A 144,179-nucleotide genomic window follows, 5' to 3' on the forward strand; every position below is an offset into this window, starting at 1 on the left:
TTGTGAGGATCCTTACTCTCCGTGCGCTGGCTTGTTTGAAGTCCGCCGGACATAAGGTCTGCAGTCGGACTCTCCAGTGCTTCACGCTGAATTGTTTTCCTGTGTTGTGTGATTTCATGTTGGTCGGATTCTTAAAAAACACCATCTGAATATCACATTACTGATTTCATCCACGGACCATTAACCGCTGAACTCCTAAAAGTTCCCTTCACCCATTACTCCTGTCCCACATGTTCATTTTCTTAAGATATTAGGCAATTTAATTACAGTTAAGAGCATTAAGGAGCAATTTTAAGTATAATTTGCAGTTCATGAACTGTTTTTGAAAATTACTCTTAATATAATTAACTTCTGTCATTAGGCCTAATCCCTGCAGGCTACAGAGGGAATGCTTCCTTTAAGAAATTACATACATGTAACGCTACATTCATTCCTTTTCAGCAGGAAGGTTGGACTGCAAAGGTTTGTCTCCTCAATGGAGTAATTATCCATTTCCAGTGAGAGAGTACAAAACAGTGCTAAGTCCATTAACGGCTGGGAGTCTCTCTAGCATGAATAATCATAAACCAACCAAAAAAAAGTAATTGGCCTGTTCAGAAGACAAAAATACACAGAGAGGGAGAGGACACATTTGAAGTTCATTTACTTGAGAATTTAGGGGAAAATGCCAAAAAAGGAGGGCAAAGGGCAAGAAATCATGGATTTTTTATGACCACATTAACCCCGCATTGAATTGCACTGTCTCTTCATTCTCTGGTGAAGTATACCGCTTAATTAGAGCAGATATTTCCTTGTCGAAAATACTGGGGCCCAACGTCTAATTAAATCAAGAGGAAGGTGGCGTATTAGTGATGGGAACACCCAGGCAGCCATCCACCATCGGCCATGATGCCTTCATAAAAAATGCATGCCGCTCCCCAAGAAGAAAAGCTCTAATTTACAAAAAAAAAGGAAAGGAAGAGGTTGAAAATTCATTCAGGGCTGGGTCTCAGTGGGGCGAGCCTCGCACCTTGACGGGTAAATGATGGTTTGCTTAACGTCTCCTCTGATGAGGTTAAGAACGTGTCACTTTGTCTTTGGCCGAGCTTTAATCAGGCTCCAGCCGGCCCCTCTGGCACGAGCCGAGGCTTCGCAGGCGCGTAACTGACCGGTGATTTAGAATGATATGATTACACCTACACCGGCATGCTGCGCGCTGGTGTGAATTAGCCTCCCTCCCTCTAGAAAATGTGTAATGAGCGATGTTCCCTGCTCCCAGCTGGGGCCCTGCGGACTCAGCCATGAGCCGGCATCCTAATCAGCCGTCAGCCAAAAAAGCCGCTGTTGCCGGCGCATTAGAATCTGTGTTTGTGCATATCAAAAGATTTCCACAAACGCATTGGCAAAACACATAATCACTTACCCCTCAGAGGGAGAGAAGGGAGAGGCTGGATGAACGATGGACAGACTGACAGAGATCGTTTTCCTTTGAGCGTTGAAGGAAACCGCCGTCGTCACGTGACGAGCCGGCCACTGGTATCGGCCGCATGTTTTAACTGAAGGAGACGGTGAGAAAGAGGAAAGTCGGACTCAACACACACAAGAGCGGAGAAATGATCAAAGTCATAATGAAAAGATGAAGTTTTGTCTGTGATGTTCCTGCATATGAGCTGAGAAAATACCATGAAATGACCACTGAGCTCATGAAGGTCTTTCACAGCAGGTGTCCCTTCCTGCAAAGGGCTAGATTCCAGTTTTTCACCTCACCCGATTGGCCGATTGCAAGATGATAAAAGCCATTAAAAAAAGGTTTAATTTCCCCACAGATCCTTTTGACAACTTTTCTGAAAAACCTAATCCAAAACAAAACTGTGCATGATGGGAAGTTGTGGCAGATACTCCCAGAAGTCACAAAACAGGATACAAGGTGAAAGCGAGAGCACAGTACCTTTTGTGTTTTTTTAGTGTGTGTGTGTGTGTGTGTGTGTGTATGTGTCTGTGTGTGTGTGTAAATGCGTTTACCTTGTGTGTGTCCGCCTCTCTGTGTGCTGCTGGCACTTGATTCATTTTCCACTGCAGAGATTCTTCACCTTCAGCGCTGATGAACACAAACAAGCAGAGAGAAAAAGATGATCGGAGGGAAGCAAAAGATTCACCTTCATCAATCCAGAGAGAAACTCAGTGTCAACGCGGTGCGATGCAAAAAATGCCGTTTTAGGTCGCAAACATTTATACTGTCAAAACGGACAAAGAGTGTCCAGCTTGTTAACGAAGCAGAAAACAGATGTTGCAGTTTTTAACAGGTGACACACCCTTCAGCAGACCTACAGTCAGGCTCCATGCAGAGGCCCCCGGGGACAAAACCTTCCCTGTTGGAAACATGTACAGGACTTACACTGACAGGCTACAGCCTACGATCACAGCCTGGAGGACAGTGTCAACACCTGGAGATATATTCTATCATAGAGGATTTACAGCACAACGCCACCTCACACTCCAGGGCCGGCAGCAACAATATCAACACACTTTCCTACAGTGTGTAACTGAACCACAAGCAAGGACACACTGGCCCACCCCCCAACCTATACACTTCTATGGTTGAGATTCTTCCACCAATGACACACAAACACACGCACGCACGCTTGATTGAGTCATACTGCTCTATGTAGGTTGACAAATAATAACATTATGTAACCTGTTTCATACAGGAAAAACAACCAATTCTTTTCTGCCAGAAAACACTACGTGTGTTTTATGTTGTTGTTATTTAGCCACAGTTAAACTTTATTTTGACACAAAAAAACATCCACTAATTATGTTTAACAGTTGGCTAAAAGTAGCTAAGTTGAAATAGGTCGAAACTGGTACATAAATAGTAAAGTGGTAACCTACCGACCACCAGGGGGGGTGGGGTGGGGGGGGGGGTGTCTGACACTCAGCTGAATGGACTGAACGTTAATGGCGACGTCAACCTCTCCGGACTCTTGCTAACGCTAGCTAGAACAGCTGTAGAACAAGTGGCGGGAGTTGGTTTGTAGTTTCGCGGGCGTCCCGTTCTTTCTGTCTCCGGCGTTTGTTTTCACGTCACGTTTTGAGAAGCGTCTTTCTCTGGCAGACAGACAAACTCGCGTGGGAACTGGTCACCGGTTCACCTGTGGTGACGTCATCATCACGATGCATTCACAGCCAGCAAACCAAAAACCTTTTTATTTACAAATAAAGTAGCTCTACATTCATTGCTTCATGTTTCCACACAGACACTCAATTTGTTTATTTAATTTAATTATATAAATATAAAATAAAATAAAAACAAACAAACAAACAAACAAACAAAGCCGGGATGCGGCCACAGTTGATGGCGGTTTAAACCCCCTAGTGGTCGGAGGACCAGTCGGCCGGTGGATAATCATATTACTGCCGTTAAAGTAAACCTGGATAAAGTTATTGTTATCCTTTGAATAAACTTTATTTATATATTCAGTTAGTACAGAGTGTCAGCCAGCAGGGGGGCTGCTCAACGGGAATGGCCTGTGTGCTTCTGAGCAAGTGTCAAAACAATAAAAAATAGTATATTTAAACTGTTGAATAACTGGGGCTAAAATCTTAGTTAAATTTCCATTAAATGCTCAAATGCATTCTTGAATGAAAACCCACCTTTGTTTTGTTTTTCTATGAATCACATCTGTGTTACTTTGCAAAATGAACCAATAAACTTTCACTTGATCAGTGTTTTTGCAGCGGCAGAGTCGCTGTCTCTCTGTCCCTGTCCCTTTCCCAGATCTCTGCAGGAGTCTGGTTTACCATTGCCATACCATGACTCCGCTGTGCCAAACGTGGTGTTTCGGTGGGAGCGAGAGCATGAAACGATAAATGCAAATTAATAAAATTCCACGCGGGGGTCTTTGCAGAGCTGTCCAACATCACCACGGTGCACCGAACCCCCTCTGATGGTGAGAGTATTGTTGTCTTTGTGACGCTCTGCAGCTGCTGTATTCACTGGAAGAGGCAGCGATGGGACTCTGTCCCCTCAGACTCACACTGTCACCTCCAGTTCACATGCCAGTCAGCACAAAACAGTCTGTAATACATCACAAACATCACACTGATCCTGTGATGATCCGGAGAGGGAAGAGGATGAGAGATTTTTTTTTTTTCCATTTCACCTAAGTGCAAGTTCACTTGGCATTCTGGGAAATGTAGGAAATCACTGATTGAGGCTGAAATAGACTAAATAAATTGTGATTTAAAACCATTGTATTAGTTGACCTTTTATTTCGGCCTGCTGTATGATTCCCGCCTCGCTCTTACCTTCTCTACCTTCTGCTAATTTCTTTTTTTGTTTATGATCTGGGAAGCGTTTTGGATCTGTTTTGAAAAAAATGGCGCATAAATAAAGACTAGTCCCTGGAATGCGTAATGACGCTCGGCAAAGCATTAAGTGCCAGGCAGGAAGAAAGACACACAGTCCAAAGTATTGCAGTAACGTCCCCACATTAGGCAGGATGAGTTTCTTTTATCATCTTCTTCCTATCCCCCTTTTTTTTTCCTCCTCTGTAGCACCGCTGGCACCGGGCTGCACCACCTGCTCCGGGACTCTTTTCGCTCCGGCCAGAATGAACAGCTGGCTGCTCTTCTGACGCTCTGATTGGCTAATCCCTGCTGGTCACTTGCGCTTTTCCTCCCTGCATGTCATTGAACTTTCTCTCGCCGAGTGCCAGGTCCGAGGAGTGCTCTCTCTCTCTCCCGCTCTCGTCTTTGCCCAGGCCCGTCCTTCATGTGCCCTGTGAATGGTCCGGGTGGCATATGGGGATATGTAAATAATTTAATGAGGTCAAAAGTGTGAGAGTCTCCTCTACTTTACCCTCAGCCAAACCCGCCTTCCAGGGCAGCAATGGATAAATAAAGAGCGTTCTTACAAGCAATATTTGGGTCCAGTGTTGACCTTTATCACTCAGCGTCATCCACCTCTGATAAGACGGAGCCTCTTCCTGAATAAAACCATCCTCATGTTCATATCAGCTGGATTTAAAGGAAGTGACGATGCAACATTTTGGGAAGTGCTCGTATTTGCTTTTTTCTATTTTTATTTGCAGCATCCTGGAGATTCGTCAGCACCGATCAACAACGGTGGCGTGAATGTGGATTGTGGGAAGCCCATGTAGAAACAGCTCCAGTGGTCATCAGTTCCCCCACTGTGCCTTTGATGTTGATGGAAAGCCGTATGTTCAATACTGTCACTTTCACTAGAGAAATATCGTCAGATGCTCCAGATTTCAGACTCCGGTTCGGTCTGTAACAGTCAGGTTACGAAATCAAACCGAGTGCAAGAAACACAGAAAAGCTTCTTGGAGTTTTCAGAATTTTATGTAGACACAGCAGGGCATTAACAGAAGCAAAAAAGAAAGTGGGTCAGAAAAGAAAAGAAAAGAAAAGAAAAACAACTGACAGTGGCCAATAACACTTGGCAACTAATAATGTAAAGTAAATGAGTGATTACTCGACAGACGACAGAAAGAGAAAGAGTAGAGAGGACAGTGGAGGAGAACAGGTGAATGACAACAAGAAAACTGCTAGAACTTGGATCCCCTGAAATCCTGCGAGGTGGCGACCTGGTCAATCACCTGACGAGAGAAGAAAAGTCTACCTTAGCCTGTAAGCCTGTAGGCTCCAGCATGTGAGTGTGACCGGATTGGTTTTTACATCTTCAGCTGAGAGCAGCCTCCTCTCTTCTTCCTCAGACGCTAAACTACCTCAGTCATTCATTTCTTTTTTATTTCAGGGGCTGATCTGTTCTCCAGCACGGCTCACACTGACTTCAACATGGAAAAAATACACTTCAAATCCCCAGTTGCAACCAAACCTCAGACCTATTTTCATTCACTGGCCTCCGACGTGTTGTCATGCTCTATCACTCTTATTTTGTGCATTAAAGCGTGATCTTTTTTCCCTTACGTCTTCATTTTGCTGCTGATGTTCCATGCTCTGCCTCCCCTTTTTTCCATATTGTAACCCTCCTGCTTCTTAAAGCTCATTTACGTGCTGGTTTTGTATTTTTAAAGCCGCGTATAAATAAAGTTGACTTGACAACCGAAAGCCACTGCGCCTGTACCTCATACAGTAGATGACAAATTAGGGAGGATGAGAAATGCAGGTAGAGGAGTAGGACTGAAGAAGAAGATGAATAAAACAAGACAAGAGGAGTGTTTTCAATGCAAACAAGTCGATTTTACTACTAAGTGTATCTGTGGAAGCAGTAGAGTAGCCCCAGGCAAAATGTACACTTAGCTTTGGTCTATACGAGGCCCAGCAGTGAATCATCAGAGCTCAGCTGTCCAAAATACACCACCAATCTGGCCCAGGCATATGGCTGCATGACACTCGGATGAATTACTACTACACGCTCGTGTTGTTGTTTTTCCTTTCCCGTTTAAATGTTCTATATGCCGGCCAACACTCCCAACACCGTTTTACATCAGAGCAGATCAGAATCCCTGCACTGATGCCTGAGAACAGAGCGGACAGGTGTGAGGATTTTAACATAGGAGCAAATTCATATGACTCTTTCAAAGAATGTCATTATTATTATTATTATTATAAATAATGTTTACTTGCCTTGAAAATGACTGACTTACATGTTCAGCACATTACTCAGAGTGTTTGGTTTAAACTGCGGGGACTACCACGTGGGTGGAGTTTGGTTCAAAGGACAATAAAAGAGTAGAAAATTGAAAACCGAGCGTGTGATAGACAGTTTTTGATATTAAGTTCACAAAAAAATCAATTGAGGGGCCCCATCATGAGGCTTGATTGCAATTAAAAGCCGTCTTCCACGGAGCCCGGGCTAATGCTCTGAGACAGTATTGATCAGTGAATGTAAGACTAGATTGGATCAGCATCAGCATCAGCCACTATTCAAACAGTGACAACTGGAATTCATACAGACAAGAGAAAAATAAACTCTTTGTCAATGGAGTTGTTATCTGCCTCATCCAAAGCTGAAACGCTTCAAACATCAGGGTATGATGAGTCCTGGGAAATAAATAACATTTCAGCTGAGATAGTTTTCATCAGGTTTGCATTAAAAATCTAATATTTCTTTCTTTTTTTTCCCTCACCTTTTATCTGGTTTTTCCCTCAACATGAACTAATGTAATCTTTTCCTTCTCTTTCCTTGCTGTTTCCTAATTCAGCAATTCCCCGTCTGCGCGCGTTGCTCTGAGGTTGCAGGAATATTTCATCACATCCATCTCGAACTTTGACCTTCCTATTAGCTGCTTGTGAAGTCAGAGACCGGCGAAATTCAAGCTAGTATGCAAGTCTAATAGATGTAAAATGTAAAAGTGGAGGAAGGTTGAAATTTCTCTCTTAATGATAGCGATGTACTCCAGAGGATTCCCTCCTTGGCCGCCTTGACACGAGCGCTCATTTTTCGCATGTGTAATTGTCCAGGCGGTTCACAGCACATTATCAGATTCATCAGCTAATCATTTAAGACCCCCTCTTTTATCTACAAGATGGTCTGCGAATGATCCGATGGTGCGCCGATCGATAGGAAAATCGGAATATGCAAAGTGCGTTCTGATGTTTGGCATCGCTCAACCTTTGGCGCTTTCATCTCGGCCTTTTGATGTTGCTTTTAATCTGCATAACGCAGTGTGAGTGGCTAATGGAGTTGAACGTCTCCTTCAGTGGAGAGGACTCTGCTGCTGGACTCCACCTGTCAGGCCTCAATGAAGTTTCTACATGAGATTTAATGGCTGGAGAGATGAACGGATCCTGTGTCGTTAAGGGAGCAACGTGCAAAAGTTTTGATGCTCTGAGTCCAAGGTGATGCGTTCAAATGTCTTGTTTTGACTGGTTAACAGTCAGGAATCCAAAGATATTCAGTCTAAAATGACATAAAACAAAGAAAAGCAGCAAATACTCACATTTGAGAAACTGGATCCGGCTAATATTTGTCGTTTTTACTTTATAAACGGCTTCATCGATTATTAAAATTGTTGTTGATTAATTGTTGATCAGTCGTCTAAGGGATTAATTGACTACTTGCGCTAATTCCCACTATGATATAGACATATGAGCTCAAGGTGCTTTAATAAAAGCTTCTACAGAAGACCAGATGCTGTCATAATTAAAACAGTCGACAGCTGTTTGTTTAAAAAATAAATAGACATTTCTGAGAGAATGAAAATCGGAAAAACCGTGTTAAACATCTGTTTTTCCTTTCCATTTAATTGAATATTTTAAGGACGAGGCTGACGTAGTTTTTTGTATCTTTCTTATAATCAACAAACCCCATTAAAATACTCAAACATAAATCTTCAAAAATGGTTCACAAATATATAGTTTCATTTTTTTTTAAAGGCTCAGCGGTTTCCTGAAACAGTCAGGCACTGCAGCTTTTAGTGAAAACAACTAAAACAGGAAGAAATAGTGAATTTCTTGGGGATTATTTTCTGTGGTGGATTAATACACACTTGGGGGACTGGTATTTTCCAGCTGGAGGATGAATTAATTCCATTGCAAAACTTTAAAGATCAATTTATTGTTGGTGACTTTTTCCTTTAAATACTTGTGTTGTTGTTGTTTATTGTGATGTGACTGGTTTAAAAAGTGGAGAACAAACACAGGTGAAAAAATGTGGAACATGTCGGGTTTGACTTTATCATCTAAATGAGACATAACAAGCAGGTCTGGGGTCAGTTCACGTTGATCCATCTGAAAATGTGAATTGAAACTGTATGTAATTAACATAATAATGAAAAGCAGAGCTCCATCCTCAGTGGTTTCTGTATAAACTGGATATGAGAGGAGAAAGATTTTTGGAGAGAATTTAAAGTGACTTGAGCCCGACGTTGCCAAGCAAACCTCACAGTTTGTTCTCTGCGAATAAACATGAAGCGCTGAGGGTTTGGTACTCTGTAATTTGGCTACTTTTATTCGAGCAGGGTCATTTTCAAGAGAAATTACAAATTAAGAATTCAATAATACTTTTACAAAGACATTTCAGGAAAGATTCTTCTTCAGTCATGATATCATACATAGTATTTAACAGTCCCTCTTCATTTTTTTAGCTTAAAAAAAGAAACAAAGATGAAGAAAGTGGAATTTTTCAGTCGAAAATACAGTGTTTTCACAATTGTATAAAAGTTCCCAAATTTGGAATTTTCCAGTAACTGGAAAATAAAGGAAATAAAATAAAATAAGATTAAACTTCGCATTTCACAATGTTTCAAAACACAATAAATGCTCTCTTTACGTAAAATTTGCCCCTATGATCGACACCATGTTCCTTTTTACTAAAATATATCTATATATTGAAGACCTATAGTACTGTACACAACAGTATGAAATAAATAAAATTAGGAAATATAAAATGGGCCACATAAATAATGTCTTTTTTTCAACCTACAAATAAAATGAATGCAATTTGCTGTTTTCAAAAAAAAATGGTTTGGTGTAATACTGACAAGTTAAAAGAAAAGAAACTGAGAAAACATTGCACAACATAATGTAAACTAAGGAACTGCTGCCTATAAGTCTTAATACTGACACGGGTGCTTCAAAGAACAACGGTGAACCATTTCATAATACTGAAGCTGGTGAACAAAAGTAACCTTCCTTTTACACAATACGAGGGTGGCACTTGCAGAAAACACACAGGTTAAAAGGTTTGCATATAAGGCTTCTTTTTTCTTATCAAAAACACCTTACAAAGGCTTCGTCCGTCATTTTTTTTCCCCCATACCATCTGTCCATAAACTGTATTTTCCCTTAAAACGAAGGTCTCTTTAAAACTTCATCCTCTTACAAAAAAAAAAAAAAAAACCTCTAAGCTCCTTCATACAGTCTTTTGTTTAAATTCCTTCATTTGAAGTTGATTCAAGAGGCCTAAAACAGTGTGGCTGGAGATGTTTGTGGCCGGGCAACAGGGCAAAACTAAAGACGACACCGTAGGTAGGTAGGTGATAACAAAGGTAATATCGAAGGACTGTAGTGCAGACACTACTGCTCTTTTTCCAACACTGTATAAATATATACATAGGCAATACTTTTTATTATTTTTGTTCATGATTATAGAAGCGGAGTGCAATTTGTACAAGTCACTAGTTGTGCTATAAATACTATGGAACACAGGGGGTTTATTTGAGGAGGTTAGCACCACACATATTTTTAGGCCTTAGTACTGTACATTTTTTGAAATGTATTCATTTATTCATTGTTCGGTTTGCATAATGCAGCTTATTTCACAAACCCATGCCTCCCTTCTCTAAACGCCTCCTCCGGATTGATTTTTGAGTCCATGTCTTGTTCGGCAGACATCTCCCCCCCCACCCCCCCCCACCCCCCGAGGAGTCTGTCAAAGAAAGCTTCCCGGAAGCTTCAGGCACGTGCACGTACAGCTTAAAACACGGTGTTTTAAACCGAGTAGGTAAGAATACTGAACCGAAAGAGAGAAACTTAAAACTTCTAAGATGGGAAGCTTTTGAAACGTCGTCGCCGATTACATGCCATCCTCCATTGTGTCCTCGTGATCCGATTTGGTTTCCGTTTTGCCGTCCAGCGAGCTATCGTCCATTGAGTGCTCTCCGTTCTCCTCCTCGTCCCTCAACGTGTCCGGGTCCGTGTCCATGCTCTTGCTTTCCTCCTCCTCCTCCTCAAACTCGTCATCCCTCCGTCCGATCTTGGCATACGTTCCTTCCACTTCCTTCCGTCCCTCTCTGATCCCTCCGTTCACGGCGTCGTGCCTCAGGATGGCCTCGCGCTCCGCCAGCTCCGGGTAACCCTGAGGCGTCATACCCTGCAAGTACGCCCGGCTCATCAGCAGCTCCGTGGGCTCCAGGTGACCCTTCTCGCGGGCCTCCCTCTCGGCCGCCTCCCGCTCCTCGGCCTCCCGCTTGCAGTAGGAGTAGCGGTGGTTCATGTGCTGCGAGTAGGAGCCCGAGTGGGAGAACCTCTTCCCGCACTTGTCGCACTGGTAAGGCTTCTCCCCCGAGTGCAGTCTTGAGTGCTCGATGAGATGGTGTTTGTGTTTGAAGGCTTTCTTGCAGATCTGACACTGGTGCGGCCTCTTTCCTGCGGAGACACAAAACACAGAGCGGGGACGTGAGTGGCCTGCTTCGCTCATCCTGCTGCTACAACAAATTACACAAGTCAGAAGAAAGCAAAACGTTGAGGAAAAACTCTGATGAATTGGATGGCATGGAGTAAAATGACATCACGGAGCATTAAATCCAACTCTGACTTACGACTTAGGGCTATTTGTTTATTCAAATTGTGAGCACGATGAGAAAGTGCGCTCGCATTCATGGGCCTACATTATGGAAATTCCCTCCCGTGGTTAAAGCATGAAGAAACTCAACCACAACTACTTATTTTAGGCCTGCGTGCCACACTGATGAATGCAACATAAATAAACTACTGCAAAGCAAACAAACAGAGAAGGCGCGACAAAGGAGTAAACGAATCCGAGATGGGCTGGGGGGGGGGGGGGGTGCTCCAAGGGGTTGCCCTGCTTATCTCCGAATACAATTCAAGTTCATGGTGATGCCCGGCCCTCCATTAGGTTTTGGGCTGGGGCTCCTCCGTCGACCAAATGTGACGGGACGCTTTGGATGCCAAGGCAGAAATGAGAAACCCAAGCCGGCCACAAGGGCAGGGTGAGATAGTTTTATGACACTGGGCCATAAACTGTCTGGCTAAATAAATGTCCTCCGGCTTGTAATGTGGCCACACGGCTGCTGTTACACTTACAGTTTATTCCAAACACTTACTGCTCACCAACCTGAACTTCTTCACTCCCCTAAAGCCTAAAGTTACCGGCATGTTTTTTCTTCCACTACTAATAAGTCTCCAAACATCTAATGTTGGCTTCCTTCTCCTCGTCCCTGCTGCTCACCACGTGTGGAAATATGGCTGTCTGTCTCACACAAATCACATGACTCCCCTCTGACACTCGCGTCCACCAGCCAACAGGCTTTCAAACTCCACTTCTGTCTAACATCTGGCCCGGTTCGACTGCACTTCGCTGCACTTCTGAGCCTCGTATTATTGTTAAAAACAACACACGGTGACATGAACATGAAAGCGTCGCGTCCTGAGCGAGACGCAGGGGCGCTCCGGAGATAACACGTCCCGTTTTTTAAAAAGAGTTCAGCGCACTGTTCTGACGGTGCACCCTCCCTCCCTTTTATGTCCGACCAGATAACATGAAGGCTGCATAAAGCACTGAGCGCTCTGCTACAGATAGTGGATAAAATAAATGATGCAACCTAGTGAAAGAGGATCTCTGTATAATAACTATAATGAAAGACTTGTTATCAGTGCTCTGAAGCTTCTGAGCGCTTCTCCGCTGATGGGATCTATCGCCAATAATGGTGCCGATAAAGGCATTAGGGGCCTTTTGCTGGCTTTATATATCTAGGTGAATTGATGTGTGTCTTTTGAGATAGCAAAATGGTTAATACAGCGGGATATGATTGGAAAATAAAGAGCACAATCACTTGAAAAGATAGCTGAAGTCTCCCTTTGCTTGTCTACCTGCATTAATTACAGATTACACTCTCTCTTAATATTTATGAAAAGAACACACAAAGCTTTAAACACACAATTTCAAACTTTCTGTTTTGAAAACTACTCATTCGTTGGCATCTCAACCCTGTCAATGAAGAAGCAAGTTAGGTGTTGGTTTACATATACAACTTAAGGGTAAAACAGAGAAACAAAGAAGGAGAAAAAGGGGTAACATAAAATATATATTCATACTGAGAGGATTTGGCAACACAAACATTTAAAACATAAAAAAGCATGGGGTTTAAAATAAGGGTCTAGAACAGTATATACCTGTGTGTTCATATTTGTGTCTTAGAAGGGAACTGCTCTTCTGGAATGTTTTGTCGCACAAGTCACACGCGTACATACCACTTTCGGTCTTCTTAATCTTCTTCCGCGACAGACAGGAGTCGGGGTCTGTCATGTCGTCCAGCCCTGACATGTAATCTGGTGTACCGTCGAGCAGGTCCCCCTTAAAACACAGAAAGAAATAAAAAAAAGAAAGAAAAGAGAGAGAAAAACAAAACATTGCAATGAATTTTCCCGTGTGATGAAGGGCTTTTTCTGTTTCTGAGAAAAGTTTGTTGGGGATAATCTGAAGAGGGAGCGGGTGGTTTCTGGGAGATGAAGTGCAAAAACTGGAGTAAACATTTACTTAATTAAATTTCAGGAAATGTCATAAAAAAATGTGTATTTTAGGATTAAATGTCATAATATTACTATTACATGACGTGTAAGTGAGCAAATATTGCTTTTATTTGAATAAAAGTTACTCAATGTTCAAAGAAACGACCTTTGTGCCGCTTAATGTCGCCAGATAAAACAGTAAACTGAACTGTACCCCCCCAAACAATCTGTGCTCCATGTTCTCATGAATTTTTGATTAGAAGCACATAGCGGCATTGATTTCTTATAAAACTTTCAGCTCTGGAGTAATATCAGCCATCTATAACTGACATGCTCCCCCGTTATGAAGCTCGGCCATAATGGCGTGTTCAGTGTGGTCTAATTTTGTACAGGAGTGTTAATTCTGCACATTCCTTTAAAATTGTCCTTTATGATAAAGATTAGTCCTCGACTTTAATTGATGGAGAACAATATTACAACATTAGAGGAGGCACAGTGAAATTGCAAACTCATATAATGATTAAAATCAGAAGGTGCACCTTAATGGCCAATATTGAGCCACCAAAGCTTCCTTTAATGAATATGTGTGTGATAATGTGTGGACAGCTCTGCACTGTGTTTTAAGAAGGGACCACTATCACTCTGCAATCAATTTGAACTAAACGCCTGTAGCTGTATTTTTAAAATCTAATTTAATAACTTAGAATAGGAAACATTATTAATACTTTTTTTCATCAAAATGGTTCCCTCTATGTTAAACAGCCTTCAGCATTCACTGGTAATGAACATGGAGACTGTGCATTATTAATCCACATGTAGAAGCTCATTTTGGCTTTGGCTCTCTTTAAAATGCAGCAAAGTTGCGATGGGAAATTTCACAGAAGTGCACAGCTCCGGGGCTCACCTTTGTCATTTTTACAAAGGCCTTTCACCCATATTTAATAACAAAATATCTGAGTTCAGGCCAGCGCTGGAAGAGGACTGGAGTCAGGAGCATTAATGTGTTCCACACGCAGCAGCGGGTAAAATTTACAGTGGAGTGGTAACAATTAGAGCTTTACTGAGATTAGATTTTAGGGCCAACATCGTCCCTGTTATTTATTTGAACCTGATGCTGTTTGATTTTTTTTTGCCAGAGTTTTTTTATGCTTAAAATGGACTTTTCTGAGGGTAGAAAATTAAAAACTACTGTGATTCTGGATTAAGGTTTAGTGTGGAAACCCTTCAGAAAAATTTAGACCATTATTGAACAATTATAAATCTCATCACTAACATCCAGAAATATGCTAATGAAGGGCTGGAGACTCATGAAGGCAGGATGAGATAATCCATTTAAAATATGATATGAAAAAAGAAGTGAAGAAAGTAGCAGCAAATCCTGGAACCAGAAAACATTTGGCTTTTTTTTGCCTAAAAAAGCTCCATCACTGACTGATATTAGTCTTAATATCATTATTAATACATCAGTCTTAGACTGTAAACAGCTGAACCTCTAAAACACCCCCTGTCCTCCATGACACCACTAATTACGTCACTTTTTTTCCACCCTGCAGTCGTGTCACAGCTGTTTATCTCCATCGCTTTGTCAGTTCAGTCTACCTCAGGTGAGAGTGTCTCTCTCCTGACTCTGAAGTCATTTTTAATTAGTACAGAAATGAGTTCAGATCATTTTAGGGAATCTAAGTGAGCCTGGGGCTTTTACAAAACCACAGGTGGCTTATTTACCTGGAAACCTGGTTTCCGCTGGTACTTTCTCCTCTGCTGCATCTCGGCAAAGGTAGCTGCCCCTGCTGCGTAAGTGTAGGCCATGTGCGGTAGGAAGCCCATTTGATCCATGCCCGGATAGGGCCTAAGACCTGGTATGCTGGCCTGCATCGGGGGCATGAATGTAGCAGGTGGGAAAGCGCTCTGAGGTGGAAGTGACGTGTACAGGGGTTTGGCAGCAAACGGGTTAATGCCGAAGATGGGGCTAGTGCTTTTTTCTAGGTTTCCGTTGTTGGTAGAGCCTGAGAAATCCTTCTTGAGATAGGCCAAGTTCAAAGGCTCTTCGAAGTGCTCTCGGGGAGAGGGGACGCTGTTATGGTCAATGGTAATGCTGTTGACTTTAGGTCTGCTTTTGACAGTCAGTGCGTGCTTGGGTTCCTTCATGAGTCTCGGCAGAGACAGGTCCAGCGGCTCAGCCTGCAGGTCTTCTGATGTCAAGCTGTTTGGAGTGTAGGAGCTGCTGTGAGAGTTTTTGGAAGATGTGGAGGACAGGTTTAGCGGGGAGGGGGTGTTGCTGCGGGAGTGGTCCAACTTTTCACCTGCGGGTTTGGCGCTGCCGCCGAACTGGTGGTTTTTCAAATGTCTGAGCGAGTTGTCACAGTTGTTAATGTTGTTATGGAGCTCTGCTATGGAGGGGGATGTGATGCGGTCAGTAGATTTCATAAGTGACACAGGTGACCTAGCTGCCATAGAGTCTTTTGGTGGAGTGTGGTGGTTATTTGTTCCGACAACCATATCCGTGTTGTTCCTGTGCTCTAGTGGTGGGGTTCGGGTGGTGCCGTACTGGTACATCTTTCTCTGATCGAACCACTCCTTGACAAATTCCTGAGGAAGGCCGACTGCTATGGAAATCTTGAGCAGCTCCTCCGAGTTGGGCTCCATGTTCATGGCGAAATACGCCTTCAGCACAGACATGTGGTCCCTGTAAGGGTTAAGGGGCCCAGTGAGTCCCTTCTCAGACAACATGGGGGAGGATAAGTGGCTGTTCTTCTCCATGAAGATCCCTGGTTTGTTGGGCATCAAATTCTCACTGGGCTGCAGCACGGCCTTGATCTCCTCGTTCATTTTACACAGGTAGCGTTCATGCTGATGCAAAGGTATTGGCCCGGGGAAGGTTTCTTTGCAATATTGGCAAGCATAAGGCGTAAACATGTTGTTTTCCTGCACCTTCTCATCCACACCTCCTTCAAGCATGTGGTTGGATTTCTCTCGTTTGATATTGCTAATCTGTCTCTTTGAGTCTGTGGTCAAGCTCTGGAGGCAGGCTTTGGCTTCGTTCACTTTTTCTAACGTGTAGTCGATGATGTTTTTGGTGGCGCCATTGTGATTGACGAGTGGAAGACCAACCTGTGCTCCTGGTGATGACAGCGCCTGTTTCTGCTCTTCAACCTGGGACCCCAGCTCCTTCATGTAGGCCTTAAGCTTGGAGAGCTCCTCCGGCTTGCAGTCCATTTTCTGCCTGCACACAGTGTTGTCCACGATCTGAAGAACCTTCTGCACCTCGCTCAGGTTGTTCGCCAGCGGTCCTGGGTATCCCAGGAGCTGTGACTCAAGCCCGGCAATCCCGAGGTGCTGCAAAGGGCTCTGGGCCGTGGAGCTGTGGTGGAGGCCCAGCGGGCTGTTCCCTCCCATGCCTCCGTTCAGGAATGGTCCAGGGGCACCGAATCCATGAGAAGCCATCATCAGCTTGTAGTCGTTGAAGTCGAGCGGCTCCGTCTTGATGTTAAGGTGGTTGTTGTGGTCGGGAAGGCCAAGAGGCTTTCCGTTCTCCAGCTTCTGCCGCAGCTGGGTAATGGCGGTGTTGGTGGGAGAGGAGGAGGCTGAGGTGGGGGAGGAGCCAGTCTTCATGTTGCTGCGCATCCTGCCGTTGACAGCTATCAGGCCAATGCACTTTTTGCTGCTTATGTGGGAACTGTAGGAGCCCGAGTGGGAGAAACGCTTCTTGCAGTTGGGGCACTCATACGGTTTTTCACCTGAAACAAAAAATACATAACGCGTAAGACGGCTAATGCGAGAATGACAGGCTTATATAAATAATAGAATCTAATTTGTATATTATTGTACAAATTAGATTCATATATTATTATTTATTTGTTTAATTATAGGGAACAACGAACATAAATCAACATCAAGAACATCAGAGTAAATGTTCCAGGGCCAGCTCCATATCTAATTTACTAATTTGCAAAAATCTATTTTACGTAAAGGCAAAGTGCTTTACATAAGACAGAGCAAGGTAGTAGAATACCTTTTTTTTTTTTTTTTTTTTTTAATAAAACAAAACTAATTGAAATACACTTAAAGAATATACTGAGAAATCAGTGTTGTTATAGTGCAGTAATACATTTCCCCATTTTTACTAAAGCAAATAATTGTTTGGTTGAGAAGGTTTCAGTAATTAAAGGCACAAAAAAAACAAGTGAGATAGCAGCTGAAGTGGTGACACAAAAATGTAAATCAAGTTAAACTGTAAAGAAATGTTTTTCAGGTCTGCATTACCTGCTTCATCCATATACAGTACTGTAAGATAAGATAAGTGTTGCATCTTACTTATAGTCATTATGTTTATATTATTATTATCTATGTGTTTTTTGCCCCTTTATACACATGAGCATGAAAATGAGCTTCTTGAGCTAATGCTGCCTCTGTTTCCTTCTTCTGCTGATCAATGGACATTCTGCGTAACAAATAAACTGATAAATGAAATGAAACTTCTGATATGCTTCACACACACACACACACACACACACACACACACACACACACACACACGCATGTCTAAGCAAATATTATACTTGGCACGTGAAATGTTTCTTAACGCAGCAGAGTTCAGTGTCCATTAACAGCAGGGAGGGTCCAAAATAAACCGAAAGGAATTTCTGCAGATTCATGGCGTTCTTAAATCATGGTTATGAATATTCAAAGAGCAGGGCAGCATTCCTCTCGGCACTCACCGCTATGAATCCGGAGGTGTTCCTTCAGATGGTGCTTGTATTTGAAGGCCTTGCCACACTCGGTGCATTTGAACTTGCGGTTGCCGGCCGCTTGGTTGAGCAGTTGGTGCTGTGAGAGAGAGCGAGAGAGATTCACGTTGAAGAAAATAGAAAAAAAGAAACCAACAAACATCGCGGGGGTGAGAGTTCAGTAAATAATCACAATTGGTCGGCATGACAACAAGCAACACGCCGAACAGCTCCTGTAGCCAATGAAGCCTCCTGGCTTTCTACTCCCACCTCCGTTGAGCGACTACAGGCAGCGGCGGTGATAACAGAGAGAATCACATACTTTTTAATTTCCTGGCTCCTTAGCCAAAGGAGGCATGCCTTTAGAATTTGGCAGCCCAGAAAATAGAATAAATGAAAAGAGAGAGAGTTTCCCCCTCATTACAACCACCGATCTGATCTACTTTTCAATTAATTTGGGCCTAATCAGTCTAAAAGGTATTCACAATCATCTGTGAGCTCTTTCACCCTGCATACCTGTATTCACACCATTTAAATTACACTTTGTACTTTTTCAGAACAGCCTCAAATGTCTTGCAGTAATTGCAGCTTTTTTTTTTTTTTTTAAAACCTCAAATGTCTCTTTAATAATCTTAGGATACAGAACAGAGCGTATAGGCCCTGCCTTGATTCGCTGTTCAAAGGTAAACATCAGTTGCAATCCATCAAATTTGCAATTCAAACGAGGCCTGATCTCCGAAAAGCCAAAAAGAAAAAAAAAAATCAAAATGTAATACCCGGCAACAACAACACTGGGTGTGTAAACCTGGCTCGTCACTCACAAAACAATTAATTCCAAGAGGGAGGTGAGGACGTTAAATAGTTAGTAAATAAAAAAAATTTAAAAAAAAGACACATTTTCTCTGAGCTCGCTAGGGGGAAAACACAGCAACTCCCTCCTCCCAGTTCAGCCTTGACAAATGCTGGGGTGTGTGCTGACTCTACCCACATTCCTGGGGAGACAGATGGTGGCGCGCAGGACACTGGGAGGACTGGGAGGAATTGTTCAAACAGCCCCAACCTTCAAAGATCAAGCAGGGAGAGTCGGGGGCCCCGCCAAGCGCCGGAGAGGGACCCCACTGCTCGTATGTTGCTGAGTTGCATAAACAAACAGCAACAGCTGCTTCAGTGCCCCCACCTCCGCCGCCATCCCCTTACTTCCCCCCTGAGGACCCCTGCCCGGTAAAGTTTAGTCTCGCCACCACTGCTAATATGACACAATCGCTCAGCAGCTCTTAATTGTGAATGGCACCGGCAAAATGCTCCATCACTCCTTCATGGCTCGTTGTCAGTGTGAACGCCACCACTGCTGATTGTGGGCGGGGACCTGACTGGATGTTTGCATATGTATAACCTCTAATTAGTCATATTTCAGCTAAGTGCTTAAGAGGAGGAGGAGTATTAAGGCTTGTAAACATACAAGACAGAACAACATGGCACACGATTACCTATCAGGACGTTATTCTTTATGTTAATCTGACTGCTCTTCAGTTAGTTATTAATTACCAAATGTACATTTTCACATAAATGCATGCTCATTTAGATTCTCTCTGTCTTTTAAACACGTTGATGAGGGAGTGATAGATTTTCTTGCTGGTTTGTCTTACGAGCAGTACGAGCAGCGATAGATGTCATGACTTGATATGACAAAGAAGAGAGCGCCTCCTACAGAGAACCTAACTGCAGCCTTAAAAAAAAAAAAAAAATCAAAGGAGTAAGCCATCACCTCGAGGATTACCATTTAAACAGTCCAGCTAATTTACAAATCAAGATAACCGGCTTTGTGGAAGGACCTGCAGCACTTGTATAGGAGTCTTTTGCCACTGACTCGACTCTGGTGGTGGGGGGGGGGAGCAGCAACAGCATTGTAATATGAGGATTGGGACAGCGGCTCACTCGGCCGGCCCATCTGCTCACGTTTACACCCAGCTGGTAGATCAGGTGAAAGTGCTGGCTGCTGACATCTGATCAAATCAGCCACAGTCTGAGCTTGTCATCCTCGCTTCAGAGAGCACAACACCCGCGACCTGGGACCGAACACCACGCAAAGCATCAAGGTACATGATATCATCTGTGATTGGCTCAATGGATCATTTTTTTTTCCTGAATTTAACATTACTGTAGATTACAAGGTTTTTCTAGCGGAGGATGTCTGTGAGAAAATTATCAAAGAAGTGAAACTAATATTTTAAAAGGAAAAAAAAATCCAAAATCCATCAGTGCAGCAGTTATTCTGTCGTGTAACAAGCAACCTGTGGTCATGTAATACATGACAGACTAACAGAAAATACTAAATTTAAGACCTTTTTCCTGGATTCAATGAATTCTTTTTAAATTCCTTTTTCAGCGCTACATTTCACTGTACATCTAAATCACAAAGTTAGATTCATCACATTTTAGAGCTTAACTTAAGGCCTTTGATAAAACTGTTGCATTTTTTTTAAAACAAATCCTTTAGTTATAATCATCCACACAGACTCCATCTACTTTAAAATTTACTGCTCCAATTTTAGTTCGTTGAGAAGTTATAATTATCCCCCAATGTGCAAAAACTCTGAAAGCGTGCAATTTTTTTTTTTTTTTTGCCACAATCTATCTCGCCCCACATCTTCAACTTAAAGCTGACAAGCGAGTTAAACACCCGTGACTGCTGGATGTGTTTTCACCTCACAGGACTTTAAGGTGATTCATGCCAACTGCCAGCAGATTCACATTATATTTCAGACATATAGGATATAAATCGCTCGAGAAAATTCAAGTATACACAGATGTTTATGCAGTGCATGAAATTAGAAGTGAAAGGGGGGGTGGGGGGGGGGTGGAGTTTGATGGAGTGCTACGACTTCAGGCTGCACCAGAAGAACATTAAAGGCCAGGAGTGAAGTGAAGTTAAGGAGCTGATAAAAATTTCCAAATTGGAAATTAACACAATCATTCGATCGTGAACATGAGACTGGAAAATCATATCAGGGAGGGCCATCAAAAAACCATTTAGGGCCTCAATTAAAGTTATTACCATTAAAGGATCTGCATCTTCAAAATGCCATGAAAAATTAATAATGATTGCCAATCAGAAAAAATGATCTCTCTTCTCAGAGGGATCACAGCACATTAGAAATGAAATGAAACAGGGGATAGAAACAGGAGGAGGAGGAAAAATGGAAAGAGAAGGGAAGGGATGACGAAGAAAAAAACTGAAAATCGCCCTCACCTGATCCCTTGCTGGCTTGTGTGTGGCCATATGCCGCTCAAGCTGAGTGCGGTAAGCAAACGTGTAGTTGCACAGGGGGCAGGCGAAGTTCTCCTCGTTCTTCTCATGACGGTACTTGATGTGCTCCTTTAGCGATGTCAAACGCTTGTAGCCCCGGTCGCAGTAGGGGCAGGTCAACAGTTGGGCGAAGGCATCTGGCGTTCCAGGTGGCAGGTCTGCACAGGAGACAGCGGGAGGAGGTCGGGGGGGGGGGAGGGCGGGAGGAGGAGGAGGAGGAGGAGGAAGGGGAAGGGAAAGCGGGCCAAAAGGTCAGCGAATCAATGGCAGCTAACGGGCGGGCTGCCCAGAGTGGTATGGGAGTTATCTCTGCAATCTGCTCCACATGAGAGCCACAGTGTCAGGCTGGCATCCGCTGCACTACGACCTCCTCCCGACTCCTCTCACACACACACACACACACACACACACACACACACACACACACACACACACACACACACTTGTGCAGCTTCACTTACCGCACCCCACTCAGTCTCAGTTTCCTTGACATAGTAACAAACAGGCAAACAACCCTTTATGTACACAAACACTTAGATACATATACAAAATCACAAGTGGACAAAGTCGTTGACACACACACGTAATTCCTCGTGCCTCCCTAATTGCTTTAAACTGCCCACACTTTTTTTTAATGCCATTCTCGCTGATACGTTCATCATGTCTGAAGCATGAATCATGAATCATGAGCCTGTTCCAATTCAAAACCCCCCTCAGCTCTTTCCCTCCGGGGAGCTTCAGAGGTGCACTATCTGATTTCAAGCCCCTGCCCAGCTGTTGCTTAAGACTGTAGGTAAACACCAAGGCATCCAGTGAATCTGTGGGACCAACAGCTGCCCAGTCGTGTCAGCGGGAAGAGCTGCTGCCCCGTCCAGACGCCTTTCCCTTCTCTTTTTTTAACCTTTGCTGGCCTTTGCTCCTGTTACTGCAACGTTCATGCAACGGTCACGCTACACGCTCATAATAGTTTCATAATTAAAAACAAAAAGCTAAATGAATGAGTAATAAAACATCTAATTTCAACACACTCAGCAGTTTTGCTGCTACAGTATTTCCTAGTCTGGTATGACCAGTGGCTTATTGTGGCTAATGTTAGCTAACAGAAGCTAACTGACATGTCTGAGTAAGTTTGCTGACTTTCCGTCTCACCTTCCTTCCCTAAATTATCTGGTCACTCTGAGGAGTTGAACCCACGGTCTCCCAGTGCTTTCATCTTTGACCCCGCCCACCGACCCCCCTGACAGGATTCGTACCGTTCTCCTCTGGTCCAGTGGCCTCCGGCGTGCCCAGGCGGGACAGCTCCTCCGGGGCTTCCGGGTAGATGATGGCGGTGTCGCCCCGCTGCAGGTACTCTGCGATGCTCACCACGTGGCTGTCGCTGTCGTCCAGCTTCCGCTTGGCAAAGAAGTCCTCAAACTCTGAAGTGCAATCGACGCTCTTAACTGAAGGGGAGGAGGAGAGAGAGAGAGAGAGAGAGAGACAGTGAAGGAGGAGACCAACAGAGAGAGAGAGAGGGAGAGAGGGGGAGGAATACATTGGATTCATTTCTTCCCCAGAGAAATGTCTTACAGGAGGATATTGGGAACATCTTGGTGGAAATGCGATGAGGACAGCCACCCTAAAACATTACAGCCGTGCTTTGGGGAGAATACATCTAAATTACTGGGTTTGCTTGTCACGCCATGCCGGCTAAAATAAGAATTGTAACTTAATCCGGCCAAAAGTCAAGAGATAAATGCGCTACCATGAGCTGCTGAAGAACAACGTGTAAAAAAACTTCACTGACCTAATTTACTCATGACATAAAATCTGATTCTGAGTTTAGGAAATAAAAAGAAAACACACTCATACATACATACATGCAGAAGCCCGGCTTAATCAGCAACAGAGCCACGTTTCTTTGTATCGACTTTCACATATAAGGTCAATCAAGAGACTGTGGCTTTTGTTGATTCTGTGTTGAACAGATTACCAAGGCCAAACCACAAACCAGCGCAAAAAAAGAGGAGGAGGGGGGGTGGGGCTGGGGGGGTGGGAGAGAAAGACATGCTCTGCCATAGCTGAGCAGAATGTATCTTAAGCCAGCCAAAGTGCTGAGGCCACACAATGCGTTTTCTCAAATTATTTCCCAGTCCCCTCTCTTCAGGGAAACTCTTAAGCTGCAGTGTGGAGATAGCTGCCTCCAAAAACAAACCGGAGCTAAAAGAAATCAGCAGCCTTCATTAGTCAAGGGGATGGCCGACTTTCAAAAATCACACACACACACACGCACATACACACGCACACTTTCGTACTCACACACTGTTTACATCCTAGAGATTCTGGAGGCTGTTTGGCTATGCTGCACCGAAAAAACCGAGTGAAGTCTCATCAGACTTCATCCCCTGTTAATTAGGCTTTTAGACTGTGAGCCAAGGTGAGGTTTAAAGAGCGATTTGTTAGGCCGTGATGACTTTGCGGTCCAATTTGCGAAAGGTCAAGGTAGTAGATATTTGGTTGTCAAAAATGGCACCGAAATGTCATCGGTGCCAATGGATCGCTTTTGATAACCGTGATAGCATAATTTACAGCATTCTCATTAGGTGATTCTTTGTGGCTTCTGAAGACTGCTAAGATAATTGCGAGAGAGTCAATGTTGTGATGATAGTTTTCTTTTTTTTTAAGTGGTTATTTAAGATGGAGTGGTGATTGACCAGGGTGCGGCTTGGTGCAATCAGTTTTCTGGACCTCGACCTAAAAACCGTCAGGGGAATGAAATGTTGTTTATTTTATGTTTTAGTTTCAGTCGATGCAACCTACCAACCTTCTCTGTCATTCAGCTGAATAAAATGACCTTAGCTTTTCTTTTTGACTCATTCTGAATGAAAAATACAAATGCGACGTGTTTCTTTAAGGAGAAACGACCGACTTTTCTTTCAGTGAAGGAGGAAATCACCTGGATCAAAGTGTGCTTTGGCACCAGGACGTGATCAAACTGCTCATGTCTTTAAATGAAATCATATGTGATCTGGTGGCAGGGAGCTTCCATTGCAGTGCAACGGTATTGTTTCCAAAAGTCCTTTAAGCAGTCAAAATGGAAAACATTTGCTATGCTTGAATTTTCAGATCAGAGAGAAGGAAAAAAAAGTGAAGAATAAAACACCACGACGAGCATAAAGTAAAAGTAATTAAAGCTGAAGGGAGGGTTCTGAGGAAGGGCTGCATGGCGTTCTGTGGGGTGAGTTTGGTTTACCATAACAGCATCCGGGGCCAATTGTCATGGTGGCCAGGATGATATCATGGAAGGGAAGGGGTGTGTGGCTGCAAATCAGCTCTGGCGGCTTAATGAAAAATGGCAGGTAGGGTTTTGCTTCCACCGGGAGCAGGCGACGGGACACAAACACACGCAAAGACTCACTCAGCTAACCAGGGAGGCTGAAAACAGCACGTATAATCACAGGTTATAAACATTAGAATCACTTAAGCTGCCCATAAACACCCAGGGATTTGTCTTAGTGGTCACTGTGTCAGCAGGACAAGATTTTCCCTCTAATTACAGCTCACAGTTTTTAGATGTCATTGTTTTGTTCTTGTTATTTTAAAGAGGTGGTCGCTAACAACTTGGAGTCTGAACCCCCAAAGGGGAGATAAATCTCAGGTGTCATTGGATGATGAATGGATAAGAAAGCAGCACAGACATACTTCTGCTACACAATATTATGTCTGTGTGTGTGTGTGTGTATGTGTGTGTGTGTGTATTACAGTGAATCTTTCCATGTTAATCCCTGAAAAGTCTAAAAAGGAAAATCTGACCAGGAAAAACCATTCTTTGGTTGAACTGATCACAAGCTGTGATGAGAGGCTACAAGCAGGGCTCACGAGACAAAAAGGTTGGGGAATCATGTCGCAACTGAGGTAATGGACACAAAGTCAAATACTCTCTGTGCTCTCCTAGTAAAACAGGAGGATTTCACAGCTATAAAAATCACATTCAACATCTTGAGTCAACTCACCTGTACCGTTTCCCACTGCCTGCAAAGTGGCATCAGGCCCCAGGGTGTCAAAATCATCTTTTATTTCATCTGCACAGAAACAGAGAAGAAGAAAAAGGAGGTGGGGGTGAGGAGGGAGGGCGAGTACCTCTGTGTGCAAAGCAACAAACGCTGACAATGAGGCCTTTAAGAAGAAGGTATAGAGAAAGCAATAAAGGCACCACTGTGCATCGCGGCACGCCGCTGCTTTGTTCGGCATGCTTAATGAATGCTATCATCTGGGCCAGACAGTGACTTATTTACCTTTAACATGACAACAAGCGGTGGGGGAGGCGAAGAAAGCTTCAATCGCCAAACAGAGCGATTAAATACAACATGGAGCACATCCACCTGAGCAATCACAGAGCTCCAGCCAACACGCAGGCTGAGCTTATTACTCCCTGGCTGTGACGCCGCTGCAATCCTCTGCATGCAGGATCACGCTTGTTTTATCATATGTCATTTGGTGGATGCTTTTATCCAAAGCTGCCTGGAGTATTGTGAGCGCACACATTTTTTTGATTTCCCACAACCCCTGGCAGAGAGTTAGCGCCTTGCTCCTAACTAAAAAGAATACAACCCTCAACCACAAATTAACAGTTTTAGTTGCACAAACATTTCTGAGGGGCAGAGCTGCTCTGGAGGCAGAAATAACCTCATTGGTTGGATAAACCTCAGGTGGGTGGAGCCAAAGAATTCATGTTTTCTGGTGAAGAATGTTGAAAGAAGTCAAATGAAACAGTAAAAACAAGAGGCTATTATATCAAAGCCTTTCACAGATAATACTACAGGGTGGAGAGCATTTGTCTTGTGACCTCTCTGATTTAATAAACGTGACTGTTAAATTGTGGACATTCAAGTTTTCAGACTCGGAAAATGTGCTGTTTTCTTGGCTCCGCCCACCCACAGCTGACCCTCAACCGTTCTGATTTTTTATTTGTCCCAAAGACGCCCTGCCTCAGAGAAATGTTTGAATAGCTAAACCTCCAGGAGCCTTGGTTTAAACAGACCAGGTTCTTACTGCCAATCAGGATAATGGCACCCAGTCTGTGCAGACGGGCAGATATTGTCCTGGCACAGGTGAGGCAGCTGTAAATAAACGGTGGATTGACGGGCTCATAAACAAACCCCCCTTTGACAAATTCATCCCTCCACGGTCGACAGGAGGACACTGACTGGACAATCAGCTTAAGGAGCCCCTGGTCCCTCCTTCCTGCCTCTGCTGTAAAAATTAAATCAAGGTGCTTCCGAGAACATGGGGGCTTGGTATTAAAAAAAAAAAAAAAAAAAGGAACAAAAAACCTGCATTGTGTGCCTTACACGCATCTGTTCTTGCTCTGCTGCTCATGCAAGGACGTTACAAGTGTTGCATTGTGAAGATTTTTTATTTTTTTACCCGTCCACAGCAGGATCTGATGTATCTGACTATCCCTTGGCTATTAAACCAGGATGAGCGCCTACATTGAGAAACCTGGCTGAGATATTACAGGAAAGGTGGTGGGTGTATTGTTGATAATAATGTTATCCTGCTTACATTACTCTACACAAAAGCCAGAAGCAAAAAGAATTTTTATTTTTAGTTGGAAACAATGGGCTTAATAGTTGTGGAATGCTTTCTGAGGCTCACAATTCAGGGTTGTCTTGAAATTAAAGATTTGGCTTCTGCGGTGAAATGATAAATACCCCTGTCAATGGCTCCAGAGAATAATGACAGACTCTTCTGGACGGGTATGTCCTAGTTTAACTTTCCCCTTGCTAGGATTTTTTTTTCCTCTTCTGTTTTTTTCTGTACATTTGATTGCACGTCTGCCAAACTGCATCTAAACCACAGGCGCAGTACGAGAAAATAAATGGGTTTTAAACAACATAAATTAAGCTATGACAAAACAAAACAGATAAAAAAAAACCTCCACCACAGATTAAAATATACCCACAAGTATCAGATATCAGCATGTATGAAAACCTCCCCCAGTTCCCGCTGAACACGGTAAAAAACTCCCTCACATTTCTGTGTCCTCGTAGGCACCGTGTTTGCTTTGGGTAATCAAATTTGGCTGCATACTTTTGGTCTGACGCAAGGGGATGACCAGTGGGATTTACTGGCCCTCCACTCTCCCCTATTTACCTTGGACAACTTTTGTTATCTGTGGTCTGAAGGGAGGGACTGCTGCTTCCAGCAGGAGGTAGGCTAATACCACATACACCTCTCTGCTATGGCCTCTGGCACACATACATGCATGCATCCATGCCAGTCCTGAACTACATTCAAATGGGACAAAGTGTCATTGTGGTGAAACTGGGTGGCAGTAAGAAAAGACATGAACGTTGCTGCAGAGCCTCGTTTACACAAAGATTTTTTTTTTTACAGGAAACGACCAATTTCACCATTTTATCTCATAGAAAAGGATCTAAAATTTTCACATCGTGAAAAAATAGTTTCAAGCAACGTAAAAAGAAAGGGAAGAAAAGAGGGATTTGATTTCTTCTGGAGTCATTTATGCCACAAATATGTGCCTATTCTTGGTCATGGAAAGCATTTTGGATGAAACTGTCCACTAAATGCTGGAAAAGTGTGTTTTGTCAGCAGTAAATCACAGAGGACCTGAGGCGGTAAGGTACACACCTCCTTGAAGAGCGATGTTGAGGTCTGAGAGCCGACTCCGGACCCAGGAGGAGTCCAGAATACCTTGGCCAGACCGTAATTCCACCTATTTTCATTGCAGCTCTGATGCTGTTTATTTTGAAAACATTCCTACTTTTATGGCTGGTCACCGCAGTCGCAGGCGCTTTAAAGTTCTGCCTTTGTGCATTTAACCTCATTTATCCTGAATCTGTCAAGTTGAAGCAAAGCGCTTCATGGTCTCACAATCTCAGAAACGAAACACGATTTTTATTAAAACATGTTTTTGAAAGCTGATGCCAGTTGTGATATTTTTAGACTGAAGTTGTCAGGAGTAGATATTTTGTGTCAGTGCTCCATCACTTCAGATTTGAGCATTTTACAGCCAAAGAATAGCCAATGAATTTCCATTCTTGGCAGGGTGAAAAGCATCAGAATCGCTGCACTTAATGAAAAATATGGAAAAAATTAATAACATAAAAACCTGACAAATGCGCAGAGAAAACAAGAACCACTGTTTTATGACAAACAGAAGGCCAACTTTGGCACGAATGTTATGAAAAAGAAAGATTTTGTGTTTTCAGATGATGCGTCTCCGGGATTGAGCGGAGATGCTTCCGCAGTCCAACGAACATGAGGGAAAAAGTGGGATTTCTACAGCCTGTGATTACAGCAGCGTTCAGTCAGAAATCCTCCCGACGCCCTTAAGAGTTTAAAAAAGGGCAAAGGCAGCACGCAGGTGATTTATTTGAAAATGTCTGTCAGTGATAATGATGTCATACTTTCCAGCACATCGTGTCCAGCCTCACTGTGGGATGAAGGAATGTCAAGGACAACGCCAGACACAAGACTCTGATTGTGCCCTGGAATCAGAAGAGGCTCGGTGATAAACTTTTTCTTTTTTTTTTTTCTCCTCCTCCTTTTTACATGCAGTAATTATGTCTCAGAAAATCATCGAGGCTGTGTTGCACTGCAGCTAAAGACAACTCCACAATACATGAGTGTGTTTGTGTTTTTAAGATGACATTTTTGGGGCTTTTACTGCAACTTTCTGAAGACCTGCAATCGGTTTTACAGTCACTCACACTTTCAAGACCTATGTAAAAACTCTTGATAGAGTAGTGACGACCAAATCAGTGCGATTAGGAGGGAGGGAGGGTGCTAACTTATCTCAGGCCTAAGTTATGTGCTGAGGTATCACTGTAGACACTTAGGCACCGAGGAAGAAAAAAAAAAAAAAAAAAAAAAAAACAGGCTGGGAAACACAGCACCCGCAAGATTGGGAAAGAGACTCCCAAATGCTCTAATGAACTTGACTTGCTCTCTGAAATATGTCAGACACTTTATCACACAAGAAGCATATTATCTGGGAATTGCAACATAGTTGAATTACAGACATTATGGCACCACGGGTCTTTATCAAATAAACAATTACCGTATGCAACGACAGCTTGTTTATCCTTTATCTTGATATATTTACCAAACTGTCTTTCCTTTCTTCCCCCCGCTTAAGGAGCCAATGTTATTTAGGAGAAGCAAATGTTGATACCCACTAAGTTTTTTTTTCATCCCTAATAAATGTGCAATTTTCCCCCATATTAAAATTTAAGACTGCTGAATGTTCCCCCGTTTTTCGGCACTGTGCACAGCTAGTTCATTAGCAGAAATGAATAGCGGAGCCCAGCTCATTTAAATGGGCTGTCTTACATGACTTCTCGCCATACTCTGTTCCTGTCACATGCTTCCAAGAATCATTGACTCTTATTATACATGTAAATGGCTATCATAAAAATAAAAATTTCATTTAAGATTGTTAATGACTTTTTGCAGCAGTCTGGCTTCCTTTAATGATTATACCCTGCCCCCTAATTAAAAGTATTTATCTTTCAAGCATCCGTGACTGGAGCCCCTGCAATCGGCGTTGCTCAACAAAAGACGATAAGTCAGTCAAGTTGGGTGAAGGTATCACCTGCTGGGGATTAAGCAGCTTGTTAGGGAGGAGGTATCACATGGCATCAGTCACTGTTGGGGGTTGTTGAAATGCCGTAAACGCGCACACAGTTTGACTAAAAGTAACGTTGCGTGTCTCGCGTCTCCTGCGGAATCTGGAGACTGAAACATTGAATCATATCAACCACATTCTCACCTCCGAGTGCTTTTCATTTCCTGCAGCTCACAGGCTTTTTCTTTTTTCTTTTTTTTTTTTTGTGAGGTTATACATTACTGTAAATATTTTTTTGTTGTTTGGCTCAGAGCAGGACTTTTCTCTAAGCATGAACCAAATGGTCTCTGTCGCCCGCAGAGAAACTGTTTATCATGTCTGTCTGCTGAGGGAGCATCATCAGGGCTTCACCATCAGACCTGGCTCAAGTCGTGTTTGCATGGCGCTTGGCGGGGTTTGTTTAAGTCTACTCGGGCACCAGATGGGTGGGGTTTACGGCATAAGACGACACCGCGAGTGGCAGGATGTGCACACAGTCGCAATGGAGTGTCTGAAAGTCAGCTTAGTGGTAGTTCCTGTGATTGACAGATCACCTGAATCCCACATATCTGGTGAAGCAGATAGAACAAAAGCTAGAAGTGTTTTTAAGGTATTTCTTGAGACACATCTGTGAGAAATATTGAAAATTTGGTTGTTTGAATTTTGTGCAATACCTTTTCTTCATCATTCGTAATGGAAATCTCACTTAGGAACAAATCTCTCTACATGTTCTCTTTGTCATTCAAGACAACAGTCTACACTGAAACCCTGATTTAATTAAGAAATCATCAGATTGCCTTTTAGTTGGGGAATCTTTTCTTTAACAACGACATTAACTCGATCTCTCCACCATCTGATCTGAGACACTTACCAGTACCATCCACCGAGGCACTCAGCATGTCGTTGTCGGGCCAGATGTGCTCCACACCGCTGTCCCGCATCTCGTCGTCCTCCTCCTCCTTGGTCAGCAGGCCGTGGCTCTCGGCGTGGGGCGAGGCCTCCGGGTTGGTGAGGCTGGCTGGGCTGCCCGTGCCGTTGATCAGGGGGTCTTCCTCGGACACCGGCAGCTTGTCCTCCTCCTCTGTCTCCGAGCCTGTCTCCACCACGTTCTCATAGTTGAGAGCTGTAACACAAAGGACGTGTGTGGTCAGTAACGGGAGAGGACTGCAGAGAAATAAGGATGTTTCATATGAACAATCGAGTGTTGGCAGCTTGTAGTGGTACTGATAAAGGAATGTGGGCATACACTGTTTTTATACTTGTCAGCTCAGTCATTAAACTCCAAACATAAATGGCAGAGGAATCTGAAAAGGGTTTGCGACTTGTTTTGGAAATTGAGGTGTATTCCCAGATTAAAAAGGTCACCCCACATCACTGCCTCTTCCAAGGCGTAGGCGCTTTTCTTTTTTTTTCTTTTTTTTTTGTGGGTTACACCCCAATTACAGCATCCGCGTCTGGAATTTGTGACTGAACCACAGCGGTAGGCAGACAGCTGTCGAGGAGATGCGAGCCAAAATAGCCACTAATTTTCAGTCCTGCTCGCATGCCTTGGATGCCAACGAGCTGCACCTTTCAGGACGGCTCTGCTCCGGCAGCATACCCGTCACGTTTGAGATGCACCACATAACACATGCAATATTACAAATGTCGTTGCTATGCATACAAAAGGCTTAACCTATAGTAATTTAGATTATTCACTGTGCGTACCCTTCGGATGTCTTCACATTTGCATTGCCAGTGAACCATGAACATAAATATAAATGTTTCCAAACATATGAAAATATAAAAACACGCCCGGGCCTCCAGGCCGATTGAGTGCACACATTCAGGGAGGTAGGCTGACATACATACCACACACACACACACACACACACACACACACACACACACTCAAAACTCAGCATCAGCAGAGCACGCCTGGTTCCACAACACTCAGGTCCCAGACATATGCCTGCTTCTCCTAAAATAGACGGCCTGTAAATAAGGGCTGTGAACTCAATCAAAGGTGGCTCGCGTGCAAATTAGTCACCGCCATCGGCAGCCATCGGCCGCAGCGTAAATCGTGGCAGAAAAGGACGTCAGAGGACTTATTGGAGGAGTGCAGATGGAGCACTAGGCGAGCCAGAAGCATGGCATGGGGACACACCTCATTGGCAGCTTGTACAAGAATGTTCTGCGGTAAGAGCCAATCATGGGAGGGCCCCGAGTTAGAGTCGCCATAGTGAAGGTGAAGGCTTTTTTTAACGTGCTTCAGTTGAATTTATGTTTCTGAGTAATAAAAAGGGCCGTAAGTCAGCAGAGTCTTTGGTGAAAATCAACAGATTTATACCTAATAGCTTTGACATTCCACGTCATGTTTTAATATTTGTGCATAAATAGTGTAAAATATGCTAAATGCCTCACATTGTGACCCCGTAAGAAATCAACAAGCTTAATTGAGGCTGTTTTTTGGGCAAAATTATAGCTACTGAGGCCTGAAAGTGTCTCTGCCTCTTGAACTTTCCCAGAATCAAGAGCGGCAACAAGATGAAGTTCACGCATGACATTTCTGAAGACATTATACATATGAAAAGATAATCCTCCCCACATCTCCTCCTAACACGTCTCCGTACGATTGACTGGTCTGCACTTGCCTTCAGCGAACAACTGCACAACAGGTGCAAATTAAAATGAAAACAGGGCTTTCAAATGTGGGAGGGGAGGCGAGGGGTGGGGGTGGGGGGGGTGGCAGGCAGGCAGGCAGGCAAGAGGGGGGGAGGAGGAGGGTGGGAGTGCAGTGACCTGCCTCGAATACCAATCGACGGAGGAAACAAAACCTTTTCAAGAGGTGTGATCACAAGGGTTTAGGCAAGTTCAGACTCAGTAATGCTCCTTGGAGATGACAAAAAAGGCAACCGAGGCTGGAGACCCAGGAGTGGAGAGAGACGTTAGGAATTCCTGGGTGGTCTACATCAACCTTGGTACGGCTGATATTGTGCCCTTTATTGATATATACGTCTTTGGAACGAGAAAAGTTTACCTGTTTAACGTCAAACATCTAGATGATCGAATCATTAAAAACCTAAGAATCTCTCAGCTCGCAAGTCCCTTAAAAACTATAAAACAATCATTTTGAAATCTCCGTGCCCCTTCAACCCTGAGGTTTTGAACTTTCCTTAGCAATGTCCCATCAGCTCTGTGTACCCCCAACTTCCAGAGGAGGGGGCAGCAGCGCGGGGCTGGTAGAACAAAGGGCCAAGAGGCTTGGGAAGCTATCAACCCGTCGCTGTGAACCTGATCTCTGGATGCAGATTCAATGACGGAGGAGCAGGGGCTGGCTGAATGAAATTATCTAAGGCTGGACAGGTTTTAAAGGGCCTATTCTTCCCCAATAAAAGGAGCGAGGGAGCTTCTTTTTGTTTAGTAACACATCCACCACGGCAACGCACACCGGTCTGACTTCTATACTCCCACGTAGGGAATGAGGGAATGCAGCATTGTGCGTGGACCTTCCCCAACAAACTTTCAGGGCAAAGTAAATCCGGGAGAAACAAAGTGGAGCTTTCATTTTATTTTTTGTCAACACTTTGAACCATTTTCCTGTCTGCTGCTGTTTTTTCCCTCGTCTCTCGTGTCGTCTTGTCCTCAAGTTTCTGAACAAATTCAAGCATGGGGGCGTTGAACTGTCTCTGAGAGCTACAGTAGACGCAATCTTCCCCCGAACGTCAGCTGTCTCCTCCGCATTCAACGTATACCTCCAAGAAGGCAAAATGACAGTGGGGTGCTCATCAAGTCAAACGCGTAGTATTAACGCCAAGAAAGCCGCCATTGTTTAGGTGCCACCGTTGACAAGAGCCTCTCCCTCTCTGAGCATGAAGCATCTATTGGTATTGTGTCACGCAACAAAGTAATTCTAACCTACTAATATTTCGCAGGCAGTTATCTCCCGCCCGAAAACCTCGCTCTTAATCGGCCTTTTGTGTTGCTGAGGAGAGAGAAAGACAAAGAAAAGATAATGTTTACTTCTCAAATGCCTCTCCTCTCCTCTGCTTTTCTTACCTTAAGTGTCATCCTCAACAAAAGCAATTACGACTGACATTTTTACAAACTGTTGCTACCTGTTTGCTTTTCTTTCTCGCTCTCTCTCTCTTTTTTTTTAATCTCTCCCACCATTTAAGGTAAATAAAAGGAGCCCCTTTGACTTGAGTTTTGCAGATAATTAAAATGACACATGTAACAGCGCAATTCTTGTTTAATATTGGGTTTAAAACTATTTGACATAACCCTTTCACAGGCCTCGTATTATTCTGTCACTCACAAAAAAAGTACAGAGAGGAGAGGAATATTGTATATTGATTAGAATGGCTAGAAGCATCAGCAATGACAGCCTGAGAGAGAACCACAGAGCAAGGGAGAAAGTCTTATTAAAATCTCATCATTTCTTTGATTAAGATAAATAAATAAGAAAAAAAAAAAAACAATGGCACAAGCAATACTTGAGCTGTGACAGTTATATTCTGCAGATACTGAGAAGCCAGTGGAATTAATTTAGTGCCCGGGAAACAAAGACCAAATCTAAAATGATTGTATTTACAAAGCATCAGGTTTGACAGTGAACGAATGGCTCCACTGATCAAAAATGCCTTTAATGTTTGGAGTCATAATCGACTCCTGCAAAAAACCCCGAGATAACTCACTTCGTGTGTGTGCTTCTGACAACAGTTGTCGGACCACATGCTGCATTCAAAGACACCCAAAGTCACTCGGAGGAATACGCGGCCACCAACTTGTGCCTTTGATGCTGACCCCATGCATGTGTTTGTCAAAAAACTTTGTATGTACGGTATGTGCGCGGTGATTTTCTTTCAAGCTGAGAGAGTACGATGCTAAACAGAATGTCTGAAAATGAGCTTGTGTTCACACCTGTAGGGAGTCTTTGATAGAGGAATTTACATCTATTTACGTCTTTTAGATGTGAAGACGGTGTTATTTTTTTGAAGCCTATGAAATGTAAAGAGCCTGGTTAAAAGTTCAAGCCGTGCAAACACATGTACGTTTTTCTTTAACATCCAAGCGTTGGTTCCAAAGTCCTTAAATAACCGAAGTATGGTCATATGTGTTGGAAAGCAGCCTTACTTCACTTTTTTAAATTAAACAAAGCTGCAATTTGCAACAACAAGTTGCACAGAATGGCAACCTGCCGGCTGCTGACAGCAGATTTCATTACAAAGACAAGAGTGACACGTGTTTAGCATCAAGGTTTCTCACCAACATTTAAATCTGAGAGAAAACGGAAACTCCAATTTGCAGCATATCTTAACTTATATAAGCTATTATAACTTAACTTGTATATTAACTGCTTGAGTCTCAGAGCCGGAGACAGAGAGCTCTTTGTGCTCGACAGGCCAACGGTAGAGGTGATCGCTGCGGGGAGAATGACTAACACCCACGTTCGCACTCTCACGCTAACCCCGGCTGACTTTTTTAGTCGAGTGTCGAGGCTTAGCTCCAGGTGACACGCTCGGCCTCCTACGCCGATAATGAGCCGGGACATTCTCCCTATTGGACGATAACTGCTCGCGCTCGCTCCCTGTCTCATGAATGTGAGCCAAGCAGATCACCTGGATGGCTGCGAGGGAGATGGGTAAGCAGGAGCGCTCTGTTAGTCAGTGTGTCTGCGTTTGCGTGTGTGTGTGTGTGTGTATATATGTGTGTGTGTATGTGGGAGGGCATTAAGGTGGAAGCGAGGTCGCTGCCTTGTGGCTATGGCCAGCAGTAGGGGATTCTATGATGACCTTTTGTCTGCCATTGTTCCTCTATGCAACTGTTTAAACACTTCCCCGGGTAAGTCTTACTCCTGTCTGAAGGAAACCTCACATCTACTGCAAGACTATTACCTCATCCGTACATAAACAACTAAGCCTTTTACACAGTTTAAATGGCCTTGATGGTATCTTTTATCTCTGCTTCATCACTTTTTTTTAGCCCATTTTGTTTTATTTCATTTTCCCATTTTGTTACCTATTGTTGTACTGTCTTGGAAAATTAAACATCCCCATTTAAAAAACTGAATTCTCATTGTGGTTATATCTGTTAAAAGATATTGATATGTTTTCGATGTGTTTTTCCTTATAACACTAAAATTGAAATTCAGCTGAACTGAGATCCAACAGTTGAATTAAAGCTGAAATCACTTAAGTGAAACAGACTGTTACTCATTTCTAAAGCTTAACCAACAAACTGGAAAACTTTTATAAACAATATGACTTCTGTGTTTACAATAATGAATCTCAGGAAACTCATTGTCCTTCCATCAGATTGTTACTCATTTCTGAAACTTAACCCACACTCAGTGAGCAACCAAACTGGAATCCCTTATTAGACAATATGACTTCTATGTTTAAAAAAAAATGAATCTCAGGAAAAGGACTGTCCTTCAAACGAGCCACACTAGAGTTGTTTAGAAGTGAACTCAAACACAAGTCACGCCAGACAAAAGAATAGCAGACATGTTTGGATATTTTGTGCTATCTTGTCTCGGTATAATGGTGCGATCGAGCACAAGGGGCAAATCAGGGCCAAGTCGGTGAAAGGACGGTGGCAGAGGGCAAACAAAAGCCCTGAAAAGAGACGGAGAGAGAGAGTGAAGGGTGAGGGCCAGTGAGGGGAGGGGGCGACTTGGGAGAGACGATGAATGGTGAAAACTCAGTGAAGTGTAAACGCAACCTGGGAGTGTGTGTGTGTGTGTGTGTGTGTCTGTCTGGGCAGTGTGTGTGTGTGCATGTGTATGTCTATAGAGAGGGGGGAGGGGTGTTGCTGAAAAGTGAAGTGAGTGTGTGTGTGTGTTTGATATGAGTTGTTGAAGACAAACAGTGTTTTATAATATGGGTGTATAAGAGATGCTTTTATTCTTTCTTTAAACTTTTCTTTTTCAGTATTTTCAAATTCAGAACAAAATAAAATATCAAAACTCTCTGCAAACATCAGCACGGTGAGAACCCTGATAATGAACATCAGTAACTAAAACAATCCACATTGGTTTAAATCTGCTGTTTACACCTACATGGAAAGAGGGAGTGAACATTTATGTGCATAATTAAATGTTTTTGACTATTTTAGGCAGCAAAGGTGGGCCGTCACCCCCGGCTAATACGTCAGCTTTTACTCTTTTAGGGCCAAAAAAGGTTGAAATGAAATTGAGATATATATATTCTGATCTTTTGCGTTGATGGGGAAACTTCCAGCACGTCGCCACGCATCTGTCAAATCGCTACTGGGTTTTGTCCATGAGGAGACCCTCGCAGCAGCTCTGACTCTAATTCAATTAAAGTCCCATTTATTTGCCGAGGAGGCCCGAGCAACAGGCTGGGGAGGGAGAGGGAGGCAGAGAAAGCTTCAAGGTTTGCTCAACAGCTCAGAGGTCCCACCTTTGCTGGGTCCTGCATGGATTCACCATCTGTGCCCCCCCCCCCACACACACACACTCCTCCTTCTCCCCCTCCCCCTCCTCCTCCTCCCCCAGTTCACACATGTTCCTGCCTCCAACAAATGTTCGAAGTAAACCTCCCCACTCCCCCCCCCCCCCCCCCCCCCCCCTCCTCCTCGTCACACAAGCCAAAGAAGAAGAATAAAAAAGACACACAAAAGCTTCCCCTGGCTGCCCTCAGGACTCCCAGGCCAGGAGAGTGGGAGGGAGAATTCAGAGAAGAAGAACAGAGGAGGGGAAAGGTTGGTAGAGAAGGGGAGAGAGGGGGGAGGAAATGTATGTGTGCATGTGTATGTGTGTGTCGGGGTGGTAGTGCTTGCAGAATATATATTTTTTATTCTAGCTCAGGTGAGCTTCCCCTTGCCTCCTGATGTTACCCTGACACACGTCAAGCAACGGGAAGAGGGGGGAAAAATGGTTAAAATTAGAAAATTTAATTTATTTGATAATTTCCCAGAATAATTAGAGTTAATATGGGTTAATTAATATGCAAATCTCTCAGCAGATGTTCGGCAGCGAGGCTGCGCGTGACTGAGGAAAAACAGCCCCCTTCTACTTTCTCCTGCCTGGTTTTGGCTGTCAGTTATTGGGCCGTAATTACTGTAACTAACCAAATACACACATACACACACACACACACACTGAGGGAAAAAAAAGAAAACGTTTGCTGGGTGAACTGCTTCCAGTTTTGGAGTCGTCGCAGGCAAAGCGGTGCTTCTCACACACATAAAGGGAGACCATTGCTAATTTCCCCTCCACTATAAAGGCTCTTTTTATGCTCCAAGCTGAATGAATGCAGCGAGTACTTTAAACTATTTGAAATTTGCGGGGCTTTGTGTGTGTGCCGATGTGTAAATGTAAATTGTAAAGAAGAAGAACAAGCAGCAGTAGAGGCACTGACTACTGACAAGAGCACCTGCATGTTAATATTGAGGAGAAAACACTGCTAATAAAGCAGATGTGTGGAATCTGTCTTGCCATAATAATGGGACAGATATGTGTTTACATGTGTGTTCTCAGCTGAATATTAATGACATAAACATGCATACATTAATACGAAAGGGATGCAAAAATAAAACATTTCCAAAATAAGATGTTGGGTATTTTGTAAAAAAAGAAAAGAAAAGAAAACCCCACAAATGTTCAAATAAATAAAGTTTAAATTAGCTTTTGGTCATTTTTAGGCTTGACTTTTATTTTGATAAGTTCACTCATGAATTCCATTTTGTACATTTTTCCCAAATAACAGACCTAATATAAACTTTTCATCTGCAACCAGGCACCATTCATACACTTCTATTATATAATTCAACGACTAATCAATTAGATTTAAAGAATGGAAAATAATCAAGAAGAAATTTGATCTTTTACGTCATTTTTAGAGCAAGTATTTACTAGTTTTAAACCTTCACCAGCTGATAGAATTTGCTTCATCATGGTGAATTTAGTATGTTTGACTTTTGAAATGTCACCTAGAGATCTGGGAGCTTACAATAGGTATTTTAATTATTTTCCGTCATTTTACAGAATAAATAATTGATCAGTTAATCTAGAGATTCATCGATAATGAAAAAAAAAATCACTAGATGGAGCCTTGAATGAAATATTTCTCTCCTCTTGTTTGTATTCTTGTGGGAGGAGGGAAGGGTTACCTTTAATAGAAAGATTTAATTCATGAATTCTTCCCTGGGGAGGGAGAAAAATATAAGAGCCTATCTACGAGTGCTTGCCAGGGTTCTCCTGTGGTCAGCTCTCTCCAATAATAATGTGTTTCTGATAGCAGCGAGTGTGTGTCAGTGTGTGTGTGTGTGTGTGTATGTATGCGTGCGTGCCAAAAGCTGAGACTGTTATCTAAATCGTTCCTCTTTCTCTACGGCCTAGAGTCTCTCTCTCCCTCTTTCTCTCTCTTCGTTTCCACTCCTCCTCCTCCTCCTCCTTCTCTTGCCCAGTCTCAAAGGGACACCGTGGCTCAATGCCATGAGTCCACGCCCTGGCCTAACCACACAAAAACACACACATACACACACCTACATGTAGGACGCGGCAGCAACATGCATTCATAAAAATAGACGCACAAACACACATGATGAAACGGCATCCGGAACATTTTTATAAATAGAAGCACACGCTTTCACACATGTAAAAAACACACACAGAGACACACAAACACACACACACATACCATGTTAACGCACACTCAGGTGGTGGAATCTGCTGACATAGCCTCGTATCAGGTTAGGGTTTGGGGTGGAGCGGGGAGGGGGGCGCCAAATTGATAGTCACAGCCTTCTGTTATCAGGTCTGAGTGTTTAATATGGACCATGGCTTCATGTGTGTGTGTGTGTTTGTGTGTGTGTGTGTGTGTGTGTGTGTATGTGTGTGAGGGCACCATGAGAGCCGGTGTGGCCTTGCAGTACTTTGTGCACCACCGTGATAACACATCTGCTTTAGGTTCATCTGTTTATGAATCACTCTTATCTGCCCTGGAAGTGCTACACCGCTCCTGTGTGTGTGTGTGTGTGTGTGTGTGTGTGTGTGTTCCTGTGTACTCCAGTGCGTGTTGCTCTGTAGGCTTGTGTCATTGTGAGTATTTACCAGAGAGGAAAACAGGGAGACAAAGAGGAAAGTGATGAAGGGGAAGATCAGCTTTGATCGAGGATGAAGACGGAAACGAATCGCAGCCTTCACCAGAATCCTTTCACATTTCGACAGTTTTAAGCGAGTTGCACAAGTATGAGGGAGAAGTGAAGGTTTTGGAACATGTGGAGCTGCAACAGATGACTGTAAAAACATGTAGGCTATCTGGTCGGAATAATAAATAGTTAATCACAGGGACTGACAATATTTAAGTCACCAGAGCATCAGCTAAGAAGCAACTTTGAATGACTTTTCCTTTCATTTTTGCTCTCAATCCACATAAAATGTACAAAAATCTAATCTGGCCAAACCTGCCAAAGCTCCACAAGTTGCCAGACCCATCACACAGCCTTAATTAGAAGATCCAGGGCTGGGTATTGAATCTCAGAACATTTCAAATACTCGAGAGCATAATGTGTCTGTAAAACCGAGCACTGAAAAATGAAGAGGAGGTTCAAAAGTTATATTGTAACTAAAGCTGCCAACAGGTGACCGGTCACACACTGGTGGGACAGGTGGTGCGTCACCTTCCCTCGCACCTATGAGGAAACTCTTTTCCTTGCAGCACAGAGAAGCAAAATCCAGCAATTCTTCATCCCTGACGGCTCCCACGTGCCTCGTTTTAATAAAAAAGAATCTATAAAAATAAATTACTTGCACTAAGTATATGCAAATTCAAATGTAAGCAATCATTGCAAAATTAATTTTGCCAGAACTGATTAAAAGCTTTAATAAATCTATATACAGTATTGCGCCAATCTGATATTGTAAATTTATTACGCTCCCTGTAAGATTAATTAGAAAGCTACGGTAACATATTGCACTGCCAGGCCAGATTACTGTACTTTTTTGTTAATAACAGTTAAGCAGAACCTGAGCTGTAATTACCGGCTAACAGAAGCTTTTGATGCTGATTTCCTTCACCGGCAGAGAGAATGAGATCCAGACGGTTAAAAGAAACAAATGAAGGATTCTTTCCTCAAATGCTGTGCATCTATTTTGGAAGAAAAAAAATTAATCACTGCTTGAAGTTCATCTTTTAATATTGCTAAAAACCCAGGCCGCAAGATTTCAATTTGGGAACTGAGGGTGTGAATTAAAAAGAATTCTCATTTGGTCTGTGGGTTGAGCAAGGCACCAACACTGCCAGGGCGAGGTTGAATTCCCACTAGGTCCAGCCAGGGAAAACTATTAATGCACTCAGAGCATCAAAAACAGTGAAATGTGAAAGTCTTACTCAATGTTTTATTTCTAAAGAAGCTGAAATCTTCTTTCTCCACCTTTCACCTTGATTTGTCACCACTGCAGCTGTTACTCAGACATCAGTGAGGTTACAGGCATTTATCCAAGACTCTTTCACCTTTTTCCTAAGACGCCCAAACTGTTGAGTGGGCTGCCAGATCGCAGCAAAAACAACTGGTTTGATCTGGCCAAGGTTGTTTGGCATTCTTGTCCACAGTGACACGGCCATGGCCACGTTTATCTCAGCAAAACAGCACCTGAGAGCTAAAACAACCATATCTCCCTGCCGCCACTGCGGCCTCAATACTCCTCTCAAGCAACAACGGAGAGTTTGGAAATATTCCTACGAACTGTCTGGTTATTATGTTCCTGTGTGATGAGGGGATGACCACTTGTGTTTCCTTCTTGGGCTGTTTTCTAAAATAAAAGTAGTCAAACATCTTGAACTGAGGCCGACAATGACAAGAAAAAACAGGGACAGAGTGAGACCTCCTGTTGTCATAAAACTCTGCCAGTCACCGGCTGTTTAAAGGTCGATCAGTGTGTGTGTGTATGTGTGTGTGTGTGCAGGGGGAACAGAAGGGGGAGTCAAGCAGGGACCTCAGATGGACTAAAGAGATCAGACGGGATGAACCGGGGGGATGGGGGTCCAGGTGAGGGGCCACAGGAGGGCGAGGAGGGGGGATGAGGAGGGTTGAGTCCTCTTCTTCCTCTCTTGCCCGAGCCAATCTGGGGGCCCGGGGCCTCATTCACATGGTAATGAGAGTGTAAAATCACATCTGTTACCCCCACGATACACACACACACACACATACACACACACATAGACAGAGCAGATCTTTGTCACCTGAATAGCATCCCCACCAGGTATCAAACAAGCACCAGGAAATGGGACTGTGTGTGTGTGTGTATGTGTGTGTGTGCATGTGTGTGTGTGTATGTGTGCCTTGTCCCCAGCAGGCAATCGGCAAACAGGGCTCTCCAATCAGTAAATGACACACACACATACACACATACTGGAGTGGTGGCCTGGGCCCTTGCAGAGAGGGAGAGCCCTCTGGAGAAAGGCGACTCTCTCTGACACTGTTACCAACTTCCCAATTAGCTACCAGCCAGCCAGAAGGGGGGAGTGCAGGGGAGGGAGATGGGGGTTGAGTTTGGACAGATAGGGGGGCTTCGCTTATTGTCACAGCAACGACCTGAGGGTCCAAAAGCATCTCTTGGAAGCTCTTTTTTTTTTTCCATATTGAACATCATTTTGAGTCAAATCTCAACAGCTTTTAGGGCCTGCATGGTGTCAGTATTTTGCTCAAGGGCACTTTGCTCGGACTTGAGCTGCTGAATAAGCATCACTTCCATGCCTGAGGGGTGAATATGGGAGTTTGTCTTGGAATAAGCAGGTTTCATATGTGAACAGGGATATATTGGTAGGTAAATGACTTTTATATTTGTTGCGGTCATCTTCTAGTATTAGCTTGAGCTATAAATGCTGCAAACAAAGCAGCACCTGACGGTTTACACAGTCTTTAGTATCTCTATAAAACACATAACAGAGTGCTGTAAATATATGTATATTTAAGAATGTAAATGTATATTAACGCTTTTCTGAATCAGTTTTAGTCCATATTCGTGGCCTTGTTGTGATCACCAGCTGGATGTGAGATTTTGCACACCTTCTTATGCACCGCTACATCTGCATGTGTGTGTGTGTCTGTGTGTTAGACAGCGCTAGCGGCAAGGTACGCCAGGTGTAAGACAGTAGCGAGATGACACAACTTAACCTCTCTCTCGATCTTAGTAAACGGCACAAACAGGCAGCGCTGCAGTCAGAGGCCCCAGAGCCCATGACTTATACATGACGTGGGTGGGAGTAAACAGGAGCAGACCGAGGCATTTTGTTTCCTTTCTTCCCTTTTTGCTAGTTGCATCTTTTTTTTTCATGTTGTACCTGTCTTTCTTATCTAGCCGCAGGAGGGCGAAAACTACACTTTTAATTACATGGTGGGAGTTGAGGGTGGAAGCAGGAGGGGGGGTGGGGGTGGGGGGGTGGGGGATGTGGATACCTAGGGCTCTTTCACACACTGTACTACACCTTAATAAGACAGCTAAGACCTTAACTGGGAAGTTCAAAACAGCAAAAACCTCCATATTTAAAGGTATGACCCTTAATACACCTATTTATTTGATCAGTTTGGTCTTTAACAGCAGACTTATCTCCATTTCTGCAACTATATTTTCAATTTTCAAAACATACCTGTAGTGTAAGTATAAGAAAACGGGCTTAATGTCAACATATCTGTTTTTGGTCATTATGTTTCAACCTACTGTTGTTATATACTGTTGTTTACCACTCACGTTTGACCTCTACATGCCTTGTTGTGTCCATTCACTTGTGCATAATGTATTTTGGATAATAATCTGTAACACTGGAAATACTTTGTGTGAGTTGTGACAAGATAATTAACCGCACTCCATGCAGAGGAAAAGTAAAAACAAAGGTTACATCTGGAATTGGAATTCCTTGAATCTCTCACTATCAGGTAAGATGGCGCAGACTCAGTCACATGTGCGTATGTATATATACAGCTTACATAATGGAGCAGCTCCACTGGCATGACGTGAATGGCTGCAACACATGCACGCACACATACACTCACACACTCTGTAGTCTCCATATACTGTAAGTAAAAAGGAAATTTTGATCTAAGGCTTCCCCCCACCCCACCCCACCTACCCTTGGGTTCTGCCTCCCCGTGTTTCTGTCAATCCTCTCCTGTTTTTGATCAGTGGCTTGAAAGAGTCGAGCATGTGTGAGTGCTCAGGTACCTGGGGTATGCCGAGGTGCTAATTAGCTCGGATGGATAATTGATGTGTAGATTACACCGTTGAACAAATGCTCTGACTTGTTTGTTCTTCGCACTTCTCAGCCACCGTGCAAGGGGGGGGGGGGGGGAATCTTCTGCACAGCACCTCCCACCCCCGTTTTACCCCAGCCCTAATGAACAATTTACCTGGCTTGTAAAGGAGGTGGTTAAGCCTGCCAAGGCAGAGGGAAAACAAAGAGCGGGTTGCGCTGGAGTTCATTTCCCACAGGTGGAACTACTGTCTCCTGTGCTTCAAGACCTGCCTCTATTCCCTGGTGTTAGCAAGGCTGGCTGTGGAAGAAGAGTATGTGTATATACGCTTTGCCAAACCCTGAAGGAGAGGATGGCGAGCATACATAATTCCAAAAGGGAAACAATTTTCAAAATGAAAGAGCATGCCATTAAGAGTGCCGGTAGGCTTCCATTGTTCTAACCCCCCCCCCTCCATCCTATAATGCTATTTCCTCCATCTTTTGTCTTTGGGACGCTATTATTAGCCGAGCACGCACGTGAATAACCTCCCCCTCCCACCCGCGTCCGTTCAATAGGGTTTGAATTTGCTCATTAACGGCTAAGAATCCGCAAACACATTCGCCGGAGCTTTTGCTACTGCTAATAAACTAATCATGCCCTCTCGTCTAATTGGGAAATAGAATGAGGGGAGGAATGAGAGCTTCGCCTGAGGATTTTAGGAGCTGGGTTTCTATCGCGCTGGCAGAGAAGTGGAAGTGGAGCCCATTAGCAGGACAGATGTAGAGGCAAAAGGTGAACGGCTGAGACGTCGGCTCTTCGCCACACTGCTGGACCGCCCGTAATCTGTCACCCACACTAGTTTACAAGTTAAACACATTATTGTGCTTATTGAGTCTCATTTCTAGGATGCAAAGTGCTGGCTGCTTTTTTTCTCTCCCTTGTGGAGCGCTTACAAACCTGGCAGGGCACTGTCACTGCATGCAAGCTATTACCATTTGTCTCAGCAGTCCTGATTAGTCAGGCAGGCGGGGCAGGGAGAGCAGAAAAAGAGACAGATAGGGGAACTAAGCCAAGACATAAAGTCTTACACTCATTGTTTCTTGATACTTCCTTCACATCCCTCAGAAACCTCATCTCAGCAGCACAAGAAGCCCCCAAATGGCTTCACAGGTCTCCAATTTTCACAGCTCCCGGAAGTCATATCATTGCTATTTTCCTGTGTAAGGGGCAAATGATTTGCACAGTGCAAATGAAAGGAAATTGTTGTTCTGCAAGATGTCCAGCAGTGCTGTTAACTCTGTGTTTACCGATGAATTAAAGCCCACCAGGACATAGTTCAGCCATGAAAAATGCACTCAATACAACCTCCCTCAAGAAGATCATTTTATTCTCTTGTTATTGTGTTAGTGGCCTTAGGCACCTCCAGTTTGCTATGTCGGTGTGATAAGGGAGAAAAAAGATGAGTTCTCTTTTTTAGATCAACCCTGAACTCCCTGGGACAGATTACCGTGTCATCGAAAACCCGGGGCGGCATGTTTGGACTACACCGGATTGGGAGTCTTGCTGACTAACTGGCAGTTTCCGTCGCCAACCTGATAACTCTCCTCTAACATCCCTCACCCCAGCCCGGCCCAGCGAGTCAGCCAGCAAGGCAGGCAGGCACGCAGGCAGGCAGGCACTTTTTTTTTTTGTTTTTCCTCCCTGCCTTTTTCCTGTCGCCATCTCGGTATTTAATCTAACACCGGCAGGCGGCAAGAAGGGTTTACTTTTCCCCCCTCAAAGACAGCTTTGCGAGGCGGAGAAGGCAAAAGTGGGAGGAAGAGAGCTGAGCACTCAGGCGGGGAGGGACAGGGGAGTCTAGGCAAGGCACAGGAAACCTGGGCCAAGCGTCACTTTTAACAAAAGCCTTTCATCTTTCTCTCCGCTTTCCCCCAAGACAGTGCGCTTCCAGCAGTGGGATCCTTTTAAGTACATACCTGATAAGGAAACTTTTTTTTCTTCCCTTTCGAGAGTGCATAAAGGAAAGTATCCCCCTCCCACACACGTACACATACAGCCCAGTGCGGTTAAAACCCTCTCATCGCTTTGAACGTCAGATACTGCTCCTTTTATCCGCGGCAAACGGGTTTCCTATGGCTATTAACTCATTCAAAACAGGTAATTACGGCGAGCAAACAGAGACGCCACGGATCAGTCTGAGCTGCTCGGGCCCACTCCACCTTTGCAATCAAACCAGGCGACGTCTTAGCGAGCGAGTTAACAGGACAGAGGTAGTCGAGGATCCATTTGCGGATAACTGCACCTAATCCATTTTAGTCTGGAGTCACTGTGGCAGGGCTGTGTGTGCACTGGGGGAGGACCCATGGGATGTATCTGATGGAGAGGTCATAAATCACAGAGAAGAAGTTGAAAAAGTGGAGCTCCCACAGAGGGAGAGAGGTAGTAGACGGGAGGGGGGGGGCCTAAGTCAGAGGAAAACAACTGAGGCTATCATCACCTTAGTTAAAATATCAGCAACCTCTGGCCAGTAAGGGCGGGACTGCTACACAATGCCCTCTTCCCTGTGGTTGGAGTAGAGGAGGATTCATGCAGAACCTCTGGTGGGTGGTTGTTATTGCGAGACAATTCCCTCAAGTGTAGTAAACATAGCATAAGCCAGTTGGTGGACATTTTTATCCAAAGCGCCTTTGCTGCATACATTTTTGGCATGGGTAATCCCAGTGGGAGTTGGTCTACTGGCCTGGCAGTGTTAGCAACTCGCTCATGGGGAATTGAACCTTTAATCCTGGCAGAGTTAGCACTTAAGTTCCACTGCGGAGACAAACACTTAACTCCAGCTGTTTGTGGATTCGAAGGAACCATCAACTTTGAGGTGAGCGGACCAAACATGTTGTCTCACATTCTCCAAGAAGTAACAGTGTCACATGATAGATGGCAACGACAAGAGGGAAAAAAAAAAAGACAGAAGGGAGAAAATTTTAACCCAATCTCAGGAGCCAAGTAGTCCTTTTTCACCTATCTTCTCATCTGCACAGGAAGTAAATGGCGCCCCTGGGGAGCACTCACTCTTTCCTTCCTTGCCTCCTTTTTTTTCTCCACTGTTTGTTGTTTCAGGTAATGAAAACAGAGCGGCTGACAGAGACGTTTTCATGTTGTTTTCGTGACCCGGACGACACGCCAAAGGCTCCCGCAACGCTTGTTCAACCCAGAGGTGAAGTTTGACAAGATTCTTAAACATTCCCCCCCTCTCTCGTCTTCTCCCTCCCTACACTCAAAATTTGAGGCAAGCTGTTGCGTAAGAAACTCTCTGTATCTGTGGTAATGGGCAGCTAATTGATCCCATGGGGTTTCGCTGGCATGGGAAGAACTTATTTACTCTTGCGACAGGGATATTTCAGCTCAGACGTTTTTCTCCCTCCTCTCAAGCCTTCCTCTAATGTGACTATAACTCTCAAATTCTCTTATCTGCACAGGGCATGGTAAGGTGAAAAGGGGGCCAGTGTCTACACATTTTCCCATTTGAGAACCATGTGTTCATGGGGTGACAACCAGCCGCCCGTTGCATCGCAGAGAGGAACCAATCAGCCTTTAACACCTCGACTTTTCTCTCCCAATGTGGCCGCTGCTGAGCTGCTTCACCCGCCTCAGTGTCACTACTACAAATTGGCTTCCAACAGGAATCCAAGGTGCCAAAGAGCCATTAGACGGACAAAGGCTTGAAGTCTACCCAGGGATTAATGTGTCAAAATCCTTAGCCTGTGTGATACACAGGAATCAACCCTCTTCATTAAGACCTGCTATAAAAGAACAAGTCAGATTCCCTCTCTGCCAACATCAGTTCACCTCAGCGTGCATTCTTCTTCTTGTGAGGACAAATTGAACTTTTTAATAGCTGGTTCAAATGCTTGAGGCTCTCATTAGAACCTAAGGTTTTGGACATCCCAGGCATTTACTTGATCCTTTTATTGAGTGTGACGCGCCACAGTAGGCTCCCCATAAAGACGTCGATCATCAACATTTCTATAACTTTTAATGGAAAATTTTAATTTCATAGGGTGGACTAAATAATATGTTTTCTAATCTGTACCATAGTCATTTCAAAATATAATTATTCAATGTTCCATTACAACAGTCTGAGTTGAGGTCAACACCCAGAAAAGCTTCTGATATATTGGTGGATGCATCATCATGATGACAACAAAACACCTGCACCACTGGGCGACAACAGGGCCGATTGTCAGCCAAGCCCATCTCCAATTAAACAAAGTCGTAATCTGCTCCTGACAGAGCGGATTAGGTTTTGTACTGGTGGGGGCCTCATGGGGGGGGGGAATAGAGAGGGTTAACCACGGCTGGCGACTTCATTTCCTGTGAATACGCCCTTGTACTCCCATGGAGTTACCTGACTCAGCGCAGTGAGTCGGCCGGGTGGCTGACTGGCCGGTCAGTCGGTTGACTTGCCGTCTGCTTGTAGGAATCAAATCCTGTCCGAGATAACAGCTAATCATTTGTCACCCCGAGAAGCAATTCCCTCCAATCACCCGGGAAGAGAGCGCCACTTTATTCCGTGCTGCTGTCAGGATGGCAAGAAATTACATTCGGCCGTGCTCAACTCCCCCACCCCCAAATCTCTCCTGAGCCCCGTCTGGAACGACAGCACAACAGCTGACAAGACTGGAAATGACTCTGTGTCTTTCCAACTCCAAACACAGACATACACATGCAACTACGCATTTTTATCGAGGATGTTCCTTAAAAAATATTTATTTCCTCAACTCTGACCCTAATGTCAGTTTTAACCCTAAACCTGGGCCTTGCAAAGATGAAGTGAATATGGTCCAGAAATACAAGAACACATGATCATACAGGGGCTTTGGAAAACTCTGGGAAAACACATGCTGGTAAATACATGCACACACACACACGCTAATAATGTAGCCTGTCCGTGCAGCTGTTTCCTTTTGGGATTCCTTAAGTTGTTACACCGTGACACTCTCTCTCGCTTTCTCAGTTAGACAATTATTTGGACGGAGCAGCACCCATCAGCCGAGCGCCTAAACCGAAAAGTTAGAACTTGTGCGGGGGGGGGGGCTTGATAATGAGAACAATTTGCAAATATAACCGAGACATGCAGCTACTGTCCAGTACAGCTTACATAACAGATACACCAGTTGGCGACATTGAACAGTATGTCAGATAAGGCTGTGAGCACATGGGCTCTTTTTTCCAACACATACACACCTTTTTTGGCACAGACAGCAGCTGATCATGTCTCAACTTCACTTTTCCCTAGACAGGAGTGAACACCCTCATTTTGAGCAAGGGCTGGGATTTCATCAGCAAAGATGTTGACCTCTGTTTTCTCTGTGTTAGCTAACTCATGCTAACTAGGCAGCTTGCCAGTTTCTGTTGAACTTGAGCCTTCAGTAAAAATGTTCATGTTTGTGAACTGCTTTTTAACTGTGAAAAAAAACAGGACAGTAGATTACATTCACCTGGCAGAGGCTTTCGGTGAATGTAAACCGTAATATTCGCATGAAATTCACACGAAAGGAGGGTTTGAAGTCAAGTCCATACAAATAACATCTTAAAAGTAATATAAGACAAATGCCATTCATGTTAAATGTTGCTCGGTGCATCAGTGTCAGGAGCTGAATGAAGGAAAAGCAAAGCAGTGGCAGTTCACAAGGTTTCATATTTTGAGTTGAGAACTGACTGGCTCTGGGACGGCTGCCCACACTGCATTGGCCATACTTAATTACATTATGCACGGCGTGGGGATATTCATAGCATACATGAGCAGCGAATTAAAAGGAAAAAGAGACAATATTGCCAGTGTGGAAAAGGACCTCTGACATTGAACGAATTTGGTGATTTATTTAAAAAAGGCACCATCCTATTAGATTAGCAATGCTAAATTAACGTCGATTTAGAAAGAGGAGAAGAAGTCCAACCTGAGAGGAGATCAGCACGACGGTGGCGCTCGGGAGACACTAGCTTGTTGATGGCATAATGCTAAGTCTGTGTGTTGAAGATAAGAGTGCCATACAGTAGGCCCTAGGCCCAATGCTGTGTGTGTGTGTGTGTGTGTGTGTGTACAGATGTGTCTTATGTGTCAAAGAGTGGGGGGAGGATGTGTGTTTGTACACAGATATATATGCGTGCATGTGTGTTAGTGTGCAAGACAAATGAGAAAGATGCTTGACAGTGTGAAGCGACTTATCTCTCATTATGGGGAAACAGTGGATGAATAAGGCAGTCGATAGAAGGCAGAAACAATTAGAGAAAAGCATCCAGGACTGACTATAGATTGTTGAGGTGCAGTTTTAGGCGTGTGTGCATGTGTGATAGACATGGAGTGGAGTGGAAACTGTTTGCCATTAAACCAGGTTTCAGGTTATATCAAAGAGACAAGCTGCAAATGATTGCCTAAGCTCCGACTTTGAAGAAGAAATGTGGAAAATTGATCGTTTTGAGCCTACACACTTTCTTTTTTTTTCAATTTTAAGGTAGTATTTGGAAAATGCTCTATCAATAAATGGATGTAGCAATCATGGGAGAAGAAGAAGAGGAATTCAAGAGCACAAATACCGAGGGAGATGTGTGATTTTTCTCAGGTTTAACTGAATAATGTATGCATACTTTCACTTGGGCATGATGAAGCAATTTTGGCCTTTACAACCTGCGAGAGCAGGGGTGGGCTTCACTTCCTGCACCTTTGAATAATTCAGACAGCCAGGTGGAAAGTCTCAGAATACTTGCTACTATCTTTTTTCTGGAAAGTAAAAGAGCTGGGTTGTTATTCAAAATGGATTCATTAGAGATTAAAATGAGCGTAAAGATAAGGGGCAGGAGAGATGTTGTGTTGCATTAACAGCGTGGGTTGTCTGGGATGACGCACGCTTTCTGACATCCGTATGAAATCTGAATTTGAAGCAGGTTTTAAAGAGATTTCAGGAATCAAAAGGTCACAAACCTCCCTCTCTAAACCGTAATAAATACAGAAAAAAATCCGACCTTTTCTTCCCAGCTTGCATGTTTTCACCTACATCTGAACATTCAGGTTTAGTCCGCCGTTGCACTCTTTGCACGTCACTCTGGATAAGAGCGTCAGCTAAATGGCTAAAATGTAAATGTAAAATGACAGGCCCTGGAGATCTCCCTGCCCTGGATGTGTGTGTGTGCGTTTTCCATGGAGTTCAGGTTTGCCCTTGATAAAAGAGAAAGAAAAAAGGAAAATATATTTGTGCCGAAGAGGAGAAAAATGAATAGAGGGATTTGGCGTCACAAAAGTGTGTCTGACAGGTTGAAGGGCTGGAACTGTGAGCGAACGGACACCTTGGTGGGTTTCCTGAAGTGGCGGCTCCCGAGCAGATATGAAAGGAGAATATATGATATTGGGAACATTGCAGGGTTTCAACACAGGATGTGCAGAATTTGCTGAATTAAAATCGCAATGTTCCTTCTACCTAACAAATCCTGACTGAGGATGATGAGTTCAAAGGTTAACACCTGAAAATGAGCTATTACTAAAAAAAGGGGGCAGTAAGTAAGACGTTAACTGCCTCTATCCTCTGTGCTTCAGAGATACAACATGTATTTATTGTGTCTCACCTTCTTGCTGCTTCTTGCTGACACTTAAATTTCCCTCTGGGATAGATAGACCATGTATCTAGCAGAGGCCCTGCTGTTTTAACACACAACCACACTGAGCTCTCTGAGAGAAAAGCAGGTACTAGTCCCTGCAGAACCTTCAAATTACTTCAAATCGATGCAGTAAAATAAAGCAAAAATGCATAATAATGTGTTAGCTCTCCAGTGGGAGTGCAGGAAACAGAGAGAGGAGGGTAAAGAAGCAAAGGTTTCCCGGGCCAAGCAAGCGCTGTCGGTTTACTCGTCTTTCTCTCAAACTCCAAACACCCCACGCTGCTCGCTCCTCTCGCTGCCCTTGTTGGCCAAACAAAGAGGAGGATGTTTGTCAGAAAAGTAACGAAAATCAATAAAAAGCAAGACCCCACCACCAACCACCTGGCCAAAGGCTCGCCGTGTTCATACGCGCTGTTACGAGTGCAGCTCCTTCCCCTCATAGGTTTTTCCTTCCTACGCTAGCCTGAGCAGAGAGGAGCAGGGGAGAAGGAGGAGGAGGAGGCTGGGGGGGGGGGGGTGGGGGGGGGCACACTGGAGGCCTGAGGAGCAGCTGGGCTCCTCCCACAGTGATGCCTGTGGGCTGGCTGCGTTGCTCTGGTGTGGGGCAGGAGGGCAAACAGGCCACAGAACAGTTGGACACTATTACCACCACTACTACCTACAGTTAGATTTAAGGCACTTAAAGAGGTGATTGTGAAGTCAAAATATTTCTTCTTCTTTTTTTTAATTTGATTCCATCTTTTCCATCATATATTTTCAGCAATTATTAAACAATGCATGAACTCCATTCTCCAAATAAAAGGTGGGTGAAGTGGCTGAGAGTTGAAGAGGGTTTATTCAGATGTTGAAACTGAATTTTTACTTTACTTTACTGAATTTTTAGCTTCCTTTGAACTTCTTCAAACTAAAACTTGAATTTCTGAAGTTTCTTTTGTTACATTTAAGCTTATATAGCATTTTGTTGTAGCCTTGTTTTACGCCAGTTTCTCCTTTGTCTTATTTTCCGACCCTAGTGGCAGATTTCGTCACATTAAACAATATTTTTCTTGTTTGTTAAAGGGGACTCTGACCCTAGTTATTCCAGCCAAGCATTACAACAGCTGATTTCGCTTGTTAACACATATAGAGAAACCTCCATTTGAACATTTTGTTAAAAGGAAAATCATCTGGAGCTGATTTAAAGATGAGCTAACCATTAAATAAGAGCTTTGAACTTTTTGCTTAAGAGTGTTCTTTCCTTTTCCATCGCACTTTACCTCCTCTGGCTCTTATTTGGCTTTTATTTCTTCACCAAGCATGCTCGCACTGCGCATTGTTGCTTCAAAAAAAGGGTGTTTTAGTTAGAAATCCTGTTGCCACTAGCCATTTCAGCGTATTCCTCTCTGACATCATTTGTGCTGGATAACGGGGTAAGATGAAAATGTGACTCAACTCTCCCTCCCTCTCTCTCCCTCTGACACACTGTTCTGGCAACATATGGCAAAACAACATAAAACCCCTAATGCACTCCAACTGCGGCTCGCCCTAAAATGCTGCTGCACCCTGTAAAGAGAGCACTTGTTTCCTCCCACACAACACGAGGGCAACTTAATCTCAATTACACCCAGAGGTGAACACGGTTTCACTTCCCCACCTGAGTGATTGGCGAACAACAGCGAACTGAACTCTTAAGAGCAGTGCAACTCTGCTCTCCTCGACTCCACTTACCCAGGGAGAGGAAAGAATATTGTGGTTGAGGTCAGCAGAAACGGCAGCCGAAGCCTCACGGTTCATTCCTGCCTTGCAATCTGTATTAGAGCGTCTTAAAGGAAGGGCTTTAGTGACCGGGGAGTGTTTTCCTTCCATTTTTTTCCACAGGTTTTGGCTCTGGATAAGCTATGCCAGTATGTGAGAGAATCCCTCGGATACTGGCGTGTTGCAGCAGAGGCCCGCCTACGCTGAGACCTCATCACGACTGGCTGCTATAGGGGTCACAGCTTCTGCCCTCGACCTCACTGCAGAGTTGGGGGATAGTTGTAACGATGTAGGAGGAGGTTACGCCGGACACGTGATACCCTCCTGGCCGAGGTGTGATTTTTGCCTTTTCCCCTACCTGATACTGGAACTGCAACATCGTTTCTATTTTTTTTTAATCCTCTGAGGAAATGTTCATTAAGCATCTGGACTGTTCTGGTTTAAAGAGGAGCTGCCCTTTACAACCACTGACTTGTTTTACAAAAACAACTGGCTCGCTCAACTTAAATGTCTTAAGAGTATAAATGGATTCTGACCCAAAAAGCAAAGAAATGGCCAAAAAGTCATCAGCACTTGCACATAAGTATATAACACTTTTAATAGGCACAGCAGCACACGTTTCAGCCCCAGGCTTTCTTCAGCGTTTTACACCAATTTACATCTCTATCTTTATTTTTTTAGCTTTTTATAGACTAGATGTGCACTCATTTGTTTGCACTGTATCTACATTTAATCAAATGTGTCATTTCTTGTGTCAAAGTCTTCAATAAAAGGTGCGAGATGTTGTCTGAGGCTCAAGATTCTGGCCTGAGTGATGGAAAACACACAAAGCCTTAAGTTTGAACGACTGTGAAAATGTATCAGGGAGTCACTTTTGATGTAATCACTCTTTGTCAAGTCCGACGTGTCCCATTTGTGAAATCTGCACTCATTAAACCCTCCGCACCTCCCACCAGCTACCACTGAAGAGAAAGAAAAGTCGAGCTTGATGCCTAATTGCAGCCCCCCTCCACTCTTACCTGCCTCCCCTCTCACTTAGAGAGGAGGGGTGGAGTGTGTGTGTGTGTGTGGGGGGGGGGGGGGTGGGGGGGGGGGGGTGGTTGAGGACAAGGACAGGCATGTGTGTTTGTATTTTAAATAAACATGACCCTTGTGGTTTCTTCCAAGGCGAGACATGAAAAAAAGAGATGCCTAAGTGCAAGAGAAAGGGAAGGGCTCTCAACAACAACGATACCTTCGCCTGAACAAAAAGAGACAAGAGGAGTTATCGCAAAGAGGTTGGATGGATGGTGGGGGACACTCGGTGAGGCAGAAGTGCCATTCACCGCCACTTAGACCTGCACTCTCCCCGAAGACTAAAAATAGCAGGAGGTTAACCTCATGACACTCGGTGGATAAGAAATTAAGAAATTAAAAGCCACATGCTTCAGCATATCCGAGAATATGTCCCTGCCTCAGCCCGGTCTCACATAATGTTGTTTGCATCCCAGAGTTTAAGCTAAATGCTTCGAGTGCACATGAAGCTAAGAGCACGGTGTTCCTGTAGATAGAGTGTCAGGCAAAATAACAACCAGAGTTCAACAGGTAAAGAAAACCAAAACATTCTGTCTCTTCACTGATTATTTTAACATCCTAATCTTATTTTCAGGGACATTTGTTACATTAACTGGTCTGTGACTCCTCAACACAGATCACTCAAATTGTTTTGATTCATTTTTTAAATTCATAGTTATTTGCAATACGCGTTGTTGTTTACAAGCTGTTTCTATAAAGAATAAAAAAGTTTTATTCAAAGGCAGAATAATGACAACAACAGTTCCTTTTAAATTTTAAACTACAAAATAATTTTTCCTCACGATCAAGTTGCTGATTTAGGAAACGAAGCCTGTTTTGCATGTGCACATCATTGCATTAAATGTAAAACGGTGATGCACAGGCGCAGGAGGAAGAGGAGACCGGAGGAGGAAGAGGAGGGAGAGGGAGGAGGTCGGTGTCAGGAAAAGGGGAGAGTGGGGGTCTGCTTTGTAAAACCTCCACTGAAATCTTCCAATAAGAGATTATGACATAGCTCATAAATATACTCAACCTTATAAATATTTGAGCTTGGCTACTCCCCTTGCCTAATGTGCTGTACAGGCCCTAATTAAGCCAGTATCTGATAGATGCCACTGCATAATGATGTGCGGGTGTCTGGCTGTGGGGATGGGAGGGAAGGAGGAGCGGCGGCGGCGGCGGCGGCTGGGGACAGAAGTATCATCCGAACCGCTCGCTTTGTAATAATGATAGCAATGTTAATGATGGCACTGCTACTTCAATTAAAACTACTTAGCGACTACAGCTGCTGCCGCTGCACTGACCCCGACTGAGCTGGTGAGAGCGGAGAGGTAAGCCGGTGCTCTAGCTCCCTCTTTTCACTGCAAAAATCCTCAGGTATCAGATCATTTCTGTCAATTACTGAGTCCTGTAAGTCTCATTGTCTGGGAACGAGTGGGAAAATCTGCCTGTTCCCAATAGAAATCAAACACTTTTAGATGCTAGTGGGTTTTGGGTTAAAGCATTACTAATTTTCTAAAAACCTTTTCTTGAAAGAAGAGCGTATAAGGCGCAGCGCTGCACCAGAACATTCTTGAAACAAGTTGATCTGCGATAGAAATAGGAAATACTGGTTTTGAGAATTTATAGTTTTAGGACTCAACAGTAGAGAAAAAACTGTCCACTTTGGTACGACATTTTCTTTTTTTTTCTTAATTCTAGTGCATTTTATGACCTTATTCTGTCCATTCATAAGATGATGACATGACTAGAGTTACAGTATCTTGAAAGAAGTCAGAAGTTTCTGGTCTTTACAAGGCTTCAAATCAACTCGTCAGGAGAATCTGTTCAGACTGGGTTACTCTCCTGAGTATTGTAAGATCAGACTTTTCCTTCTTCTGCCTTCTTTCAAAATGTTTAGAGGTTCAGAGTTAAAGCGCTACTAGTTTTCTAGAAATGAGCATCAATATCTTGACAAAAGACAATGAGGCAGAATCAACATTAGAATGAAAGAAAATATTACACATTCAATTCATGTAATATGATTTGTTTTGGAGACAGGTTGAAATTAAATTCCAAAACAGGCAGAATTTTCTCTCATTTTAAGAAAATTACAGCTTTAGGGCTCAATAATAGACAAAAATTACTTGACTAGAACACTGTTCGCAGTGCTCTCTCTCTCTGTCTGAGCCTCTCTGTTTCTGCCTCTCTGCTTCACACACACACACACACACACACGCACACACACACACAACTACACGCACACACATACACACAGAGCCCCTATCTGGATGAGATAGACCAGGCATTGATTTACACGTCTCAGTTTCACTCCCTCCTCTCTCCCCTCGATCGCAGCGAACTACCTTCTCCTGCCGTTAACGCCTGTAAAGGGACAGCGTTATTCCACTGCACCTATTTGTAAATTTCCTGCTAAATTTTGCAGCAGTGAACGCAGCTCTGGTTTTTCTGCTGATGAGGTCCATTCACCGCGCAGGACTTGCTTTGCCAAGCACTATTTGAGCTGTGATTCACTCAGTAACATGCTATCCAGGTCCCTGTTTCAACTGGGTGACACAAAGAGGAAATTTCTCACTCTTGACCCAATGTTCCACCAGTAAATTATTCTAATAAAAGGGTGATAAAAGGTTATGAGACAATATATGTTACCATTTTTAAACTGAGATGTATGGCTTTTATTGCACGTGGTGAAAGCTCAGTCAAACAATCAAAATAAAGAGAGGAAACCTGGCCTAGTTTTCGCACAGGGTCTTGAGACAATTTCTAAGAAGAAAATAGATGCAGAAAACGTTCAAGCTTTACGATGCCCCGGGGAGAAGCCTAATCTGGACCCAGCTAATTCTTCTGAGCTTCCCTTAATTTAAAGAGTCGACTTGTAACCTTGTTAAGACCGGAGACTGACTTCTCACCTCGAGTTCAAAATGTTAAACTATTGTCTGCTGAACTTCTGCTGCTGCATTTAACCATGGAGAGAGAGAGAGAGAGAGAGGCACACACAGCGAGGCGGGACCTCAAAACTTCATGACTCAATTATTCCGCCATTTGATTCATGTGCTAACCAGATGATCAATGCAGATTAATTATGTAATAGTCGTTTTGGCGGTGCGCCACGTGAAGTGGAGGTAAAAAAAAGGAAGAAAAAAGGCTATAGACTCTTGGCTTGAAGGCGGGGGTAAAAGCCACGAGGGCTGCGGACTTGCTCAGGTACTCTGGACTTATTCAATTACTGCACCACAGAGCTGCACTGGAAGCATAATTTCTGGGTTTTAGCCTCCTCCATTTACACACACACACACATACACACACACACACACACACACTCTCCCACTCCACTGACCTGGCTTGCTTCTGACAAGCTCTTATTACTGAGCAAACATGCCTGCCAAGTAGCCATGAAGCAGAACCTAATGAGCACATTATTGTATTTACCTTAGATAAGGTGAGCCACACGAGGCGATAAAAGCCAGATAACGCCATGTTTAAACAGTGGATGTATACATTCACAAGGTTTTTTGGTATTTTTCAGTTGTAAGAAAACATAGCAGGAATGTGAAATCAGAAGATCAGACAGGAATGCTCACAGTTTCGGCCACACATCAGAGAAACTATGATAGAAATCTGGGTAAAACGAAGCCTCGGCAATCAGAGAAAGGGTCAGTGAGCAGAGTTTTTGAATTGCCTCTTGCTATCCTAATTGCCAAATGATATTTCCAGTTAAGGCGACGCAGCAAGCAAGGATGGGGGCAGGGTGGCGGTCAGACACTTTGGCAGGAAGTGACCTGATGATCTGACGCCGGGGGTAAAAGGTCATCACTGAGTCCTTTTACTTCAGCTGGCCTGCTGCATCCTTCCCCGGAGATCTCGCATTTAAAGCGCTGCTCTATTGCAAAGAGGGCCTCTCAAATTTATCACCTATTGACCATGGTTCATGGCAAGGTCATAAATCCACGCTCTAGCCTCTGCAGATGGCCACCTCAAAGCTCTGTCAGCTCGATAATACGAACAGGATACGGGCAGAGAAGAAGAACAAAGCCCCGGACTCGGTCTCGTGTGAAAAGGTATCCGCCGCTGTCAATCCTGTGCGCTCACAGCTTCCTGATTCTGAGTTTTTTGTCCCCCGGTGGCACCTATAGTGTGCCAGATGTGTGTCCCCCCTCAACTGCCATCCTCCTGCATGTGACCTGAGACAAGCCCAGGGCAGAATTCTGGGTAATTTCTCGCTCGCATCCTACACCGTCGATTGTGGCGCCTTTTTGAGGTGAGAGAAAGTGACAGCACCGACTCTCCAGGGCAGAGCTTCCCAGTCGAGTGGATCAGCGGACTGAAAATCGCTTATGAATAGTCATTAGACCTTCATTACAAAGCCCCTCACTACCCACTTCTTCCTGTGCAACCAAATGCCTCATGTCATCTTCACAAGGTGTATCATTTAATTGCCAATTGATTTTTCTCCCCCCAGTATATGACAACATGTCACATAGCAAAATGCAGCCTCGACCAGCCCTAGGCAGCCACATATTCTTGGCATCCTGAACCGCCTGTGAATATTCTTCAAAAAAAAGACAGGATGCTTCAACCCAAAGAGAGCTCAAGCACCTCACACAATAATTAAACTCAATACATGTGAAGACAGAAAGAGGAGAGGGGAAAAAAAACACATTCTTTGAGCGACGATGGGCAATTGTTTCTTTGTGACCCATTTTCTGTCTCAGAGGCCACACAGCTCTGTTTCTTTTAACGTACAGGGCGACTAGTCATGGCGGATGATTTTTCTCTTTTTTTTAAATCTGTATGTTTTCTACCGACATGCCTGTTTGCTGCTCACAGTCGCTGTCAGCGCCATTAGCGGAAGTGACACACCTATTTTGTCTCAAAAGTAAATGTAGGACAATCGTCCCTGATTGCGAAAGAGTGACTCTCCCTTTAAAAAAAAAACACAAACGTGCTGGCAACATTTCAATGACAGCTCGACAGACGTCCACTCAAATCTCTTCTGTAGATGTTTGGCGTTTTCTGTCAGCCTGCCTCTCAACCCCTGAGGTTTATCCCCAAAACTACGGAGCATTTGGTGTCAGGAAAGGCACGAAAATGGCAAGGCCATATCACTTTCCTCCCTCGCTCATCAGATGCTGTTGGTTTTTCTGTTGCATTCGCTAACAGCTGCCTGTTATGTCCACGTGTGTGTGTGTTTCTTTTTTTATTGTTGTTGTTGTACTGACGAATTGCGCCGTGTGTTCCTGGCCCATTGTAATGACATCCAAATCGGCAGGGTTATCTGTCAGGTGCACTTCGCCTTGGGTTTGACTCCCGGGAGGAGCGCGCATTGTGTCAGCCGAGGCGAAAAGCATTACACGTCGCCTGTATTTACAGAGCAATTTCATCCCGCCTGCATGCGTGGAGGATTGAGCTCGGAGTCTTGTCTAGCCTTCAAATGTGGCAAATCAGCACAGTCGCCCCCTTTGACACGAAATGCTGCACGATTATCGAGTTGGTGCAGCCTTAATAAGCTGAATAATGAGGGAATTTCAGAAATGCCCAAGCGCCATTATACCCCAACAATAAGAGCTAGGAGTGAGTAAACCAGTGCGGGGCAGAAGGTAGGCGTCAGGGATATAATGAGACTACTGTGTAAGTAATGTAGTCTCTATTGTATACCCATGTAAATGCCCATTTCTTCACATGCACAGCAACGACGGCATTAAGCCAGTCAGAGATTTCTGGAAGAATGGCACACACAGTGGCGCTCTTTTTTCTACTTCACCCCTCTCTCTGCCTTGTTTCTTTCTTTTCTTTCTCTTTTTTTTTTTCTCGTCTCGGTGACAGCCAGTGACAGTGGCTGGCAGCCGCCTGCCTTCTTGAAGGCAAACATTACAGCGAAAGATGAGCTGCAGGTGTGCCAGACTTGTAAACACGCGCTAATTACACATTTTTCCAGCGGATGACAATGAGGTCACTGAAATAATTGCTGTTTTTTTTTTTTTTTTTTTTGACTCCACACTGTAATCTAAGTGAGACCGACAGGCTTACAGATGCTGCTCTGCTGCTGTGTCCCTCTGAGCATGCAGTTTATTCAAAAATAATTTAGCATGTACAAATTCACTGTTAAAGATCATGTTCTACCTGCTGTGGCCTTCAAGTTCCCGGCTGTTGCAACTCCAAGTGTCTCAGCTGCATGTTTTTTTCCCAAGTTTGGTCAACAGTTCGTATGTTTTTGGTCTTTTTCGCGCCGCAAATGCTTCTCCAGTGAGTCATTTCAGTCTAAACGACTTATTTTAAGTTGATTTCTATTGGAAACAAGTTGAAATAGCTTATTCTTGCTGCACTTACAGATTACTTCACTTGAAGCAAACAATTAAAAATGAGACCGGCTTGGTAAGGAGGACATTTTTTTGCAGGGTGATTCTGCAGGCTTGTCCTTTCCCCTGTTTTGTAACCCTGAACACAAAACCACATCTCTATGTTAAATCTGTTAAAGTGTACGAATGGGGCAAGGGGGGCCAAACAGTTTCCGCATGATCATGATTGCAATTAATTATATTGACGGTTCACTCAATACTGTTTGTCCTCAATTTTTGAAATATGAGTGGCCTGGACAGTAAATTATGTCAGGTACCTCGCAAATCACGCCTTGGGCCGGCTGAGTTACTTCAGCTGGAAGATGGCGGGGGAGGTTTGTTTCAGGAAAACAATCTCTCTCCTGCATTGTCAGACGTGGGGGTTACCCAGCGAATAGGCACATACATCAAAAGAACTGCCAAACAATTGTCTGTTTTTTATTAATAAGCTCCGAACATTGCTGCTGGACAAGGCCAGGAGAAGTGCCTGGCTTGCACTTTTTTCTGCAACACAATACAGGTACAGAATTTAACAGCTCTGTACTCGGTGCGGTTATTTTCCTGTAGCATAAAGAGGCTTGTAAAATGTCCTAATCTGTCAGGCTGCACCGAGGCACCAATCTATTGAGACGAGAGATAGGCCTTCGCCAGGACGCCTGCTCCTTTTCAAGCCGAGGTCACAAAAATCCAGGTGGATCGTGTTCATGAGCCAAGTCCCCACTTTTACTCCCTCGGTGCAGTTAAAGACATGAATACAGATCTCCCTGAGCCTGCAGGGCCTGGCAAACCTCCACAGTGAAGCTACTGTGAACAATCTCCATCTTAAGGAGTCAGTTCTGTCAAAAATTGACTCCTAAAAGAGCCTGTGTCTTAAAAAGGTGAGAGAAATCTGCCGATGCAGTGAGAAAATTTCCACCTGTTTCCAACAGATAATAACGGCCTTTATCGTGGAAAAACATGGAATGAGGTCGCAGGAGAAAAATGAAACAAGGTTTCTTTCTTTGCTCGTTTTGCGGTTTCTTTCACTTGTTTTCAGAAAATAAGATTTGAAAGGAATCAAGACGAGCTTTACTGAATTAAAAGCGGATTTGTTTGATGAATACTAGTATATTTAACATACAGATTGGCGGCTTTTACGGATTAGGTTCAAGTTTTTACAGATGAACTTTAGGACTCAAACAGATCAGTTTCACCATTGCTTCCTGAAAGCCACAAACCACCAGGGCGACTTCCACAGGAGACAAACATTGCGGACTGCGATTGTGAATTTTCTGTCCGAGAGGCCCGATCTGCTGCACTTTGTTTAAGTATCTCTTTCCATTTGTTGGGGATGCTAATACTTCGCTCTACTTTTTACAAGCTGTTAATATTGATTGCCGCCGCGGATGACAGAGGGGCGGCTCAATCTCAATAACAGCATTCCATTATATGGCAGACGACAGCCATGCCGAGTGTGCATCTTCCATGCAGCCACGCATTTAGGGTATTATCAAATTGATAGTGACTCAAATTGATTTGGATAATGAAGGTCGCTGCACCTTGAAATATAATGGCCACTTATTGTAATTACCATCACAATTATCAAGGTCACCGCATCAAAAACAAAGGGGCTGACATTGTGACCACAGCAATGGAGCCTGATGAGCCTTTATTACAGAGCCAGATCATACAGTGGTGATACTGTTAAATATTATAGTGGTAGACGCAGATTGAGGTCAGGTTTGATAGCAAGTAGGAGTGTTTGGTGTTTCACATGTCTGAATAGTACATATTACACGTTTACTGACGTACAAAAGATGATTGTTTTGTCCACCGTAATGGACATGCGGTCAGTAATCCTGCACATTTCTTACAAAGGGAGTTTTTAACTACAAAATTATTATTATTATTATTAATAAATAATTTCCATGTCAAAAATCATATACTACTAATAAGGTGCCAGAGCTATGAATACTGGTTTCATCTGAAGAAAAAGAAAGTTCACATGACACCTACTCCTGTATGATTTTGACTTCAGCTGCCCTTCACCCACCCCCCCCATTTTTTTTTCCTCACTGCCTCTGATGCCCATCAACATGTCAGGGAAAACGGGTATGACATCCCAACACGAGCAAACTGTCACACCCGACACCTCGGCTGGGGCACTCGCGGGCATGAAGTGGTTTAAACAAAATTCCAGCAAAATATGTGAATACATAAAAAAAAAATCTAACCTTCAGTTCAAATGCAAACAGGCCTGCTTGATAGTAATAATACGATTATATACAATTCAAAGGAAACAGCAGGGATGCCTGTCTACTATCTCTGAGAATCAAACAATGTTGGATTGCGTTTCCTTTCACACAGTTGAGCCTGCAATAAACCCTTGGCCTTTGTTTCGACTACGCTGAGCAGAAGGATGACCTCAGCTGTGAAACAATAAAGGGCCTGTAATGGTCTCTCTGGAGGCCTGCTGCCTCAACTTTGTTTCTCCTGAATGTGTGAGAAGAGGGGAAGAAGGCAGAAAAAAAGGTTGGGTTATAAACTTTTCCTGCCCCTAAACCGACGGTGCAAATTGATGGCAATAATGGTGCCACCTGGGGAGGGAACAGGAAGATTTATGAGATAAATGATAGTGAAGAAAAGCGCTTATCTTGTTGTAAAAGTGGATGAGAAAGTTTACAGTTTGTTTAGACAATGACAGAAAAGTATTTGAATGTCATTACTGCCCTGATGTGGGAAACCCCACCCATCTGGCAGCCAGTGTAGTTTGAAACAAACACACTGAGTTATTTGCTCGCAGACAAACAGGTGACAAGAGAGAGTGCAAAAATGCCAAACAAAGGAGAGTCAGGGTGGTGGACAACCAAGCAAATGAAAGTGGGAGAGCATGCGTATGCGTGTGTGTGCATGTGTATGTGTGTGCGCTAATAGTAGTAGTAATAGTGGTGGTGGAGGAAACTAAGGGGGTGGAGGCATGGCAAACTGCTAAGAGGATCAAATATCGAAGCACAACAAAAGCTGTGTCACAGGGGCGTTTGAGTCACAAGTCTCCCTTCGACAACCCCTCCTCCGCCACCCACCACTTCCCCCGCCACCCCGTACCTCTAACCTCCTGTTACCACGACAGCGCTCTGCCACAAAGACAGCCCCTGATATGACAAAGAACAAAACGGCAGACAGATGTAGGTATTGTCATGCAGAGTGTTGCCCTCCCTCCTTCCCTCCCTCCCTCCCTCCTGCTCTTTCCTCCGTCCTCCTCCTCTCGGAGAGGAGGAAAAACAACCTACCCCTGGCGCTTCTGCCCAGAACACCTCTGAAAAAGAGCAACCAAGTCACTGCCCTCAAGTCACCGCCGCTGAAACTTGGAGGCTGCCGTGACGGTCAGCGAGCAGGTCGACTCTGCGGTCACATCTTCGCGGCTCAGCAGTGGTGAGCCGGGTTGATTGAGAGACACAGAGGTGAAGCTGGTTTCAGAACGACACTAGAGTTTGACTGAGATATTTTTAAAGCTGCCAAGGTGGTAGTTTGTGCTTATATTTTTGCACATATAATCTGGATCCAATTTGTGCAAAAAGAATCCAAAAGTTCTGGGTTTTATGACACTAAGAGTCTCGACTGAAAGCCAGACTGAGGAGACGTTAGCAACTCCTCAAGGCCAGGCGAGGCCAGCTGATACATTGATCTAGTTTCAACATCAAACAGGTTTTATTTTTAGCTTGTTGGTAAACTGGGTGAGACTGGATGCTCTCATTTCATTCTCAAATCACTCATGGCTGCTTATTTTGACTGATTTGGAAGTCACGAGTCCGGTATTCACCAAAAGGTGTAGTTTAGGGCAGTGTCTGGTGTAAAGTTAGTATTAGGAGGAGTTATCGTCAAGAATAAAGGTTTATGTCACATGACAGAAGAGAAGAAAGACTCCTTGGCGTTCCTTCTCTTCAGGTGTCAGGTCATCTGTGTGGGACTGACCCGTGTCCAAGGTGGGCTCTAGCTGAAGCTGGGACATATTATTACAGCTGGGAGACCCGGGGAGACGCTGGCGTGGGGACGAGGCCTGATTGATTCAGGCCAGATGGGTGTCCCAACACGTTGCAGCGCTGCGACCGAAATAGCTCCACGCCATCTCGCTGCATTCCTCAGGAACACATTGTGCACTTCATGGCAGGGACGGCAGATCTACGAGTTCCTTATGAGGGGAACCTTAAATCCAGCGTTTAATGTGAACGCTGTTGGCTTATCAAAGTTGGACAAGAAGTCAGACGCTTAGATCAACAGATATTAGAGGAGGTTTCATTCCAGAAACTCTAAAAACCAACAATCTTTCATTCCACACCCTCGCGAGGTCATTTATCAGCTGCCCAAAGACAAGCAATGCTCCAGTCAACACATGTCAGCCCTATGGCCACTAGAAACCAGTGGAAATCTTTCTGTGAACCAGATTTTTAGAACCTGGTTTTGAAAAACTGCTGGAGGATGACTCCAAAAATGAAGTCACAAATGTTCTGATCATCAGAGAATAACTTTTCGTCTTCAAATCTCCCCATCTTACTACTGTTTCAAGCTAAATCCACCGAGCGTGTGCACCAAAATAACAAATTACTTAACACTGTGGGAGTTGAGAAGGCCGAAGAGGTACCTTAAATTAGCCGGGGATTTAATCTAATTGGTGAAAGTCATCTGCTCCAACCTTCACTGTGCTAAATCCCCCTGCTCTCCAGTCTAGACTGAATTCTTGACAGTCCTGCGCTAATGTCCCGGGCTGGCGGCAGCAGCAGTGGCGGTGGGACAAATGCAGAGCGGCAGGCCAATCTGACATGAGGCCCATCTCACGGGCTTTAATGCGGGATGGCAGCACAGGCCTCTTTTTAAGGGAATCAATTAAGGTTTAAAAAGGTGATTCCTGGACGCAGTGTCTGGCTTTATTCCTGGGAGGGAAGAGTAGAAGGGGGAGGCTGGAGGTGGAGAGAGGGAAGGAGGGAGGGGGAGGTCCCATGGGGGTTAAATAGAAACCACACACACACACACACACACACACACACATAATCACACACCTCAATAGCACCATTGTCGTAAGCAAACCACATAACTGAGAATTTGGCTTTGCTGTCTTGCCTGGTTTGAAAGTTTACATGGTTGTTTTAGTGTCGATTGACTCTTGGACCTTTGAAACCTGTTGAAAGTCTAATTTCTCTCCCTCCCACCTCCCATTTCTCCCTCATCTCATCTTACTGTTCTTCTTTCCCCCTTCTGCCTCCTTCAGCACAGTTTCCTTGATGTGTCGAAGCCTCCTCTCTCGAGCAGTTTAGAGGTCTTTTACTGAAGACAGCCAAACATGTGAGTAAAACATGGCGCCTAAAAATATAACAATGACTTTCCTGCGTGATTCTGAACTTCCCACACTGCTACTCTGAACAGAAAGTGGCTCTAGGTGAAGACGTGGACCAATTTTTAAAGAAGAGATCAAATCTAAAACTCAAAACAGCTGAGTTGATTTGGCTCCTTCTCCTTTGGTGCTAAAATGACTATTTTCTACTCGGTTCTTCCCCTCTGATTCCCGATGAACTCCAGTTCACCCTGTCACCTTCCATTTAAGACCATGAGCCACTTTCCAAATTTCCCTCTGGTCCTGCGTTGTGTTCATTAAAACTTGCATCTGCTATCGCTCTATCACTCGCCACCAAAACTTCCAAACCTGTGGGAAAGGGTGGGAAGGGTTTTAGCCTCGTTCTGCACCGTTTAGCGGTGAGCTTGTTGGATTTCACTCGGTTACACCATGTATCAAAGGAAAAGAGTCTTTATCAACACAAAGGTGCCTCTACACCTTAGCACCGACTTTAATCTCCGCCCTGAGGCGCCAGGAAAACTATTCTTTCCTTGGCGAGGCACCTTGCATAAGATGTCGAAATCAGCTTACGACATGATCTTTTAAGGAAGCTCGCTCTTGTGTGCAGGTTTCAGACAAGGTGTGAGCACTGTGAGATGTGCAGGAATAGAATAAATGCCATTGTGATCTATGAAAGATGAACAACCTCCTCACCTCACCGATCAAAAGCCTTCAGCACTCAGATACACATAAACACATCCAGGGAGTGAGGCTCAATGTATAACTCTTAATTATTTCATTCAATTTAGCCCCAGCTGCTTGGCAATTCATTTTCATGATCAATTACAAAACCTTAAGGCATCTGTAATGCATTTGGCTTGACAGCGCGCGTTCACAGGCGCTCACTCAAACACACTTCTCTAAAATATTCAACCCCAGCGCCTTTGAGGATACGCTGAATTGGCTAATTTCCCTCCTTTTCAGTGTGTATTTGTTTGTATTTATCCCCCAGGAGTCGACAGTTACCTACACCTTTGATGCTAATAGCAGGCTTTGTGTTGCGCAGTTGTGTGAGGTGTGTCTGCAGCCGACCGCACTCGTGTTAGACAAGATGAGGAACAGGCTGGAGAGCTGGAGATGATGATGATGAAAGGGTTTGCTTTTACATCATTATAATCAGTTTATATACATTTTTTTTTTCTTTTTGGAGAGTGAACTGTGATTTTTAATGAGAGTTCAACTTTGACTCCAACTAAAGAGCTTAATAAAATGGTCAAAACATGCTTCAACTGGCAAATAACCAGCAATACCACTAATTAAGGGAATAACATGGTAAAGGACTGCACAGAAGACGGAAAAAACACGATCCTAACATGAATAAACCCAATTATCAATGACACGTCTATAGTCTGAATGAAATAAGTCAATTTTTTTTTTTTTGTTGGTGTCAAATATAATTGCTTTTCCAAATCCTGACCTTTCACCTTTGGACCTAATGTTGACCTTTTTTGTTTGATCTGGCACTCAGGTTGATCTATTAGGCCCACACAGACATCTTATTGAATTTATTAAATATCAAATATCAGATAGTCAGTGTCATCCGGTGTGAATAGGTCCCACTACGTGCAGCTGCGGAAAAGCAAGTGTTGTGGTTTCTTGAACCTTTTGTAAATTGATTTCATTTTAAATGAGCTTTTTAATGTAAACTTATTTCACTACCAGAGCTCACTGCAGCTCGGTTTTAGAGATGTTTACGGTCTAAACACCGTTTTTTGAAGAGGTCGGTCCATTCTGACAACAAGAAAAATTTGGCAGAAAAATACCAGGGGATGAATTAATTGAAGCTCGAAGCTTACAGTTACTGAAAAAAAAAATCTTAAGTTCCTAGAATGAAAGGGCAAAAGCCACAGCAGCTCAACAGCAGATGTAAAAAATAAACAAAACATTTAAGAACCACAAGTCTGTCCTCTATTATTCCGCTGTTTCTCTATTCTCTCCTCACACCGAGTTCCTCCTTCAAACAGGTTCGATTTTATGAATCACTGCTTGCTCCTCAAGGGAATGCATTGTGCATTCCTAGAGCCCCGGCCTCGACTGTCTCTGCTCATATACAGGGAAAATTCATTTCAATATTTATCTCCATGAATATTTTTCCTCTGTTTTTTTGTGGGGTGAAAAATAATGTGGAAATCACAAAACGGGTTTGGGGGATGCGCGCGCGGCTGCAGCATGGAGGTGGGAAGCTTGGAGGAGATCATCAGAAAGGGAAATTGTGCACAGCGGGAAGAAAAATCATTGTGTTACCCCAGGTGAAAAATATTGTTGCTTTGCTTAAAAGTGCATGCAAGGCGAGCTACATTATTAGAATGTTTAAATATTAATTCTTCTGCTGGGTAGTAAAGATGATGGAGTCGCGGAGTCAACTACTTTGTTTTCCCTCCCCCTGCTCGTAGGCCACCGCTGCATTATTTTTCCCATCTAACCTCGCTTTGCTCCTTATTCCTGCAGAAAAACACATTTCCTTTTTGCACTCAGGGGTCACTCTTTAGATTCCAGTTAGAGTTTAACATGTTAATTTTTGATGTTTGAACAAAATGCTGCACATGCACATGCATGTGATATTACAGGAAGGATCTGAAGGCTATGATGTGTCATTTGAGCAGCTTTGATCTAAGAATCAATACTCCTTGTCTTTGTCTTGACTGAAGGTGAGGTCACATTTCAAGTGCTCCGAGCTGTTGACAGTCAAAGGTATAACAACATGCACTTGATATAAAAGCCTCCTTTTGAGGTGCAGTCAAAAACTGGGTAAAAAGAGCTTTTTGTCAAGGTGACTGCTGTTTCTGAGAGTGGACATGAAGAGGTTTCACTCCTCAAACACTATGAATACATTTCAGAAAGTAATTATCACCTGTACATCCTTAGCTCTTGAGATACCATTCTGTAAAATGTTAATAAGTCTTATGTAAATGGTTCAAGATTGCTGATAACTTGTACTTCCATGAGGCAATTTGCAATAACAGGGATCTCATTTTGAAATGAAACTCCTCATACATGAAGAAGTGCTTACAGGGTGTTAGTGAGGAGGAAGGAGGGGGAGTGTTTGCCCAACAAAGCCAGGTATGATTTAGGAGGATCTTCGCTGGCACTCAGGTAAAGTGAAGTGAAGCAAAGTTCCCTTGTTATGTCAAAAAGAGATTTCAAAGCCATCGGCTTAAAGGTGGGTATTAGGCTGCTCAGATCTGAAACACTTTGGAATCCTTCAGACTGAAAATGGATAAAGATACAAAAAGCCTGGCGCAGGGAGGGGAGGAGGGGAGGAGGGGGGAGGAAAAGGGAGGAGAGAGGAGTAGAAAGGGATACAGAGGGAGGCGAAGACAGAGACATTCACAATGCAGCTGAAATTGTGATGTTTTCTAGCCAGTGTCAGAATTTAGCTGATAGTAAATCTAAATCATATGTGGCATATACAGTCAGCTGGCAGTTTATTAGGTACACCTAGCTAAAGCTAAAGCTAATGCAGTCTAACGCAACAGTCCTGCAACAACCTGCACGGAGGTGATTACGTTCAACTGTCTTTCTCTTATTAAGTCACTGTTTTTATTAAGTTTCATTTCTCTTGATTACTGTGCAGTCACCTGTTTCACTATGTCTTGTTTTCATTCATTTCTTCTTAAAACAATTTCTGTTGTAAACTGGTTGAAATAAGGATTTCAGCACCCAGTGTGTGACAAAGCAAAGTGAGGGATGAGGAGGACTCAGAGACAAAGGAGACTACAGATAGAGACTTGAAGGCCCCTAGTGCATGAAAGTGAGAGTGCTGTCACTCTCCACTGCCCTCTGCCAGCCCTGCCCCCACCCTTTCCAACCACCCCACCACCACCACCTGCGAGCGATTGTGATGCATGTTCTAGTCACTCATGCAGGAGAAGCAATACACAAGTTCAGTGTACAACCACTTTAAAAGCTCATCAGGCGCATACTCTGCTTGTAGGAAATACCTTATTCATGACGGACCCGGCTGCGGCCTAGGTAATTACTTGAATCAAGGTGGCCTCGGAAATGTTTAAATCTACAAGGACTGGGAGAATGCATGAATAATGCAAAATAATTTGCATCTAAATTTTTTAAGTGTGCTTTATTCGAAAAAACTAAAACGCAGGCTTCGATTAAACTTTGATGAGTGAAAGCTGAGCGCTGCGTACATGCATGCGTGCGGGCGTGCATGCTTACAGCACAGAAAACCTCCTCATTTGTAGAAATTATTTAGAAAGGCGATAAAGGGGACAGAGGAGGCGAGAATAGAGGCGAGGAGAACCAGAGGTAGTGCCAATAAATAATAATTAAGAGAGAGAGGTATTACAGCGGCCGGGTGTCTGGAGGATGGTGTGAACAGCATCCACTGCGGTGCTGTCTAACAGGTTGCAACCGCGCTCTTACATTTACGCCGCTGCCGAGCATCTTGTTTGGTGAGTCCCCCCCCCCCCTCAGACACACGTTTTTACAGCTTCACTCGTGTTCAACTCTTTGAATATTTAACGTGTTGTGAACGTGTTGTTCATAAAGAAATATTTCCCCTCTTCGTTATGGCTTAAGAATTCATTGGGGCTCGGGCTAGATGGCCAGGTTCGAGCGCACATCGCCATCAGTATGTGTATTATGTGAGATGATGGGTTTTGTAATAAAGGTGCAGTTTACACAGTGTAGCATGCATCAAGAGCTGGAGTGCTTACCTGCTTTGGAGTGAAGAGGTGGATAAGGCGCAGCACCGAAAAGAGAAAGAGAAAAAGAAAAAGAAATCTGATTAATAAATGAATAGATTGATTCTTCTGACACTTTTTCACCAAGAAAATTCTGTGCACCACAAACACTAAACTCTTTTCTTCCTCCCTAACTTGTCAGTCATCTTTCGACCCCTGAAACTTGTCTTGTGACCCCTTGCAGGGTCCCTAACCCCAGGTTGGGCTTCCTTGCAGCCTCACAGGCAGCTATTAGAATATTTAGTATCTACATAAAATATAATCCATCTACAGTTTGAGTCAAAAAATGTGAGTATCTGACTGATGAACACAAATCTGTCACATCAGATGAAAATAACTTGAATGAATGTTGAGTCAAACCAAAACACGCACACAGACTCACAGAGACACACACACACACACACACACACCTCCCTTTGTTAAACAAACCATATATCACTGCTTTTTTCTCCGCTTGGCCCGGGCTGGCAGGGCCAGGGAGGTGATAGAGGAGTGGGGGGATGAGGAGGAGGAGGTGCACGCTGGGTATTTTTAAACGGAGGCTGGAAACAAAGGCCCCTCCTGAGGCCGGCCCCCTGCCCAGAGGATCACCTAGTCCCAGGCTACGCTGCTCCACTTTTCCCACGCTAACCTCCAGCCTCATTTGCATCCCTTGCTGCCCCTTGCAGCGATTATTTTCAGGTGAGCTGCTCTGTATAGAGGTCCTTGCTTGAGTATGTGTGTGAACATCTCTGCATATGTTTATGTGCATGTGTGTATCTATGTGATTTTATGTCCTTAGGTCTATCAGTGTGCATGTGTAACGGTGTGTATGTGTGCGTCCCTTATCCAGCTCTTAATTACGACTGACTGGCACCAGACACAATCGCCCCCTTGATTCGTCAGTTTGCCCTCCCGACCCCCCACCCAGCAGCTTGGGGTGACCCGAATTATCTCCCAGCAGCTGGAGGAGGAAAACATCGTCTGCACACGATGACGACCACAGACACAGATAGTTGAAACAGAGTTGTGCTGTCTTCCTCCATCAATACCGCTGCTCTGACACTGCGTCGACTGTCACTACTATTATACTGGGTTTCTATAGGTTACAAGAGGACTCTGTGTGCTACTGTATCAGCTCAGCACAGCGGGGGTGAAGCAGTGCTGTCCTGTTCATTCATTAACACTGCTGTCATACATGTTAACCACATTCACCAGTCAACTGTTACATATTAATACTACAGGCTACAACACAGTAATGATTAGTACAACATGTACTAGATACTACATTGTGCTTGGTTACTTCACGTTATTAAACTGGTTGATAAAGCTCAATTATAGCATTATATTTACTATACAGGAGGCTTTAATACACAACAATATACTGTGCCGTATTATCCTATGCTACAGCAGGCTATGCTAGCTTCTATGCTATTCTATGCTGCACTGTACTATGCTAACCTATATTTCACACGGTATACAATATCAAACTATACCACATTGTAAAGAATGCTATACTCCACTGTGGTGGTTGTAATGCACTATAATGCATCATACAGCGCTAAACTATGCTACACTATAATAGACTACTAGATTGAAAATTTTCATTTTTCATCTTGAACTAGATAATATTTACTCAGGCCCACTTACATCCAAAGTACACACACTGATGAGGATCATGAGATATGGCTGAAAGCTCTAGAAAAAGCTAGTAAGTGGGCCACAGAGAATAAATTGTAACTGAACCACTGCCTCCTGTTACGGTACCATTAAATGCACCAAACCAGAGGTTCACTGGTTCCAGACAAACCTCTAGATATACTTGTCTGTCAATATACGGAGTTTATACACATTTAGAGGTCAGAGACAACATCGTTTTCTGTGATAAATTTAAGTAAAAATGTTCACATCTGAAGCACTGTTCGCCCAAATAGATGTGAACTCTGTCACCCCGGCTGTGTTAGCGCCTTGTTCTTCCCACTGAGCAACACGTACAGTAAACCCACTGATCTCTGCCCCAGCAGTTCAGTTCCTCATAGAGATGGCATACAGACAAAAACAATTTCTGTCCTGCTACAGCCGGGAGCCGCACACATTACTACACCTTATTATTTCATATCATGAGCTCCGGACTAACTCTTTCAGCTGTGGCAAGGGGAAAGGTAGCTACAAGGCAATGCGCAGGGATTTACACACACACATACACCCACACAGAAACAAACACACACATCCCTAATATAATTGTCAGCATCTGTCCCTCCCCGTCTCAGAGTAAAGCCCCAGCGTTCACAGAGAAGGGTAATTATCGTGTATCCGAAAGGGAGGATGCAACCATCTCTGGCTCTGATTAGAGGGGACAGGAGAGGAGTGTCGCCCTCCCTTTTGCAAGCCAGCGTTTACAGGGAGGCGCACCTTTCACTGTCCAAACAATGTCTGTCAGTCACTATCAATAGCTGCCCAGGGAGGAAACAGTAGCCAAGGTGCCTAGACTGCCCTACAGCCTGAGAAATGGATATAAATTGGGTAAAAAGTGCATTACAAGGCTCTGGTAACTCCACAAATCCCTGTGTGGCGGTGGAGCACGGCAGCCATTGTCCCAGAACATGTCTGACAACGTCCCTTCGCACTTAAACTAGGTTTCTATCACGAATCAGTGTGTCAGGCTGTATAAACCAAGATTATTTTGTACCTGGCAGCTCTAGCGATTATGATCTTTGGATGGATGAAACAGAAAAATAATCATATTCCCTATTGCACGAGGTAAGATTCTGTCAAAATTGGTCTTGTCAGAGGTTTTTAGTTGGCCTGTGTGTCACGCTACCTTCCTCTTTCCTCCTCCTGCTTCACTCCCTTCACCTCATTTCTCCTCCCCTGAGGTTGCCATCTGCACCCCCCTCCTCCTCCTCCTCCTCCTCCTCCTCCTCAGCACATTTCAGCCTCACCTCATACTTTATACTCTGTTTTCATCCTTGGCCTCCCCTTAGCTGTGCTTCAGCATCTTGACTTTTCTTGACTGATTTTCTAATCGGTTTTTGATTAAATGTACCATCTCCCACCTCTTTCTTTAGATTAACATTTGAAAATATCAGTGAAGGAAAACTGTGCCCCTTTCCAGCACAAAAAAAAAAAAAAAAGATGGAAGAAACTGCAAACTTAATGTGCCGACTGACTTTGAAGTTCAAGGGAAGGAAGTTAGCTGCCACTTGAGATGTCACAGCTAATTGTCCATTGCGAATACATGTATGATCATACAGCAAAGTGAAAGCGGATAATGACAAAACAGGGAGAGCGAAAGAGTGAGGGAACATATGCAGAGGCCTCATTTAGTAAATAAATGAGCTAAAGAGGAAAAAAAGAACCAGGAGACAGTAAAAGAAAGAAAGAAATCGGTCTTCCCTGCTCCCCCTACACCCACCCTGAGTTAACGCATCGCAGAAGATGATCGTCTCGACTCAATTTCTGAAAATTGCCACTGCTGCTGCAACCCTCCACCCCCAGAGAGAGAGAGGGGGGGGGGGGGGAAGAAAGAAAGAAAGAAAGAAAAAAAACTTATCAGTGGTTACTCCTCCTTCATTTTATTTCATTTATGAATTACAAGGAAAGATGCCATTATATATTATTAATTCTCTGCTGTTGCTTTGGCTCTGGCTGCTGCAGCGGTGAGCTGCGGATGTCGGCGGCGGTGTAATTACGTTCTAGCCGGGCAGCCATCCGTTTCCTTTCAAAAATTTACAGGATTCTTAATCACGTTGCTCATTTGGGTGCACGGTGGCGGGGATGGCGAAACACAAACAGGGGCACGTCTGTTTGCACGGGAACACCTGCTTAGCATTGATAGCAGATGTCAGTCAGTGAACTGAACAAAAAAAAGTGCAGGGAGGGGAGGGGGTGGAATTAAAAATGCAAGCATCACCAACTTCTTATTATTTACTTACTCCAAAAATGAACTACTGGAATGGGAGAAGGAAAATCCTGGCAAACGCCGCGGAAGCTGGGCCTCGTAATTGTGCTGCTGCCTCCCTCCCTAACTCCTTTACTCCCCCCTCCTTCTCTTGTTCTCTACTCCTTCCTGTCCATCTCTTTCTCTCTCTCAGAAATCCAACTAAGTAGTGAACATCTAGATGATTTTTTAACCTTTTCCCTTTCCTTTCCCTCCACTTTTTCCTCTCTCATTCCCCTCAACCTATCAAGCGATGGAGTCTTATATTTCTATCCGTTTGCATCAGTCTTTGCTGCATTATTCATTTGCATTATAGCGCTGGATGGTAATTAAATCTTGCCTGGGATGCCGTTGTATTTAAATGAAACGTGAATATTTTAGTGAGGGAAATGCAGAATGTTTAATCTGCCCCCCCACCCACTCTCTCTCCCTGTTTTTGCCTTTTAAAAGCTTGCCTATTGGCCGAGCTTTGAAACTGTTTATTGTGCTCGCCGCGCTTTCTAAACGGCTTCTTCTCAAGAATAATAGTGTTGAGTCAACAGCTGCATTGACAAACATATTTCAGCTGATGCATTTGCCTGGACAGGGATATTTGATACCTTTGAGACTCACACACACACACACACACACACACACACACACACACACACACACACACACACACAGCTTCCGTTCCTACACACACATATAGAGACAAGCGCATGCATGGAGGCACATACAAAATCTACCCAACAAAATGGCCACTGAGGACCTTTGTCTCACAAAGATAGAGAGAGAGAGAGAGACCTTGATAATGTACACATTGTAGTGAGAGAGAGAGAGAGAGAGGAAGGAGGGGAGACGAGGAATTAGGGAGGAAGAGACAGAAAGATAACAGGAGGGAAAAAATGACAGAGAGAGGGAGGGAGACCTTTGTCGTACATACATGTGTAGACAGAGGGAGGAAAAGGAGAGAGAGACGCCTAAAAATCAAAGACAAAGAAAGAGGAGTGAGTGAGGCTATGTTGAAACATTTGAAAACACAGCTTTTCCTCTTTGTTTCATTCCTCTGTCCACACTGGGACTAGACTGGAGGAATCTTGAAAAGCCGACTTCATGCGCAGAAGTAAAGTTAGGACGCCTCCAACCCTCTCAGGAGTTACTGTTCACCTGGTTAACAGGTAACAGTCTCCCATCACGATCACATCACTTCACGAGACAAAACTAAGTAGTTCGGCTGTTTTAAAACACCGCACAGGTAATCACAGGGAGCAGATGGGGGACAGGTTATAGATTTAACTAGTTGAGAATGAGCAGAATCAACACCATGACTGTCACACTGCTGAGCAGATGTTGGCTGTGATTTACTTTTTATTGTCTGGCAACCAAAAGACCATGCTGAGAAAATATTTAGCAGTTTTCCTGCTGTTCAGGTGTTTCAGTGCGACGCATGAAAATCTGTCGTTCGCGAGCGCTTTCAAAACCGGTCGACCCGGTGTGTGGACGACAGCGGGAGAGAGAGACTCACAATAAAACATGGAGGAAGAGGGACCTTTGTCACATAACATTTGCAAATAGTAAAAAAAAAAAAAAAAAAGGAGAACAATAGAGAGAATCAGAGAGAATAATGCAGAAAAAAAATGAAAATGAGAAAAAAAAGAGGAGGAAAGACAGTGATAGAGAGACCCTGTGGAGGAGATGACAGAAGAGCGAGAGAGAGGTTGAGAAGCAGAGGGATGAGCTGTGCCTTTAATGCCCATCTGGCCTGGAGATGTAATAAAATTGACATATTGATTCCTTTGAATTTACGAATGCCTGTTTCATAAACTCCATTTTCAAAGCCGAGGCCTCTTTAGAGCCCTGTCATTTTTCCCCCAAATGGATCAATTATGTGCCCACGTAATCCTGTTACCTGAGAAACCCACGCATACTTCTCCCATTTGCGGCGCTTCACCGGGCGCACAGACTCACATTATGTGCACATAAACAAACTCAAGATTTTTTTTTTGCTTTTGTTTGTGTGTGTGAGTCCCCCCCCCCTCTGATATTAGCGATTGTTTTCTCCCCCCTGGTGTCGTCGTACGAATCTCTCCTGGAGGGTTTTAAAGAGGCTTTTCCTCTGTTTCACTCTGGCTTGTTTTTGAAGTCAGACAAATCCCTTTTACCCCAATAAACTGCAGCTCTCCCACCTCCACATCATCACAAACATCACATCAAGTCCTGTTAAAAGCCCTATAAACATAAATCCCAATTCCGGCAGAAAAAAAATTACAATTTGATGAATCCACTTTAGCCACTTTAAAAAAACATAAATCACAAAGAGTCAGTTACAAGCTACAGGATGATTCTCTTTGATAAATACACCCTCTTCTACCAACTACACCTTAAGTAATAAACGATGGAGAGTTTGCACAACTACACACAGGAGCTTTCTTCATCTGCTACAAGATAAATGTGGGTTTGTGGCTCTGAGTAGCTGGTAAGGAGGCGCAAGGCACTGACTCATGCTGCATATGGGGGTTCATTTTCCAAATGGTGGTCGCCAGTACTACAGTCACAGGCAGTTTTGGTCCTAGAGGGCTGACTTGGATAAAAACGTGCACAAAAATCAGTATCAGTAACTTATTCAAAAATTTTTCATGGTGGTTATTTTTAAGACAAGAAAGCATAAAGCAGGCTGCAACACTACAAGCAAGAAAATTAGATTTTAAAACTTGAAAAAGCTGATTATTTATTGGAAATGGATCGATAATATACAAAAAAGGACTTTTGAAGTGTGGAAGGCTGCTTTGGATTTAAAACAAAAATTTCCTATCAAGTAATCTCTGCCTAAAACATACTTTCTTTTTTCCAGAAATGAGTGTACGTATCTCGTGCATTACAATCAAGGAGAATGAAACTAACTACTGGAAACTGGCAGAAATATTCTCTTTTTTTTTTGCATTTTTTTCTCGTCTGCTCTTCTGTATGTGCCGGGATTTCCTCAGTGTGCACTCATGATTTAGTGGAGTCCATAAAATGACCAGAAACATGAGTTGGTTTCAAGGAATAACCAGAAACAGAGCTAGAATTTGTCTTGGTGTCACTGGTGCAGAAACGTGTCGACAACTTAAAGAGTTCCTGACCCGTGCTGGCAGTACAGGGATGGCTCACATTCATAACCTGGGTGAAAACAGAGGAGTCAGTATGGCTAGTGCCTGGGCGGTAATAGCATAATAGGCAGCTACAAGTGGTCACGGGTCAAACCGGTGCAAGTGTAAATGTTGGAGTAATACAGCGGGCTGTCAGGTGGAACGGAAATGTATGAAGAGCGACAGCAACGGTGGCGCACGGGAGCTCTCGCTGAGCCACAAGATATCTATTTTACTATCACACATTGTTGTAAAACCAAGAGAGAGACTGAGAGGGAGGGAGAAGAGAGGGGAGGGAGGGAGTGGGAAGAAAAAAAAAAAATCAGTCCTCGATCTTATTTTCCACACTCCGGCGAGCTACAAGCGGCTCAGTTACACTACACTTGCACCGAACAATCAGTCTGGCAAAGGTTCACAAAACGACGAAATACCTTGTCACTTACTGCCTGACCTGTTCAGCGGAGTGACTCGGAGGGGGGAAAAGAAGAGGAAGGAAGAAAGGGATGTAGAGGAGATGGGGGGGGGGGTATAAAATAAAATAATCATAAAGGAGCTCTGTATGCGTGGAAGATTTTGGACAAATTCCTTGACGTTCTTTTTCTTGTTTGTTGCTGTAAACAAGTGAAACTAACACATTTAGCCCGTTTTTATTTACTTCATATCTAAAGCTTTATCATGTTTATACTTCAGACTTCACTTTTTTATCAGTCTATCAAAATGAAAATACTCTGGATGTTTTGTACATCATTTTGAACATATTTCCTCCAAACTTATCTCCACATATTTGATATCTTTGGACACTTGGGATCTTAACTAGATTTATAAATAAAGTTCTGTGGGACTGAAAAATGTTTGGCTGCGCAGTGCGACTTGACCCTTTGGCAGGTCAGTGGCCAAACAACAACCGCCAAGAAGCTTTAAAGACATACCAGTGCGTGCACACAATGTTTGACTCTGAAAAAGACAACTCAGGTGTTGGGATGACAAATCTTGGGTGAAGGCAGCAGTGCAACAAGCAGCTTGGATGTCAGAGACGGGGGGGGGGGGGGGGGGGGGGGGGGGGGGGTGAGAGAGGCGATTGTTAAAAAGTGAAGAAGAGGAGGTAGGGGGGGAGGGTTGGGCTTAACAGGCGGCTGGGTTCTGCTCACTGGACTTAATCTAAAAGAAAAAGGCTCCAGTTATGATGAAAGGTCGGCAGAGTATGTCTCAGCAAATTGGCTTTCCTTTTTTTTTTCTTTTGGCTAGCTGATGCTTTCACTCCACTGGTGTGGAAGCCTAATGACCTACGGCCTGCTAGCTCAACCCTTCCTCCCACCTGTCCACCGCCACCACACCCTCCTCCTCCCTGGTTCAGGAACACCGATTTCTATAAAAACTTTGGCTGCCACTGTCAGTGTCATCTCCACTAAAGATTTTTATTTTTTCCAAAATCAGTGCTGGTGACAAATCAGAAAAGGTCAACCATCAAACTAAATTTTTGAGCCTTTGCCTTTTCTCTCACATTTTTGTCCCTGCAGGCCAATAAATCACAGAGGAACCATTGACAGGAGCATCTGAACTTATGCAAACTTTGACACATTTCAAGATAGAAAGACAAACACGATAGATCAGACGGATCATCGGGGGAATTCAGAGAGAGTTGCGACCCAGCTGCGGCCAAGTTCATAACACCATGGAACATTTTGGCTCTGTCTTGTTCCAGGCCTGACATTTCTCCAAGACCAACTATAATGATGGACAATGACAGGTAATTACTAAGGGGAGCGTACATGAGAGCTCGAGATCAGCAGTATCTGCGAAGATTCTGGAAACTCTGAGCAGGACGGAGGACGGCGGCCAACATCCTGAGCGGCAGGTTCCACTCCAGTCCCAGTCCGAAGGGAAAAAAACACGCCACCGCAAAATTTGATGTTGTGTTTTCCCTAACTTGAACAGAAAAGTTTGTGAAAACTGCTGTTTGTGTGTTGATGTAGCTGCTTGACACTGAAAGCTGCTACAACCATAACAACAGGGCGGTCAATGAGGAAACAACGGCGGAGTCGTACGTGTGTTTTTACACCTGGATAAAAACCTCCACTTCATAATGAGCTACATGCACTTCCTTACTCCTCATCTGTGCACTCATCTGCGAAGGGAAAGGTTTGTGTGTTTTTCTGTGTAACACCCTTATATGTCATTATTTAGTCTTGGGTGTTTACTCTAGCTGTTGTGATGGCACAGATGAACTCCTAACGAAGACCGAATACCAAATAGCTTCAATATTTTGCAAACAGCTTCACCTGCACGCTGGGAAAGCGGGGATACGGAGGGGGGAGGCAGAAGGAGTGGGGGGGGGGAGTCGTTGTTGCAATCTCTCGTGTTGCACAGACTCCTTGGCGCTCCCCCTTTATAAATTACCTCATCAGTGACTGAAATTAACACCGATTCTTGCAGGCAATTTCTCAATTTCCAATGCTAATTAGCTTTTTCTCTTTACTTTTAAATTCTGTAGCACCTGTTTAGGGGGAAGACATCTTAGGCAGTGCAGGCGCATTTAATCACAATTTTAATTAACCATCCCCGTAGATGTGAAAGAGAAGCAATTATAATGCAGATGAATGATGATTTTTTTCCACATTAAATTGTTTTGTTTCTTCGTTATGTTGATTGCATAAATACTGGCGCTGCTCAATTTTTATCTACTGTAATTTTGTAATTGTTTTGCAAAAAAAAAAAGAGAAAAAAAAGAAAGAAAAAAAGAAAAGAAAAAGCAGCAGCAGAAAGGGTTTGGATAGACTGAGTTTGTCTGTTGACAAATTGTTTCATTTAGTTAACCCGTTAATCGCTACAGCAACATGGAGAGGATTTGGCAGTAAATGTCTTATTTGCTTTCTTTTTCCCCTAAACAACTGTCGTCAACTACCTCGCGTGTCAATCATCCTGCGGTTTTAGGGCTTGTTGTTGGGGGTGGGGGGGTGGGGGTTGGGGTTGGAGGGGTGGTATTACAGTCTTCTTATCTCTTTTGACCTTAACAAACTATTTAACCAAATGAAAGTCATCCCTTGTCTTCCCTCAGCCTCCCCTTTAACTACTGAGCATATAGTCACAAATGAAAGCACAGATGGGTGCTACTGGAATGGACTCATAATCTTTATGTGCTCGTGAAAATATCATTGGGTTCGATGACGGCGCTTTCGACTGTGTTTATTGCCCCTTGTTCCCTGAAACTTTGCTTTTATGTTAATGTCAGAGTGACTGTTGTAGTAAAAACAAAAACACGCCGCTGTGACAGATTTCCTTAAAACGCTGCTGCCTCCTTCAGTTGTTAATGGGAGATGTTCTTCTGTAAAGAGCTCGCGTTAGCTTTGCATTTGCAGAGTGAAAGCCTGTTAAATTGGAGAGTAAGCCTGTTTAAATTGGGGAAAATGATCCGTCTTGACACCTCAGATATCGTGGGTAAAAAGTTTAACCTGATGTTGCAAAATTTCATTCAAATATAATCTAAAAAAACTCCAGTTGAAGTTAGACTGTTGCTAAATTAAGTTTCCAGAAGCTGTTTTTGATTTTATTTGCAGAAATGTTCCATCAGGACTGATCACGACCGAGGGTTTTCAGATGCACATGCACACACCCTTTTGGAAACAGTTAAACAGTGACTGCTGTTTGTAACGGGCTTCTTCAATAGAGGACCTATGGAGATCACTGCAAAGGGCCTGCTGTAGGGCAGGAAAAACTCCCAGAATCCTCCTGTGCTCTGTCCTCCGCCCTCAGCCACCCCCAGCAACACTCATTCTCTAATCCCACTGAGCACTGCTTTCAGTTTGCCCAAAGACCATGCAGGGGAACTCCAATGGACCAGACACACACACTCACTCACACACACAAACTCTTTTGCTCTCTCTCTGTGTTGCACACAACACACACACACACACACACACACACACACACACACACACACACACACACTTGTTTCATATCTCTCTCCCAGTCACAGTGACAGACACTTACTGAGGGGACTTTGCTGTCTAAAATTGGTGCGGTCATCTTTAACACAACTATGAGGGCAGAGGTTTTATTTTGCAGTTTAGCATCCAGTGATTTTAATCCAGAGATGAACTGGTGGTTAAAAGTTGCATCATCTGAAGTTTTAATGCAGAACACAAAATCTGTCTGACGGAAAGTTTCTACCTTTTTGGTATCATTTTAAAGATTCGTGGGTTAGACGGGAAGTTTGGGATGTAAACAAAGAGTTAGTTTGTTTCTGAGGAAAATGAAATAAATCACACCCTCCTCAACTGACACAACTAAAGGCTTGGGCTGATATTCTATTTTCAAGATACTAAACTATCAACAAGCAACGTTTCTCAAAAGTATGACATAGATAGAAAACAGCCAAGAGTGTTTTCACAAACTGCAGCTTTGCCACTCTGAGTCACTCCTCTACCAGCAAAGCTGCAGGTTTTTTTAATGGATCTATCTTAAACCATCCTGAGGTGCGTCTAGAAGGAAGAAGCTCCTCTTTGAATATTAGTGGCGATTGGCTGGAGGTAAACAGAGCATTAAATCCTGCAAAACTGTGGCAAGGCCAATATGGGCGCGGGACAATGGCTTGGCCCGGCATCTCCAAGCCTTTGTTCTCGGCTTAACAAAACTCTGCCGTCACACCGTTTTACCTCAATGCTGCCCTGTCGAAATGGCCATCAGCCCATCAGAGCACATGCATAGCTGAGGACACGGAAGGAGGGAGGCGAGAAGGAATAAAACAGGGGGGAAAAGGGAGCAAATATGAGGGTGGGGAGAGATGGGAGGGAGGGAGGGGGGGGAAAAAGATTAAGACAGGAGAGAAAAAGAAGAGGGTGGCAAAGAAAGTGCCGAGAAGAACAGTAAAAAGAGGGAAGGCAGACGATGTGAGCAGAGAAAGGGAAGATGTGACACTGAGAAAAAAGAGATATGGAAGTGAAGAAAAAGAAATTGAGGGTGTCAAAATCCTCCAAGGCTGTTGAAGGGTCAAAACAGCTGAAATATGCACTTGTGGACAGTCACGAGGGAAAAAGAAATGAATAAAAACACAATAATACTCACCTCTCCCACACAACCTTAATAAGAATAAACGGTAACTGTGAGGAAGGGTCGGGAGGTGGTGGAGTTGGTGGGGGGGGGGACGCAGCATTTCGAGCTTTGTGACGTGGCGGCGACAGAACTGGAGCAGCGAGATTCACTAAAAGTTTCATTACAAAGTCTTTATCTGCTTCTCTCCGAGGGCCACAGCGAGGTTCAGGAGGAGAAACACAAAGAAAAGAGAAAGAAAGACACATCTGCGTCTGCTGTGACCTGTCTGTCTGCCAATTAGCATGTGTGTGAGTGTGTGTTTAGAGTGTGTGGTGCACGTGTACATCTGTGTGTGATATATATATATATATCTAGGGCTATGTGTTTCTGTATGTGCGCGAATGCGAGTATGTCTGATTGTTCGTGCATGTTTTTGTGTGTGTGACACTGTGTGTGTCCGTGTCCATGTGTGTGCAGATGTGCACTTGCCTGGTGAACATGTGTTACGGTTTGCTAGTGTCAGCTATTTTGAAGTCGTTGGCATAAAAAGGCTCACTCGTAACCCCGCCTCCTCAACCGTCCTTACAAAAAAATTGAAAGGCTCGCAAAAATATGATGCAAACGCCAAAATCTTCAGAAATATTTATCTGGTAGGCAGAAACCTACACGTCCTGGCTCCTCGCTAATGGTGCATGGGCTTTTTTCAAGTTCATAGCGGGAGAAAAAGTGCTCATGTCAGCCTCAGACTGATTATGATGATGAGCATCAAAGACCATGTAGGAATTTTTGGCAGTTTGTGATTTGGCCTCTAAATTGCAAACATGGTCAAGGAATCCACAGATGTTGGTGGGCAAGAAAAAACCTAAACTATCAGTTATATTCCCACTAATATGAGTCAGTCTGCCTGGGAAAAAAAAAAGCTAACAGTATCTCCTCCAGTTCAATTAGGGTTGATTTTAAACTGACTTATTAGCACTTAACCCCAAAACTTGACCTTGCGATCACCATCTTGGATGTAGTTCAGGCTTGTAGTGCTGTGATTTGCCTGCTTTCGGTTGCCTTCTCCCTCCCTCTTCCTCTCCTCCACTGTCAGGTTCTGGCCTGCCAATTTCCACTTGAAGCTTGACTGGGCCTGATTTGATGCAAACTACCTCGGGGTGAGGTGGGGAGTTGGAGGGAGAGAGGAAGGGGGGGTGGAAGAGGGACTGTAACTGATGAACAGTTATGTCAAGTCGATTTTGCACCGTTGGGAAAAGGTAACCTCTCCTTCGGGGAGGAGACGGTGGGGGAGGAGGAGATAAAGGTAACAAAAAAAAAGGGCAAAAAAAAAAAAAAAACAAGGTTAGTGGAGTGGAGGGTGATGGGAGAAGAAGGTGGGGTTTAGAGGGGGGTGGCAGAGGGGGCGTATAATCGCACCAGGGTGCACCCACTCTCTGCCGCTTCACCTCACCTCCCTCTGCTTACCGCCCCGCACAAAATGCTAACTGTCAGTGCGAGTACTAATTGCAGATGTGCCAGTCTGCCATCATAATAAAATCAGAGGCAGGGCGGACATTAAGCATGGCTGGCTCATTTGTGAGACTGCTGAAAAGGTAGCATAAATGAATATTTCATTACCTTAATTACTAAGGAATACTCCTTTCCGCCAGTCGTGGAATGAGTGTTGCTGTAACTAATTATGAAAAGTAATAACATTAGGGATACTGTGATTGCCAGTTTATAAGGCGGCGTCTGCTTGCTGTTGAGGTATAAACCATGTTGGGAAACATGCGGTGCGGAGCGGAAGGAAGGAAGGAAGCGAGGGCTCAGTCTCGATCAAACCCACACATCTGCAAAAAAGTGGGGTTTGCAGGGATGAATGGGGCTCTGATTATTTACCCAGGGATGCCTGTGCGTGTTTGAAATTGCCAAGTGGAGGTTTTAACAGGTATGAAGGAGCTAAAAGGTTGTGAAACTCACTTGGTGTGAAAATGACAGCTTTTTGGCAACACGGGAGCCCTTTAATACACCGTTTTTGATGAATACAAACACAGAGTATGAAAGGACACATGAGCTACAACTACCTGAACCGCAAAGTGCAATTTGATGAATCCGTTACCACGCAGCCCTGAAGTACCTGCACGTCCAAAAAAGGCCAGACTACAGTAAAGGGCCACGAGCTGCACATTTGCATCGCTTCATCATCCCTCAGAGTCTTTGATGTCAGACACATGGCTCGATACCTTGTCCGTTATTCACCTCTGCAGCCCGTGGGCACGTCCCATGCCCGGCTGTAATGTATGACCACTGATAAGGTCGTAAGGAGGGCTGTGAGAAAAAAGGCAGAGTACAAGGTCTGCTTTGATGGCCATGCTAATTCCAATACCCCTAAGTAGTAAGAATAACAAAGTGGTGGAGAATTTATCTCAGGAATGCCGGAGCAAGACGGCCGAGCGATAAGGAAGTAGCTTCCCTTGGGTGGGGGAGAAGTAATTAGAGTGGGCTGACTGGTTACATGACTGACTGACTGGCCGGTGGGATGGATGGAACCAGAGGTGGGGTAAAACAAAAAAAGCAAAGTTTGAGGCAGAAAGAACAAACTAAATTGTGCCATTTTTTTTTTTAAATATGTCACTGTCAACTTCTGACTAAACTAGATTATAACTCCCTGGATATTCGTGTTTGGGCATCTAACTCATGGCTTGATGGAGCAACAGACAAATTCTGCAAATTTTACACACACAGAAATGTAGGAAAAAAAGACAGAAAAAAAGCAAAGTTTCATCCTTGACTTTATAACTGCTCCCTGGAGAAGTTTGAGAGGCCACAACAAGAATCACTAAGAACTTACTAAACATTTAAAACCTCAGTGATGTAAAAAAACAACCTTGGGCCCGCAAGTCAAAAAGCCTTGACCTAACCAAAGACCAGGCTGTGCCTCAGGATGAGTCACAGGGCCAAGTCTGAGTTCCCCCCCCTCAATTCGACCCAATCATAGTCATCTCCCACAAGGCGTCTAGTTTAGGAAATACCCGTCCTACCCTCTGCAGCCAGGCCTCCGATCCAGCATTCCTGCTTGAGCAGCAGTCATAACCAAATCAAGCCACAGCTTATGTCCCATCAGTCATCTATACGCCAAAACATAAGGCATCCATAGCAAATAACAGCCACAACCACACAAACCTCAGTTTTATCACCTCATCATAACTTTAAAAAGTAGATGATGATAATCACAAAGCATCTTCCCCCAAAATTCAGCGCCTTTTCCAAACCCAAACCAAATCCTGGATTGCTGTGACCCAAACCGAAACTACAACCACATCCACAGAAAAGCCCGCCCCTGTCGACTTCCAACCTCCAGCCCTCACACTGTTTCATTTACTGTCATGTATTAAACACACTTTGACCTCCTTCTTGACCACCTCGCCCCAAACTGCAGAGCCTGAAACCACAGAAAGCTCGTCCGCGCTGCCGCCTCAGCCCCCGTTCGCCCTGCACGTCAGAAAGGCTGAGGACAGGCCTGTCGGTGTGATTATCCCCCCGCTACCTGAGGAGGTGTTTGTTTGACATTCACGTTTGACAGAACGGGACACGAGGCGTTCAGGGGAGGGGGCTCCCTCTCCAGTCACAACTCATTAACACGTGAATTCACCTCTCAGAGTTTTGAACAGGGTCGACTTTGATACACATGTCCACTAACTGCACATTTAAAGGGGAAGATGCGCCCCCCCCTCCATGTTTTATCTGCCCTTGACTCACTCTTGCCAAAGGTTAAATGTACGTTTGAATAACAAGGAGACCAGGGTGTAATTTCTGACCATTTCCTCTTTTCTCTGCAACCTCCGGTTAAGAAGGTGCTTGATCAACGCTGAGATGAAAGCGTGGAAGTGAGCGAAATTTGTGCAACCGCAAAATGACCTAATTTTGTCCTAATCTCGCTTGGCAATCAGCTGCAATTAAATTGAGATAACACATCTGAATTTACTTCCACACGAGACGGGGGAAACCAGAGCACAAACGAAAGCAGACATGTCCTCGTTAACTAAGAAAAAAAAAAAAAAAAAAAAAGGTAACGAGAGGGGAGGGAGGGTTGCACTTAGGTGGCAGAGAAGCAGGACACCTTTTGAATAATGAAGTACAGTAAGAAAGAGAGCCCTGATCAAATAGCATATTCTATCATCCTGGGTTAAAGGTAGGACGGCGTACTGCTAAATGTGTGGAGTTGTATGTGGAAAAGGCCTAGATTTCCAGATGTCATCATGCCTTAATCTGGTGATCTGTTATTGATTGTTCCACGCGGCTGTGACCTTGCCAGAAGAGCTCTTCCACCCGACAATCAAACATACATCAAAGAGTGCGTGTGTTTCCCTAAATGCCCCTGTGTGTGTGTGTGCGTGAGTGTGTGTGTGTGTGTGCACATGTGGCAGCGAGCGTCGCTTGCAGATCAGCGGTGCCGACATCAGAGCAAAAAACTGGAGGCTGCTTTCAACACTTGTTTGCACAAAGGTGTCATCTCTGAAGCAGCTACCGCGAAAAAAGGGGGAAAAAAAATCATTTTAATGGGCAATTGAGGTGATTACTTTTTTTCTCCGTTTCCTCAGAAACGCCAAGAAGCTGTGCCCTGTTTTATGGCTGACAGCAGTGATAAGTCACACACACACACACACACACACACACACGCACACAGAGCAGGGAAATATTCACACACAGGCTCGAACCAGCTGTGATGTGTTTGTTCTTTTGATTTACTCTATATTTGTTCCTTTGCTGTGCTATTAAGACACAATCCTGGTTGTTAAAAGCACTTTAAAAATAGATTTGATTTGGCAGATCACTTCTCGTTATGATCAATGTTACTGGATTTTCAGAACTGCGCAGAACATGACAGATAATATGCGATACAAAGAAACAAGGTACAACATTTGACACTAATTCTCCCCCCTCCCAAAAAAAACAGTAAAATTCTGAAAATATCTCTCGTAGCAGAGTAAATCTGCGCACTGCAAGAGGCAAATCTGCAAGGTATGCTTGGCTTGAAGCTACATGACAAAGTACATTTAATTTGGTGGAACAGTTGCCATCCAAACTCCTCCTGTGCATCCAGACGAAGACACACATGCACACTTATACCATTGTTAGGCAAAAGAAAAGTGTTTTGGAAGTTGTTGTTTGCCCCCCTGCCATTTAATTATGAAATCTAAATGTTAGTTTACACCTGCTCGGCAACCTGTCGTCTGTCTCGCCCAGACTCCTTCGCAAATGGGAAAAGTCGACGCGTGGAAAATGTCGAAAATCACAGGCGAGATGCGGCGCAACAACTGAATAAGTGCAAACAGCAGGACGAGATGGAACGGATGGGCCAAATAAAGACTTTGCATTTTCACTTGAGAAAGACTCAAATGAGGCATGATATTTCAAAATGCATTTTCCTCCTACGCAATGCATAAAACATGCCGGCTTAGGGTAAAGAGTGTACACACGTAAATGAAAAGTCCAAATGCATGCAATTATTTGCCGGACCACTGAAGTTTCAATTTCTGTGTTTGCTTTTTGTCAAAATCACAAGGAGTGAAAAGAGAAAACAGAGAAAACAAAGGGATGAGAGGAAGACGCTCAGAGATAAAAAAAAAGAAAAGAAAAAAAAGAGAGAGAGAGAGAGAGAAACTGAAAACAAGCAAAAAGGCATGAAATAAAGTCAGGGAAGCAGGAGAAAGACATCTGACTGCATTGCAACACGCACATCAACATAAAGGGGGGACTGATCCGACCTGTCAAATCCTGAGAAAGAGAAAATGAAGGTGGGCCAGAGCTGGACAGGCAGAACGCCGCCGCCACAAACACCTTTAAGTCTGTCACCTTTGCTCCATCACTCTCCATCTCTGCTTCCTTCACACCGTCCTCAGTTGTCGTTGTCTGAGTGACCCACACTTCTGGCAACCGCCGTGCCACTAAGGCAGCCCTCAGCTCACATGATGCAGCAGCAGACACAAACCACACTCATCCTTGACTGTCACACAGCCGAGCCAAATTAGCACAATTTAACTCACAGTTTTAATATCTCTAAAGTAGATATAGCAGTGCGCTCGCTATAGTTTCGAGTGACTAAAAGGCGAGAATAACGTGTTTTCTTTCTTCTTTTTTTTTTTTTTTGAGGCAATTCCTTGTGGGGAAGAAGCAGAAGTTCAGCAACAGTTCAGCTGCCACGCAGTAAAAACTGGGACTTGCTTACATGTAAAAGAGCCTTCTTTTTTTATGATGCATAAACAAAATGCAAAAGATTAAGGCCAAAAGCATGCAGGGAACGCTACGGTGCTGCCTGTGTCACCACATTGTTTTGGACGATACATCATTATTGCCGTTTAAACATAAAGGGAAGTCACAGGGGCAGAGTTGGCTCGCTATTGGCTGATTCATGCCTTGGTGTTAGTCAGGCAACGGATCCCAGCCACCGCTCTCGCTTTCATCGTTCTTGGCAGTGGCAGTTGCTCTGTGTGTGTGTGTGTGTGTTTTTGTGTGTGTGAGTGTGCATCACCCCAAATACATTGTAACTTCTGCAGCTCTGCTTTAACAAACCCAATATGTCCAATCACACACACGCACACACACACAAAAAAAAAATCACAGGAATTTTACGTTACCAAAACAAACGTCGAGGCTTAAAAGCGGAGCGATGGGGACGGTCACAGAACATGCTGAGGGAATGTATGAACAGCAAAGAGTTGTCATACAAAGAGTTAACACCCCCCAACACCACCACCTCCACCCTGTTTCTCCAAAGCACGGGTTAATATCATGGCTGCCTGGTAAGGCATTATCCAGAACCTCTCGGAACAAAAGGCCCCTTTTGCAAACAGACTCCTACTTTCTCCCAGTGTCCAAAGGTGTTTGCTGAAGTAAATCTGCCTAAATCCTGCGCAGCTTGGCCAGGAGGAGGAGGGAGGGAAGGTGTACCGATAATCCTTCTTCTTAACCAAAAAGAAAAAAAAAAAAAAGTTCTGGGTAAGGAAAAGAAAGAGAAGAAAGAAAAACTGGAATCCATATCACATGATGCCATTTAAAGAGTTGTGGTAACCCCTCCCTCCCGTCTCCCCATCTTTGCTTAAGATTTGCATACATCCAGCCTGGGAATCGCATGATAAAGATATCTTGCTAGTCGTGGATTAATCAACAGATAACGTGCATTGTGCATGTTTACATAAGTGGACATAGTGCACGTGAAGCTTTTTTTTTTCTTCACTTTGTTTTTTTTTTTAAATGATGGGAAATGCTCATTTTGACCAAACCTGCTTCCCACAAAAATTTTAAAAACAGCACCACAAAAGTGCTGTGGAAAATTAATTTTTTTACATGCAAAGTTTTAGTTTTGACAAACAGACAAGGGAAGAAAAATAAAATAGCATCGTTGAGACACCTGCTCCTGACCCTTATCGCCTTCTCTGAGCACAATCCGATCAGTCGCAGCCAGGATTTTTTTTCTTCTTCTTAAGTGTGACTGGCCACGAATAGTGTGGGCATGCCATCTCGTAACACTATCTGTCTGTCAGGAGGGGCCCGGGTCCCTGCAAGAGTAGGGAGGCTATAAAAGGCTTGTAACCAGGGGACGACCAACAAACAACCACAAACACCCTAGTTATTTCTCTCCACCATCCACCCACCCCTTTCTGCCTCTCTCCCTATTTTTTCCCTTCCTCTTCTTCTTTTTTTCCTCCTCTCCTCTCTTGCTCTCATTTTTTTCGCCCCCCTTTTCATCTCAGGCCCTTTTCTGATGCTGAATGCAAATGTGTAGCCCTGCTGCTGGCGGCGAAAGGGGCTGAATTGTGATTAAGAGGGAGAAGAAGAAGAAGAGGAGCTCCTTTCTTTGTTCTCCCCCCGGGGGATGTTTACCAGGAGAGACACGGCGGATCAGATATGAAAGGCATTCAGGTCAGCATTGATGTGAGCGAAAGTGAAATCGTACCTAAGGCATTCCAAAGACCCGCGGTGTCAGGGGTCCGGGCTCGCGGTGCCTCTGCAAGTGTGTGTTCTCTGGCCGCCAGGCGAAAAATATCTTCACACAAGCAGGGCGGTCGAAGAAGGAAGAATGAAAAAAAAGGGAATAATGAAAAAAAAAAAAGGAGAAAATGTGTCAAAATGTTTTTTGGCTATTTTTTTGGGAAGAGGAGGAGGGAGGGATGAAAGTTTTCTGTCCAGTGTCCAGGATAGAGTTGAGATGATCATTAGTTTCCTTTTTTTTTTTTTTTTTTTTTTTTTGTGTGTGTGTGTGTGTGTGTGTGTGTGTGTGTGTGTTGGGGGGGTGTACAGCCACAAGCCATGCTATTTGCTTTTATCTGCCTTATCAAAGCGTGAAAAAAACTGTGCTTGTGTGTGTTGCTGTTGTGTGTGTGGAAATGCTGTTGCTCAGCTACATTCCTGATTTAATTCCTTGTGGAAAGCACATATTAGAGGATTTGTTGAATAACATCAGCTTGAAAGCCGAAGATATCACGCTGCGATGACTGTATCTCTGTCTCTCTGTGACACACACACACACACACACACACACACACACAATAAAATAAAATAAAATCATGTGAATTAACTGCAAATACTCCTGGTCCTTTGACAAACTGATTCTGTGAGAAAATGTTTCCTTTCAGACCTGACACCGTTACCCAAAGGGAACATCCTTTTGCTCCTATATACCAACGCCACGCTCGAAATCACAATGATCTCGTAAGGGAAGTCCATTCATTTTTATGTGCTTGGCTATATACACTTGACTCACACACTTTGAGCAGATGGATATATTTAGCTTGTGACGACTACAGCTGAGGGAGAGGGAGTAAAAAGAAAAAAAAAAAAAAAAAAAAATCAAGTGATGCAAAAAGCTACCGTACGCTCCGGAAAATAATAAGGCCTCATGCAGCACGCCAAAGTGCAATGTGTAGTTGTGACAGGACAAATATGCCTCCTTATTAGCCTGCATTGAGGGAAACCTGCTAGTCATTTTACATGGGGTAATTGGAATGTGTCTATTTTGATTCAACCACAAGGCCGACGTTATAAAAATACTCCAGTAAGAACCATCCCCGGCTATCTGCGGGTGTGTACACCACGACACTCTGAGCACAACAGGCCCCCCTGCTGCAGACTGCTTCCTGCCGGCCACTGTAATATCTCACAGTAATTATTTCACTTGCTTAAACAAAATAATCCCTTATTTCCCCTCAACATGAATGCACTGCAGAACATTTTTCTCTGCTTCTTCCTACAGAAAAAAAAAATCCATCAGGAGTGTAAGGTGTCCGCTTTGGCTGCTCCACACAATTGCCAACCCGTATGGGAATGGCAGCAGTGAATGGCGCGGTGGACAACCCCCTGCCACTATTGACGGTATAAACATGTAAATGAAACACATTACCACTGACAATCAATTGTCCGCGAGCGCCCTGCGAAACCTGCCCTCCTCCTCCCCTCTTTTTTTTCCCTCTTACCCCCACCCTCCCTCTTCCTCAGTGACGATGGCAAAAAAAAAACTGCCCCTACCTTGAGGAGGGAAAATCTGGGAGAGGAAGGAGAAGGGAGGAAGGGAGGGAGGGAGGTTGGTGGATGGGACATGGGAGGGAAGAGAAGTGGGGAGGTGTGGGGGGGGGGGTTACAGGGTTAGGCAAAGAAGAAGAGGAAGAAAGGGAGCACCTTGTCTCACCCCCTCCCTATTCTCTACTGCGGGAGCTGCGAACACAACTTTAAAAAGGCGAAGGAATAATAGAGATGGACAAATTGTTTAGACTGGCAGAAATCTGCCATTGTCTGGGTCTGAAAGCGAGGCTACCCCCTCCCACACACATACACACTTTCCCCTATTTTTCCTCCACCTTAAGCATGAATCTGTGATAGCCTTAATAACTACATTCAGACTATTATATCAAACTCCAGCAGCCAGAGAGACGCAGAGAGAGAGGGAGACTGGCCTCGTCTTTCTGCTTCTTCTTCCTCTGCTGCTGCTGCTGCTTCAGATTATGTAATCAGTGCATTTCCGAGGGTATGTCCTGACATCGAAATGTCATCTGGGATATGGAAAAAAAATCAAAAAATAGCTCAAAAAGCGGGTGATGCAGAATCAAACGTTTACAGGAAACACCCTGAGAAAAATAATGCAACATCTGTATTTCCTCTTTCATCTTCTCCTCAGACAAAAGCTGGCACAGTTTGATGCAAAGAGTCTGTGTGACATCCAAATCGAAAATAACACAATTAACAAAGCCGAACGATTTTATTTTTTTTCTAAAGAGGCATGTTTTTGATACTTGTGCTGGTTGAGTAATATCAAAATAAGGACAGGTGTGCGAGTGCTTTTCTGTTGGGCGCTCACAGCTGGATGTGACAAGCAACACCTGGCGAGGGCCAAACTCTCAAACACTTCACGCTGCCGAGATCAAGTTTCACACCGGGAGAGGAGAAGGTTTTTTTTTGAGCGGTTTAACAGTGGGGAACAGGGTGATAAAAGAAAAAATGTAATTTCTCAGGTTTTGTTGCTTTTAAATATCGCTGCCTTTTCAGTCCATCAGCTGTAAGACAGAGGCTTCACAGCGGCGTGCAGGAGCTCTGGATGAGGAGGGGATAAGTCATGAACTGTGGTTAAATACCACATGACAGACTGGGCAGTGAGTGAGTAAAGCTACAGTAGCACCTCCAACCCTGAAGGCCAACAGTCATCTGGATGAGAATGTCATTGGTTAGACAACTTAGTGAGCAAAATGCCTCATTAATACTAATTGGCACAAATGCTGAAATGCCCCATCCATTTTTAACCAGCAGCAAAAATAATTCCCAACAACTCCAGTTATTCTATCTGTGAGGATGCAATGAATGAAAAATATATCAGGACAAAATTTAAATGGCTCAGTTACTTAATTAAAACAAAAAAACTAAACCAGATGTAAAACATGTAGCATTTTTTAAACAAAAAATAAGGACAGGTGGCAAACATATTATAATTTACATCAAAACATGCTTGCATACGCACCACCACCTCTAAAAACCACTCAGAGAAATTAGCTGTAATTGTACATATTTCAGATTTGTGTATATTCATCTGATTTGTTAGTTAAGGGGAGAAAGACTTGGTGCATCCGCCCTCCATCTGGTAAAATATTTAGAAAAACCCCTGTGTGTGTGTGTGTGTGTGTGTGTGTGTGTGTGTGTACGCGATGCTTCTTTCTTTTTTTTTTTTTTGTGCATTCAAGGCGTTTTGTTAGTTACTGTTGGAGGAGTCAGAGTCTGTCCTGCCGGCTGTCACACGCTTCGCCCTGCCCTACCGTCCCTCCACAGAGCCAGGCAGGAAGAGGACAGAGAGACAGGCAGAGAGACACACAGACCCAGAGTGGCCAAGCCTCAATAAGCCTCTGCATTCCCAGGGGGGAGGATTGGGGGTGAGGAGGGGAGGGGCCGGGTGGGGGGTGGCAGGGAGGGGGGGTGGGGGGGGGGGGTCATCAGACAGAGCTAGTTGTTATGGAAGAAAGAAAAAAAAAAAGGAGGGGGGATTCACATTTTACATTTTTAAAACTAGAATGATATAAAATCTATTTTCTTTAAATGTGCATCCTCCTGTATGAAAGAGGGAATACATTTTTATAGGAGATATAAATATTCTTTACACATTCTGCCAAAGCTCGGCGTCTCTTGTCAGGTTTAAGGGTGTGAAAATTATATTTGCTTTGCTAATATTATTTTATCAAATGCTACATTTGGTACAAAAGCCAAGGCTGGTTTTCTCCCTCTCACTCCCCCTTTACAAAACAGGTGGCCAGGGCTAAACAGGCTGTCATCTCTCCAAATGTGTCTTATTATTCTATTTTTCTTTTAAGTATGAATACTGTAAATGTACATATATATTGGAAATCTCCAGCTCAACTGTTGTGCTCTTGTGCTATTTAGTGTGGAACAAAATGCTTGTCTGCTATTGATTGTATGAAATCAATAAATGAAATCTGATCTTGATAAATAACCTGTGGGGGCAGAGATTAAAAAACTGTTGTGGGGAAAGCAAATAAAAGCCTAGTCTGAGCATCTGAATCCCAGCCTCGATATTTTACACACACACTGCTTCAGTTCCCAGTGTGTTTGGAGCCTATATGGAATAATCAGGAATAACGGGGCCAGGAAATGTCACTGCAGATTTGCCTCTTGTGGGAAAGTGTGCAGTCAAATGGGGAAAGAAAACCAACAAATCTCCACCTCCAGCACTCCAGTCCAGACCCAATTAATGTCCAGCATTTATCGGACATGTCATCCTATTTATATATGATTACTCCGCTCCAATAAACTTAGTCATAAAGGTAAACAAAAACGCACAGGTTTGCAAATTGAGCCAACAACCAACTGCCATCTCCTGTGAATAATTTCACCACTCAGCTTGTCCCGGAAAACAGCAACAATGTGGGGCTAAATTACTTGAAAATGTGCTTTACAGAGGAGATGTAAAGGCCTATATACAGAGAAAAAACATCACGGCTAAGGCATGCCAGCGCGTGGATTAAAGCAAATCAAAACTCAAGTCACAAGATTGGACTTTTACACCGAGCAGCGTGAGTCTGCTCCAGCCACCGATGCTCTGAGTGACCGCTACACAGTCCCCCATGGCGGGGTTTGTCCCGACGAGAAAGCAGCCGGCACCGCTACAGTCCAACTTTCCAACATCCACAAGTTTCCAACTAACCTCCTCACAACCTTCCTAAAATAATCCCCTTAAAATACACATTTTAAAACCCGCTAATTTTAAGATTCCAAGGGTTCGAGTGGGGCTGCAACACGGACGCATTTACGCACAGTTTCTCCCCCGGATAACGGTCCCTTTATCCCTGCGTAAAAGGGGAAGGCAGATATGCGCACCAGCCGCGGACCTTCACACATCCCTGAACCGCAGTGGAAACCTTCAAACCAGGCTTGCATCCAAACATATCCCCTCCCCCGACTGCTTGGTTTGTCTCCCCCGTGATTTTCTTACCGTTTTTCCGTCTCGGGTTGGCTTGTTTTCGCCTCTTACACCTGGGGCCATCCGCCATGATCTCTTGCTTCATTGATAAGTGTGTGTGGGATCAGATGGCAGCTCGCATGGACTCGATTCCTTGATTTCAGCTTGATATCTGACGGGAAACACACACAGCAGCACCAACAATGTGGGAATTAGCATGGAGATCCACTTGCGCCGGACGCGGACAAGAAACTGCAAATGTAACTTGGATGGAGGGACGGATTGTAAAAAAGAAAAAGAGCCGTGGGTGAAAGTATGAGAAGGAGCGGTGAGGGGATCCGTGTCCATCTAATTTTGATTTTCAGCTGATCGGCTGTCAGCTTAGTGGCATTAACAGCAAAGCAAACAGCAGGAGGAGGAAGAGAATTATAATTTCTCTTATTAGGAAAACCACTATTTATTTCGCCAATGAGAACAGCAGCGAAAACCTGACACCCTATTGTTATTTCATTCAGAAAAGTTTCACAACCCGCTTAGTATTTTTCTACAGTTTTAAGAAAATTAACCTTTTAACTTATTTTCATTAAAACTGGCAGGATCTACTCACGTTTTGCGCTTTCAGTCCGGGTTTGGCACAGGAAGAGAAACAGGTTAATAAATCAAATTTGTGTCAGATTTTAGGGTCAAATCCAGATCTTACACGTTAGAGACGGCGAGAGCGAGAATGAGCCTCAGCTTGCAATAAGCCTGCACTGTGTGGTCTGATTAAAAGTCATATAACTTCAATAAACACTTGGGTTTGCCTGAGAAAATTACACCTCTAGGTTTCATAAACTAAATCCAAACAGTTAATAAATAGCAGATGAGAAATACTTCTTAAAATGTGCCAATTGACCCCGCACTATAAGAAAAATCTTTAAGGCACAAATGGCGCATAAACAAAAGCGATAAGACTCAGATCGCCTGTGTGGGATGTTCGGTTCTCCAGCTAATTTATCAGCGCAAATACCGTTATTAGGGGAAGTGAATATTGACAAGAGGTTTTGTTTGTTGTGGACACTTGAGCGTTTAGCCGAATGATACAAACAGTCACTAGTATAATACAGACTAAAGAGACTCAGAGGGAAAACGGGATGCATATCGTCTTTTTCCTCCAAAGGATAGCGGTGTTGTGCAGCGCCAAAACGCCCCGCAAAGAGCACATTTCCCCGGCTGTCAGGAACCTGCAGGACGCCTCTACATCACTGAGGTAAAAAAGAAGGAAAAAAATCAAAACAAACGCACCTATTTCCACCTGTGCAGGTAAGGCAAAGTTGAGCTCCAACTCTGACGCGGGCGCATGGAAGTTTATTATCCAACCTTTCTCCGAAAAAAAGGCTAAAAATAAAAAGAGAGAAGGCACATACCTGTTTTTAGGAGTGTAAAGAGGTGTCTTGCGGATAGGAGTTGCGAGGAAGGATGATACCGGAGTGCGTCGGTGAGCGGATCCTTTTCCACCGGTGATAATAAAGCCTTAGAAATAAAGCCTTAGAAATAGTTGGGAGGAGGGAGGGACCGCTATTCCTGCTAGGGCAGGTTTACAACTGATGTCTTACACCCACTCCAGGAAACAAACCTGGGTAGGGACTGACGTGTTACGCCTCTTCTAATGACATTTTTTTTCTTTCCACCTCCTTTTCTTTGCCGTGTAACACAGAGGAGAAGCCCCCTGAAACGCACGCCACCTATCTTCACGGGAGGGGATAATTGAGGAGAGCCAAACGTGAGCATCTTCTGGGTTGAACGTGAAGTTTTTTTCCTCCCTCTCTCCTTTCTCTCCCTCTTCCTCCTCTTTTCTTTCCCTCACTCTCCTCTCTCTTTCTCCATCTCTTCTCTTTTTGAGTGAAACCAACTATGTCGGGCTTCGACGCGGAGCAAAGAACAGGCGACAGTGTATTTTCTCTTTCTTCGTGTGAATGTGTTTGTGTGTGTGTGTGTGGTGTGTGTGTGTGTGTGTGTGTGTATGGAAGGGGGGGAGAAACTTGGAGCGCGTCCACACCGGCCGCAATCATGTAAGGATTCTTTTTTTTAATTTCTATTTCCACTCCGTTTAATTTGCAGAAATGGCAGGGTTGATACGACAAGATGCAGGAGTTGGGGTGGGGAGGCAATTCCACATATTCTTCGTTATTGTAATTGGCTGCGTCTGCAAAAGGTTTGGGGATGTTCGGCTTTTATCTACGCTGTAAAAGATGTCCCGTCAGGACGGTGTCAGTTATTGGAAAACGTGATTGTTTTTGCTAAAAACTCAAGTCAAGTGTGGTGACATTTGCACAAGTGTTAATTCATAAACGTTTTCTAATATCGAGGATAATTCAGTTGATGTCAGAGGCTTCATTTGCTTTATTATGATTTTTTAGAAAATGATTGGAGGAATCTGAAAACGTTTTGGAAACAAGTGGAGCTTCAGCGTCTTTAGCAGAATTTGTGTCTCGTTTGTTTGAGAAAAAAATTGATTGTAAAGGTTTAAAAAAAAAAAAGTGGGTGAATCACTTAAGGTGGATTTGCTTTTGCAGCGTAACAGTAGCCTCAATCATTTTAGTTTTATTGGCTGTGATGTACCTGCAGCATCAGTGTGTCTGCAGGTACATCCCTGTCTCTATCTGTAAATGCTTGTAAACTCCACATATGGTCAGACTGTGGAGGGGGAAAAAATCATTTGTAATTTTTGGCTCTGCTTATTTGCATTTTCCAATTGCACCCCCTAACGAAAATGAAACAAAGTGAATCCGTATTAAATTAGGGATGTTATACAACTATGACTGCACAGACGACAGCCCAGCAGTGACGGAGAGGACTGCATCCTCAGTAGGAATATTCTGATGATACTAAAGGAGCTGAAAAATGCCATAAAGTAGAATAAAGTGACTGTAAAGTCACTACTGAGACGCTCTGTGGGTCCCTGCAGGAGAATTATAAGAATATCACAGGAATATTCCAGCAGTATTACAGTGATTTTTCGTTCTGGACGCCACTTAACAGGATGAATCTCGCATTTATTACAGAAGTCAACCATCTCAGCTCAGTCTGGTCCGACTTGTAACAGAGAGAGAGAGAGAGAGAGAGAGAGAGAGAGAGAGCGAGAGAGAGAGAGAGGGAGAGAGAGAGAGAGAGAGAGGAAGCTCCACCTTTGCAGCGCCGTGATTGGTTATGTAAATAAAGTATTATTTTGTGTCCTGTCCTCCTGCAGTTCGCCACTGTATGGCTAATTAAATCATCAATCAAGGGGCTGAACTGCTTGATGCCCCCCCTCCACCCCCCATCCTAAAAAAAAATCAACAAACAATCAGATGCAAAAAGAAATCACCCATCAACAGGGTCTTAACTTCTGGTAGGAATTTTATATTTTTACAGTTTTAGCCTACTGTTTTCTCAATTTTCTCACTTGTATTATTATCATTATTATTATAATTAATACTATTATTATTATTATTATTATTATGAATATAAACACCTTCTTCAATCTTTGTTTCTGTTGTATGGATGCATGGACCAGAGGACTCTCCTAGGGACTCATATGCCAAACTGAGTTTTTTGGTAAGTTTCTGATTGTCTTTTGTGTTTTAAATCATCTCCATCATGAAATGCCGTCATTATTTTCTTCTTCTTATCCAACAACAAGGAGGTGGAGGGCGGAGGTGGGTAAAATCGCTCGGGGTGAATCTGCTTTGCCTCCCGTTTTTCTCGGGTCGAAAGTGGATCCGGTCCTGGGTGAATTATTGTCATGCGTAATTTACTGCCACGGTGCTTGCATGTAAACGAAGCAGTCCAGCTCCCCCTTTCTCCCTCCCTTGCACACACACTATTTCTCTCTCATACGCGCGCGCGCGCACACACACCCACATACACACACACACACACACACACACACACACACACACACACACACACACACACACACACACACGCATGCACACTTTAGCTACAGCTCTGTGTCCCATTCATCCATGCGAGCCTGGAGTGGCACCTCTCGCATTTTTTACGCACACAGGCTCTGCTACGAGGGGCCACATATTCACCGTGAAAACGGATTACAGTCGGTGTGTGACCTATAGGGGGACCTTGTGCTTAATGAATATATTGATTTAAATGAGGTGAAGGGGGTTCCAAAAAGATCTTCTGCATGGATTCATAATTTTTGGTCGATCTTTTTGATTGTAAATTTCAGATTAAAAATGCAAACATGTTGTTGCGCATGTTGTCGATGTGATGGAGTGAGTTATGAGGAAACATGTTTATCATGCTTTGCAGAATTGTTATTGAGGCTTTGAGGTGAATAGTCAAATAAAAAAGGCAGATTTGTAATTATTTACAAATAATTTCTGATGCATTGTGGTGATTTTTAACTGTATTTCTCAGTGTTGATCTCTGTATTTTTTCTCTAAATAAAAATTTGAAGCTTTTGCAGCATATTATCCGCCATGGTTTATTTTCTGAAGTTGAAATGTTGTCCGGGAAAAATCAATAAGTAGAAATTCACTTGGGTTTAATGGTTTTTAATGTCCAACACCTAAATTGGAGCTGTGCAGTTCTGCAGCTGTCTGCCTCAGGCGTGACTGCTGATTACCAAGATTATAATCCTAATTTTCTCTCCTTCTCTCTGCCTCAGTGTGTGTGTGTGTGTGTGTGTGTGTGTGTGTGTGTGAGGGGAGGCCCACTTTTAGTTTTTTGACAGCACAAACACATAAACGCAGTGGTGCAGTGGGGCTGTAGGAATGTTTCGCAGGATTTTCAGACTCTGTCAGTCTAATTACCACTTGTGTTTGTATGTTCAATAGAGCAGTGGAGTTACACAAACCACTATATTGTACATACTTTGTTGGCTGCTATTACATTACTGAAAGTCTCAGCAGCCTTTGAAGTTATGAGAAAAGAGGGATGCAGTAACAAAGATCACTGTTCTGCAGTTCAGGATCTCAGAGTAATAAAATCCCTCTACACTTGCATCATTCAGCAAATAATATTTTTGACTATGTACAAGCTTTAATTAAAAGATCAACATAACAAGCAACCAAAAATAAGGAGGTCAGAAGTCAATGCGGCATGACAACATCCCTTTGAAACGGCTTGACTCAACTTTCTGTCAAATTCTTGGGGTAGATTTGTCAATTTTTTTTTTTACAATTTCCAGCGAAAACAACACCAGAATTGTGTTTCCTGCAGGTTTCTCTTCCAGTCAAAGTGGGAAATCCTCCAAAACAGACCGTACATCACCATAAGACACTAAAACTGTCCGCTGAAAACCAAAACCTGGACTAGCAGCAGGTTTCACTGCAGAGTGAAATCAGATCTCAGCTTAAAGCACATCGGCAGTCGACAACACTGACCATCTGATATGTGATACTTATTAAAGAGAACGCTGGCCCACTGATACATCCATGCAACACAAAGATCACAGAACAGCTACAATTGCTACATTGAATGCTTTTATACAATTATGATTTTCTGCATTCATTCCTGGTATACAATAAAATAAGAGGAGACCCAGTGGGAGAGAGGGATGCCACAGCAGAACATGCCGCGGGAGTGAAACACAGTTGCATGTACATGTTGTGCATTCAACAACTCAGCCGCCAGGCGTCCCTGATTATTGGCCTAATTTAGATCTGTGAGAGTCACATGACACTGTGGCGCATCCAGTGATGAATCTATGCCCAGTCCAGCTCTCAAGAAAAAAAAAAAAAACACACACACACTCAGCAGCCCAATCAAACCTGTTACAATATGAGGAACAGTGATCATGATCATTTGTGCTGAATGACTTGTGACACACGATTCAGAACTGTGTAATTAATTTTAAGACCTTGCTTGAGGAAACTAATTTACTTTGGATGATTTATGATCAAGATCAAAATCACATAAACACCTTTTTTTTTTGTTGCATCAACATGTCTTATTAAAAACTTGCATTTTTCTGTTCAGTTTTTTTTCTCCTAATATGAAGCACAGGTGTGTGTGAGTTTCTTTTCAAAGACTTACTCGCGACTCCCAGATGTGGTGACCAGGAAGCCTGCATGCCTCGTCCTGCTGCAGGTTGTCCTCAGAGTCCACTTCCTCCAGTGTCTCCAAGGATTATGATTGGATGAAAATTTCCTGGTCTCACTGTTGATGACGACGCATCATGAAGGGAAATAATGACAGAGCGAGAGGAGGATCATTATTTAAAAAAAAAAAAAAAAGTTATGTATTTTGATTTTACAGAAAATTAATCTCAAGTGTTAAATGTAGATTATCAAACTCCCATCAACATAACACATAAACAGTGAGGAGGTCAAAGGTCAGAGTAACACAGAGCTCAGCTGATGTGGCTACATGTTATATGATGCTAACACTGACACCTTTGGCTTGAAGCTGCTGAATGCTGAAGTTTGGTGCCAACAGTTAATCCTTTTATTGTTGGCAGAAACACATCTGACACGTTTCCAAGTCAAATAATGATTCAGCTTTTCCTCCAGAGTTTTTTTTATCAGGTAAGAAAATCATCTGAACTCTGTCCAGGATGGGAAACCTAAACTCTCCTCAGTAATTAATGATGGGTTTGCTGCTCCCTGAAGTGGGTTTCATTAACAACCTATTAAATTGCATACACTCCTATCAATAACTATAAAATGTATCCTGAATTAATCTTGTAAATGGAATCTCATCTGAAAATGTTACGTTAATATAAAAATTATGGGGAAAATTAGAATTTCAATAAAATCTCAAAATGTTTTTTTGAACTCAGCAACAAGCAGCTCAGTGTCCTCAGAGCGATACACTGATACAACAAGAGCGGTTTCTGAGAGATGAAGACAAAATTAGCTTAGCTTACCACTCCATTGTCAGGTATAATAATACATGATAATCACAGAGCCTGATAGTGACACACAGCAGTCCTACAGTCCTCATGTGTTGGATGCTGGTGCTTTTCTCACGTATTCAATTCGTTGTGATGATTCAGATTTTCCCACAGCAATAATGTTGTATAAATACAATTATAACTGACCAAAATAATATTTTATAATAATAATAATATTTGTTATTGATTAGTTCAGTATATGCTGAGTTTAGTGGCTAAGTAACTTAAAAAAAAGCTATATTTATCTGTTATTGATTAGTGTAGAGTTGATAGGGGATGGCAGAGGTTGTGAGCGAGTTTTAACAATCCGCCTTCAGCTGAAGGAGTTGGTGTAAATACAATTATAACCACTTCATGTGATGTAGCAAATCAAACAAAGCTGGTCTGACCATGAAGTGGGTCTACAAAAAAGAGGAGGGACATTTTTGAAAATTCACTTCTACAATTCAAAACAGCTGTCAAGTGACTGTAGCTCGGCCTCTCGAGTGTTAAACCCTAAGCATACAGTTTGTGCTTTAGCCCTGAAAGCAAGTTTTTAATTAAAATAACGATCGTTGTAGTGTTCAGAGGTTTTGAATGCAAGACAGAGAAGCCATAGTACCCTAGATCACATCTCCTCTCTGCGCTTGTTTGTGGCTCTTCCAGCTCTGCAACATCAAACTCAACATCTCTCGACGGGCTCTGGCTCTGTGATAGCCACCGCAAGAGCTTCAGCACCACAGAAACTCCAGAGATTGACGGACAATTAAAGACTGAGAGGCGAAGGCTCAGGCGTGTGATCTGCAAGAACTCCTCAAACATGCAAAAAGAATTTAGTTTACATTTGCCATGAGCAAGAGGGAGTGGGAAAAAACCTCTTCTTTTCTGAGCATTTCTGATCTCTCTCAGTCGGACAAGAAAGCTCGCACAGAGAACAAGGCCGCTGCATAGCAGATTGCTGCAGAAACAAATGCTTACACCAAAAAAGTATTGATTTTTTATGTTGCTCTTGTTAGCTGAAAACTGAGCAGAGGCTTCTACAAATGACCACTTATTCAACTGAGACTCTCACAAGAAAAACACAAAACATATCATGTGTTAGCCATCTTTTTTTCCTTCTATTCCTGTGGAAAGAGGTCAGATGTTTTGCAGCTCCCAAAAAAAAACAACAGGTTGGGAAAAACAAGATGAATAAAACCTCAGACTTTGTGATGCCTCATATTCTACCTTCTACCTTATTTTCTTTCAATTCTCCCTAGTGTACACTGCACATTGTTTGCAATTATTTTTTTTACTTTTTGCGTGCATGACATCAGTGTTTTTTTCTGATGACCGTGACAAAAAAAAAGATTGTAAGTGGACCTTCACTCACACTACTATTTTTATTTAAGTCAGGAATTAGGCATGTGCAGTTATCACTGAACTGGCTGCACGTTCAAAGACTTAAATTATTATGAGAAAAGCATCGGAGGAGTTAAGAAACTTGTATTGATTGCTGGCATGAAAGTGAAGCTTGTTATGTATCAGTACTAAAGTTTGGAGTCATCTTAACATAAGATAGATTCTTTATTGAGGGCTGAAATATTGCCTAATGAATCTTCAGCTGCCATTTTTCCAAAGCAGAGAAAGTATACGCTAAGCTGCAACTTTATTAGGCTTGTTAGCAAATACAGTTTAATAACAGCCGTGCACTACGTCCTACATTCGTGAAGGTTTCAGTGAACAGAGGTTGCAGTTTAAGGTGCTGTTGCACTTCACTGAAATGTGTTGTGACTTGCAACAAAAGGTCAAAGGTCCCCAGCCCAAATCAAACCAGAGATGTTGCTGTGCTACACAGCTTTAACCATTAGTAGAAATGCTCTGAGTGTCTTGCGTCCAGACACAAAGGGACAGTGCACATTTATGTAATGTGATATGTAGAGTCTAACTGTCTACAGCCTGATCCGGGTGCAGTCTCTGTGCCAGCGCCACCAAAACAAATCATGCACATTTACTGCACTTGACAACTGAAATGGTTTTGATTGGGATTCTGATAGATCCCACAAGAAAACTTTTTACTCTGAGAAGAAAAAAATAGACCACTCATTTCTCGCTGAAATGAATTATTGACAGCGTCTCCGCTGAATAATTAATCAAACATTTGAATAATTGTTGTAGCTCTAATCTTGACAGATATTTGCATATCGGCATGTTCTTAATATCTGCCTCTGTATATGAATTTACATCCTCTCAGGACACAAAGATAGAATTAAAAGATCTAACTTGCATCTGCAGAAACCATGTCCGACGCTCAGAGACTCTCCACTCATTCAGATCTCTTGACATGAACGGTGCATCAGCTGCTATGATACACTGCTAAGAGAGGAAAAGAGCTCATACACATACTGTGTTTTGATAAGGGTAGAAAAACAAGATCTGCAATCACATGTAATACTACAACACTGCAACATGCATGCACGCACACACACACACACACGCAAATAAATGAAACTTCTTACTTAGTAAGTTTGTTATTTCTTATTTAGTAAGACTGTATGAAAGATAGAATGAGGATTTGACTTATTTTTAACTCATGCAAAGACGTTTCAGTTTAAAGGGAAATTGATTGATACTTCGCAGCCTAAATGTCAGCAACGAGGAACTCAAATTTGAGGACTTCATTACCCATAAATCATTTCACCAGACTTGCATCTGCCAAGAGATGTATTTCCTTTTCAAGGGAAGCAAATCTAGAACAGTTGGACTATTCACTGATAGTTTATCTGAGTACAGGCAGATAACTTCATAAGGCTAAAATGATTTAATGACAAACGTTTGGTGCTGGATATAAAATGGATGAGTCTTGGGTGGAATAATATTCCCCTTCAAGGTTGGAAGTTTCCCCTTGTCTGCTTGTTAGCATGATATGTGAAAACATAAACACATTTGGCTGAAATTTGGTGGACAGATGCTGGACTTTTGTCGAACAATAAACCAACTATCTAAACCACTTTATTAAGAGGTGAAACCAAAAGTGATTAAGTAGGTCAAAGATAAACTTCAAAATCAATCCGCAAATGTTATTAACAATGTGACAGATGCATTCTGCAAAATAACTTTCTCCCTTATACCTGTTTATTTTTCGTCAGACTGATTTTAGAGTGATCTTAATTGCTGCTTGGATTATGTTGACCGGCAACGTTTGAGTGGCTGCATACAAAAAGGAGGCCAGGTTGGTCATGACTTTGACACTAGAGACCAGGGTTTGTGACCTGCCGATATTTTATTAGGTTTAGAGTAATGAAACACTTGTCTAAGTTTGGGGAAAGATTGTGGTTGTGGTAAAATATTGAAAAAACTTGACTTAACCACAATCCCAATCTTTCCCTTAACTTAACCAAATGCCTTGGGTTGCTTGAGCAAAACCATAAGAGCTTTAATCATGTTTTAGTTGCCAGGGGTGGATATTGTAGGATTGTTGTTGATACAGCATATTAACAGCGAACAGTTTCCAGATACGTTTAATATTAATATATTTTTTTCTACAACATTACATTTCTTACGAGATATATGTTAATGGAAACTAGTTGTACGCGACAATAAAAACCAGGAGACGTGGCAGCTGGAAACAGCACCTGAGGGAGGTATGCACTGTGAGGTCCTAACTTCAAATTTCAGCCACTGAGCTTTTAAATATGTCATTCACTTCACAATCTAAAAAAACACATCATGCCATACAAATGATCAGCACGTAGTACAGTAAAACAAACCCACTTCCCAGACTTCGCCTACGATTGTCAAAACTTACGATCCCTCAATGCATTGCCTCCAAACATGGCTAGAACCAGAGTGTGAATGTGTTTGTGTCTCTGCCCAAAAGATCACTAACTCTAAACTAGACGCCAGCAGACTGATGTATTTTCACCAACTGTGGCAGAACTTTGTAGAGAAGTTGGTTTTGAACCCTTGGCCTCTTCGATAAGACTCCAGAATTTGCAGTTTGCGTTTTCAAAGGTTTGCATTATTTTTCAGCGTTGGCACAGACAAACATGTCTGTTTTATCCTCCGCTAAAGTTTATGGCCCTGTAGGACTTGGAGAAAGTCAATTCACGGTCTGCTGGATGCACTGTATACCTCCACTGCTCATTTTAGACACACCATCCTTCCCTGCATTGTCATCCGTGGTGTTTGTTATCTTGACGCTCAGAGGATTTTGGTGAATGTTGATATAAGCTGGCGTAGGAAGCAAATTGCTGTTGTGTTCACCACTTCCTGCCATCGTTCTATCCTTACCGAGTGAAGCTATCACTCTCACCTCTCACTTTTGACCATTTTTCTTTGCAGCCACCAGTGTGTGTGTGTGTGTGTGTGTGTGTGTGTGTGTTGGTAGGGGAGTCGATGATTCGTCTTTTGATCCTGGTGTGCTTGTTGTCAAAAGCTGCCTGGATTGAAGAGACTGTTGGCCACAATTGACTGTGACAATTAGGGCACGATCACAGTCCCCGAGTGGAGCACTTAAAGGCTAATTTACATGTCACTTTGCTGTATTAAAAAAAGAAAAAAAAAATAGTGGGAGAAAAGATATTCTGCTTTTGCTCACCCTCCCTTCCACCTTCTCTTTCTGTGTCTATCTCCTCTTTCTTTCTTTTTTTTTTTTTATTTCTCCATGCCTTGTAAACTGTAATTTGTACACTGCTTAAGGGAACCTGGCAGAAGAGAGGCGACCAGCATTTCCATTTGAAAAGAGGCAATCACCAGGCCACTGCTGAGCCTATTGTCCGGTGGCGGTGGTGGGGGGTGGCGGCAATTTACAGGCAGTGAAGTTAACCTTCTGGTGAGGTACATTACACACAAGGTTTACACTTGTATGTATGTAGATCTTCTTGTGTTTGCTGATATACTAGCTCGGTACTCCTCTTTTATCACAGCCTGGATATCTGTCAGTCAGGCTGGGCAGGAGTGTTATGTCGCTGCCCTTCCTGCTGTGAGATGGTTACCGTGCCAGACTTTAACTGCACTCAAACGGTCCAGACCTCATGCGGGACGTCCTGATTTGTATGAAACACGCTTCATGTTTTCATCCACAACTTTGACTAGCCGAATGAGTAGAATTTTACCTCAGCTTATAGAAAAATGAATAAATTTGAGGCGATAATTAGGCCGTGGTATTGCAGGATTGCAACACCTAGGGTTAAATAGTTTTCAGTCATTTAAAAAAACAGCTCACTGATTATTTGTCCATCTTACAGCTTTCTGACACTAAAATCTCACAGTGAAAACTGAAATTTAATTGGGTACCAGGTACTGGGTACCAACGTCTTCAAAATTCACTGTTTAAATTTGGCTACTGCAGCTTTAAAAACAATTAATTTTGGAACAAAATATCTTTAATCAGTTCAGTTTAATCTCATCTCAGCTCAAACAGACAACCCCCTCCCCTCCCCCAGCTCTTCCTCATGGCTGAAGTTTCTTTTCTCCTGTTCTGACAGGCTGTTTGTGACAGGTGCAGAGTGTGCGTGTGCATGAAAGTGGTGTGTGTTTGAGTGTGTAAAAGGACCCCCCCACCCCTTCATCCATCTCACACACACACACACACACACACACACACACACACACTCCTGCTGTCCTTTCAAAGAGAACATAGAGGGAACAGAGTGTGTACAGAAACAGCAGGTTGATGGGATAATGCCCATCATCTGTTGCACCGTGTCATTTCTGTGCGGCCGTAACCTGCTTTTGTAACGGCCCTGTACACACACACAACACACACTTTCACAGACTCATGTGTGCGTGTTTGCATGTGTTTCAACATGTGAACGAGCAAAATAACAGAAAATGGAGGTAGAATAGAACTGAATTTAATAGAACTGAATAGGAATATTTATTTAGCATGCAAAGGATGGAGACAAGCCACAACAGTGTTGTGAAATGTAAAAAGGTACAAAAGCCAATATGTGTGTGTGTGTATAGATGTGTATGTGTGAATAGGTGTGTGTGTGTGTGTGAGGTGTTGAGGCATACGTCAGCCCGTACAGGGATTGTCGTGCTGCTCAGCCTGCTCACAGTAACCATTGGAATAAATTCCTTCTTGTGCTGTGAATGACCTAATCCAGATTTGATGGTCATTATATCAGACCTGTTTCATTATGCCGTAAACATACAGAGGAGATAATCTTAATCTCTGTAATACCACTGTAAACGAGAATAGCACTGCTGTCGCACTAAAGCCACCTCTGGTTGTTGTGTTTTTGTCTCCGATTCTTGGCAACAATTTAAAGTTGACACTCATTCTGAGAGTTTCATGATATTTGAAGCATTTGATGCCAAATTTTTTCAATAAATCCTTGAAAACATACTTTCTGTGGATACTTGAGTTACTAATATGAGTATCAGGTTGAATGTAGGTTACTAATCCCAGCGATTGAGCCTTTAATTAATTGCACAGTTTTGTAATAAGGCTGGGAGGATTAGTGTGTGGACAGGTGGGCAGATTTAAACCTCACTGGGCTGGACACATGTTGAGACTGAGGGGAAGCCATCATCCCGAACAAAGAGGGATTTTTTTTATTCCATGGAAATACTCCAAATGTGTGTGTACGTGCAACAGAAAATGATTCTGTTGCATGTAAGCTCGGACAATCCACGTGCTGCTGCACCGTTTTACAAAAGGCTTCAAAGGGTTCTACACAAAACCTTCACGGTGTTTTAACAACTGAAACGTTCTCTATAGAACCAAGGTCACAGTGATTTTTTTTTGATGCACATTGTTGGTGCTTTAATGCTTGTTCTTCAAAAGGTTTTGAATACTACAATGTACACTGTGCCAGAAGTTCCCAATGACACAATGATAAAATACTACCACATAGCACCTTTTATTGAGCTACAATGAAACCTCTATTTGTCCCTGTGCTGTGGATCATATGTATCTTCAAATCTGACTTTTTATTTCCATTTTCCTTCTAACGACATTATATTTATTATATTTATGTAATTGCCACCATTACTTTCACATCAGTGAACATCGCAGGCCAGTGAATCAGAGCTACAGCAAATTCAGAATGCTTTGTCATTGCGAATGGGAACAAAACACCACAGTTGGTGAATTCACCTTACCATGACCACCATGAATTTAAAAGTGAACTGTTTCAAGTGCTGAATGTTGCCATAAGCAGTGAACACAGAAGAATTTAAATCTCTGATTCTTACCAAAATGATCTCTGGGAGTTGTAGTATTTTGCACCGATTGTTCAGCGATCCAAGCCTTGGAAGTTATCTCGCCAGGCCCCTAAAAGAAAATGAACAGGACTATCTGATAACACTTTTTCTCCTTTGCACCATTATAAACTAAAATGTCTAATTTCTTGTGTTTACAAAACCCTTTCAAGTTCCTGAAAAGTCGACATTTTGGACACAAATGCAGCACTCTTCATAAAACATGGTCAGATGGTTCTATGCTGGAGCTTTATACTGTTGTAACAAAGACTTTTAAAAAAAAAAAAAAAAAAGGAATCAATTACAGAATTTATGCGCACTAAAAAATATTCCTCAAAGTTTAAACTAGGAACTGAACATATCAAGCCTGAGGAGATTATACTTCTATTTCTGAAATCCACTAAAAGTACTATTTTATTTTAACTGCAGTTGTAGTTTTTTTCTTTATATTGCAGACAAAGAGTTCTACTCAAGACAAAATTTTGTGTATAATTCTTTTCTAAATCCTCCTTATCATCATCATCATCATCAGTAGTGGTAGTATTACTAACCTACCTACACACTTCTTTATATTGTACATGGAGAGATATATGCACATCTCTCACGCATGTAACATCTGCAGAGAAAGTACACACACACACACACACGCACACACATGGACTGAAAAACATACTGAACACATCTCAGCACATTTACCTGTGTTTTATCTCTTTTCCGTCCTGAGTTGTGGAGATGTGATGCAACCTGCTGAGCGTCTCCGCGGGAAGGAAGGAAGGAAGCAGATATTACTGAGAGAGAGAGAGAGAGAGTAAGTAAAAGAGACATTACACACACTCTCTCTCTCTCTCTCACACACACACACACACACACACACACACACACACACACACACACACACACACACACACACACACACACACACACAGAGGCATTTTCTGCTTTTTCATCCATTTCTTTTAAATTACACCACCTCCAGTTAGAGAAGCTGAATAGCAACAAATGACAAAATTTTATAAAACATTCCCTGCAATACTGAAACAATAATTTCAAGTTCAGCACAATAAGTAGTGAGTGAATTGGCGAATATATTGGGAATACTGGCAAATAAATAATGATTTTGGCTGGACACGGTTCACCTGATGAACAGTGCAAAATCACTTTGTAACAGCAGAACAGTGGCTGTCCTGAAATTCATGAATAAAAAAAAATATAAATCAATATTTGTCAAATTCAACCTGGAAATGTACCTGCTCCTGACTGCATGTACAATGCAATTTGTATGAGGAGAAATATCAACAGACCTGTCTTAAAGGAGCAGTAACATTCTGGGAAACAAATCAGCTTGCTTTTTGAGAGCGAGATCAGAAGAGCAGTTATCTAAGTATCCAAGTGATTAGCCTAGCCTAGCATGAAGACTCCTCCCAACATCTTTAAAGCTCAGTGATTAACACATTGTATCCTGTACACAAACGAATGTAAAATGTATTTTTTAGGGGTAGTTATACATTTGAACAATTTCTTGGCTAAGGTAGTGGCAGTGATGATGTACAGCTTCCCAAGGACTATCATTGTAGGGCGATTGCCGGAATTGGTGTCATTGTGCCTGTGGAGAGACCAAAACTGAAAGTTGTGCTCACTGACAGTATCAGCTAATGTGTGTTATTGCCAAAGGCGCTGCACAGAAATAATGGGCAAATGCATAAACAGTTTTTCATGTTCAGGTTAAATAGATAAAAAGCAGCTTTAGAGGTATTTGTAAGAGTTTTTGAATTTTGAGCTCCTTATGCTAAGCTAAGCTAACCATGTTCTGAGTCCACCTCTGGACTTCTCCCATGCGATAAGACTGATATTAATCACTGTATTCATGACAAACCACCAGGTGAATAATCCTACCGTTCATATTATTTTTTACCTAAAAACTTTTTCCTGTGAGAATTATTATTAAAACCACCTCAACAAGAAGCTTTAATTTGGTTCTACTTTCACCTCAGTCATCACTTTCTAAGAAGAGGTGTTCATTTTGTTAAATAGTTGATTTCTCATTTTGGGTTGAAACTTCATTTATCTTCAAATGTCATTTAAATTCAAATATAATCAAATACATCTCAATAAATAAATCATTGTGGGTATCATGTTAGATGAGCCTTCACTGCTCAGAGTGTGCAGTGTTTTGGGTTTCTCTCTCTCTCTCTCATTATAAGCTGCCTTGAGTAGTATACCAACTCTCTCTCCTTCCTCACACACTCATGTTTGCCAAGCTCTGTGCTAGTTGTTAGTGGCCCCAAACGGTTTCACAGTACATTTAGGGTTTGATCTTCTGCTAGTGTTACAATGGCACAGCATGGCCGAGCTGCCTGCTGCACACTGTATGTGCAGACCACAGATACATACAGAAGACCACTTAAAGCCACCCAGAAACTCACCTCTGTGCCAACTGCAGAGGATAATAAAGAACGGCTGTTTGATATCAGATTTACGCTGAGAGAAGACTTATTTTCCCCTCTAAGAAAAATCAGGTGAGAGCAGCAGCTGTTTTATAAACAGCTGGTTTAACCCTTTATGCCAACATTCCTTATGCACCTAGACCGCTCGTTAGACCCCTGTGTGAAATTTTGCACATAAACATTTCAAGGATTCACACTGTAGGTCTGCCATACAGCTTTAAAGGTAGGCAGACACCAGATTGCAGTTGTTGTGCATTAAAATACACACATTAGATATTCATATCCAAAGTTCTATGTAGCCTATGGCTATACTCCCATGGGCAGAATAGTGGTAGAACGTTAAAACACAAGACAATCCCCAAACCTAACCTTTGTTTTATGTAACATATTTTGCATCAGCTCAAGTCTAAGATTATGTTTCTCTACCTTTAAATGATTATGTGACAAAAGCATGAATTGCTTCTGTTTGCCCATGACTGTACTCTACCTTATTTCATAGTCAAACTACTTCCTGTTTCTTCTTCTTCATGTCTTTTATCTAATGAGGACACACACATTTTAACTTTACGGCATCCTGCTCATTCAGGGCTTCATTAGACCTGGTCTGGATACATTTAGTATCTCAGTGACAGGTTTTTGGCCTGTGTGTGTTGAAGGGGTACTTCATAAAAGTACACTCTCTCTCTCGCAAACATTGAGACACTGCAATAAAGCACCCCTTAAGCCAAAAACTAAACACAAAGCCTCCTGCAAACCAGACAGTAGGGGTTTTAGTACCGTGCTCCAATCAAGTTTTGTCGTCTATTTTTGGGGGCAAAAGGGGGGACGAGGAGGGAGGAGCGTTTGGGGTTTGGTAGGGTTGTTGGGGTCCGTCTTTACAGAATTGTCTATCAATAGGTGCAGCCAGTGTCAGTAGTCCTTCTCATCAAACCGGGGCCTGACAAAGAGGCGGCGGCGCATGGGAAAGGGGCAGCAAGGTGAAACTAATGCCATGGATGTTTGATTCATCAGGGCCTCATTGTTGGCGGCCACGGCTGATTGTGAAGGTTCAGTCAAGCAAAAGGGGTGCGGAGTAATCAGTCGGATTTATGGTGCCGAGGGCCTCGGAGAGAGAGCGAGTGAGAGAGAGAGGAAAAAAAAGCCAGATAGAAGCTGTTTGCAGTGCAGCCCGAACAGGTCTGAAACACACATACCTCATATGCAGAAAAACTGTTTTTATTCCTACTTCCTCCTGCTCTGACGACCTTCTTCGCTGAAATAATAAAAAAGATGGAAACATAAAAACCTGTCTTTATGTAAAGGTTTAAATAGTTCACACCTGGACACAGTGTATACTGCATATGGACAAACATATATACAATATCTACGTATGACACATAGATTACAGTTACATGCACACACAACATGGCAACCTGCGCTAACTGCATGATATCTGTCCTGAAATGAATCAAACTAAAATAAATGTAACTGAATCACAGGAACTCAAACGTCTTTTTTACAAAAAGTATCGGAACTAAAGTTTTTAGATTATGGGATGCAGACACAAAGTTAACGAGGCCATATCTAAAGCACATTTGTTAGTTTTGTTCATGTACACTTATCATGCTCTGCTGTTAATGGAATACGAATAGGAGGGGCCTGATGATTACTTCATGAACATGCAGAGGGCCAGGTTGTACAGTTAAGTACCAAAGGGTTACTGTGGTACAGTCTCTGAAGTCTATTACACAGATGAATAATGTCATTTGAATGTTGTAGCAGTTGAGGTGGAGCTCATTATAACTCCTTTCTTTAGTTTTTGGGGGCTTTATCTGCAACAATGCACCATATTTCTTTTGTATGTAATATCTGAATCATTACTGAAGTAAAGTCGCTGTCAGATAACTGTAAAACGAGGAGTAAGTGGAGTATCAACCTCTATAATGTGGTATAAGATGAAAATACTCCCAAGTCCTCTCTGTCCTCTCTCTCCTGTCCTTCCTCCTTCACTTCATTCTTGTTTCAGCGGGTGTCTTGCATCTTTTCCCCATCTCTCCTTCCTTCATGAACCACCTTCCCCCTTTTCTTCCTCCTCCCTCCTTTCATCCCTCCATCCACCTTTCTGATTGGTTGTCGCAGAGGGAAGACAGATGTAGGGCGAACAGCAGCTAAGCCGTTGTACTCTTAAGCCTAATGTGGAAGTTTTATATGCAAAGAGGTGAAGCAGGGAGGAGGGGAGGGAGGAGGATGGAGTTTGAACTGATTAGGATAATTCCTGCTTTTAATACAGCTGTCCCTCCAGCTTAAGGTAAACCAAATGTTGCCATCGGAGATTAGTGTACCTTGCCTGGTTATTAGCGACACCCCCTCCTTCCTGCTCTCCCCCTCAGACACATACACACACACGTCAGAAATGTCTCTAAAGCCGCTCTCGCTGGCATTAATTTGAGAAAGAGAGAGGCGGGAAGGAGAAGAGGAGGGGGGGAGAAGAAAAGTATTGCAACTTGATCTTCTTCTGCACCTGTTGGGAAATAGTGTGTGTTGGGTGTGTGTTCTTGGTATTATGCCTCCTGAATTTCCGCACAGGAATTTTAAGGAGAGTCATTGTAAGTGATGACATTTTGGCTCATTCTCACTTCATGATACAACTTGTGTACAGGCTGAGTTACAAAAAATTGCTACCAGTTAAAGTCCTAATAAGTATAGAATTTCAAGTGCCTTTAAATAACAGTTGTCTTTAATTTTGCATAGTCTTAAAGTTATTTTTGTTAACTCTTAAGTCTTGCAATTTGTTTTCTTTTTACTTTATCAAGATTAAAATGTCATCACATTTTTGCTAGTGTTATTTTCTGATGCAATATTTGAAGAAAGTATATATTAGTCAAACTCCCACATCCTCTTTCTCTGATAACCTGAAAGGAAATGAGAAAGGAAAGGAAAAGAGAGACATGGCTGTGTACAAGGTGTCTTTAAGGAGGGAAATGCAAAAGTAATCTGTAATCTTGATTGACTTGGTGGCAAAACCAAATTTTTGTAACATAAAAAAAAATCTTTTCAACAGATCCTAAAAATCTGATCCCTGTGTAAAACTTAATAAAGTAATACATAATAAAGAAAACTATGAGATAAGGACAGAACAAATCCTTCCAGAATCTAGAAATGAAGCACCAAAAGCAAACAAAACACTACATTATGTGCATGTGGAAACTCCTGTGAATTTGTGTGTGTGTGTGTGTGTGTGTGTGTGTGTATACCTGTGCATCTGTTCTGGCCCATCAGTCGACACGATCTTAGCCAATCCTGCCAGTTGGTTTAATACCTTCACACCCTGAGGAGAACAAAACACACACACACACACACACACACACACACACACACACACACACACACACACAGTTTCTCACACTTGGCATCCCATGTCAAATATTATGTCACTCGCTCCGAGCCACGACCGTTAATGCAAACATTAGTAACTGAATACAGCAGGCTTGGCTTGGGAGTTTTATTTGAAATCCTTTTCAATACTGACGCTACTCAGCTGAGTTCAGCTGTAGAGAATTAAACATTTTCAGTCCAGAGGCACAGTGGAGCAGGAGCTCAAACCATCAACACTCCAGTCCTGGATATACGACTTTTCCACAAGCAGATAATGGCTGATAATCCAAAACTGATTAGGGATATCTTACACAAAATTAGAAATAAGAAAATATTCTTTTCTGTGTCTTTTAATGTTTAATGTTGTCAAAGATCTACCTTCTTTGGATTCATTTGATGGATACTAGAAAAAAAAAATCTCTCACAACAATAACCACAATTGTTAAACACCACGTATTAAAAGATACCTTTCAGTTTTTGCTTCCCAAAATGTATAATGTTTGAAGTTTAGCATGCGACTATAGAAAGGAACTAATATATAACAAGTTAAGACTAGCTAACACTAACTCCTACCTTCTACTATACATGTGAAACATAATTAGCCTTTCACTGAGCCACTAAAACCTCTAATATGGCTGTTACATAACCAGAACATCTGCAGCTTTAATATCGTTTCAGGTCAGTATTTGTCTTCATTTAATAAAGTTATTCTTAGACATATTATGCAATAATGGTGTTTATCAAATCAAATCATTCAATAACACCTTAGAAGGGATGTTGTGAATAGTTTTTAGCTTGGCTGGATTCATTCCTAAATTTTCTGTGTGTTTTTGACACAAAATTCTTTAACAAAAACCCACAATGTGTTTACTCTCACTTTAGCCATCATGTTGTATGAGCAGGGTGGGCTTGATTTCTGTATCTAATTTAGAATAAAACCCTGCAGTTACAGGAGTTGATGGAACAACTCTCTTTAACACACTAGGTGGGCACGAGGAACCTCTTTAAGCACTGGTAAGTAAGTATTCTAAATACTATGTGACCTAGTTCTCACACGTGTGCTGTAGCTGTCACAGAATCAATCCTAATTTCTAGAGCAAGCTACTTTTGACAAAAAAGGGAGGAGGAATCCTTTGCCTGCAGCATTTGACGTGAACGTGTGAAGATTTCCTCCCAAACGAGATATCCGCTGACAAGTGAGGCAACATCAAAAGGTACCGAATTAAAACAAATGATGGCAATTTTCCATGTTCAGTAGGTGTGTCTTAACTCTTTTTGACTATGACTTGACTATGACTATTTTTTACATGCTTTGGTCTTCAGAGACATTACCTGTTATCTTTTACTCCTGCTGGTATGAATACAAAGCAGGTTATTACTGAAAAGTCCTAAACCTCCCTAGTTAGTTCCCGAAAACATGGTGATTTGTTGGAAACCTCTGGGTTTCGTTTGACAGATTTGTTGTGTGACACTTTGACGTGGGTTTGGGCTGGGTTCAGATCTGAGCTGAAAAATAGAAATTTTGACCTGGTTAAAAATCGCATTCTAAAATGTATAATGATTACAATGAAGTTCAAATGACTGTATTTGTATTTCACCTTCAGAGAGAGATGTCTGCAGCATACTTACTTAACTCTTACATAAAGTATTTTGAAGCTGTTAAGAGTTTCAGGACAAAATGTCAAGGAATTTAGGACGAAATGTCACATTCAGGACGTCTACACCAGATAAATCAAGGTAAAAAAAATAAAATAAATAACGCTTGCACACAGGCAGACGCAGCAACGCTTCACTGACACCCTGAATCACAAAGAAGTGAACACTCAGCCAGAAGAAGCCATCAGAGGTGATAACACCGCTCATTTCTGCCTCCCTGACATGTGAAAAGATGGTTCATTGGCTAATGCTCAACAATAATACACCACTACACACACACACAAATACACACAGATAGATACACTACATGAAGGTCAGAGGGCAGAAGAAGAGAGAAATCATTACAGACACTGACCCACAGAAACGGATGATTACCACCACACGGCCCTGCGTGGATCGATGTGGAACAATTCGCTCTGTTATCAGGGTAGTTGGACAACATACTACGTGTTAAGCAACAAGACTGTAGTGGCTGATATTATAGCTGTCATGTGTGGAAATATCACACACAAAGAGATAAGAAACACTGATGAACTGAAAACAAAGCTGACTGTTGCTATAGGAGTTTAGCCAGATTATCTAAACCACTTCATTTTGAGGAAATCACAACAGAAAAATATGTCAGTGACCCATCATGGCTGTAGGTACACACACACACACACACACACACACACACACACAAACACACTCATGCACACAAGCTGCAGCTCTATCCCCTGAAATCTGGGATGCACACTCCCTATCTGTTGTTCTCATTACTCTTTGTTTCACCACATCCTTGTTTACATCCCAATAAGTAAATCTGACTTGACTTTAGCACGGTTCTATTCGGGCTAAAAGGGAGCAGAGGTGCGATGGCTACAGGCGGGTCAGCGGGTTAATCACACTTGACTCGGAGCTCATTGCGATTGTCTGGACCACTTTAGATGTCGAATGCGGACCTTTCAGCGGAAATCCCATTAACCTGGCGAAAAGACCATTTAAACACGGTGATTGGAGAACTGATTAGGTTCAATTTGAGATTCCCGCTAAGCAGCACATGGCGCTCAGCCAGAGTGAGCGCAGGGAAACAGTGAAATTCAGTGTGTGTGAACTTCACCCAGGCCAGTAAGGTAACTCATCAGGGTATCATCGCATCAACTGCAAAGGTATGTTTCTGTATTTTTCTGTCTTTTCCATCTATTATGACAGAAATAAACAGTTCATTTTAACTACTACTATCAAGAATTTGTAAATTAAATAAATGTGGGCAAGAACTGCTTTCATCGGAAAAGGCGGTAAAGAAAGAGGGACAAACAAGAGGAAGAAGAAGAAAGACGGAGAACAGGTGGAAGACGAAGAAGAAAAAAGGGATATGTGAAACAAGACATCACCTCGTGCTGCTTAACAATAATTCACACCATCCTCCTTTCAAACATTATCTAAAGCTCAAAGTTTGCACCACTGCACTGCTGCACATTGCATTATGGTTAGAGAGAGACGAAGGTAGGCAAGGGGGACGTCATGCGTTTTCTTACACTACAATAATCACACGTCACATGGCATCACTTTGACAAGGAGAAATGGCACACAAAGGTAGGCTCGTATGTTAATACACTGGGGCCTCTTTCACCCTTACTGTACAAAACAAGCTGCGCTCTGACTCACAAGCTCAGCAGATGACACACAGTCCCGAATCCTTCAGAGCTGGAGGATGAAGCTGAATGTGAGCCATGAAGGGACTGATACAAATGCAAAGGTCTCTCAGAAGAAGAAATAATTGCACCTTTTGCTTTAAACCTTTATAAATCTCCTGCATTTGGCATAAAGAGGGTTTTAGTTCATTTGGCAGCAGGTGAAAGAAGTCAAAAAGACAAAAAATATTCCTCCACAGTGATGTGTGGCTCCATATTCTATTCCAGAAATAAGTCCAAGAGGTACAAAGTGCAGGCAAACTTTTTGGTATCACAACTTTATAAGTCAGCTGATGGTTCAGAGAGCGCAGACTCCCTCCTTCATTTTGCACTGATGCTGAATGTGCAATTCAGATATTCAGAGGCGCTGGCCTCCTTCATCAAAAAACTGAAGGGTTATGATGTTACGAGTGCTATCAAAGATAAAATGGACAGATATTCACAGTTTGAAAAGAAGTGACATCGGCAGTACTCTTATAAAATTATCACTAGTGTAGAAATTTGGTGCTTCAGACACTGAAATTCATTCATTTTAAAAAGGCATTTGACAACAACTATCAGGTAGTTTATCAGAGCCGAACAAATCATAACAATAATGTTTGATATTTGTAAGAGATCCAGGCTTTCCAACCCATGTTAAACAGAACAAGGTTTTCCTTGAACAATGCAAGACAAATAACTAGAAAAACAAAAGGAGGAACTGAAACGGCAACCTTGAAGCTGGTGTAGGCTGCAAGTCTGAAGGACAGCTGAGGGGGAAGAGCTGATAGACACGTGACCTTCACCTGCCAAGATTTATGTTTCCGGAGATGTGCAGATAAAATAGAGCTGGTGAGAACTTCTAGGTAAGAGACAGACGAAGGGTATTCATGTGTACAGGGCAAATCTCTCTTCATTTTAAAACTCAACCGGGCCTTTAAAACTTTGTCACAACAGGGAAACTTAGCTCATCTCTCACCAGATTTTTGACTCTGTGACACTTTAATTTCAAGTAATTTTAAGTAATTGCAGACGATGTAACACTGATATGTGTGGTGTTCAACTGAGAAGAGTGAAAAACATGGCTGATGAATTAACTGTTTAAAAAATGTAACTTTACCTGAATACCTACAATGAAAGCATCCTTTGTGACTTCCTCTCTACATAATCAAACCTAAATGGATGTTGGGTGGTGGAGTGGTGGGTGGGTGGATGGGGGGGTTGGTCTGTATGCGAGGCTCTGACAGCCTCGACAGTTTGGATGGGCGACTGCCAAGCTGCTGCTAAATATACACAGGGGTCAGTCTCTGGCAGATCCTCAGCTTTGTCAGAGTCGCGCTTCAGGTTTTCTGATAAAAGCGGTTTCTGCTCGCGTAAGTCAAGAGACAGTTGTGACAGGGGAGAGGTCGCGGGGTGGGGACCTCCGCGTGTGTGTGTGTGTGCGTGTGTGAGGACCTGACCTGTCGGAGGTTGATAGGCACTAGGCGATGGAGGGGGTAGGAGTTGTCACAGAGGTCCCTAGATATCCAGCCAAAAGGACTGAGGTTGTCCGCTTCTTTCCTGCCTGGGAATTGTGGTATTTTTGTTTGGACGTGTGTTACATCTACACTATAAAAAATGTGTGTATTTTTTTAATCAGGAAAATGTTAGAGGAAAACACTCACACAGTTTGAGAGAGACATTTTAGGCTCTGGGAACTTGCTATAGTTATAGTTTAAACTATAGTGAAACCGATTAATAAAACCTACAGTATGCCCATAAGACCTTTCTAATTTTCTAATATTTGTAATTTGTTTGGCATGAGCAGTGTCATCGACAGAAATTCAAACCCCATGGGTTGAAAAGCTGAGACAGAAGATGTCCAATCCAGCCCTCATTTCTCACCTACAGGTGATTTGACAAGAGCAGCTCAGAAAAGTGACAAAAATTTATAAAAGTTTACAGTTTACAAAAGTAATTTATAAAGCATTTCACAGATTAACATTTTATGGAGGGCATTTTTTGCAGTGTGCGTGTGTGTGGATGTATTTCCCTGTCTATGTGCCTGTGTGTGAGAGAGACAGAGTCTGAGTCTGTGTGTGTGTGTCAGTGGAGCATTGATGAACTCAGCACAATGTTGAATGGGACTGTTTTGGCAGCTGAGACAGCGGGGCCAAACCTGCGGGTCAGAGATAAACGCCCCTCACAGCTCTAAGCTGCAGAGAGGACGTCCCATCAGAGATGGGGAGGAAGCGCAGGAAAACAGCTCGCTGAGGGGGCAGCGATGGACGAGAGGTTAGACACACGGGCTTGTGAGTGGAAGGTTGCTGGTTGAAATCCCAGAGCTATACGGGGCTCCCTTCCCTCCCTTATTAAGAAACCATGTAGATAAATATTTCTTGGAGAATTCACAGGTGTTTCTATGTTACGATATTCAGTCCCTTTCAAAATGTCTCAAGAAAGTGCAAAAAATCCAGGTGATTTTCCCTGAATTACTTTCAAATTGTCATTCAGACACACATCTGTGTGATCTTGGTGATTTCCACTGAGTAAAATAGTCAAATTTCTGTTTCTAAAAGTTTTGCAAATTAGTGCTGGTACCGAAAATCATCACTTTCATCGTTTCCACACCTGGCAAATATTTTTATGAAAATAAATCAATATATCCTCCTCACTGCATCCAAAACAAAAGATCATTTCCAGCTACTTTAAACCAGATATCCACTGCTACAGACATGCACCTACAGGAGGCAGAAGAGGAGCTGATTGGCTCAGCTTCAGAACAAAGAGCCAATCAACAGTTGGACAGTGAATGCAGGCAGAGCTGTTCGGTTATGAACAAATTTCAGAGAGCAGAGAGTGCGTAGATCAGTGTAAGAAATAACTGATGAAATACACGACCTCCCAGATACTGTCAAGTATTTTCAGGAGACTAGTAAAATTATTTGGAATTGATAATTTATATTGTAAATACATTAATGGTGAGTTTTTAAACCATGTCATAGAAAAGGGAAACTGGTTGCTGCATTAACAACAAGTGTAAGTACAAGGCAGTGGGAAAATAAGCTGCAAAATAATAAAATCAAACGTGAGGAAGTACTTGCTACATACAGAATAAACATAAAAATGCATCTAAAAAACCACAGGTCCACTCACTACGTGTTCAGAGACAGACGTAACAGATTTCAAACTGTTTGAGGGAAAGAACCAATTAAAGTTATGTTTACTTTTAAAGGTCATTTTGATCTTTTTCTTCTAAGTAGGCATCACTTTATGACTCAACAAAGGTTGAGAAACACCGCTCAAGACCACAGTGAATAAAATGGAAGTTGAACCTGTGATCCAGTCACCAGGAAGTGGCCTAATCACAGCAAGGAAATGATAAGGTCAGTGCTTGATGTTTTCAGCAGGAAGCTGGGCGGAGGTGACCGCTCCATTTAAACATGCAAACCTGCCAAGATTCAATCTACTCATGCTCTTTTTTTGCAAGTGGCCCTCTCAAGATTAGAAAAAAAAGGTCTCGGAGAATCAGTGACTGGAAGCTTGAAGCTGCATTTAGGAAGGAAGTGAGTGAACGAAATGATGCATAGACAGAGGTTATTACCCCAATGTAAAACTGAGGGCTGTATGATTGGAGAAGACGTTGCTCAAAATGACTGAGCTCAGCAAACCCTCAGAGGGGAAGCTGAGGTAAAGCCAAGAAGCAATATGTTTCTCCTGCTTCAGCTGTCACTTTGAAACCTTCCCTTTCTTTTCTGCTACAGCATCCTTGACCAAGACAGCTGCAGGGTTGCTGTTCTGCAGCTGTGTATAACCTCTGTCCTTCTGAAAGTGACGGGAAATTCTGCCTTGGCGATCAGTCAAGTGTCCGATTATTACCAAATGTCTCGTTGTAGGTGAGTTTGCAAAGACAGCAGAGTTTGGTGATGCCTTGAGGGGGCATTTGACAGGCAGAGATCCTGCTCCTGAAATGAGGAAGCCCAGAAACCAGAAAGGTGACAGAGGTGAAAAGTCCACGTTTCCACTGTGACTACAGACTGAGACACTGCAGCACACCATCTGACAGATCACTGATAGTGAATCTGAAAAACAAAAGCAGTTTCAGTTTTGTAAAAACAATATAGACAAGCAGCAGAATCCTAGCTGGGTTTCAGACCTCTGAATTGCCACCCACACTTCCTCCTGTGGCAGAGCCAGAAAAAACAGAAAGGCAGAAAAACAGCCACAAAAATGGCAACAAGTATGGATGACTTTGACACAGATGAAATTACAACTCTTATATTACTTTCATAAATATGACAAACATTGCATTGAATGACTAACAATAATGTTGACGCCATAGATACGTGATTGATTCGGGCAAATGAATCCCCATCTTGAACAGACACCACCTATTATTAATATATTAATATTATGATTATTTTAGCAGAGCCCTAAAAATCTAGTAAGAGAAATGAAGAAAAACTTCTTGCAGTGTAACACAAGACTGGAGTTTAACAGAGCACCGAGGTACAAATAAAAGAGTGTGAAGCAGGGCGCTGCTGAAAAACTGCATACCTGCACAGCAAATCTGTCCTCTGTAAATAACAGTCTGAAAAAGCCAAACCCAGTGTGCTGCAAATAAAGAACCACAAACGTGTTTGGAGGAATAATCTGACTGCCACGGAGGCTGCATTACACCTTTCATCTCCACGTTAGAGAGAGTGGATTTGGCTTTCCATCACGAGGACAACACAAACTAACACGGCAAGAATAGAGCGAGGGTTTGATCTTCCCCACGGAGAGAGGCTGCATCCGAGCAGTTAGCAAAATGAATTGAATCAGCGGGATTAACGGCACCTGTAAAGACCTGTCAGGTAGATTTACAGGCCCCGCTGATAAGCCGGCGGCGAGAGATAAATACGCCCGGTGTCCCGTCGGCTGCCAGCCAGTCAAAGGAAACGTCCACCCCTCCCACCCCCTCCCTCCTGGCCTCTCTTTCGTTTTCCCCCCGAGCTGCAGACACCTCCACCTTTGATAAGGTAATAACATCAGTCTTGACTCCGGCTGCAGAGGTGAAAGCTGACTGCAGGATGGTGGAGACATGCTTTCAGGGTGATGAATGCAGTCAAAAACAGGCAGACTGTGTGTGTTGATGCCTGTTTGGATATCAAAGGTGAACACACCCTCGCTGTCAGGTGCAAACCTTGTATTATGAAAATGACAGCGTCTCAGAAGCCTAAAAAAACTTGTTTGGATCATACATTTCTGTATTTTTGAGTTTCTGTGATCGTGTTTTTAGAAGGTTTTACGAGACTAAAACATTTGTAAACCCGCTAAGACGCATGGTGTCTTTGTTATTCTGCTGAAGATGATGAAAATGGAAGATACAATTCAGGCTGCAGCTGCTACTGAAGAGAAAAGCTCAGTGATGTTTCTGGGAAATTGTTTTTTTTAAACAACCACAGGAGGAGTTACACCCTTCAGTGGCACAATATATCAATTTTGAGACTGATTTTAAATATTGAAATGCATTTAGGCACAAAGAATTTAAGTTTTCTTAAGTTTGCATTGGGGAAATTTATAAAAATGTATGTATAAAATGTATGACCTCACTATTTCTACAATCTTTACTATAGCCCCGGTTGTAAAGTTTCAAATACCATGTAAGCTTAGTTATGTGTCTCTACTGTATTTTCAGTGTTTTTGCATTCATATTGTGTACATGTACGAGTGTGTGAGGTCACAGCTGTGCTCATCCATGGGGAAAAGCACAAAAAGAAATTGCTCGACCAGAATTGGTTCCATCAGTGCCCAGGACAAGAAAGCACAAGTCATCTCAGAAACCAACTGTGGTGATTACACCTACAAGACTTTAACTTTTCATAAGTGAACACCAGCTCTGTCAAAAGACAAATCCCGCTGTCAGTTCCTCTGAGGTCATGTGAATCAGTGACAGTCTGCAGAGAAAACTTTGTACCGTGGAACTCAGGGGTGTTTCTCTCCCCTCTTCACTGTTCATAGATCTAAGAGGTGTTGTTAAAATTCACGCAATTTTTTCATATGGCTTTTGGTTAGAGTCATTTTTTCAGTACTTAATTTTTGGCTTTTTTTTGTTATTTTATTTTGTTTATAATTACTTTGATTCAACTAAGTAGAAATATGGGTATGGTCATAAGGTGACTTATTTATTGATGAAATGCCCACTGAGAGAATGAGAGACTGGACACAGTCAAATAAATACACAGAAGTAGATATACTATCTGCTCTGATTAGTAGTGAGAACTGGGCTCCAGCAGCATCTTTGTGAGTTCATTTCACATGTGCAGGAGTATATCCTCCCAGAGCTAACATCAAACCTTCACCTCCTCTCACAGCTGGACCTGTTCTTGTGTGGCCGACCCCAGTGCCTTCACCTCACAGAGCGTATTTCTTCACAACAACTCGAGAGATACGACTCGATGAAAACTTATTAGGGTTGGTTTATGCATCAAGGGTAGAAACTCACCTCTGAGTCGACTTTAATTGAAAACATCAGTTCACTACATTTACAAGAAGACTGTAAAACACTCTCCTGGCCGTGACTTAACGCAGCACAGGAGGATATGATACCCTGCCTGTTTGTTTAAGTATGTGAAAGCGGTTTATGATGGTCAGTTACTGAGTCCAGTTACTCCACCTTATTTATGTCCGCTGTGCAGCGAAGCTTCCTGCAGGAGGGATTGAGATGCGACAAGCTGCATCCATCCAGGGCGACCCGGGACGGAGTCCAGTGTCGGCATGTAGGCCATGTCCCTGGTGAACATGTTCTCATGGTGAGGTAATCCATGATGTCACTGCTGTGAGCTGCAGGTGGAGAACGGACAGGGGACCAAAAAGAGCATGAGTTTGACTTTTTTTTTTTTTTTTTGTGCACATGTTTGCTCTCAAACCAAAGCACAGCAAGCTGGCTAACAACAGCAACTTTCAAAAAAAAATATTTTTATTGCTGTCAGGTTTGCTGTGAGTGAAGGTTTATATGGTTGTTGGGCGTCTTTTCCGGTTGGACAAATCCCAACTCATCGCTGCTGGCCAAATTGTGATGTTTTGTTTTCCTTGGGATTTTAAAGTGAATGTGATGTCTCATACGGTTCTGATTTATTTCCAGTTTATTGATGGAGACAAGCAATTTAAGTGTTAATATATGGCCAAAAGTATGTGGACACCCCAATTAGGTGAGGACCTTATGCTACAGCAAGCAATATTTTTGACAACAGGGTTCTTCCATTTTTGTGGCAACGTGTACAAAGCCAGGACCATGAAGAAATGTTTTTCTCACCTTGACTGGCCTTCACAGAACCCTGACATCAACCCATCCAACGTCTTTGGGATGAACTGGAACACAGAATGAGAGGGTCAATACTTAGTGTTTAGTTTGGCCTACGTAATGCACATTTTGAAAGTGGTTGTCAACCCCAAGGGGAAAAGACAAACTATGTCCTTCATATTTTTATCTCAATGAATGGCCACTGAGTGTGTCACATTGTTTTAAAAACTTAAACCAGAAAAAAAAGCTTTTTCTTTGGCTCCTGAAGCCCAAGAAATGTGTTAAATGCTTGCTGCATTTTTTCAAACATACATGAGTCTCAGCTTTAACAGTCCTGTATAATTCCTTACATTTTTAACTTTTGAAGCACCATGGTTTTCCACTTATGTCAACCAAAAAAAAAAAAAAGGTTCCACCCACAAGGCTTTTTCCCCCTGTGCTGTGCCTTGTGGAATCCTCCCAAAATAATCACAAAATGAAGTAAAACTTGAATTTTCATGACATGCTGTACGTCATGTAAATTAAACAGCCGTACTTGCAATCCAGTGGCTTGGATTTCATCTAAAGCTGCATGACGAGTACCTGTGTGCAAGCTAAGCTTAATATCCTAAACCCTCAAAGGACCACTGCATGGATACCGGGGTAATTCCACCAGAGCATCGCTGGCATGGTTGCACTCTTCTCAGAACTATACAGTTTAATGTTTACCCATATTCCCCACTGGTCTGGAATACTATATATCTGTGAGAGGTAATGTTTTTCAAAGCCATGACCAAATGTGTTTGGATTGGCTGTAGAAAGCTCCTTTAGATTTAAAACAGGCTATAGAGGCTGATAGCTTGTCCAAAAAATATATATTCCATGAGCAAAACGGCTATAAAGAAGTAAATTTAATGAATATTTACATAAGACTGGGTACATGTCAAACTTAAGGGAATTCACAGTGTTGGGACACAGATCACTCACCAAGCTCTATGCAGAGGCACTGTATTATGTTATGGAGCCACAACTTAACAACACAGCAGGTGTGATGACAACAAAAGGGTAAATTGATCCTTTATTTCAGCAGGTACTCCCATCAAGCATTATTAGCAGAGGGGCTGGCAGCCAAATACATAAACACAGACATGATTAGAGGAGAAATAAAGGAGGACTTTACATTTCATTGCACAAACTGAACTAAGCATCGGGGTGGTTGATCAATATCAATAAAGAACTGATTACCTGACGGGAGATTTCTGGCGTGAACGGTGTCTGAAGACACTAAGACACTGAAGCTGTGAAAATTGCTTCACAATGTAAAAGGGAAAATGCGAAACCTCTTTTTGTGTTGTGATCTGTTACATTTCTGCTTCGACTCACTAGTACCTGTGCCAGTAGTTGAGGCTCTCCCCTCCGGTCCACTATGGATGCCATAGCTTATTTATTTCAACATATGTAGCACAAAGGCAAACTTCAGGCACTCACTTGTTTGGGAGCAATGTCAAAGTTATGATGAAAAGCTGTAATTCTAGATTGGATAGTAGGTCTTTACCAGGGTTCACAACAGGAGCAAATGCACCACTTTACACCATATACATGTGTTCAACAGCAGGTGTGTCTGTTTGAATAATTGCGACAACAGGTGGGTGATAATGAGTGTCAGCCAGCGTTACCTTTCACAGGGACACAGACCAAAAAGATGGAAAAAAAGCAATAGACAACAGTGAGCAAAAAAGTTATCTGCACAAATGACAAATCCTATGCACAAATTAGTAAGAGAGAATATTTCATGGAAAAGGGGACAGAAATCAATTTCTCTATTCAGGCCTTAATGTTGCATTCAGTAGCTCATATGGATTACTACCTGTGAAAAATGATGTGCAAATTCAATTTCCACAAGTGACAGACCGACCAAGATGTATCAAAAGTTTGCCTGGCTCAAAGATTTGTAACGCTGCTAAATTAGGCAGTTTTATCAAAAAACACAGTTCAGAAATGGCCTATTACAATTGAACAAGGCACTTTGATCCAATCCACTATATTGGCGGTATTGAGGAAGTTCTGTAACTGTACCATCATTGTTGTAAAAGATCAGGGACACTGGATAAATCCAGGAAACAGAATAAAATAAAGCAGGATTTGTGTCCAGGAAAAAGAATACAGTTTTCCAACTTTGCCAGATTCATCAGAACCAGCAATCTCCAAAGACACTTGGAGCTGAACGTGCATACTTGTGATGACGAGACGGGGAAGCTTTGAAATGCAGATGTCGAGGCCTATTGACTGTCACCTGTATGAAGCACTTTAACTCCTGTCGCTGAAATGAGCCTTTTCAAGAGGCGCATTGTGATGTGTATCGGCCGACAAGGCAGATTGGTGATGATTGCTCTATTGTAGCTGTCAGCTAGTGAGAACAAGGTATTCATCCTTTGTCAGAGCAACGTCTCCTCTCTCATCTCACAAGTGAGAGCCCCCCCTAACTCTCCCCTCCACTGCCATCACCCCACCCTCTTAACCTCTTGTCTTGATTTGGAATTACTGTTCAAAGGCATGGTTTACTGGTGCAGCCTGCTACCATTACTGTCAATGGGGAGAGATGCAGGAGCCATTGTGTTTGCTTCCATGTAGCTATTAGACTGCTTCTTTTTGAGCAATCATGAATGTATGTTTGTGTGCAAATTTTACAGTATGTTTGCCATGGTGCATGCCGCAACTGGATTCCTGTCACACTAGAAAAATCTACAATACATTATTTTAATAAATTACTGTAGTCGCTCCTTAATCTATCTGTCCACCTATGGGTAAGACAATCTGTAAGGTGAAATATAAGTGGGAAAAAATGTAATGTCTGTTTTGGGTGCACTGACCCTTTAAGACAGAGTTTTCCTTTATTTTGCCCCCTAACGGTTGTTTTTTAAATCTCTTTACTTGGATTTGTGATGAAATTCTGACAAAGCCAAACTAAGAAAATGAGGAAAGCTGGTGCTCCCAGTTAGAAGCACTGACACCTAATTTTGCCTTTGGACTCGTTGAATTAGATTTATGTTGTTTAGCAATACTATAACAAAACTCTGAGGTCTGACTTTGACAGTGCAAGTGCAAGACACACACTTGCCTTAATATCACCCTGTCCTGAATAAATGCACACACTTATAGTTTCTATAGTACCTCATTTATTTCCTGACACTAATGCTGCACACTGTGTCCGTGTTGTGTGTCTCTGCTTTATTTTCCCCCCATTTCTCCCATAATTCAAAGTGAAATACTTCCAGCCATTTGACACAATTAGGCGCTCTCTTCCCACCACATCGCATCCCACTGGATGGCCCTCATTATCACGAGCCCTTGCCTTTTAGATAACTTATAATGAGGCCAAAAATGTTTCACATTTTGCTTTTTCTGCTACACCGTCGGTTCAAAGAGACCTACTTCAACCTAATTAGGAGTTCCAACTGCTGCAGTCAAATGCTTTTCTTGTTTCTTATGGGGTTAACAGCGGTGAGATGTAGATTTCCACAAGACAGGGTCTAAAGCCATTATGTCGAATCTGTGACAGATATCAGTGATGTCCAAGTCCTACGGTAGTGGGCTATAGTACTCAGCGCCGTGTGGTGTGAAGTGACCATTCTGATGGTGAGGATGGTCTTAGTCGGATAATGTGGGGCTTTTTGCTTTTTATCCACCAGATCAACTTACATTTCCATCTGCAAATCTGGGACTCAAATTGAAAATTACAACAATAAAAAGACAAGAAAACCTGTTCTCCTCCTTCGGTATTTTGTTGGATGAACAGCTGAGCCCCAAATGTTCCTGAATAATCCACCAAGGACCATAGATCAACATTGTGTCCGTTTAATTGTCTTCCCATTTGTATCGAGCACCTGGTCAGAAATCTTCTGCATACACTCCCTCTTGGAGTCTCTTGGATGCCGAGCAGAAAATGGGAAGCATGTGCTAATTCCCATTTTGAAAACTGTGAACCTAACTGAATTGAAAAAAAGGACCTTTTTTCCAGACATCTGCATGTTAGATTTACAGTTCATGCATTTACCCAGCATTCTTTGCAAAGTGAATTAGTGCAACAGTAAACTAAGCTTAATTATAATTACAACCAACTGATAGACGGAACTGAAATTGCATACAGTGAAGACTCCCAATGATAGTTACGTTAGAAAAACAAAACAAGACACACTGAATTTACTTAAATTGACAAGTGATGTGAAGATCTGCAGAGACATGCATGTGTATCTTTGCACAAGTATAATTACCACGTGAGTCAGAACTTGAACAAAGTTAGCTAGCTGTCGTAAACATAAATGTGAAATGGTTGCGTTGGCTAACTATGGTGAATAAACACAAACTTCTGAAGACCAATTTTTTGTTCTACAATTTGCGTCATGTTCGGTCTTTCCAAACAAGAAAAAGAGCTCAGAATCTCACATGTTCAAGTGTCGCGGTGACACAATCTGGTTCAAATGAAGTTTTCATCATCAGGAGAAATGAACCAAACTAGGAAGTAAAAAATGAAGCTCCACAACACACGTCTGGTTTAAAGCCACTCTGAAACAGACCATGAAAAGTCTTTTCCAAACATGCTCTGTTCAGCTCTGAGAACCCTGTGGATCAGCCGGCTGTCCACTCAGATAATTACAGCCACGGACCCGACCCCTTCGACCTCTCTTGACCCCCAACAATTCAGCTTTCCACTTGAGTAAGTTGTAGGTGTGTTTACTGGGCGCCAGCTTGTTCCTGTTAATAATATGAGCGCTGAACCTTGGACCTCACCTGACTATAGTATCTGGGACAATAGCCAGCTCGAGTGTGTCAGTGTGTGTGTGTGTTTCCTTTCCCATAATCTTGTTCCCCTCGCCGAGCCACAGAGCCTATAAAGCTGTCAGTGAACATGTAGAACACGTCACCTTTGCCGGGGTTTCTCACACACACACACACATATCCATGCAGACGCAGACGCAGACACAGACACACACACACACATGCAGAGCTGCTGCATTATCACACATGCTGAACAAGCCACTGTTACACATGCATAAAGGTATGCACATGAGAACACACAAGAAAAACAAAAGACACTCACTTAACACCAACACAAAAAATCACACACACACACATACACACACACCCATAGTCACGAGTCACATTCACACACTGCAGAGGTCCAGATAAACACAGTATTAACCTCTGCAGATTACTGTGGTTGTCTGTAATATGTTAAATTGGAAGCCTGACAGTTTAAAGAGTCATTCAGTGTATTAAGAATCACCCGTGTTTACACACTGCAGCTATCGGACGTTATGTCATGGAGTAAACACCCAGACAGATGAATCAATGATGAGCCTGCTTTTTTTTCTTCCTGCCAACACACTGCTGCTACAGCTGGAGATGAATTTTCCTTTCTTTCAGTTTTTTTTACTGTTATTGAAAGAACAGATATAATGTTCGACTTGAATCTTACTCGTAACCAACATAAGCTAAAGATCCAAATACTTACCCCAATGTAATATCAAGGAAATTCTAAATAATCATCCTCTACCCCTCAGTGATTGCTTTTATTGAACATGTGCCCTGTTTAGTGTCTGTTCTCTGTTTTATTGATAACTCTGTCTGCTATTTGAACCCTTTTCTGCAATTCTGAGGTAGCTGTGAGCAGGGTGTTGCCATTAGTAAAAGAGCCTATATGCTTGGCCAATGTGCCAGTGTTGAGGGCTGGATTACCAAATGGGCAAAATTGGCAGCTGCCCAAGTGGCACCAAAAACCCAAGGATCTCTGTCTGTCGATTGGTAATTTGATTGATTGCAAATTTACTTAGGAATAAAGCACTCAAATTTTGGCCGGTCCTATATTTATATCCAGTCTTGCTCTAGGGATTTCTGTAAACTGTGCAGCCATGTTGATCAGCACTCTTGAGAAAAAGAGTGTGAATCCAAGAGATGACTGAAGTAGAAGGGGGAAAATTTCAGGGCTCAAGCGTTGAGTGTGTGGCTCTAGCAGTGTGTTAGTTTGTGCAATGTTTGTGGATGTGAATGTGTGGCTGTGTGAATGTGACATGATGCGATATGATTGCATATGTGTGTGTGTGTGTGCTGTCCTGGGCCCGTTGTGTATGGTGGGGGGCCAGCCAGCTCCTGGTCTGACAGAAGGATTATGGGAAACAGATGACTTACGCTTCTAATTTGCGGCCTTAAATTGCAAACAGAGTTTCAGGAGTCCAGGAGAGTTATAAATGGTGAATGAAAGGTGAGTGTGTGTGTGTGTGTATGTGTGTGTGTGTGTGTGTGTGTGTGTGTGTGTGTGTGTGTGTGTGTGTGTGTGTGTGTGTAGAAAGAAAATGGGTGGGTGGGTTATGCCACACACACACAGCCAGATCACTACATGTTGGCTGCAGGTTCACCCAAACACAGAATGACAGGTTTTCCATTTATATTTCATTTTACATTTCAGATGTTCACTCAAAGTTTTCATGCATAGTGATATAAGCAGCAGGAGGATGAATATTAACACCTCCACTGTCAACATAGGAGGGAACAGTGAAGAGTGCTAAGGTTACAGCTTCAGAGTTCTGACAGGAGATATTCCTGAAACGTCTCAATTGATGCAACGTGTTTTAATTTCAACTTATTCTTTATGGTTTCTGAAGACAAGAACAAACTGACTTTAGTGCTCTGTCCTCTGGGTTTTCCTAATTGAATTAAAATTTTATCCATTTTAAAATTATGACATGAATCCAAGGCAAGCAGACACAGTTTGATCTTAATAATTTTTGCTATTAAATTCAGTTTAAACCAACAAAAATAAGATTTACTGGAGATCAAAGTTTTGGAGCAACGGGACGAAAGCAAAACATTACAAAAAATTGTTTTACAAGTTCTTAAAATTAACTTCACTACTTTGTAGTATATTGTTTTGGGGCTCTAAAATGGTCATCATACAGTCTTGTATCAGCCCAGAAGACAAAAGAGACTCAAAAATGAACTTAATTGTTTTAAAAATGTTCCCAAAATGGTAAAAAAATAACTTGTTTTCAATCATAATATTTAGTCAAAAATTATGCAGACATATAATTCAGACATGATGAAGAGAGATGTTTTATTTGCTAATGTCACAGGTCTAATGTGCGCATGTGTAATACACTTTCATAAAAAACTTGAATTACTGCCTCGTGGTTGTGTGCCTACGCCAACCAGTCAAGTTGCAGTGTCTTTAGTTAAAGTGTTGAATAATGGCCACAAGTGTTTTTGCAGAACATTATGATGTCACAGTGAAGATGACCTTTGACCGTTTGGATATAAAATGTCGTCACTTCACCATTTTATCCTGATAGACATCTGTGTTGAGTTGTGTCATAATCAGCGTGATACTCATTGAGTTATTGCCAAAAAGGTGCTTTGTGAAGTCACAGTAACTTCGACCTTTAACCACCAAATTCTAATCAGTTCATCCTTGAGTTCAAGTAAATGTCAGTGCCAAATTTGAAGAAATTTGCTCAAGGCATTCCTGAGATATTGCGCTCTCTGAATGGGACAGACGACAGGAAAACATGACTCCTTCAGCCCAGACTGTCGCTTAAAAAGAACATAAAATCTGTGTATAATGTGTGGTCAGTTGTCTACATCATGTAGGAGGGACAAAAATCCCACCGTTACAAAGCTCTGCTCCTGCAACACATTTGCTGTGAAGGTAAACAGCTGAGCCAGCAGCATTAAACCTGCACCTGTTGGTGATTAACCTTTTCAGCTAAGGTAGGCAGAGCAGCACGCGGCTCCTGTGGCGAGGAGGAATGCACTGCTGGGACATGGGAGATAGACTCCAGATTCCTGACCAATGAGAGTTAAGGGAGAGGGAATACCCACGAGACCGCTGGGAAGGTTTCACCTGGCACCTGTTGAGCAACCAGAGGACTTGCCAGTGAGAAATGTGAGTGTGGCTGTCAGTCATTGGAAGTCTGGGTAAATCTGGTGTGAATCATCATCCTATAGCTCTCCAGAGATTTGTGTTTCTCTTTTTACTGCACCTGCTATGAAAGCAGCACGCAGAGCAGTCCAGACTTTCAGGTCCAAGCTGAGGCAGGAATCTAACGACTGCACTGCTCCTACTGACAAACTTATTGACAAAATTTCAAGGAAAATTCTCGTTTATTACAACCTGCGTCTAGTAATGATGACACATCAGCAACATAAAGTCAAGAAACATGAGCCGTGAGACAATCAGATAGCCAACACTTTACTATTTAAACTAAATACTATAAATATGCACTAAACTCTGTACAACAATAGTAACCACAGCAGATCAAAGATTAACTAAGAAGTCCATCTATAAACTGATGGGTGATGGACAGTTTGTTTCTTTTCTAAGATCCAGGGATCTGTTTTCCAACTGTCTGCTTGTCTCACTGCTGTTGTACTTCTTCAGGATGTCGCAGCATTTCCTGGTCTCAGGGACTGACTTGATGAGAATGATATAATTATTACTAATAACAAAGATGGAAGAAGTTGTTGTATGTACTATTGCATTTTAAAATCAACTCAAAAAATGTGGCATTATCTATTTAAAAACTGAACAGGCGTCTCTCCTGGAAGACTAGTGAGAGGAAAGAAGTGTGTGTGTTTGTGTGTGTGTGTGTGTGTGTGTGTGTGTGTGGGAGGGGCAGGAGTCATCTTGTCATATGCTTGGAAAGAACAGTTAATGTGTGTGTGTGTGTGTGTGTGTGTGTGTGTGTGAGTGTGTATCGAGCGGTTGTGGGAGGGGTCGGTCAGGTCAGTGTCACTGTCTGGACGGATTTGACACACTCCTTTTCATCTCGTATTCCAAACAGCGTGCCATCACACTGACATCACATGTGACAATAGATTTTTTTGCCTCCATTTCCACACTGTGCTCCTCCACAGTGGAGATACTGTCCAGTGTAGTGCACTTTAATGCACGTTTTATGGATGAGTTGAGTTATATTTTGCACAACAATAAAACAGTTCTACAGCAGGTCTTTAAAGTGGTTGACAGTTGCAAAACAATCTCCCATTGCTCCTCAGGGTGTGGAATAGGAATAAAGTGATGATTTATCAGTGTACACAATCAATTTAAAGCCTTTAAATATGGCAGGAAATGCAGAGAAATCTGAGGGGAACTCCGCCGATCCAGATCAGCTTACTTGTCTGGAGCATTATTCAGCCTGTGAAAACAGTTGTATAATGTCTTCTGTGACTCTGAAGGAGGTTTTTTTTTTTTTTTTTGAGTCTGAGAAAATAACCCTGATGGCGTCATTATGATGTCTCATCTTGGGCTTTGGGATTACTGATATTTAACAGGAACTGTGGAGTCTGAAAGTCATGGTTGTATGCCAGGCAGGACGGGTCTGACTGTGGGGAATGTAACATATAAGGACTAAATCTCAGGACTTCTCTGCCTTTGATGGTTGAATTTTGACCGCTCTGTCTCTTGTATATTGCTCTGTTAATAATTTCTCACATGTTCAAAATAATGCAATTTGTGCTGATGTTTCGATACTGCTCTGATGCAGTAACATTTGAAAATTATAGGTTTTACTCCTCTAACCTTATGTCGAGTTTATATGTAGGTTTTATATGTAGAGCCTATAAACTCTGTGCACTGTTTTCATTCATTTCGTAGGTGAGAACAATGTCATTCAAACCCATATAAAACAGAATAATGGCACCATGATGCCTGAAAATGTCTCAGTCTAAAAAAAAAAGAACTATGATGTGGTCCGTTAGATGTTAAAATGTAATCCAAACCAAGTACAGGAAACAACTCAAGGGATTATGGGTAGAAGGAGACAGAAGCAGCTCTGCCTGCTTGGAAAGCCAAGGAGAACAAAGTCAGCCATTTCTTTATGTGGATTTAATTTGAGCTCCACCTCTGCTGCCAAAATCTCTAACCTACATGACTTTTATTTACAATTCGTGGTTGCCTTGTTACTGGGCAGTGTGAAACTAAACTCAAATTAAATTTTCCACTCTGGTTTGGACCAAGGAAAACAAACTGTAGGTGTGATTGTAGCTTTACTTAAGATAAGAGCAAAATGCAACTGAAATAATCCATGTTTCTCATGGGCCATTTCCTTAATCATGTTACTGTTGCGCTGCCTGTGTGCATCAAAATGTGGGCAGTTTGTATGGTGTTCCAAACATGGGAAAATTCTTTTGCGTGGAATTTAAAGCCCACCTAAAACTAAAAAGATCTTAATCTGAAACAGTTTGGTGTGAAAGAGCAGAGCTCGATTGCGACGAAAAAGCCAAAAAGAAGTGTTATCACAAACCATATATGGTTAGAAGGATACTGCTGAGTGTACAACTGAAAATGAATAAAAAAATAAAAGAAAAAGAAAAAGCAAATGTGTGAAGACAGCTACACACACACAGCTACACATACACACACACACGCACACGCGCACGCACACACACACACACACACACACACACACAAAATGCGATTTCCCAGAGTGGTTTAGTTTATAAACCCAGTGTCAGTGGAGCTCTTCTTACAGTGTTTGCAGCAAAACATCCAAACACTGTGAAAGATATCAGGCCTTTTTCCCATGGTGCGTGCAGTATATCATGGCACTGAACAACAATGAAAAAAACATTAATATGTGGGTAAATAAAAAAACCACATCAAAGTTTTTGTGTCTTATTTATGCTTAGCTACTTGCTGAATATGGAGGTGATGTATTTTACTAAACCACATACAATATAAAGCAGAACAAAGGTCACTGTTGTCTGTCTCTGGATTGTAACACATTAAAGTGAATGATCTTTTCATTCAAACAGGAATGAATTACTTGGGCTGAAATGGTCCTGACTGTAAATAGATTTGGATGTGGACAACAAAAGGAAACACACTTGATCTCCAGGCTCATTTGAAGAGGTAATGAGAGACAAGTCAGTGAGAGCCAATAAGGGGGAACAGAGAGAACGGTCTCATCCTACACAGGTACAGTTCTTTGGCATTATATAATCTGACCTGAAGGTCTACACTCTCCACCCGCTGGCTCAAAGATGAGCACTGTCGACATGGTGGTACTGCAGAATTTGACTTCACATACATTTCCACTGACATGAATAGATTTTCATTAAAAAATGATGAGGTTATAAATGCAGCTGTGACTGAGCGTTCACAGTGCTACTTTATCTCAAAATATGTTGTGACGTTTGAGTTACGTATTGAGTACATATGGAAGAATGCTCTTATTTGTAGGCTGAAGCAAAGTAATATGGATGTTATTAAACCTTTACAACATGATTGATGACTTAAGTATGAACAAAACATTTGCTAAAACTATTATACAATAAACTTTTAGACTCCAAGACAATGGCACAAGTATAAAACTACTTCCAATTCAAGCTTTTTATGATAGGATTTTACTTTTCTTTATCTTATATCATTGTTAATTGAACATCCTTTGGTTCTGGACTCTTGTTTGAACAAAATAAACACTGATAGATATCACTATCACAAAAATATTTTATAGACTTATCAGATGGGTCCAATACTTCATTGGTCACATCATAGATCTAATGAATCTCTGTGTCATGCATGCACAAAGCACCGGTGGAATAGCTCTGTACTAGCTTCTATAGATTGTGCTATTCTTGTTTTGCAGCACAGCATAAGACCTGACATTAGAATGAAGGTGAGAAAACTCATGAAAATCTCTCTTTAAAAAGCAGAGTGTTTCCCGATCAAGTATCATTTTGTATTATATATAATAATCTACTGTGTGCATGATTTGCTCTACATGTGAGGCCCCGCTGTGCCAGGATACACTTATCTAACCGTGTTTCTGCTCCAGTGTCAACAAAACAAATTCCTCTACAACAAAACGGCAGTGGTCCACACTGTACTTGAAACTGGGAGAAGAGGACCAGAGAGAGAGGGAGGGGGAAGCGCTGAAGCCTGGGTTGCTGCCTTGGCATTTGCAGTCCATTTAGCAGCCCATGCAAAGTGTTTACAATAAGTCTGTCTGTGGCTTCATTGTCTCATAAATGAGGACAGCGAATCACCTGGCGAGGGGGAAAAAGGTCCCGAAGTGGAAAGGCTTTTGTTCGGTGGATGGCGAACCTTTCCCCATTGCCTTCCCAGGGAAGAGAGGTATTTTTTTCTTCTTTTTTGTTGTTAAACCCACAGTCATTAGTTGGCTACAGTGGGGGGAGATGAAGAAGAGGGAGGAGGAAAAAAAAAAAAAAAACGTGAGGCCCTTTGCGGGACCTGAACCTTTTCAAATGCGAGCGCGCCTTTTGTTTTTGCAACCCTGTCAAGAACGGTCACCTAATTAGACCTGATATCTCTGGCCAAAGAGAACCCGTTTGTTAATGGCTCTTTACGGAATTTTCTTAATGAGTTTAGATGGCCATTGTGTGGCAGGGAGCTCCTCTAAGACAAGAGCATTTTCCAGCAAACACACACACACACACACCGACACACACACACACACACACACGGACACACACACACATAACAAAAAAGAAGTGAAATGAGGGCGAAGATTGAGCAATGGGAGAAGCGGGCTGACATGACTGTGGGCTAAATAGGCAAGGTGTAGCGAGAGCTGCGAGCATTATGGATGGAATCAAGGCAGGGTCATTAAGGCGGAACAAAAGCGAGTGAGAGCGTACCCAGGGGCCTGGTTCCTATCTGGCTGCGCATTGTGTCGGGCCTTGACGGCGCTGCACATTTTCAGACACAAGCAGCACACAACACCTTGATCACATCTAGTCACTGACACCGTTTTCTTCAGCAAACTCCAGCGGCTTCTTTTGGGAGGGGGAGCCTTTCTTTTCATTTTATTATTATTATTTTTTGTCCTATACCCTCTCCTCTCACACCCAACCTCAACGCCAACCCCCTCGTCCTCTTTTTTTTTTTTTTTTTTGTTTTTTTGCTTTTGTTCATGTCTCAAGGCTTTCCCTTTCTTCTCGGCTCTATGGAGAGGGAACAAGCTTGTTAGCTGGCATGGATATTTTGACTGGAGATATACTTTGGCCACTTGCCTATGGAAACAGTGTCAAAGCACAACCTGGCTTAATTGTCACATCGGCAGTCCTGGGAGAGGTCTTTGGTGAGGTCCAGGCCTAATAAATATCAAAAGCTCCTCTCATCTCTCTCAGCTCTTTCTCTTCTCACCCCCCTCACTCACACACACGCACGCACACACACACACGCACGCACACACACACACACGCACGCACACACACACACCCCTTCTTTTTTGCCAGTGAGGGAAAACTTGTAAATTAATCTTAGTGTCAAAACAAGACTTTCTCTTCTTGCCTCAGAATCTCTAGTTATTTTTCTGTTTTTGTCCCAGAAGTTTTCATCAAAGGGTAGCGCTGTCTGAGACCTAGTGTAAGACCATCCGTGCAATTTATAGATTTGATGTTTATAGAGGCTTGCAGTTCCTCAGTTGATTTAATGAGAGTCTAAAGCTTCAGCAAAATACACAGCAGCGAAAAGAGAAAAAAAAATATATATATCAACAACAAACAGAGGCTGTTCAGGAGTAGAACATTTACAGCAGCTGAGAAAGTGGGAGGGGAATGACATTCATGGAACTCCAATTTGATGTAACTCGAGGTTTTCAAAATGGGTCACCACACTGTTGCATAGCGATACGGTGGCAGGAAGTATTGATTCTTGATTATACACAAGATGTGCAGTGTAACATTTCAGCTAACATCGTGCACATTCAAAGTTTTTTTCTTTTCTGAGCTTATCTTTATCAAAACATCTGATGTAACTTTCCCCATTTGCTTTGATGCTGAGAGGTTCGATCCAGCATCAGATTTTGACTGTTCATCGTACTGTGACTCACGTTGTAAATATACATTTTACAGCTGCAGAATACTTTCAGAATTTTGACATATCAACTAGTTTATGCATGCATTTTTTGAAAAGTTTTAATGATCAAATTGAAAACTATGAAAATGATTGAAAATTGAATATAAATTCATTACAAGCCAGTGAGCTAAGTGCTAGTTTCTGCAATGTGCTCCCCAAAGATCAGCCCTCAAACGCACTGTATGTATTGAAGTTTGATATGCTGTGGTATTAGAATGTTCAACCATGGCAGGTATCATTGCTTATGCTCACCAGAACCAGAACCAGACACAGCGTATGTCGCTTCTTATGTGGCAGAAAAGCATTACAGTGTCCACTCCTACATTCCTACAATGAACCTACATATTCTGTTGCTTGTGTTAGTAAATTGGGTTAACGGCCTAACAACCTTTTACAGTAGTAACTTTGGTTGTAACGGGCAGCGTACAAGGGTGAATATCTGTAACTGTGAGTGTGGTGACGGGGGTTCCTGCAATAGACTGCACTACTTTCAGTGAAACCTCCTTTAACAAATGAAGGTAGCAAATAAAGATTTTGTACAGCGTGAAGGAAAAGTGAAAACCGCTGGACACACAGAAGATAAAACATCAGTCCACATTCAGCCTTCAGATAGGACATACATTCAGGCAATATGAGTGTGTAATGGTTGGCTATAAAATACCTTTCCATCATTGTCACATTAGTGATGGATGATGTCATATGTGTCCGAGATACATAGGGGCTTTATTTCTGATGATTAATAAACCATAGCTTCATATCTGTACTAAATCACATCACTATCAGTCTGCCTGAAAGAGCCACTAACCCTAAAAGAATTCAAAGAGTTTCAGAGGCTTTTCCCCAAGCAGGAATAATACCCTCTGGGAAATATTGTATACTTCTTTTTTTGGTATGAAAACAGTAAAATGCTGCAGATATCTGCTTTGAATAAGAAAATGAGTTATTGGCAGTTTTAAACATATCCTCGCATGATGTGCTCCAAGCAACCTTTTTGTTTCTGTATACGTTGTATATCTTTGCCCAGCTGCCTCCGAGACAAATTCCTGTGCATTTTTGCTACATGGTGCATTAAGTGATTCTGTGTCTGATTATAAAGGGACAATTCACCCAGTTTTTTTGTAAACACACTGCTTCGGGGTTGAACTGTCCTGTTCAGCCACGACTGATGCACTCAGACAGTCACTGCCGCCTTGTAAAAGAGGGGAATTTAGGCTTTTATCTTTCCCCGTCCATTTTAATAAGCACACTTTGTGACAGCTTAGGTTTCCCCAGCATCTTAGGTGATATACAACTGAGGCGGAGACTTCCAATTAGAGGGGGAGGGAGAAATGAGGAGTGACACGGAGGAAGGTGTTGAGCGATAAAATGTCCAAGAGAAAGAAAAACACGGCTGGTAAGGTTTAGAAAAGGTTTAGATCTGCATGGCCTTCATTTTTTTTTTATAACCCCACTTTTGTCTGTGCCCTTGCCTTCGTTAACTGAGTTAGGCCTGTTACATTAGCCGCTGGAATGCTTTATGTACTTGTACCAATTCAATTATTTGTTTCTCCGACTCAGCTGCGGCAGGAAGCGAGGAGAGAGGCACTCACATAAATTCTAGTTGTTAATTTCCAAGTAATGCAGTGGCCGTGATCATTTAAGACAAGACAATTGATACCACTGTCAGGAAAGAGACATCTCTGAAGGATGCTTTTTTTTGTTGTTTTTTCTCTTGCAGAACATCTCAGTTCAGATGAACGTCCCGGAAACCCTTTGATTAATGTAATACAATAAGAGAAATGGGAGGCTAAAATGCCCGTGCACGTCTCCTAGTTGAATATTTGACTCAACAAATGAAATTCTCTCCGTCTGTCTCCTCCTGCCCCTCTGTCGAGGACCTCTCAATCGTTTTCTTTGTCATCAATCAATAGACATGACAGTGACAAACACTCTGAGGTCCCAGTCTTCCTCTTTTTTCTTGCTTTATTGCTTTATGGCTCCTCATTGTAAGGCTTGCCGACACATGTATTTCCATGTCATCTTTTGAAGGTGTCAAAAAGATGACAGAGGAAAATGCAGGGGGGCGGGGGGGTGGGGGGGGTGGGGGGTCATGAGCAGGAAGCAAAACCAGTTCATTTATGTCAGTCTCGGATGGAGACGGTGATTGTAAATTCATATGTTAACACGCGGGGCTCTAGGCCACTCAGTTCTGCGGCATAAAAATTTAGATTAAGTGTACCTACTCTGCTCATGTAGACAGCTTTTTAAAATTTACACCCTGCAGATCAGAATCACTTTATCATTTACCAAGTACAATAAATGGATGGGGATTAGTCTTTCAGGTGCTGGTGCAGAGCCATACTGACGGCTTGCAAAGGCATTGGTTTTGCTTTCCACTAAAGGTGTAACCTGAAAGTGCTTTTAAGCGCATTATTGTATTGAAATGAGTTCAGTTTCTCCTTAAATATCATCCTGCATCACCATATTAACCTGTTACAGAGCCCAACGACAAAAATGATCTACTTGGTCCCCTGTTCCTCCCACTCAAAGTGCAATGCTTCGTTTCTCTACGCTGCAATATGAACAAACCGAGGACAACACAACAATTAAAATGACAAAGCGTTACATGGGGTGTCAGACAACCTACAATAGCCTATATCATGTCACATGCTCCTAAAACCACCTGAGAAATCATTCACCACTGCTGCTTATCACTAAAAAACAAAAAAGTGGTCTTTGTCCTGCACCTTAACCGGCCATACAGTTACAGAGAAACTGATCTGAGACGCTGATCTGAAACCTCAGGGCAACAGCAATAAATTTCTTGACATCAGGGCACATTTTCTGTCACACAGTTGATCTTGTGACGATGCTATGAAGCACACTTCAATGTAAAAGCATCATATCACACATAATGTGTTAACAAGCCTCTTTTATCTTGGTCAATGTAGTGCCTCCATACTATGTATGGCAGCACAGATCAGAGCGCTGATGCTCTGGATTCAATGGAACTGTTCTTGTCTACAGTCACTGACCGGGCTGTCCTTGATCAAAGTGATAATGAATACAAGTGCTTCGATCAAGTTTGCTTTTAATGCTACACATGATAAGTTTATCTCTAAAAGGATCAGTTCTAAGAAGGATGCGAAGGTATGAGGAAATAATTTTTCAAAGTAATGAGATTTTAAGAAAATCTATCAAAATACACTCATTTGACAGCTTGTGAGATTTTCTTAGCAATAAATATTGCAGTCGAATACCACAGCTCTTCTGTGAATGTCACTATTTTAAATGCTGGTGTGACCTAGGCCTTTAATAGGGGCAGGTTTACATGATAATTCATACACGTAAACATACAGAAATGTTTAGAGGAATCCCAAAATGTTAAGGTCTGGAAATAGAAAGAAACAAGGAAATTAATGCTGACTAGGGCAATGATTTCAAGTGTTTTGGGCCTAAAGATGTGACATTTTTCTTTTTAACAAGAAAATAAAGAAAACATTAGAGAAAAATAAACAGATTTTTAAATTACTGAATTTTTTTCCTACCCTGATAATTATCCTACAACCTTTTAAATTGGGAACCAGTAGTGCTGAGTGTATTCGACTATCATCTAATTAAGACTTTATTAATTTAGGCCATAAATCACTTATATAATATAAAGCAGCCCCTGCCTTTTATTTCTTCAACTCTCTAAACTGACTTGACTCCACACGCTGTGCACTTGAGGTGTCATCATTTTTATAGAAGACAAAGTTAGAGCGTTTGACACCTGACTGCTTTTCAAACATTCTTTGTTAATGGTTACACATTACCTGTTAGCAACCAGGACAAAGTCAAGCATCAGTTACCTTTTTCAACGTGCGGCCAGGTGGAACCCACCTGTACATGCAATGAAAATGTATAAAGGTTGGGGAGATGTTTCGTTCATGGAGTGAAAAGTCAATTATTGATGTGTGTTTATTTTCTTTTTTGAGACATACCTCTGGTTCATCTGTTAAATTGTGCCCTGTTTCCACAGACGATGGTTCAGGGTTTAAACAGTTGATTAATTAGACCACCTAAACAGGTTTGTCATTTTGAGAAGAGGAACAGAAAATTACACCTTTTCACCATTGGAGTGTT

General features: G+C 42.8%; 1 protein-coding gene and 1 long non-coding RNA gene across 5 annotated transcripts; one reads left to right on the top strand and one right to left on the bottom strand.

Moving 5' to 3' along the window:
* Positions 1-8,889: 8,889 nt before the first annotated feature.
* Positions 8,890-97,704, bottom strand: zeb2b (zinc finger E-box binding homeobox 2b). Of its 4 annotated transcripts, none has more exons than XM_056370899.1 (10): positions 97,213-97,704; positions 95,840-95,978; positions 30,675-30,929; positions 25,185-25,253; positions 22,446-22,634; positions 21,136-21,350; positions 17,877-17,985; positions 14,884-16,895; positions 12,901-13,003; positions 8,890-11,055 (listed from the first exon to the last, which is right to left on the bottom strand). In XM_056370899.1, the coding sequence occupies exons 2-10, from the start codon at positions 95,910-95,912 to the stop codon at positions 10,484-10,486; spliced, it is 3,597 nt and encodes a 1,198-aa protein (XP_056226874.1). In that variant the 5' UTR covers positions 95,913-95,978; positions 97,213-97,704; the 3' UTR covers positions 8,890-10,483. The 4 variants fall into 4 exon arrangements, with proteins under 4 accessions (XP_056226874.1, XP_056226872.1, XP_056226873.1 ...); XM_056370897.1 differs by having other exon boundaries at positions 12,823-13,003; XM_056370898.1 differs by having other exon boundaries at positions 12,823-13,003; positions 30,675-30,926; positions 97,213-97,703.
* Positions 97,705-99,038: 1,334 nt separating this feature from the next.
* LOC130165549 (uncharacterized) lies at positions 99,039-100,255 on the top strand. The gene is made up of 2 exons (XR_008826825.1): positions 99,039-99,176; positions 99,342-100,255. It is a non-coding gene; the product is annotated as an uncharacterized LOC130165549 (long non-coding RNA).
* The last annotated feature ends 43,924 nt before the right edge of the window (positions 100,256-144,179 follow it).

Source organism: Seriola aureovittata, chromosome 24 (genome assembly GCF_021018895.1).
Source record: "Seriola aureovittata isolate HTS-2021-v1 ecotype China chromosome 24, ASM2101889v1, whole genome shotgun sequence".
Lineage (NCBI taxonomy): Eukaryota > Metazoa > Chordata > Actinopteri > Carangiformes > Carangidae > Seriola > Seriola aureovittata.

Excerpts from the sequence above, each read along its gene's own strand:
- zeb2b (XM_056370897.1), bottom strand. The coding sequence starts at position 95,912 with ATGAAGCAAGAGATCATGGCGGATGGCCCCAGGTGTAAGAGGCGAAAA. Across the intron at positions 17,986-21,135 it reads ACAAGCCAGCAAGGGATCAG|CACCAACTGCTCAACCAAGC; the intron begins GTGAGGGCGATT and ends TCTCTCTCACAG. Across the intron at positions 11,056-12,822 it reads ACACAAATATGAACACACAG|GAAAGAGGCCGCACCAGTGT; the intron begins GTATATACTGTT and ends GTGTCTCCGCAG.